We start from the raw sequence: 126,781 nt of genomic DNA, 5'->3' as shown, positions 1-126,781 counted from the left end.
TAAAGCAAGCAGAGCCATAACGGCAGTGTTTGTGCAAAATGTAATCACATGTAAAAACCTCTCCTTCAACTGACGATTAAACCTGTGTTTGATTACATTACCTTGAGCTTCAACAGCCCAATAAATTCAACACAGTCAAAGTCTAATCACAGCTGCGACGAGGATTCCGCTTCTGGGATAGCTTGAACTTTAATTTGGTAATAATTCTAATTGCCGTGTTAATTGCCCAGCAAATGAGTCTGCAGTTAGGTGGGGAAAGATCCAGATGACCTCAATAAACAACAGGCTCATTCCACTGCAAACGTTCCTCGTTCCTCTCTGACACCTAATGACCCGCTCCCACTCTCACAAACATCCCTGACACTCAGACAGCAGTCAACCGTGACATTCTTCAAGAGTGTTTTGATCAGCTTTGTGCATAAATCAACGCAGCCCGGGGGAACGGGGAGAGGAGAGGGAACGTGGGCCTTATTTACCATTTTGTTTCCTCTTCTAACAACTTAAACCCTATTACACTAAAGCTGGCCCGGGCTCCCCCAGGGCACTATACATACTAGGTCTGCTATAATACTGAATCTCTTTGCTGAAAATAGGAGATCTATTATTTCCACAATTTGTGAGCTTGCAGATCTGCTATTTTCGCTGAATAGCGAAACATACAAACATACACTACATATACTGTACACTATTGCCCCAGAATGGGAACGCTATTAGCGTTCAAGTTAAATCTATCTATTTTTACTCAAATCTATTTTAAGTCAAAAAGAAAGAAAGAAAGAAAGAAAGAAAAAAGACATAATGAAGACTCAAGGGTGGGAAATTATTGGTGAAAAAAAAAACATACATTAAAATTATTCAAGGCCTGTAAACGTTCTTGTTTCATACTCAAACTGAGGAAGAGCCAAATATGTTGGCTGGTTTTACTTTTAGGAGGCTGGCCACTGCCAGGGTGGTCTGTTACAGTATTACCCCCCCCCCCCCCCCCCCCCCCCCCCCTGTGTTTCCCTGTGTTTTAACATTCAACTGCTGCCAGCCTCCTGAATCCAGATTATCTATACAGAACTATGTTTAGAATGGTGGGGTACCATGTTTCATTAGATGGGAACATTACTCGAATAGCTGTGTATATATTCTCCCCCTGGCTGAAACACAGGAAACAGTTATTATAGCTTTAACACCCCAGGAGGTACAGATAGAAGACCATGAACAACTGTTCGTGTGTGTGTGTGTGTGTGTGTGTGTGTGTGTGTGTGTGTGTGTGTGTGTGTGTGTGTGTGTGTGTGTGTGTGTGTGTGTGTGTGTGTGTGTGTGTGTGTGTGTGTGTGCGCGCGCGTGCGTGCGTACGAGCGTGCGTGCGTGTCTGTGAGAGAGAGAGAGAGATGTTCATGTGTATTTCAGTTTAATTAAATTCCTTTGTGTTTGTGTACAGTATGCATGCGTGTGTTGTGGACATGAATGTGTGTACACATATGCGGCCATGCATACATTCATAACAGTGATATATTCGAGCCCATAAAGTGGTACGTTCTGGTATGATGACCAGATTGCCACACCAAGGGATTACTGGGGATCATTTATTTGTTTATGTTGGATTCCTTTGTGGTTTCTGAGAGCAGCACTACAGTCCAAAACAAATTCCACTGCTGTCTGAAGCACCAGTGCTTACTTGGCAAGTGGTCAGATATCATGGCCCCTTTATCTCCCAATAGATTTGACCTTAGAATAAGAGATAAATAAAGACCCAAAAATTGGATTAAGACATGGGACTTTGACAAAGCCAAAGGTTGTTTTCTCAGAGCAGTGAAGCTTCTCAGTCCTACATGTGCAAAAGCTTTGTGCCCTTTTCTTTTTCTTTCTTGCTATTTTTTGTGAATGTCACCACATACTGTGTTCTGTGAAATACAGCGTTTCTATTGCAACATATCAAAATAGACTATATACACAGTACAACGTTCACATTTTGACAACCATGTGTAAAAACAAATCTGCAAAGTGCAGTTTCCGATAAGTATAAAATACAGCTTCCTGTATGAGCGCAGTGGGGACTTGCTACACGGCAAAATCCTCTTTGTAAAATGTAACTCTTGAGAGGGCACTAATGTAACCAAACTGACCCGCGTCATAATCACTGAAGATTTTACAGTGTGCCGCTCACACATTGTGTGCCTTTTTTTAATGTGTGTTGAATCACCTGGCCTGCATGTATGAAAACTCAACTACACTTAAACCTCACCATAAAAAAAACATTCTTTACAAGAGCTTGTGGAAATCCCCACCTGTTCCAATCCTCTCTGCTCTGGACTGTCTTTCATTCCACACTGATTTAATCGTATCCATCTCACAGCATGGGGCGGCGAGTCCTACCCTTTGAGAGCAGATAACTTTTGAGAGCCTGAAGACCTCTTTACATTCCCATACTATTAATCACCATCATTGCTCCTCCTATGTTTGGCCAGAGAGCTTGTCACAATCTTCACCTCAAGAAGATGACTGTTAGCAAACCATACTCTTAATCCTATAGCTTTTGTTATTTAGTTTACAAGTTTGTTATTTACAGTAGATAGTGTATTTATACAGATGGTAGGCTTGATGTCTACCTGCTGTCCTTGTTAATTTGTAGCACTCACTTGTTTTCTTGGCACTCTATTTACTTCTCACCGCTTACACCCTGTTGACTAGGGCTCATGCAGTTCACTTTGATCTTGCACTTTGTAAGTCACTCTGGATAAAAGTGTCTGCTTAATCCCTAAACTGTCTTTACATCACTGGATAGTTTATGGTTAAACTTCAACAATTATTGGTGATCACTCATTTATTATTACATAGCAGTGTTAATGACACAATTTGCTAATTTGTTGTACGTACACTTATTCTTGTTTGTACATAATGGCTTGAACAAAAAAATGTGGACAGTTACATATTACAAAATGTATTTGAAAATATATTTTTGATCCAGGAAATACATTTTCACAAATATAATTTCCTATGCCGTACTTTTGTGTCACTCAAAATATTTTCCAGAATTTTTGTTTTCTTGCAGTATGGCGACCCAGATCTCACATTTTCTCTTCTGTACAGTCTGATCCATGTTTCTCAACTTTCTCTCATCACTATGCCTCCTCGGGGCCTGAAGAGAAGAGGATGAACACACTAAAGGTACTGTTACTCTCTGTAAAGCCTGGAATTTGTTATAGTTTCCATCCACCAAAGTCTATTATAAACCTGAACTCAAAACTTAACCCTACCGTAGCCTCACTGAGACCAGATTATGCTTCTACCTCAGTGGTTCTCCAACATTTTCATGTCAAAGACCCCCAAATTGACATGTATTTGGCCGTGGACCCCCATCTGAAAATAATTTCTGCCAGGAACCCAATTAGAAATGATTTGAGTTAAATTGTTCTCAAGATAATTCCAAATGTGTCAAAATCTTTCAATATATAATGTTTTGAAAATAGCAGATCTGCGACCTCACAATGTTTTGCATTGTGCCGCATTGTGAGGTCGTAGATCATTTACAACACATCTACGATCGTGGATCGTACTGTAGATCCTGGGTAATGTAATGTAGTGGCATTTTGTTGACTAGAAACAGCATTTCAACTTCATTAAAACCCCACTGATGCACCATCAAAGACATTCTGTCGTCTGTACTCAGGCAAAAGTCAATCCACTGTCCCAAATGGATTCAGCTTTGGTAGATTTAATACACCATTTAAACAAACAAAAAGAGGTTTATAACAGAAAGGCCTGTCACAAAGCTCTGTTTGTTATTGGAGGCAACAGACCAAGAACGTTATGAACAGAACCGTGACTTTTCAGCTTTTTATAGGGACTAGTGGTAATGCCAAGCAAACATGCATGATGCACACCACATACCATTGAGTTTGTTTGTATGTTCGTATTTCCTTATGTTAATAGCTTCTTAAGAAATATTTTTTCACAATTAGGGGCCAAAGTGTGGAGGCAATTAAAGTGTATTGGAGAAGAATATAGTAGAGCAAGAGCAGTACTTTCCAATTATATCTTGGGATGCTTGATTTGAAAGAGAACAGCGGAACTTTTCAGTCTTACATTATCAAATTATATTCTCCCTGACATACTTGTTCGCCAACTACAGTACATCTCATTAGAATGTGGTCAAACGATAGGAGAATGAGGTCCAGCTCTCAGTTCTTGCCGCTGCTAAGCACTAAACACATTTATTTTATTTGATCTACAATCACTCTGTGATCGGTTAGTCTGCCCACCGGCCAACCAATGATGTGACTTTATCACTCAGGCTGACCAATGGTGTAACTTCATCACTCAAATGATTACAGATCTACGGCTGGGTCCTTATTTCAGGCTCTAGGCAAAAAGAGGTGAGCAGCAACACTCTCCCAGCTGAAGTCACCATGGAACTAACAGTAGATGTAATGAAACACCTCATCAGCAGACTGGAGCCCCAAGAGAACTGGGTAGATGTATGGACTCAGTGACAGTGAAGCTTCATTTCACTCTGACCCTTACGGATCCATTTGGGTTGATTTTCCCACTCACAGAGTTAAATTAACACTGAGGATTTTACTGTGTGTGTGTGTACATGTACTATATGTATCTATGTATGTATGTATGTATGTATGTATGTATGTGGTGAAATACAATATGTAGAAGACACATTCACGTACACCAAAACATGCATGCATGCACAAACATACGTGTTTACACTCACACATGCTAACATTCATACATGCACACACGCAAGAGCGCACGCACAAGCGTGCGCGCACACACACACACACACACACACACACACACACACACACACACACACACACACACACACACGTGTGTAACATTCATACACGCACGAGCGCACACACACGAGCGCACACACACGAGCGCAAACGCACGCACGCACGCACGCTCGCTCGCTCGCTCGCACACACACACACACACACACACACACACTCACATCTGCACACACGTGTGTAACATTCATACACGCACGAGCGCACACACACGAGCGCGCACGCACGCACGCACGCACGCACGCACGCACGCACGCACGCACGCACGCACGCACGCACGCACGCACGCACACACACACACACACACACACACACACACACACACACATCCAAATCGACAAAAAAGAGCTACAGGTCCAAAATGCTGAGTCCAGTGAAACCACTGATGATGTCATGGTATGAGAAGGGGAACCACCAGTTTTTGGACACCAAGACGAATGAACAATGAAGTATTCTGGAAAATTACAGTGATGTTCCCAAAGACAAGGATGCTAGTGTGATGTCCATGACCGCGGGCCTCCAAATGACCATGAAACATTTCCACATTAACACGCGTCAACTCGCGTTACAGTGCATTCATGATTAGGGGGACTCCTCACAATATGGGGGAATTTGGGGAGAGCTCACACAATGGGGGCCAAAGTGTTACAGATGAGGTAACTGAGTTTTTATTGGGCTGGGATTTCAGTGACATAATCAATTCCTGCGGTCACAACATTATTGGGTTATTGGAGCAGAGAGTGGAAGGGATAGCCCAGAAAGCCTGATAATAAACAGCACTAACAGGAAAGATGACAACTTCCAATAAAATACGAGTCCACTTCAATGAACGTCACAATCAAAATCACCAGAGTCCGTCCCCTCATGAACATCTCTCTGGAATCGCACTTGACAAGGAATTTGCAGAGTAAGTTATTATTGTGTAGATGCAGATGGACTGACTATGGTCACAAAAATAGAGAAGAAAACAAAAGTCTGCACAACAGCTTGCTGCTCCACCTTATTTACTGCAAAACATTGACGTAGTATTTGTGTTTTGCACGTGGAGCACTGTAGCAAGCTGTTGTGCAGACTTTTCTCTTCTTTTTCTCTTGTAATTTAGTTACTCTCTTAGTTATCTCCCTATCTATATAGTATATACTATCTCCCTACTAGATAGTATATGAACTTGGGAGGTGCTGTATGCATTCCTATGCATTAGATGAGATGAACTCTATAGATGAATTTCATTCCGTTTTTATACAGTTTTTATCTGGTTATGCTTGTTTAATGACATGAATTCTGCACTATTTCTTTTATTATTTTATGAATTTCTGCTGTCTTTAACTAGGACAAACATATTTTAGTTTGTTTTCCAAAGCTGCTTGCAGATGGAAAACAAATGACAAATAAAGCAGTCTTGAATATTGTGCTGCACCAACACTAAAATGGATGTTCATAACATTTTTGTGAACTAGCCACAAAGCCAGAGAACATGTTACTTTTCTACATAGCTCTAGGGAGAAGCCAGCTTTGATGACGCTCCACTTATATTAACTGAGAACGATGCCGGCTGGCGAACAAGTCATCCAAAGACACACAAGTGTACTTTGGGGAGCTATGTGCGACAGGAACAAAAAAAAAAGGCAGCCAGGTTTTTAACTTAAAAATGTTCTCCTTATGATCTCAGCAGGCCCATTTCGTTGTCACTTTTACAATGGGAGGATACACAATCAGGATAACAGACTGTGGAGAGATGGGGGATCATTTGCCAGATATGTTTTAGTCCAAGACCCAGAGGAACTGGGGTTGTGCTTTGCTTTTCAAAGACATGTTTTCGTCATTTTGGTGACAATGTTTCACCTCTATGAGTATTCATCCGTATGAACACTGATGGCTATGACACCATGGAGGACACTTATGTTGGACATGGGTGACACATCGTCAGAAAGGTGGTGGCCGAGGTGTTAGAGAAGTAAGCTTCAGACTGGATGGTCAGTTGTTTGAAGAGCAGCTATCGGGAAATCTGCATGGAAAAGTATACCCAAGAGGATTCATTTTTCAATAACCATTGAGCACTTTCTGGAACTGTTTCATGTTTTAAACAGTAGAGGATTGTGTAAGCTTATGGCTGTGAGCAATTCTTGTAAATGATTTACACTCTGTTTAAAAAAAGGCACCAAAACAAAGAAACTAATGATTAACAGTCATTAGTTTCAAATTAACAAATTAACAGTTTGTCAACCTTAGTTTGTTAGTTTGTCTGTGTGTGTGTGTGTGTGTGTGTGTGTGTGTGTGTGTGTGTGTGTGTGTGTGTGTGTGTGTGTGTGTGTGTGTGTGTGTGTGTGTGTGTGTGTGTGTGTGTGTGTGTGTTGATTTGTGCATATGGATCACATTGTATTAATTATTTGCATCTGTGTTATAAATAAAATGCAACTCTTTGTAAAAAGAAAAAAGAGTTTCTCTTTAAAAAGTATGCTCATTGCTCACGATAGATTTGCACGTTTCACTCAGGCCTCTGCTTCTGTTCTGTGCTGTTCAGCAGCAGGCGGTTCACCTGGCAACCGTCAAACAGCCATGATGGCGACAGGTGTGTAAAGTGAAAACAGAGAACGGCTGCTGAGAGCCACGACCGAACCCCTCGCTGGAACTAGTCCAACCTGGAGGGAAAGGAGAGCGAAGACAGAAGCAATCCAGATAATGTGAATTCCTTCTCCACCTGTCCTCCCTTTAAGCACATTAGGTACGACGTCGCGGTGATAAAAGCATCACAGCAGAGGGGCCCCCAAATCCACGGAGCAATGTCGAGCCTCACTCTCACGCATGAACCGTTATCGTTATCCCCAGTCACTTTTAGAATTTATTACCACAGGCTGGTGACAACCATGATTTCAAGAGACCGCTTTGTTTTTTGCTGACTTAAAGAGCCGACCGAAGTGTTCTTGCTGAGGGTGAAGCCAACTTCAGATTATTATGTGTATATAAAATGTGTTCTTGCTGAGGTTGAAGCCAACTTCAGATTATATTATGTGCCCTGTTAAAATATCAACCATTATAATGCCTGTGTCTCATACAAACCTAACTGCTGAGTTATGTGTAACCATGACAATGCTGACACTTCACCCCTACCCCTCACCGACCGCAAACAAATCCCGAGACTGAGATCATAGGTCCTTGGCAACAGCCAGACATAGCCTAACAGCGAAGCCAGCGAAATTATGTTTGGGTGTGGATTTATGTTCAGAAACATTACCAAACAGCCTGTCATTCAACTCTGTGATACGGTACCCTGGGGGGGAGCTGGTCAAAGCCTCGAACATCTAATTGAGAGCAGGTAAGAAGAGTTTGGATTACTTTACTGTTTTGTGGTGGAACTGCTGAGAGGCCGCGTTAAAAGATTGTCCCCAAGGGCTTGTGAGAAACATGCACACATGGTTTCTTTTACAATGCTGTCGATAATCCTTCTTTCCCATTGCACTATAACAAAATATCACGGGTGCCACAGAAAATATTCCAGAGCTGCATGCCTTCTATTTAAAAAGAAAACTGGATTATTTGGAGCCTGTGGTTCTGAGCTCATAGGAATGAATATGTAACAGGTGACACTGTTTTTAGTACATAGAGATTAATCTGCTAAAATAAGAATCACAATCAAATTTGCGTTGTTCATGGAGCAGAAGAAACAATGCAATTTGCCTCTGTGACACAAGTGCAAAGACATTCAATAGGCTACCAACAATCTTGTGGTAACCCATACTGTATATATTGACATATGAATGAGATTCTTCAGACCACACAAGACCTGTAATAACAGCAATGACAGTGCACAATGCTCTTAAATCCTCTGCCAGCCATCCCCTAATCAGTAACAATGCTGTGTAAACTTAACTCAGTACAGTCTATCATCTCTCAGCCACATGTACGCAAACATCTTTCTCAGACCTATAATTGAATCTGAGAAAAAAAAACACAACATAACTGTATGTTATACAGTATGTACTATATACAGTCACATATATACAGTATGTTATCTTGTCCCCTATTTGTTGTCTTAACCTTTCTTTCAAATGATCACAATAACACTGTGTTGGTCCTTGTTTGAATGTGATACAGCTGTAACAAGGTTTTGAACAGGTATGCCAAATGGTGCCAGCACAGTGCCAACATAATACTGCACTATACATAATAACATTCGTTAATTAAACCTGCATGTAACTTTCCTCTTCTACCCCGGATTTGAACCCGGTTTCCTACGCAAGTGCTGACATTTTTACCATTGAGCTAATAGAGCATGCCAGCTTGCTCAGGGGAAAAATCGAATCTTGTCCATCTGGTCAAAACTGTGTCTAGGTGAGACATGACCTTTGACACGATCTAAATGTCTCAATAGAAGAGCAGGGGGACCAAATACAACCAACCAAATTTTATAAGTTATAGTGTATTACCATACCCTACAGATTGGACAAAATTAGATTTTTATTCATTTAAAAAAAGTGCTACTTTAATACACTTGAAGTCTTTGGGGGGTGAGGGGGTTATGAAGTAAGAAGTAAAAATAAGTTGTGTTTGTTCAGAATGTACATATTGATTTAATCCATCTCTAAATGTGTGAAATGTCTGCGTGTGTGAATGATGCACCAATTGGGAAATCCGTCGGATCCGCAGTTGTCCCAAAATATAGATAAATCCGCAAATCCCCATACAGTATATGGAGTACCCTGATGTCATCAACATGACGTCAGAGTACTCATGTCATAGACTGGACTTGACTGCATATTTGGGCATGGCTTACACAGAACTCCATATATGGGCAATTGGGCATAAAAGGGACACAGACAGATACAGATATCTCCATTATATGGACATACAAGGATCACAGACAGACACACTGGTACAATTGGTACAATTGACAATGGGTACAACAGGTATTGAATAACCGGGTGCGGGGTTTGCATTCCATACTTGCATTGTTCCCGACTTGCATCGTTCCTGAGTAGGCACTGGTCTAGTTTCATATAATTATCAGGAGATTTAATGCACCATTTTTAATATCCATTTGAAAAGGTCATAGCTCTTTGATATTAAACGAGTACAGTGTTCCCACACATTTTACCAATGAATTTTCAGAACTTTCCCATTATATTTTACCAAATTCCCATGACTTCATTCAAGTTGAAAGCCATATCCCGATAAGGCATAACAGCTTGGTTTGGTACTCTGTGCAACTAGTCCTGAGACAGATGCAGACTGCAGGGAAGATTATAGTGGTAAGATGCCATCCATCTTTGCAGTCCACTTACAATAGGATATTACAATACTGACCCATCCCATTTACTACATGTTGCGAAACTTGGCGTCACATTTTCTACATGCTAAGGCTGCATATCTTGGTGGCACGTGTCCTGTAGCTTGCTTCCAGAAAGGTCTGTGCCCCTTACAAAAGGACAACCCCACTTCAGCCCCTCATTTAGTGCATAGATCTACTGTATGATTTAATCAGACACGTCTTTTTTAATTAAAGGGACAGCGTAAGTAGGTCGGAGAGGCTTATTATCTACCCCCGTTTCAACGTGCTAGATCCTGGGAGATGGATTGCTGAGGTGGAGCGCAACACCTACCATCAGCTCCCACTACTCAGAGAACGCCTTGCCACACCCAAGCCATGCTACTCATACACTGAGTTGGCGGCGGCCGGGATAAAACCCATGACCCTGCGATCTAAAGGCAAGTGCTCTACCGACTGAGCTATACCAGACACATGGGAACAAATGATGAACATATAAAACCAGCTTGATTCGGGTCAATTCAAATTGGGGGCAAATTTGGTGTTCCCAATTACATTTTACTTATGTTTCATAGGAACGGGGCTGGGGTTAAGGTTAGCGCAACGGTAAGGGGATATGGATGCAATCATGCAATGTTTGTAAAAACCAACATATGTGCGCTGGGGGTGGGCTGTTTGCAGTCTTGCGCATGTTCATACACTTTTTGCAATAGGGTTACAACATGCTGCAAGCTTAGCTGACGCAAGGTTGGGCCAAACAAATGGTGACATTCTATTCTCTTTCTGCAGTGATGATAGCTCAACCATGTGGCAGCGAGGTTTATTTATTTTTTGTATCCCGTAATGGCTTTAAGCCATGTTAAACATCTGTAATATATTGAATCTAATGGAAATTATGACTCAATTTAGAGCAGTCAAATAAATAGGGTTGGGTATTTTATTAGAGTGTTTTTTAATGTTGGATCCAATACTATTTGTTGTATCTGATTTTACATTGAATGCGACCACGTTCAAATCATTTCATAACACCAAATTCTCATAAACATGATAAAGAATGCATTTGTTCTCTTCTGATTAATGATCTGTTAGTAATTAAACATCTGAAGATCTTTGATACATTTTGACGTACCAATGACAAAACGCTATGGTATGGTTTCAATCTTTTCCCAATTGTTCCAACAAACAAAATATTTGTCTACGTTTGTGTGCGTGCATCATGCATGTGTGAGACACACTCTGCTAAACTTTTGCATATTCTCTCTCCAGAGTCACACAGACACAGTGAAACACTGACGTACACAAGCTGGATTTCCTCCAGAGACACCAAAGCATGTTTCTCCACGGTCACCAGAGGAAGCTGTTTCAGTACGAGCCCTTCCCAATAAACAGAGACTACCCAGGGTTCATGGCAAGACCTGTATCCTTTACCAAGAGACGCACCTCCTGCTTCAAAACCCCAGAGCACCTTTTACACTCACACAAACCCATTGGACTTAATGGTGATTAACTCTCTCCACTGTCGCTCTTTTTAGTCACTTTTTGCACCTCTTCACATTACATCATTTAACACCATCATCTTCATCTAATAATGGATTCAGGTCTCATGGAGCTCAGTGGGGTAGCATAAATCATATCACTAACAATGCCAGGCATTGGTGCGTGACTCCGACTGAGACCTGCATGGCCATGACAGAAATTTCCATGCAATCATGGTACTATAGGCTGGGCACTTTGGTTACTGTGGTCCGCTTTAGATAAAAGAAACCAAAAAACGGCATGTTATGTCAACTCATTTAAATGACATTAATGCTGATTACAACGACAGGAGTTCCATTGAGCAGTTCAGTACTAACACAGTAGTAGCAGCGATAGTAGTGGTGGTAGTAGTAGTACTGCCTTTAATCTCGCCTTCCAAGTAAAATCCTCAGTGTTAATTTACCCATTTGAAACTCAGAGTTTATGGACCCTCAGAGTGTATGGACCCTTACGGCTCCATTTGTTTACATTTGTACACTCTGAGTTAAATTAACCATAAGGATCTTACTGTGCAGTGCAAGGGTCCAGTTGTGTCCTGCAACGGAGGCCCATCGGTGCCAGGCTGCCACCGAGTGCACTGATTCAGAGCAGTGTGAACAGAGAAGCAGGCAGGCATGTGAACAGTGCTCAGGGAAGGCTGGAGAACAGAAGGGGACCAGGGCCTATTTTAAGGGGTGTGATCAGACCCTCCACTGCCTGGACAGGAGGAGAATCAATGTGGACACAAGGTGAGGGACCCACTCTGATATCACACTGTTCACTGATTAATCATTTCATACTCAATTACAATTACTCACTCATTTACTCATTAATCAGAAGAAGAAATGTGGATGTCATATCAATGTCAAGGTATAACAAATCAAATCACAGCCTAACCTAAGTACACCTAAGCATCTGGTGCTAATGTGTAGCTACTCATTGGGGACAAACTGTTTACTCACAGTGGTAACCACTTAAAAGCACGTTTTGATCAAGGCTTCTCCCAGGAGCCAATGCTGAAACTACATGCACACATGCACTCAGTTACGATACTCAAACACACACACACACACACACACACACACACACACACACACGCATGCATGCATACATGAGCGCACATGCGTGCTCACCAGCTCCAATTTGACTGCCAATCCCCATAAATGTATCCTCTTAACAACACAGATGCATTAATTTTCTTCTCTGTCTGTGGGCAAAAACAGCTGGAACTGTTTGTGGTGGCTCATAAAAACAAAAAACAAATGTTATTGCCCATTCATATGAATGTAATTATCTGTGTCTCTCTCCCTCTCTCTCTCTCTCTCTCTCTCTCTCTCTCTCTCTCTCTCTGTCTCTTACTGTGTTATGAGTAGGTAGTGTTTGTTTGTGCTGCAGTTTCAGTAATTGCATTTGGAAATCCTCTGACGATAAGGGACACAGTCATAATTCTGGCTCTGATGTGGTCATGCTCAATGTATCACACACTGACCCTGCTAATTTTCAAGATGTTGCATTTTGGAAGATTGGCGAACTGTGGATAACATCTGCACTGTGAGTTCCGAGTGGCTGTAGACACTTTGAAAACCACTTCCTTCAGCCTGACTGACTCTCAAACACATTTCTTGTCAGGGGACGACGACAGTTATGATGTACAGCAGGATGCTGGAGAGGGAAGATGTTTTTCTAAAATTTCAAAACTACATCTCTATCTGCCGTCGTCATCCATTCAGAATGAGGAACAGGATATCGAGAGAGGGGATACGAGGTATTATTTCATTTCTTGGTGTTATGGGTGTAGCAGGTATAACATTTAGCCATCTGCATTGCTGTCATGGGATGTTCTTTTGATAATATCTTTGGTTTTGCCCTACTTCCAGAAATTGTATCTGAGCTCTGAAGCCAGGTCTCATAAGTGATGTCATTGGTTGGGTGGGGGGAGATGAAAACATTGTCTGAAGCATTTACAAAGTCCAACACCACATGTAGAAATATGCCCACAGCATCTTGGTACGATCTGCTATTCCCCCGGAATCATTTTCTGGAACAAAACAGGCAGTGGTGATCCAATTACAGCATGTTTTGTGAAAAAACATCCTGTGGAACGTCAAGCAGTTCATTTCGGTGTTGAGACGCCAATCCTGGTCTCTTTGTCCATTTATAACGTGCAGATGTACTATGTCTTTGACACAGGCCTGCGGAGGAGGAGGGTTCCAGCCTTCTGGAGACCACCGAGGTAAACACGAAACAAAGCATCCTGGAGGCCTCTGTGTTTCGGGACCCCTCTTCAAATTACACAAGTCAGCAGGACGGCCACACTAAACCTGAACGAAAGCAGGAGCCCATGTCCCCCTCCAGGTTACAGGAACCCTCTGATGATGACGGTGACATCATGCAACAGGGCTCTGGTGGGAATGTCAGCTCTGTGACCCGTAGTGAAAACCACAGCTCAGGGCAGATCATGGATAACAGAGTTGGCCTCTGCGCCCCTAAACAGCCTCCGCATGGGCAGGCCGGGGAAAAGAGGAGGAAATGCAACCCTCTCCTGCTAGTGCCTGCAGCTGTCCAGAAAAGGAGGCCCCCTACATCTGTTAAGAAACATGGGTCCCACATGGACGGACTGGGAAGGCTCCCCATAATAAAAACCACCAAGACCCTAGAGTGGGGACCCCATGGACCACAGGAGATTAAGACTAGATATGTGCTACAGGGCCACTTGAACACAAGAACGAGTATTAAGACCCAATCGTGCTGCTTATATTTGATACCTTAGCAGTGATTGGTGTATCTTAGGGTGATACGATACCTTACCTCATAGTTGGACAGCTGTGACCTCTAGAGAGGTCAGTTGTAGGGTGTGGCCTAACGTCTACAGAAACTGGCCTCTGACTGAGTGGTCAGTTTGATTCCCACAGCAGCAAATGGATGTTCAACAATGTCCACGTGACTAGTGTTCATAAAGTGAGAGATGGAATGCATTACCTGCTCCCTCATAGGCTTCTTGTAGTCTGGAGAACTGCATCAGCTCAATGCATAACTATGTCCTTATTGATAAGAGATGTTAACCTCTTCCAACCTGCCGTTCCTATTTTGGGCACGTACCCCCCCAGAAAAATAACAGAATGTACAGTATGAACCTATAGATTGGCTATTTTCACAATTTCGCAAAAGTATATAGGGCTTAAGTGGTTAAACGAATGCAGATCCCAACATAAAAGACCTGCGCTTCACTCCCTCCAGCCCAGATCCGAGGAAGTACCCAGAGGCTAAGAGGATATTGTGATCTTATGTCCATTTTTAGAAAAGGCAAATATTTGCATTGGTCTCTTTGAGTGGAAGAGGATATAGGGCACCCTAATGATAACGCATGTAAACACACATATCACAGACATGGCTCTGGGCAATCAACCTGTGTTCCAGTATCCCAAAGAGGTACTTCTGACACACACAAACAATCATAAACAGATGGCCATTGTGTTCACTTCATCTGTAATTATCCAGATCCCTTCAGACAATTGGAATAACATTGCTAATGGTGCAGAGAATGCTGATAGGAAGCAGGAGAGTTTGAAAAAATACTAATGCATGCCATGGAAAACAAAGCACGGGCAGGGTGCAGCAGTGGATCATTGTAAGTAAATGTGAGAAACACTTACAGTACAACTGCATACTGTATATGATGCATGAAGTGACAGAGCATCAAAGGTACACATGACTATCTCAATTTTTCAAACTTTGTTTTAACAAATCAGTGCTATTGAACACCATTTATGTCTGTGCGTGGGTTTTACAAATATTGAACCATTGAAAAGTATTAAAAGGTTCTTCTGACTAAACCTCCTAACTCAATTGGAACCTCAAACAGTCGTTCAAACGACCTAACTCCAACTGTGTTTTTCCTCGTCTGACAAAACAACTATCTCCACATTAATGGTCAAAAACCTCCTAACTCCACTAGAGCTGGATTTGGGTAAAGTGATGTATATAAGGACACATTCAAGTATCTGACAAGGTATAGTCACCATGCCAACTTTGATGTTCTAAAACATGTTTTTTTTTTGTAATAATTATGTTGGACATAGTGGTTTCTGCCCAACAGCAGAGATATATTGGGCGTAATTTTTGTTTTATAGTACTACTGTCCATTGTATACTGTCCCCTTGCACAAAAGGTGAACACTATTAGTCATCAATATTGTGCTTTAATAACATAACTGTCAATTATTGTCCTTACTCACTTGTAGATAACGCTTAAATAAAACCTTATTTTCATGGCTTTCACTGCAGCCTCCTGACCTAATGTTCTCTGCATAATACACGGATAACGCAAAGGCAGGAGGTGGTTCAATAACATGTTTTACAACAATGACCACCCTGAAATATTCAACACTTTTGAAAATATCCCCAAACAAAACAGATGGTTTAGTAGAGTACATCATCTAGGTTCTTTGGACAAAACACTTATACTGGACCCTCCATTTGGCTTTTATGCATCCAAATGTAGCTCTATAGCACCCCCTTCTGCTATTACAACACATCTGCAATTTCTAATTAAGAGTTGGCACAGAACAGTGGAAGTTACTCTACGCTTGTGGTTTAGTCATACCAATTGTGACGTTCCACTTTATATTATGCCTAGAATTTATGGACTGAATTTATATAGGCCTACTGTAGATTGTGCTCAGTACATTACATCAATGTATAACAAGTTTGTAAGATGTGTTCCTTTTCCTTCAACAAAGCATTGATTCTCAAACATGTTCCTCTTCTTATTTCTCCAGTAACAACCAATTATACATCATTTATAAGTAAAATATGGCCACGCTGGAGTATTACAGTGCATACTGGTTCAATAGACATTTCCCAAATAAATTGTATAATGCATGACTCATTTCAATGAGCGATAATGAACACAATGGAGATTAGCACTGTTAAGTTAGAAAAAGAATCTTGCAGACAGAATATTCCAATTGAAATAATCATTTCATAAACCAAATTAAACCATTGCCATTAAAGGACGACTTCACCACTTTTCAACATATCTTCATATAATAGGTCCTCACTAATGCTCATGATAAAATGGTACCATTTTTTTCTAATCAGTCTGTGTCTCAGAGGGCTGTAGACAGTTCAGAAACCCGTCTACCAGTGACATCATCGATGGGGAATGCAAGCTAATAAAAACTGCAGGCTTTGTATTCCTGGAAAGTTGCAATGCAATAATAGATCCCATTGTTCTCACCTTAATACAAATCTGAATAATTTTTTTTTAATCTTTTGGGGGGGGGGAAATCCTGCCTAACGATGATGTCACTGGTAGACGGGTTTCTGGACTGTCCACAGCCCTCCTATGAGACACAGACCAAGTAGATTTTTTTTTAATCATTTTATCATGAGCATTAGTGAGGACCTATTATATGAAGATATGTTGAAAAGTGGTGAAGTCGTCCTTTAACTGACTGCTATGGCAATAATAGAGCATATGTAATAAGGACAAAAATTTCAGCCATTACTATCCAGACTAGTGAATATTGTATTGGTTAATAAAACTCGAAACCTTTTTTTTTTTTTATGGTTTTATTCAACTTTTTTAAACCAAAAACGTTTAACCATGACAATGGTTAACCATGACAATACAGAATATTTAAGCATTTTAAGCTTTGACTGCGAATTTGCGCATTGAGTACAGGAGGTCCTTCTTCTGCTGTTTCCTGGTTTTGAGGCTGGACTCGTGCTTGGTGAGCTGGCGGCGGATAGCTCTGGTCTTCTTGGGCCTCAGGTCCAGGGGCTTGTACTTCTTGCCCTGAAAGAGGTGGCAATTTATGTCAATTCCAAATATGAAGGAAAAAGGTAATACAAGTATTTAACATCAGGGACACTAATTAAATCAAAGGTCAATAATAGATCAACAGATCTAAAAATAGGTTAATAATATTACTCATGCATGTAATTTGCAGATGAATGTGTTCAGAGGTTGTTAAACCAGGAGAATAGCATAATTTCTTGTTTTATCACCAAAGGAGTTTGCAACAGAACATGTCATGCACACAGCGATCCAAAATTGGACAATTTATTTTATGCTATTTTGTTTTTAACAGCCACAACATCAAATGCAGAAAAAAATATATTTGAGATGTAAACAGTGTTCAAATGTACATATGCATTTGTTTATACTGCCGATAGTCCTCTAGGCATAATTTTTTAAATATTAACACAAACCCACCATCAAGGACATGCAGGCAATCTCAAGTCTCAGTCTTTTGGTAAGCAGTTGTTGAAAATGCATCAGCAAAACATCAGCTCAACAAATATCATCTTTGACCAAAGCCGCCATGCACCAATGAAGAAGGGGTTCAAAGGGACACTATGCTCCATCTGCTATACGTGGTAGCTGTGTGTTCACAACGCAAGTGTGTTCTCCTGGCTGATACTAGTATGGACCACATAATCACAGTGTGACCATTTTGCCATGATTCCATGTGAATATGGTTAAATGGGTAACCACCAGTCTCACCTTGTAGAACTTCCTGAGGTTCTCTTTCTGTGTCTGGTTGATGACAGTCAGGACCCGGGCAATAGATTTGCGGACAACGCAGCTGGGGAGGAAGAGGGAGGTTTCATTAACATGAGGTTACGTGACATTTCTATCCACATTTTCAAGAACTTGACCAGTGTGTCAACATTCTTGTAAACACCACTTTGTCGTAATTTGTGGATTTTGTCGTTTATGTACCATTGTAACTCTTGCCAATTGACCGTACAGATTGTTATTCCTCATTTTAAACAAAACATTAAAAATGACATCTGCTCAGCTACCTCAAATTTGAACTTTCTGTTCAAATTGCAATCTGATGTAAACTGGTAGTTTTTGGTACATCACAACTGTAAGTGATTCATTCTACCAAACTAAAAAATGTTTGGACCACTGTTTGACAATCACCAATTCCATCTCCTAGTATTTCCTATCATAATTATTGGCCACCAATATAAGTTGGCAGATTTTCACTCCAATATGTGGTTGCCAAATTACCTGATAAAAGAAAAGCGGTATGAAAAACAACCATAGCATAATACTGTTGTGCTATATGTTGTCTTTTCTGCAAGCAACATGTCTGGAAAAGAAACTGTTGCTGCACTTGCTATAGCTCTAAGTTGAGCTTGTTCAAAAGTTCTATTACAAACACAAGCTCAAACAAAGTACTCCTTGACAGCGGAGAAACTCATGTGTTGTATAAGCCCTACATTTTTTAATCCTTATGCAGATATAAAAATAAATTAAAGTTGGACATTATTGCCTTTAAGTCTTTTTTTTCCCAGCTTTTGCGCCTTGCAGTTTTTACATAGTTCATTTTCGTCTTGAACATAACTATGAACGTCAGATAGTGATGTTAACTAAACAATGATAATGTGTTAAGGAAAATGCAACAATTTGCTGAAATGTGTACAAATGTCATTTTCTTGCCATTGTTAAAAATGCAGGCCTGTGTCATGTCTCAGTCTTTTGGTAAGCAGTTGTTGAAAATGCATCAGCAAAACATCAGCTCAACAAATATCATCTTTGACCATAGACGCCATGCACCAATGAGGAAAAGTTGTGATGAATTGACAGAGTATGTTTTTGGCAATTTACCAGCAAAACACCATCTTCATTGAGGATACAGGCAATATATACTCACATCTTGGAGAGCTTGGAAGCAGCTCCGCCGGTCACTTTGGCCACACGAAGCTGAGACAACTCATTCTTCAGGTCGTCCAGCTGTTTCAACAGCTCTTCCTTCTTCTTGCCTCTCAGATCTCTCGCCTTGATCTTAGCCTAAAAAACATTGTACATTTTAATTAAATGTTGAGACAGCGCCCTTGACGTTTATATCGCTTCAAAACCTCTGGGCATTGTTAAATTTAAATATTTACAAAACAAGTAGGGACATTCAAGGCAATCTCAAGTCTCAGTCTTTTGGTAAGCAGTTGAAAAATGCATCAGCAAAACATCAGCTCAACAAATATCATCTTCGACCGTAGATGCCATGAAACAAGTAGTGTGGTTCAAAAGGGACAATTATCCATCTGCCACGAGTGGAAAGTGTGTTAACACAGCTTTTCATACCGAGTTAACTTAACTAATCGGTGGAGCACTAAAACTGACCTCTCGAGTCTAAATCCTTAAGACATTGATGTGTCACTTGCCAAAAAGTAATCTAAATGTGAAGAATTGTAACGTGGTGTAAAAAAAAACTCCACCATTGAACGGTTTAAATTTAAAATAGTAATCGACAAACTGACGCCTCAGTACAGTACTAAGGAATAGGCTATACGCTCCATCAACTAGACGCATTGACGCTAGGCCGCAACGTTATTCACTTCATCCTACACGATGTCCACCTTAACGCAGGATAGAACAGTGATTTAGTTCCATGTTATCCTGGTTATATTAGTAAGAATGTCAAAAGAAGCAATTTTGCCATGAGTCCCATTTTACAGCTCCCGACGTCAGCGAGCATGTTAGCATACGATGCTAGCGGACCGTGTTGTGTTTAGAGCGACGACAGACAATATAACAAGTTTTAACATAATGTACGTGCTAATATTACTCGGTACACTTATCAATACGTGTCTAAGGTGTTTATGCAGGGGAATATAGCCGGTTCTGGACGCTGGCTGACAGATAAACGAGACATTTTTAAGGATTTTCGGACGAGCATTGCTCCTCTCACCATGTTGCTAGACCGATGTCCCGTTGGAAAGGCCGAGCGCAGCGCGTGCTCGCACTAAGTAGCTTCCGGTTCCGGACTGAGGAGGAGCTCTTCTTCTCCTGTTTTAACACTCCTCTTCTTGACAAATGCAAACAGCGCCACCCGTCGCATGACTACTACTACGACACTTACAGTCTATGCCAGTGGTTCTCAACCTGTGGGTCGGGACTCGGGAACCCAAGGGGTGTCCCCACATGATTTTTTAATTTTATTTGGGGGGGTCCCCAGATGACAGTGAAGTGACAATTTAAGGATTTTTAAGACCTTTTTAATACCTAAAAAAAAGAAAGAAAGAAAGAAAAGAAAAAGACCATTACTGCATCATAAGTAAAGTAATCAACAAACTATACTATGAAAACTGGTCAAACATTGGCCAAATTGTCAAACAATATAAGAAAGAGGAAGAATTATGAAAATCGCAGATCTACAAGATCACAACGCCTTATTTTCACAATAAGTGTATGTACAGTATCTGTGGAACCGAGTCAAACTAATTTGAACGCCTCAACTCCTACATTCCAAGTGCTTGTCAGGGTGGGGGGTCCCCAGTTCAAATAAGATTATTTTGGGGGTTGCAGCCTGAAAAGGTTGAGAACCGTTGGTCTATCTATATGCTACAACACACGGCAATACAGAATATTCCTCACATATTGATAAATCTATATTTCAAATAACTACGGTATTCTAAGTCTGATATTACATGGTTATAGCACTATCTACTCCTACTACTACTGTTATTATTGGTATTGTTATTATAAGTATTATTTATAATCATCACCATAAATATTTTATTACAATAATTATTGACATTTCTATATTTGTTGCAGCTATTATTATTGTGGTTATAGAATATTCACCATTTCTTCATCGACACCTTAGTTTCTAAGCTTTAATAATATTTATTAGGAAGGCAAAGCTTTTTTTTTGGGGGGGGGGGGCTTTTCCGGCACATGTTTTGATTTTTGTTTCTTCCCATTTAAAAGTATCGTTCTTTTCCATATTTGTTTTTATCATACGTTTAAAAAACATTACGTGCAAATAAATCAAACTAAACTACAAAACCAAAGATTTGGAACCAGCTGGCTTATAAAATATGCAGAGTCTTAGATTTCACAATCTCGATTTATTATCAATAAATGAAGGGAAACAAACAGAATCATTTGTAGGGGCAGTTGTTAAATAACAACAGTTGTTAAATGACATTAGGACAATCTGTAGTGATTGTACAGTGTTGTTGCATGGACTAACATGTAGAAGAATCAAATAATGTTCCAAAAGTGCATTGCTTCTTTTATTCTCATGGAGACAGTATAATAAAATCAGTGGAGTCCATTCCTCAAAGCACCAGGGCTAGATGTGTGGCTTCGACATCATCATTGTTGCCAATGATAGTTTTTGCACTGTTGCATTCAATTATGTGCTTTTCCCCTGAATGAAAATTGTTTCGATTAGATACAGACTCAAAAGTTGTAATAAACCCCTTTAAACCAGAACAATCTAGTTATTTTCTGCATAATTGAAACTGGTAAGTCAGAGAGCAGACAGGAGCAATTCTGCTTCTTCTTTAAGTCACTGGAATCGATCGCAGAATCTAGAGCATTCTAGAATGGAAAAGGGAATCTGGAATATTCTAGAATTTGTGGAAATCCTAGAATGAGTAATGGATTCCCAACAGACGATTCTGACTGATTTAAGGGAGTCTAGCAGTAGGCATGCATATTACCTGGGCTTCTCACCAGTGGAAGAAAACATCTTTATGTTGTGTCTGAACTCTCACAGAAGTTACAGGAAGCAATGGATAGTGAGACTGTATGACACAGCAACGGCCAGAAACCAAAACAGACAATACTGAAACTGGTCACATCAAACCATTTTACATCCACTGATTTATAAAGTTCTTAATGCATATATACAGTTTTCATATATAAATAGACATATGGAATGTACTCATTTACATCGACACAAGGCAGGTAAAGGTAGGCATGTCCTCCAATCAACAATTTACAAATTAATTTGCTATACTTTCCTCAAATTGACATTGCATTTATTACCCAGCTTCTCACCTAAATAAACCTTTATTTCAACGATCCCAGAATATGTCTCAGTCTCGTGAACCCAAAACATTTGAGAACCGTAACCCTTCACAGGCTGTCATTAAAATGACACACTATAAGCCCTTCAATTATAGGCCTTCAAATATATCTACAGTATATCTTTTTTTTCTGTTTTAAGATAACAAACCAAAAGGCTTTCATAAAAGTTCCTTCAGAAATCATAGCCTGTACCATTCATTCAGAGAACACTTGAGGGGTTTAAAGAAACATTAATATCATGCTTCCTCTGATCAGTAAAGATCCCTTTCCCTAACCACAGATCATAGGCAGTCATTGGCATTGACTGAGTACCATGTACAACATCTAAGTCAATGGGAAAATAAAGGGCAATGAAGAACATAAGAAAAAAAAATATCCTCACTGTCAAACTTCATGAAAACTGACCGTGTAGTGGAAAGTTAATGGGGATTCTCTATGATTTACTGATTGGTGTTCAACATAAATGTATGCTGATAGCGGGTGTGGCCAATATAGCCATTGTGTGTGTGTGTGTGTGTGTGTGTGTGTGTGTGTGTGTGTGTGTGTGTGTGTGTGTGTGTGTGTGTGTGTGTGTGTGTGTGTGTGTGTGTGTGTGTGTGTGTGTGTGGGGCTGACTATTCTTCATAGTTATGATTCTTATATGTGAAATTAAATGGACTGAACACACAAATTTACCTTCCCATGAGGACCATCACACACTTGTGAACCAATCCAGGGTAAACCCTAGCCCCAAGCACCTCTTAGATACTATTTTTAATATCTGGAATCTAGAGTTGCAATACCAACCCTTGACAGCCCATTCATCCAAACAGAAAAGTCTTTTCTATTTGTATTAAACAACGTCAAACTCACCAACATTGCAGCTGTGCGGAAAGCTTGAATTATCCTCTATCTGCAAGTTCACCGTAATCCACCGTAAACATGTTAGGAGCTACTTTCTGTCAATAAATTCTGTGCAGGTGATTATTTTTCTAAGTGTTGGAGTTTGGAAGCGCTCATTGGAAATCACTCAACGGTCCTACCACCCGTTTCGAAATTTCACACAATGCAGGAGGATAATTCAAGCTTTCCGCACAGCTGCAACGTTTAATACAAATGACTTTTCTGTTTGGATGTATGGGCTGTCAAGGATTGGTATTGCAACTCTAGATTCCAGATATTAAAAATAGGATCTATGAGTTGCTTGCGGCTATGTAAATCCATAAGATCAAGACGGCAACATTCTTCTAAATCCATTAGTCATTAAATTGTCTCGATAGCGTCCTTTTGAAATAAAAAGGAAATTATTGTTTGAATGGTTTGGAAATTATTGTCTGAATGGTTACTCTTCAAGGTAAGTAAAACCTTTTCTCTGCTTCCACCGTTCATATGAAAGTAATATCATTACAAAAACAACGTATTATAAATAAGTGCCTCTAAAACCCCCTCTCAGTCCCCGACGACCGTCTTTTCCTCAAAAGAATGAGTTACATAGGAAACTGTGTCTGATTAAAGCTTGGATGGAGTCCTTGTTTGGGCACTGGCAGCTACAACAATGGGAGAGGTGCAGGAAGGGACACGTTGTACTTGGAAACAAGTGCATATATCACCCTGTCCATTGATTCCCCATCACCTAAGCCGCCTGAGTGTTCCTCCTCAGCTCCAGTGTGTCGTTCCTGAGATCGAAGGCCGAATAATGCCTTTAGGAGAAGGCTTGGATCCAAACCACGACATCTAATGGAAAGGGAAAAAAACAAAATCATTATTTGATCCAATTAAAAGGCTATTGAGACAGCATATTTAGCATGGATGGCTACGGGAAAATGATATATAGAAATGTACCACCTTTGGTATTAGTATTGATTTTAAGGAGTCAAATGGTGCCTGAATGTATCGAAAACCTGCCCTCAACTCTTACAATACAAACAAATTCATCCTTGAGTAAAGGACCTCAGCTTTACTTCAGGCCACGTTTCTCAGAAGCTTATTAATATTTTTGGCCCTTCTGCTTTATCTCAATATAGACAGTAAGAGACAGGAAAAGGCGGACAAACAGAGAGCAGGGGAATGACACAAGGCAAACAGTCTGACCGGCTGGGAGTTCAAACAGGGACACGCTGAAGGAGGCATTCTACGCCCATGTGGCACTGATTTGGTTGAACAATACCGTTCTGACATCAGACACTCAATAGGCCTGTCACAATTATTACATAATCGTCTAATGGCAATTATTTGGGATAATGTCAATTGTTTCTTGCATAATCATCATAATCATTTCCATGTTCAAATGTGCATATATTTTCAAACATTGCCAAAATAGTGGAATTAGTAGATCTACAGGATCAAAATGAGTCACTATGTGACACGTTTGAGCTTATAGAACGGCTTTTTCCACTAGTCATTTTTTTTTAATTGACAAAGTCGTAATGCCTTTGTAAATTAAAAAAAATGACTAGTGGAAATGTATTTGTTATATCTGTCCTGTGCACCTTTGGTCTACGAAGCCTAAAAGCCAAACAGAAATGTAATTTGTATTCATAATGTTCCGATGTTCAACGACAGAAACACAATTAAATCGTTAATTGCAATTATTTATATAATTAATCATCAAGTAAGATTTCATAATCGTGACGGCCCTAACACTCACCTTATATTCAATGGTTTGCTTCAGCATGTCCTCTTCTTCACGAGTGAAATTCAACAACACAGACACTGCTCTTATTAGTTGATATGCCTGAGAAGTAAGAAATATACAGTAAAAATATTAGACCGACATGAAATGGACATTTTCTTTTTGAGAGCAGCATGTATCAAATGTACATACAGGAACTGGGATTAGAATAGTCAATTCAGGTATTTCGGGGGTTTTTTTGTTTTCATTTTAAACGTAGGCTATGTTCTTGCTGTTCTACATACAGCCAACCAATTTAAAAAGTCGTCGATTGAGGCATTAACCATTGCTTTTATGAAATATGCGAGACCATTAGGGTTTTATGAAAGATGCTTATGAACATGTATTCTATTGCTAGTTTGACCCATTCTAATACTCTGTAATCTCATAAAAATTACTGAAATCAGTATTGGTGAGTGACAGCTTTAATCCATGCATTTCAGTCATCACGCCAATTAATCGTCCCCACACATTTAGGTGTTTTGCCGCCGCTATAGTACCCACACTGCAGCTTGCAGATCGGCTATTTTTGGTGCATGACACAATGTGCAACCAATTATAAATCAGGCATTAGCCTAACTAGGTGCCAGAGGATGCATAGTGGGGTTTACTGCGTTGGCCATATGCAACTGCCAATGAGCCTGACACTCTGCTCCTGGTATGGTAAACACCAGTATATGTGTTCATTTGTGGTGTTTTCTTCCAATGACTGTACCTCACAGTATCTGTAACTTCACTGCTGTGTAGCCTTTGGTGCCAGAATTTCACCCCATGGGATCAATAAAGGTTTATTCTGATGGTTATCCCATCGTTGATGGTGTAATGCTGCATCTAATGTTCAACATCTATGGATAAATCCCACACATGTTGAACTCTTTACCTCTAGCCAGACGAATCTGCCAGTGCAAAAAATATAAAAAAATGTCCTCGGCAGATTAGTCTGACCCATAGACTGTATAAATGAGATGGACAAAGCCACTCCCCTGCTTTCTACAGACCGAAAATGAAGCCGTTGTTCCAAGACTGTAGGTCCGCCATCCTTCAATATCGCGTCATATCCTGCAGAATGCGACCAGACCATTATTGGTTGGGTAGCTTGTCAATCAAGAGCGGGGACGGGGAATGAATGCTATTGGTTGAGTAGCTTGTCAATCAAATCATCCCGCCCCTCCTAGAGAATAGCCTACTTTATCGTCAATTTTAAAATAAATGGGACCATAATTTAGCAAAACGCACATCATGATGATTGAAAGGAGACTTTAAACTAGCGACCGGAAGCATATAGAATTTATGACAATTTTTATTACGGTAAGAAAATCTAGTCTAAAGTTTGTCAAAAAACCCATTCATTTGCGTTAAAATAAATTCTTTCTGACACCGCAGGTCGGCGCAGGGTAAAACAGCGCCACTCTGGCCATTCATAAGCTTCCGTGTTAGCCTCATCGTAAATATCCAAGCCTTGCCCCTTGGTCTGACCCCGCTCGGTTGTGATTGGATTTGGCTGCCCCCTAAGTTGTGGGGCACCAATCAGGGCCCAGTATGCATATATGGGGCGGGTCACCAGAGGCATTTTTTAGTATCAGCCCCTTGGAAATGCAGGTTCCAAACAGAGATTCCAGACCAATATCTACACAGTGATATCAGTCTGGCCATGCCAGGCTACTTTACCTCAGCATCTCTGGTTGACATGAACTTGAGGACCACGTGTTTGAGATATTCAAAGTTGATCTCTCTGGAGTCGTTGAGGTCTGAGGTGTTGGTGACCAGGGTCTTGGACGTGGGAGGGCGTGGCCGTGGGACGGCCGAGGTCGGTGCAGGGGCAGTGGCCGAGGCAGAGGCCGGTGGTGGATCGGGACTAAGTCTCTCCTGCTTATCTCCTCTGCCTTCTGGTGCCTTCTCCTTCCCCTCAGCTTCTGGTTCTGGCTTTAGCTTCTGCAACACAGACGTCATGTTAAGCCATTAACTCATTGAGTGCCATTAACGTGTTTCACGTGTTTTTACCGTTATGGCTCAACGTGCCAATGACGTGCTTGACATGTTTTTGAAAAAATAGTTTAATTTTTATTTTATTTTTTTGAAAAACATGTCCAGAACCCAAGATATCATCATCTGAAGATTTGCAGCTCCATCCACTCCTTGTTTAACTTAGAAATGAAAAAGGCTGTATCTCACTTCCTAAGCACTTTTTGTTTTCTGTGAAAAAAAACTCTGGCACTGGGACAACATAATATAGAAATATTTTTTGTTTATTCGTTTCTGTTCTTTTACATACTCATAGGTAGTACAAGTGAGTGCCAGAATTGCCAAACGCTTAAAAAAAAAAAAATTCTGGCACTCAATGAGTTGAGACCTGGAGAAGCATCCGTGTCATTTTTAGATTTGACCTAAAAAGCATTATTTTACACTTTGGCTATTCAAAAATAGCAGATATACAAGCTCATAGCGCGGCACAAGCTTGTAGCTTGTTTGGCTTGGAGCTTGTTGTCTGCTATTTTTGTGCTATTTGTGCAAATCTTTGAATATATATATATTTTTTTGCTTCTGGGGGTCCCTGGAACAAAATATTTTGAGATGGGGGTCCGCGGCCAAATACATACCACTGACATAGCAACATAAGTTTTTTCAAAAAACTGTTAAGAATTAGAAGACATTTTGTAGAATCGGCCTCAGGTCTTAATCGGTTAATGTAATTACAGTACCCAGGAATATTTCTAGAAATAAATCAAAAGCATATGTTGAATTTTTACACAGGATATCTCACCAGCTCCTTCTGAAGGGTTCTCTTTAGCTCTGCTAGCCTCTGCTGCAACTGCTTTATGGTCTGGCAAACAAGAAAAACGCAAAAAAGGTTAGACATTTTTGTTTGCAAGAATAAATAATACATTTATTGTAAATAAAAACCTTTTATCTAACACTATTAGATATTAATAGATGCACAAACATAAGTCGTCTGACCTTGTTCTTCTCACTCAGCTGTTGCTCCAGTTCTCTGTTGACCTTCTGAATGTGGTCAAGGTCATCCACAGTTACGCTGCCATTCTGTTCCTGCTCTGGAGACTGGAGATGCTCCGTACGGGTCTCTGCCTCCACTTCCAGGTCCGATATCTAAAATAAAAGCACACACACAATTAAACAACAGTTTGTTTAGTTTAGTTTATTATTTATTGATTCGTTCATTCATTTACTATTTTCAAGCCTTTATTTGACAGACTGGAATTTTGTGTGTGTGTGTGTGTGTGTGTGTGTGTGTGTGAGTGTATGTGTGAGTGAGTGTGTGTGTGAGTGAGTGTGTGCGTGTGTGGTGGGGGGCCGGGGGGGGTTCTAACCCGTGAATGGCAGGTGTCCAGTTGTTGTGTCTGTGTGAGGACTTCCTCCCTTAGGCTGTCCAGCTGCCTTTCTTTGTCTCGCTCACTCTCCTCCACCTGGGCCTGCAGTCTCTCATTGTCCTCCTGGACAGCCTGCAGCTCTGCACAACAGGATGAGAAGAAAAAAACAACACCACGAAAATGAGATATCCACCATTTAAAATGTCTTTTTGTATAACCCATTGAGACCTGAAGCCGATTCTACATGTCTCCTAAATCCCAACAGTTTTCTGAAAAAAGTATGTTTCTATATCAGTGGTGCTCAATCTTTTTCTTGTCAAGGACCCCCAAAATGATATGTATTTGTCCGCCGACCCCCATCAAAATATCTTGTTCCAGGGACCCCCCAGAAGCAAAGATTTGAGTTAAAAATGTTTGCTTTAAAAATATATATATATTATATATTCAAAGATTTGCACACATTTTCAAAAATAGCAGATCTACAAGCTCATAGCGCGGCACTCGGTGCCGCGCTATGAGCTTGTATATCTGCTATTTTTGAGCCCAAAGTGTAAAATAATGCTTTTTAGCTCAAATCTAAAAATGACACAGTTCCAGGTCTTAATGGGTTAAAGAAAAGAAACCTAAACCCAGGTATGTTGATACAATACAACTAGCACATCTGGAGCTTCCATTGAGAAATTAAACCCTTGTGTCTGGTAGGACATGGACAGGTTGACAGTGTCAATAAAGTAATTTGAAGCAGACTAAACACTGGAGGACTGGATGCTAGATGAACCACCATCTGTACTGTACCGACATTGTTGTAATGAACTCAGTCTGCCCAGGAGAGGGAGACAAAATTAAGGATGGCAGCTTTATGGCTATGAATGAGGACTTTTAGAATCCCGTTTCTGTGGATTCAAATAGCTTAGATTTTTTTTAAAGATTAGCTCGAAAACAGAATTTCAACTAATAAACTGCTTATAAAATTAACATATGGGGCATTGTAATGAAAGCCTACTGTCTGTGTGAGTGTGCCTTTAACCACTTCAATCTGTCGTCCCCATCATGGCCATGTCAAATCAGGCAAAAAACTAAAAATCAAACATTTAATTTAATATTTTGTTGAAATAGCAAAAATAACAGATCAACAAGCTCATAATGTTCTGTACGTTGTGCATTTATAACTGGCTATTTGCGCTGTTTTTAAAAATCACACCCAGTGTGAAGAGAGTGGTGCCTTTGAAAGTGTAACTGGTTGCATCCTTGTGTTGCAATCAGCAACAATATGTTGTCACGTGACACGTGACAACATATTGTCATGTGAAGCTTGACCAATCATACGGACGGACATACGGACGGACGGACATAGTCAAATGTAGGAGTGGTTGGCACCACTCAAAAATAGTTCTTACTGTAAGTGGTTAACTCATTCAGTGCCACGTGACGTCTAAGACGTCACGTGGCCTGACGCCCTGAGCGCCACATGACGTCTAAGACGTCATGAAAAAAAATAATTTCCTGTTTTTTTTTGTTTGTTATTTTGGAAAAACATGTTCAGAACCCAAGATATGATGATTAGAATATTTGCTGCTCCATTCACTCTTTGTTTAACTTCTTACTGAAAAAGGCTGTATCTCGGCTCCTAAGCACTTTTTTTTACAATGAATTTTGGCTGTGGCACTCAGAGCCAAAATTCCATAAATAAGCTTGGCACTGAATGAGTTAAGGTGTGTGTGTGTGTGTGTCCTTGCATGTGACTGTGTATTGCTGCGTACCATTGCGTAGTGTTATTAGGTCTTCCTCTTTAATTTTCAGCTGCTCTGTGACATTGGCCAGTTCCTTTTCTGTGTTTTGAAGAGACGTGGTCAGCTCTGCGACCTGTGAAAAAGCCATTAAATTACATGAAATTTGATTAAAAATGGTACAAACTCTCCACCATGGTGTACTCTGTGGCAGAGCACCGATTCAGCACGATTCCTGAAAGGCTCATTTATACTTTGTTGAACAATCAGTAAAAACATCTGCATACCTTTAACTGAAAACATGATGTTTTTGACATACGACGTGATCAGTTAAGCCTTGATACAGGGCCAATACACTTTTTAACAACTTGAGTTGGAAAATATGTTTAATAATCTAGTACCTTCCTTAAGTGAGTGAACCTTTGCTATTGTTTAAAATGTTTGCAGAGCAAGCAAAATGCTATATTTCTACAATGTTTCAAGTGAATTTAGACATGGATTCTAACTGAAACGTTGCCCATTCAAATGCCTGCATCAACTGGACTGATCTTGTCAGGGAAAGTCGATGGGAAATGTCCTCCACTACATAACTGCTTAAAACCTATATACGTAGGTCTATACTTAGTATACCATATACTAAGTATAGACCCAGGGGTCTATACTTGGTCCCCTCCTTTTCCCCCTTTACACCAAATCTCTTTGCCAAAAATAAAGTTTCCCTTATTACGACATGCCCAGAATAACTTGCGGTACCAACATGTGACAGTATTGTATTGGGCAGAATAAATGGCTACAGCTTGAAAAATAGCCAAACCTCCTCTGTATGCCTAATGACCTGGAGTTGGAGTTCCTCCTTCTGTCGTCTGGTGTCCTCCAGTGCTTTGGCTATCTCCACGCTCACAGTCTGCCGGCTGCTCAGCTCCGCCTGAGGACACACACATGGACATGGGGATTGGGGACTTCAAACATGCGCTATTGCTCCGTATGTTTGATGCATTGGATCACTTTTTCAGGAACTGCACGGTTACAGATCTGCTTCACAAAACCCATGTGTGAATTCATGCACATGTAACCACTTTTAAGCCCCAATTTAAAAATCATTTTGATCAATACAATGATTCGCCTACAATGACATGCCCAAAATAGCGATGCTAGGCTAAACGGTTACATATGCCATACTCCTTCCAAAACTGTATGTTATCCTAAATATGAACGTGTTGGTTGATGTTATGTATGCTGACAGCAGCTTGGTAACGTGCCATTTCTCTGGACAACAAGCTTTACAGCTAGATAGGGCTAACATCCAAGAGCTGAAAGCCAAGGATGGCTCACAGCTCCAACACATTTCTGTTTAAACAATCAGTACATTTTCTAGACCTTAACATCTCTGCATGATTTAAAGATTTTGGCTCATGTTTGGCAGGGAAATATAACGCTCTATAGCTGAGCATCATTCTTCTACAACAAATATCAACGTGTGAACTGACAGTAGCTCGACCACTGCTATACAAACGGTATTGGATGTGAACATTCATCTGAACCACAAATGTTTCAATTCCTGAAAATGATCAAATTCCTCTACCCTATTTTTAAATACGACCAAGGCCTACGCCTGTCTCATAATGAGGACAACCAAACCTTTCATGGATGTTCAAGCTAAATCCAATAAGAGAATCTGAGATTTTTTGGAGGCAGCAGAATTTTCCAGAAACAAAAAGATGTCTGTTCATTCGGTGAAAATCCAGCTAGTTGTTTCGGGCTAGTTGTTTCAGATCTACAAGCTCACAATGCGGCGTGTTGTGACGCGCCGTGAGCTTGTAGATCGGCTATTTTGGGGCGAAGAGATTTAGTGTAGACGGAAAAAAGTGGTCGAAGTACAGAGCCAACCCAGGTCCACTTGACTAACTCCAGACAGTGTCTTATACCTTAGCCTCCTCAAGTTCCTCTGTTCTTCGTCTCATAGCCTCCTCTGCCTCGTCCCTCCCTTGGAGCAGGGATGACCTCTCCTGCTCCAGCTCACTCTAAAGACACACACAAAGAGACATGGAAATATGTTAGGGCATTAATATTAATACAATATTGTTAAAAGGCCAAATGCATCTTTGCATGGATGATTAAGGCATAGGCATTGTTTTATACAAAAACCCTTCAATGTACATGTTGTACTGCTGCTGTAGTTACCTTGAATAAGTGGGGGAAATTGGAAAAGAAGCCATTGCATGAAAGATTTAAGGCTGACAGTGTTTATAAGTACAGGGTGCATACACTGTGTGCGCATGGACAGTCTCGGGTTGTTTGCCTTTACATAGTCCAGTTGTGATGTGACTTCCCAGTTTCAGCACTTGATCAATTTCCATCATTGGCCATTTGTAAAAGCACTATTTTCCGTAGTTTGTCTGAAACGATGGATCGACGATGGATTCCTTTTAAGGGCACCAATTGTGTTCTCAGATTACATACTGTATCAATACTTTTTTTCTGTCCATTTTTTGAGAACAGATTCGTTTAAAATCACCCAAAGCTGATTATTTGCCAAGTCTAAAGACAGCACATCTGAAATAGCTTTACACTGTAATAGTGCATGTCAAGGTGAAAACAGTTTAATGCCAAATCATACCAGAACATACACATAGTCAAAAACATTTAGCTTCACACGGACATGCCCAGACTGGCATATTCTGAGGTGTGCTGTTGCATTTTAGTCCTTTAAAATATCATTAGGTGAAAATATAGCTTCACTTGAGCCCTGAGGGCTGATATAAAATTTGCATGGGCGGTCATGATCAGCTATGGTGCAATGGACTGAAACGGACAGATAAGATGTTACATTATAAAAAACATCAGAACTGAAGATGAGAAGCAGAACTCACAATCCTGACATTAAGAGTTGTCTGCTGCGCATCGCTTTCCTTTCGTAGAGCTGCAACCTCCTCCTGTAGGCGTCCTTCTGTCTCCTGTCCCTGCTGCTGCGCTAAAGACACCTCCTTCTCTAGACTGGTCTTCTCTACACCCCACTCTGCTTGCTGGAGGAACATAAACACATGAATCAGTTACTCAGCTCTCTCCAACATTCTGCTGTATCACTTTCTTATGTTTGTCCTGAAAAATATTTTGAATTCAATCTGAAGAAAAAAAAAGTAAACCAAAACCAAATCTCACATACACACAGTATAAATGTCATACATACTCACCAGTTTATGCATATGTTCCTGTTGTTCTGTGACCTGCTGCTCTGCACTCCCGAGTCCCTTATTAGCCTCTTGCACTTGCTGTTCCAGACCAGCGATCTGTGAAAGACAATACTACCAGGGTTAATTCACTAATTCAGTGGTTACCTAACTAAACGGTGGGCCGAGGCACACTGGTGTGTGCTGGGAGACAAGTCCAGGTGTGACTTGGGATCTTGGGACAAACCCATATCATTATTATTGAGAGAGAGAGAGAGATATATACTGTATAGATATAACATATCTATCTATCTATCTATCTATCTATCTATCTATCTATATTACTACAACTATAGAAGAATTTATGAATTAAGTCTTTTAATAAAAGGTTAAGGGTGCTATATTCTGATAGTAATCATTGCTTTAGATAGAGTGTTTGTTCAGTCACAGGGGTCTCCCTGTCTCTAAAGCTCTTCAATAAACAGGAAATTAATTTTCAGCCAATCAGGAGAGAGCACACATTTATCAGCTTCATTTTTATAGCGTTCCAGTTCCAATTTTGCCTGCTCATTTCTTTGTGTCATCACTTCCAAATTCACTTGTTTAATCTGTATCCTGTGTGAGTTCTCTATCCTGATTGGATCAAATTGGTATCCTGACCAGAAAATGCATTCTGTTTAATAAAGAGCTGGAGACATGGAGACTCCTAATACTGAACAAACACTCTGTAGCAATGAGTACTATCAGAATATAGAGCTATTTAACAGAGCTTATTTTAACCAAAGAAAATCACTTACCCTACCTTTGTAAAGTATCAGTACTTTGCATTTCCCAATACATGTTGCTGTTACTTACTTGTACGTCTGTTCTCTCTCTGTAGGCTTTGGACGACTCATCTTTATGTCGTAGAAGTGTTTGTAGCTCAGTGACACTAGAGTTGGTTCTGAATATCTGCGGTGCAAGAAGATGTGTAAGACTGGGCACTGCAGGTCGGTGTATGACAATGGGTGGAATATCAGTTCCAAAAAAAAGATTATACTCTTTGCTGAATGGACATTTATTATTATACAGGGGGAGCATATTTACTATAACCTTTGTAAGTGTCATTTTCTTTTTGCGTTTTAAGCATCTTAGTTAATTCTATAGACAAAAAAAGAACTTGGAAATCCCCTTGTTCTCTTCTAGTGGCTTAGGCTAACCTGTGCCTCTAGAGAGCTGATGTTGTCTGCGTGGTTTGTCCGTGCCTCCAGAAGTTCCATCCTGGCCTCGTCTAGTCTCTGCTCCAACGTGGACTTCTGTAAAAGCCAAGAACAAAACCAAGAAATACAACAGAAGCAAATTATACAACAGGAGCAAATTATATTCATTATTACCTTAGCAGGGAATTCTACATAAAGGTTGAATCTCCACCTCAATGGGCAGGGTTAAAGTACAAGTAAAAAAGAAGAATGTTTATACAGAACAGGACCTCCTGATGGGTCAGGCAGCTGCATGCCAAATGACAGGCAGAGGAGACAAAGAAATCAACACGATTTGTTGACTTTACCTCCTTCAGAAGCTCCTGCAGGTGTTCATCCTCACTCAAGTTACCCTCCAGTCGTCTCTCCAGCGAGGTCACCTTCTCGTGAAGGTCAACCAACACACGCTCCTTGTCCTCGTCTGTCACAGCAGCCTGGGCATTGGCATGACAGGGAACAAATCCAGGGATAATAGGGGGCGGTTAGCTACAGACAGTACAGCAGATCCTGTTTATTGTTAAATTCCTGCCAGACTGGAGCAGGAGAATAAGAGAAGGTTTGCACTACTGACCTTTTGTTGTTGTAACTTCAGGGCATCATGTTCAGTCTGTAACGCCAGGAGGGACCTCTCCAACGACGCCACCACACTCTGTGACTGCAAACACATAAATGTATCATTTATTTCAGTAGTACGTTTGTCATCAAGAAAGAGTTGCACAGGTATAACTAAAAGGATAATCATTGTTATTTTGTACGTGATTAAATCACAATTAGAAGTTTTGATCATTTGTGAATAAAAAAAACAGTTTTCATTTTCCTCATAATATGGTGACTACAGAGGGAATTCCAATATTATATATACATTTTTTTAAAGATAAGTAAGTCAAATTAACAGCTGTGGTGTTATTATACTTATTTTATATGTATACTTATTTTGAGAAGTCAAATTTGAAAAGTCAACCATTGTATGTCAAATCAAAATGATGACATACAATTACTACACTTAATTTTGCTGCAGCCCTACATTAAGGAATTCCGTTGTTATCTCCTGGCTGTGTTCCTGGACTGACCTTCTGGAAGTCTTCAGAGACCTGTTGGATGACCTTCTGCAGCTCCTGGCCTTTCCCTTCCAGCTCACTGATGTTCTTCTCTGCCTCCTCTCTGGCCACCAGCAGCTCCTCTCTAAAGAAAGTCACAGCAGAGTTTCTGACATGCTCGTCATGATTTGATGTATGGCAATAGTGACAGGCAGTATAATTTGTTCAGTGATGCAAAACATCAAGCTGTCCCCCGTAACCCAATAACCACCGTGGGTCCTAAAGAGGAAGTGACTCTCTTACTGCTTTGGTCACGGTGCATTCAGTGTTTATGTTTGGATGATCTCAGTGGATAACCAAATTGAGGTTCAAACATAATTCAAAAGATATGGATTACTAGATGAGGGCAAAGAGAGCAAATACTTTTCTGAGGATTTAAACCACACCATGGAGATCCATAGTAAAGGTTTCAGTCCATCCACACAGGGACGACATCTACAATATGCTAAAAGAAACCTTCAGGTTCACCTAAACAAGTTCACCAGTTAGATGTTGGTCAAATTGGGCAATTGCCCAGGGCACCGCTGAAAAGAAATATACATATAATATACAACAGAAATCTCCCTCTCTCTCAGCATTGCCCTGTGCAAATTGCTGCATGTACCACTAACAGTGGCCTCTGTTGAGAGGAACTCTCAACACAAATTGACTTGCATTTAACTATGTCTCAAGACTCTCTGAATGGACTGGCCGAAATTCCCATTGAGTACCAATTATCTAGCAGATTGGATTACTCCAAGATAACTGAAGAGGTTTCTGCAGCCAAATCAAGAAAGGTCCACTTCTAAAAGGGGGGAGTCAACCTACTTTATTATTCAATTATGCATGAGAGGCTCAGTGTGTGGGTGCGTGCGTGCATAATACAGTGTTAAGCTACATCGATTTCAACGACGTTGACACATTTTAGTCAATTTGCCCTCAGCGCCCCCACCTGATTGCCTCACACCGGCCCTGCATCCAAATAAGTGCACAAATCAAATTCTGTTGATTTATTCAGGTGTAAAGCCTTATGTTTTGATGCAACTATTTCATCGAAGAGTCAAGCTTTTGACCCTGATCCAGTACCTATTTTTCTATTCTTTTCAACAACAACAAAAATTGGCATTTCCATTCTCTCCCCATTTTGGTCATTGCCGATTCCCCCCCATGTGTCGCTGCTGCTAAAACCTCCGCTGTTGGCCAGGGGAGGAAGACAACCACATGCCTCCTCCGATACACATGGAGTAGCCAGATGCTACTTTTCACCTGACCCTGAGGAGTTTAACCATGAGTGCGAAGTGAGGGTGACGCTTCTCCCACAGAACTCCCGAACCAAACAGTAGAAGTGCAGCAACAATGTTAGTGTCCTGCTTCACCTTTCTATCTCCAGCTCTGTGTTGAGTCTGCAGCTCTCTTCATGCTCCTGTCTCAGAACCTGAAGCTTGCGCAAGGTATCGGCTGCTCCTTCCTTAGCCGTGTGCAGCTCTGCCTCTTTCTTCTGGACCTCTCTGTCCCGCTTGCTAAGTAGTTCCTCCTTCCTCAGCAGCTACACACAGACAAACAAAGTATCCTGGTGGTTAGCTGCCAAATTGGCGGGCAGAGGGGATTAACTTGAGGGCAGAGTGATGAATAATGCACTCAGCTCTCTGTGCAAATTGTTATTTATTTAATCAAGGGTGCTTTAGTTAAAAGACCTTTGGAGTGTTTTTTTTATTTATAATTTTTTAATACTGTTGATTTTTCAGGTGTTGATTTTTCAGGTTTTATAAGACAGACAAAATAACACAGACACAACACGGGTACATCTTCAATTCACATTCTGATTCATACAATAGACTATGTGCATTCAATAGGTCAAGGGAAGGCCACCTCGAGGGAAGACCCAGTGGTGTGTTCTACCGTGTTGCGCTATATATGTAGTGTGACCTGCAGAACATAGCCCTCTACTAACCATTTCGTCCATTGAAAACGCACTAGCGTATCTCCACGGCCACACGCATGTCGTGAAGGGAATGATTATCGTATCCCTCCGAAAAAACCCAGAACACACCACTGGGTAGACTTATGCATTTCAGTCACTGTCACTCTACAGTATAAACCATCAGCAAAGAACCTTGTCTAAGGAGTAAGATGAGATATAGGCATTGATATTGATGCAGAAGTTTGGCAGGGGGCTTAAAGACACAAGACGCATACAAAGAAGCCAAATGGACCCACTCATCAGTCCGCAACCGCAGTGTGTGTGTGTGTGTGTGTGTGTGTGTGTGTGTGTGTGTGTGTGTGTGTGTGTGTGTGTGTGTACCATGTGTTTCACTTTAGCCAGCTCCTGCTGCTGAAAGCCTTCAAGCTCATCCCGGTCGTCTCTCCTCTGGAACAGAGTGAGGCTCTGCTCCATCATTTCCTCCAGCCGTGCTGACTGAGATGCATTCTCCTGAAGGACACACATTGCAGCACCAAAAATAAACTGACAGGCCATGTCCGATAATAATATTCAGGATGATTACCATATTTCCTCTCAGGGATGCCCCCAAGGATCATCTTGTTCTTAATTAAAACAGCACCGTGCAAAGCAGTTACAAAGTGCACATGAACACCGGACAGGTTTATTAAAATGGGAACAAAATGGATAATGTCTGCAAATGCTCTCTGGGATGCAATGTCAGATGTTGTGTAATTGCAAAGTAAACAGCCCTTACCTTTTCCAGAACTGCCATCTTCTCCATCCATTCCTGCAGGCAAAAGAGGGAAAGATTACCATCATTTTTTAAAAGGTAAACCCCCCAAAACAATAATTAAATATCAATTATAGCACTCCTCACTGAGCATGGCGTGTACCTGATCCTTCTTTTCCAGGGCTAGAGCCATCCCCTCTGCCATCTTTGCTCTGCTGGCTTGTTGGGACTCATTCTGTTCTTGAAGTTTCCTCATGGAAGCTGGGCAGCAAAGAAGAGCAAGAGAGACGGAGAAGCAAAGACAGAAAACAAAAAGCGTGATGTGTATAGCACTAAAAGATACGGAGCGATGTTTAACGAGTATGCAGACTTCGGTTAGTAGCTGTGAAAAGTGTGGAGAGTGTTTCAATTTCAGAAAGTTTTACAGCCGAGTGCGTGTTTCGAGGAAGCACAGGCAAGCAGTGCACAAAACAACAAACGACCCACAAACAAAAAACCTAAATCCAGTGTGCTAACTTGAATATTGCACTATGAATAGCTTCTCCTTCGTGGCATGATTAAATCAAGAAAAGCATTGCTAACAAGCCCCAACAAGGCAAAACCTTTAAGAAGCCCATATATGGTGATTAGGAACAGGTGATTGTTATGACAGAAACGTATGGCGCACTGAATGACCGTTACCACAGCCGGCAGGAGAAATGAGAAAAGGAAGCAGAAATGGGAGGAGAGTAAAGGAACAGTACGTACAATCCTGATGCTTTTCTAATGCAATTTCAAGCTTCTCCTTGGTCTTCTGCATAAGTCGTAGCTGCTCAGCGTAGTCTAGTGGCAGGAGGAGGAGGAGGGTGATGGGACATGGGAGTACCGACAGTACACACACACACACACACATACACAGAAATGTAAATAAAACAGGGAAGAGGGCCAGGCAGATGATGGAAAGGAGAGAGGTAGAGGAGGTGAACGAAACATGATGAAGGGAGGAAAATGAAAAAGGAAAAACATGATTGAGAAATAATGGCAGGAAAAAACAATGATTTTCTTTAGATGAGAAAACCATCCCAGTTAAAAGGCCGCATGAGGATATGCAGCCATTAACCTTTTCTAAGAGGAACACAGTCGTCTCATACGCCACCTGAAGGGAGAAACAGTGACACCAGTCCACTACGCTTCGGCTTGAGAATAAACTACTCACTATAAGCATTATTTTGCTCTCAATAGTCACCAACAGAAAAAGGAAATAGTGAAAAAGAACTTTGTGAGCATAAAGGACAAAATCGATGAGGCCCAGACAAAAGCCCAGTCCACACCAATGATTTCCAACGCAACAAGTTATGACTGCAACCACTTGCAAACAGAATCCCAAAACCGCACCGACCTGCAACGTCTCAATTCGGACCACTGGAACTGGTTCCAACTTGCAACGGGGTGCGTTGCGAATCAGTAGTGTGGACTGGACCTGAGAATTCGTCTACTTTATTTTGATATATGTGATTTAATGGTTGCTTTATATTGTTTACAACAGCGCAATCTTGCTCAGGGCTCCCTCGAAAAAGAGATGACGCAATCAATGGGACACACCTCACCTGTTTAAACAAAGGTGTAATCAGGAAACACTACCCTTCCTCTTCGCCTTGGCTACTTGTTGTTATCTAGTTGTACGAACTCTTGTTTTATTGTTTTACTGGATTTTGTTTATTCAATACACTTATTTGTTTTAGCTCTAGCTCATTTGATTTTGCTAGTTGTCTCATCTGTTTAAGAAAGTAGGTAGCTGATATATTGCACTTTTACCTTAGCGCTAGGTATACTCTTAGTTACTTATTTTAGAAGAAAATGCACTTAAGACTTCAGGTGGTTAGTAGTTTCGTTCCCTACCTATGTTGAATGCACTTATTGTAAGTCGCTTTGGATAAAAGCGTCTGCTAAATGACTGTAATGTAATGAAATGTAATAGCTTATAACACATATTCTCTTCTTAGTGCTGCCGATCAAAACAATCAATTCTATGTAAAACCTTGAACCTGTTGGTGCATACATTTAACAGTAAATTACCTGATAGTTTGGCCTCAAGCTTGCGAATTTGATCGTTCCTTCTGAGGATCTGGGAGGAGAGGTCATCTCTTGAGCTGCTACCGTCAGAGGCCTGGATGAAGACAGACAGAGAGAGGACATGCATTAAGAGGAATACTCCACTGTTTTTCAACCTTATCTCAGTATGTTGATTGGTATGAGTAATGATCAATACACGTGCCAAGTCTGTCAACCCTCTCTGTATCATCAAGGAAGCATATCGAACGCACACCAGATCATGTGTGCAGTGACTTATTTACAGGATATCAAAAACGCTACAGCAGTCTCCCCTCTGTCATCAGGCACAAGAACTAAGCCTGAAACGCCTTGAATCACAGTGAATACTGGGCATCTTAGGATCAGAGAGCAATGCTCCATGTTCAGAATGGGACAGAAAATACATTTACATTGAGTAAAAAAAATCACACCTGTGTGAAGGTAGCGGCGCCTTTGATATATTTTGTCATAGATATGTGTTTCTACTAGAGAAACAATATTAAATCTCTGTAAATTTATTTCAAGGCTTCCAGTGGCACTAAATAGTGCCATTGGAAGCGAATCACCAAATGCATTCCAAGGTAAGTGGCAAAAACTGATCTGTCATAGCTGATAGAGTGGGTATCTAAAAAATAAACTTTGTGTGTGCGTGTGTATAAATGTGGTACCAGAAAGATATGTATGTGTTATGAAATAATCTATACAATTTATAAGCCGTACCCAGAGTGTTTATGTTCCGGACTTTTACAGTTTATATAAACCATCTAATTTTGTATTCATGATATAATATTGATGTCATGAATAGTTCCCTTGCCTGACCAATCAGAACGTTGACGGGCCTGACCAATCAGAACGTTGACGGAAAAGCCAGGTATAGAGCAGGACCATCGCCGTTAAAAATACATACAAAAAAAGAAGGGGGAAAAGCATGAGAAAATAAAAATATATACAAAAAAAAACATGAGAAAATACAAAATATATACAAAAAAAAACATGAGGAAATAAAAAATAAACCTTGACATCATAGTGATGTCATGAATAGTCCCCTTGCCTGACAAATCAGAACCTTGACGGGCCTGACCAATCAGAACCTTGACGGGCCTGACCAATCAGAACGTTGACGGACCTGACCAATCAGAACCTTGGCGAGCCTGACCAATCAGAACGTTGACGCAAAAGCCAGGTATAGAGGGCTAATATCCGCTCTATACCTAAAGGTATAGAGCGGCTAGCGCCGCTAAAAACGACAGTGAGGTATTTCTTTAAGTTTGGACAGCACTCTGGCTATTTTTTTTTTCAGGTGCACACATTTTTTGTGCACTTAATTTAACTGCATCTCAAATGCTGATGATCATGTTCATCATTACATTGTAAAATCCTGAGTGTTCATTGTAAATGGATAAATGAAGGATTTTGGTGTACCATCATCGTACATTGTTGCGAGTATGAAATATCAATTTTTACAAGGGTTTCTGAAGTGTCCACAGCCCTCCTATGAGACACAGACTGAGTAGGAAAAAATGGCAATTTTATCTGGAGCATTAGTGAGGATCTATTATATGAAGATAGGTTGAAAATGGGTGAAGTCGTCCTTTAAGACTAAATAATTGACCAAGTGCAACCGAGAAGAGAAATCCAACAGCCTCAGGAGTCTGGGTTCCACTGTAAGGTAACACTATTCAGAGTCCATTCCCTGAAGAAGACCTTGCTAGGTCGAAACGTTGTTTTTTCATTCAAATAAATCCTGCATCGTGGCTACGAGTGTGCAGCCTTTTCTTTACTTTAACACTACTCAGGAGTAACGCATGGTTATTCTTCTTTTTTTGCCAACAAGATAAAATACTCCCTTGAACAGAACTCAAGTAGTACTGTGTACATTCATTACAAGCCTTTCAAAACTGCATGCAACCAATGGATTACCAAGCTCACTCGCTGACTTGAAAAATGAGAACCAGTCAGCAATTACAGATTTAAGTTGACGATTAATCAAATAATTGCTATTAACGATTTAATTGTGTGTTTGGCATTGAAGATTGGAACATATGAAGCCTTTTAGGCTTCGTAATAAAAAGTCACACCCTGTGTGAAGGTAGCGACGCCTTTGATACTTTTTTGTCATCGATATGTGTTTATATGTGTTTATAGCCACGTGTCATGTGAAGCTTGACCAATCACTTTGTTGACGGACCTGACCAATCACAACGTTGACGGTGAACACGGACAAAGTCAGGTATAGAGCAGGATCCGCTCTATACCTTAGCAGGATCCGCTCTATACCTAAAGGTATAGAGCGGCTAGCGCCGCTAAAAATTGCACAGGGCAGATAACTTAAATATACAAATAACTTAAATATACAAAGAACTTATTGACATATTTAATTATTGTATACATGTAGAAATACATCTACAAGCTTACAAGTAAGCTTGTAGATCTGCAATTTCTGCTTTTTTTAATATTTGAAAAGGTGTGAACATTTCTCAACATGGAAACGATTATGACGAATCACGATTATGCAAACATAATTGTGATTATCTCAAATAATTGCGATTAGACGATTATGTAATAACTGTGACAGGCCTAAGTCAGAGGGGTGTATGCAAACTGAGAAGTGGGGCAGGTCTGACATTGGAGTAGGGCTTCAGGTTACACTGGTTTGCCTTTACGACCGACTGAGCAACACCTTATCCTGCCTGCATGGCATGCTCTCAAACAAAACAACTAATCAGTCCCCTGCGCCCCTGCTCCTTATGTCTCGTGGCATCTCCTGTACTTTTAAAGTAAAGTCTCCATCAAGCTGACACACCCAGGCAGAGAGAAGTACTCACTGCAAGGCATTGAAGGCAATTCAATAGAAAAAGCTACATAATTCAAATCACTAGGGGCTATTAGTCCTCATGGAAAAAGGTGTGGTCTGGCTAGCTATAATAAATACATAAAAATTAGTTCCATCTTCGAAATTAGTTAGAATACATTTACATTTTCACTGACAGGTTGTTTTTTTAAAAGATGCATTTTATTCCTCCTGAATTGCTTTTAACAGCATTTTAATTGTATAAATTCATGTCTGACGTATAGTTTTTATGGTCTGAACACCACTATGAGGGGAGTGATGCATTATGTACATCTATAGACTATGGAGCTGGCAGTGATGGCGACTGTCCCGAGGGCTGCATTATATGAGAGAGGCGCAGCTAAAAGCTTTTATCCTGCTACAGAGGGGATTACTAATGGTACTGTAGGCCATGGCCAACAGGCCCCAGAAACACTTAGAAAACTGGCCTTAACATAGATATCATTGTGAAAGGCAGACCTGTTACATGGCAAGGTGAAAGAACGCAGACATGGCAGGGCGTCTGTGTTGGCCAACAGAGAGGGAGGGAGGGAGGGAGCCCCCCACCCACCCACCCGACAGTGGCTGGCAGTGACCCAAAGTTGACAAAGTTGAAAGGCCTGAGAGTATTTCGCTACTGTAACCCTGGCATCCCTATTTCGGGCTCACAATTGAGCTTGTAGGTCGGCTATTTTCCGTGTGCGACACGTCGTACGACCAAGTACAAATCAGGCTTAACAGTAATTTCACACCCTGGCAGAGATACTTACAAAGTCATCCCCAGAGTCTGCCCCCATTGAAGTGATGGACTCCTTACTGATGGAACGGGGGATACGAACACCTGTCCTGGGAGCAGTGGCAGCCTCCTCTGCAATCTTCTTCTTCAGTTTGGCAAACATTTCTCTCTCTCTCCCTCTCTTTTGTGTCCGTTTCTTTTTTTCCCTCAGTGTATTTTACAGGTTTCTACCACAGAACACCTTCCTCGCTGGACATCCACTCTCCGAAATAGGGTGGTAGCTCAGGGCTTCTCGTTTTGGTGGTGGTCTGTCTGTGCCGTGCAGTGTGCGAAAAAGGAAGGCAGAGTTTTCACTGCCATTCTGCTACATCTGAAAAAGAGAACAGGTTTTTATTTTAAACAAATCCACAATAATGACAACTGTATGAAATATCACTAGAGCAAGCGTCTGTGTTGAAAATGGGCCGAGTAGGAAGATGCTGGATCATCACCCAGCATTTATCTGTGGCATTTCTCCCCCTAAATGTGTAGGAGTTAGAGACATCACACTCCAGACCATGCCATGTCGCCCACAGTATGTCTCTCCTCCACTTTTGGTCTCTCTTCAGGATGCAGCCTCCATGCTGTACATTAGCTGCATGCTTGAGCAAAGAGGATGATGTCTCAAGAAATCCTTATAATGCCTGGTAGCATTACATTGTCTAGAATTATAGTAGTAGGGTCACCTTCATCATGGTTGCCAGAAGTTGGATAATAGAAATATCACTGATTTACCACTAATGTACTGATGCACTCTTTTCCAAATGATGTGAAAGAGCAAGGGAAAGATGCGAGTGCCATTTTTCTGGCTTACAATCCTAAGGGCAAGACGAGGCAATGGCTAAAGCCCACAATCTGAAATGAACACCAGACAACATCATATCTGATGTATATTATATCGGAAGTGTTCCAACACTTTAGACGTTTCAAAGTGAAACCTTTTTTTCCCCTCCAGATCTTAATTCTAGACTGGATTTGAAGATTTTCTCCAGTGTTTATTGAATGTTCAGTGTTCTGCTTGACAGTAGCAGGACTGTTATATCTAGACCAGTCAAGGACCCCCAGTTTCATATGCATTAGGCTGCAGACCCCCATTTCATACCATTTATCTCCGTGACCCCAATCTATACTGTAAATCATCTGTGTTAATTTAACTCTGACATGTAAGGTAAGGGTTCCTAACTAAGGGTTCCTAAGTATCCAGCTGGGGACCCCCGGAGAACCCCTTCAAAGACCCATGGGGGTCCCCTGACCATACTGTTATATACAAAAATAGACAAAAGTACAACAAACTAGCTACCAATGTTGACAACTTGAGGCATTGTTCCTAATTGTGGTTCAATTTGTAGTTAGCGGGGGACCCTTGTAACCCCCTCAAGGACCCCTGGGGGTCCTCAAGAGGCTCAGAAATTGAGTCCCCAATGTTAAATGAAGTCTATATAACATGTATAACGTGTTTATCAGGTCTGAACAGCATCACTTTTCCATCCCATTTAAACTTCTGTGGCTCTCAATCTAATACAACTTGTTTTCAAATTCATGTAGATAAGCTTTCTAGATGTTCTACATCTGCAAAACTCTGAGCACATCCTAAAGCATTGCAGCATTTCGGACTTCAAGAAAAACTCTACAGTTTTAAAACACAAGTTAAACATCAGTGAACATCTGGTATACAACCCAAAGACTGATCAATTAACTGAGCACTTGAAAGGTTTCTTTCAGCATCGTTCCTCAAAACTTAAATCTACTGAATAGAGCTTCACACAAGAAGAAGATACCTAGGCAATTATTTTCACTCAACAACTTTCCAACTATAAAACTAGATATTTTGTATGCGATGATGTTATCGTTGGCAGAATGGAGGCAAGCATTATACATTACTCCACCACAATTATTTGAACACTTTAGTTACTAGTTACTTTGTAGATTTTGATTATTATTAACAAACATTACCCACTTCAGCCCTATAAACATTTCGGCCATTTGAAAATAGCCGATCTGCGATGCAACGCATTGTGAGCTTGTTGATCTACTATTTTTCTAAAGTTGTTTATACATTTGAAAACGTGTGTACATTTTGATACCAATACGTTTGCACTTTCACTCAATTCTGGACATTAACTTGTAACAGAGTATTTGCAGTATTGATACTTTTACTTAAGTAATTAATGTGAGTAGTACTCTCTCCACCACTGGATGTTGTTATCGCATGGCAGCTTTAATAGGGGCTGCTTTCTAGTGTTTAGAAAACATAGTTTTAAATCACATGATATTCGCGTTTCTTTCCATGACAACAATACTACTACTACTCTACACATGTGACCCATATGACTGAGTTTAAATAAAATACCAGTGGTGGAAGAAAGTACTCAAGATATTTCACTTAATTAAAGTGGCAATAAGTACTGTACAGTACTTGAGTAAATGTACTTAGTTACTTTACACCACTGGTTTAGAAAACACAATAGCTTTAAAGCACATAATATTCGCGTTTCTTTCCATGACAACACGTACCACGCTCTACATGTGCATGTGGCTGAATTTCCCTTCTCATAAATCCATAATAAATACATTGTCCAGCTGGGATACAGACAGAAGTAGTTAGCTATTAGCTTCGTGTAGTCACAACAATGAGAGGCACCACTGCATGTCTATGGCAAAGCTATCGCTAGCTTCATTAGCTCGTTAGCTTTGCTCGTTGACAGATATCCTTCTTTCTCTTACCATGGTGAAAGTTTATCCAGACAGTTGACGACGCCGTGGTGCCGCTTTCATATCCTCGTTTATGTTGAGATGCGTGTCTTTTGTCTCGCACATAAACCCCAGTTTAAAGAGCTGCTATATTATTATTCACTGTGGTTGTGGCTGGTCAGTCAGTGGTGATGAAGCCCAGTTTCAGCCTCCTGCTAGCTCTATGTGGCTATAAGCAGTTGCCAGGTTTTGTGAGAGAGATAAGCAACCAGGTCTAGGAAAACAAACCCAAAAGAAGCGACTTTCGGCTTTTTGAACATTTTTAAATCGGATATTTGATGTTTTATTTATGTTTTAAACTCTTGCAATAAAATGTGGAAAATTTGGAATATTTTATTTGAAACAAATGCTCCCTGGGCAGTGGGCACATAACATTTTCATGAAAATATTATTTTAGAACCACTGGTTTAAATAATTAAAACATTTGGAAGCAAGCCTAAATAAGCAACTACACTTTAGAAACCAAAAAACGCAACCCGCAACTACCAATATTTTCAAGCAACTTTACAGAAAAACAGGCCCAAAGTTGCTTATAATAAGCGGACATGGCAACCCTGGCTACTACACGTAATCAACTGCACATATGACCAGTGACGTCACATCTATGTCTGCGTTCATTCGACAGTTCCAGCTGTAATTCTAATTAGGATATTTTATGTTCATAATAAAGCATAATCGGTTTTTATGATTGCATTCAAGTCATATAGTTCTTGATTATTATCTTTTCTATTAATTTGTATGTGTGCTCCCATCCACCATGTACAACTTGTTATATTATCCACTTGTCAGTCTCTCTCTCTCTCTCTCTCTCTCTCTCTCTCTCACATACACACACACACACACACACACACACACACACACACACACACACACTTAGAATACCATACTGCAATGGTTCTCAAATGTTTAATTTCAAGGACCCCCATAACTGTTGAGTGTACAAATGGAACCAAATGGACCCGGGTCCATTTGGTTTCATTTGTACACTCTGAGTTAAAGACCTGTAAGCATCCATTTGGAACCCCCCTCAAGGAACCCTGAGGGTCTCTGGATCCCACTTTGAGAACTACTGCCATGTTGTATATAAAAGCTGAATCTACAGCTGTGGTGTAAAAAAAAAAAGAAAAAAAGTGTAGACACACAAATGTCAGAATCGAAAAAGAATAATCTAAGACAGTCTTGATCCAAGACCTTACTAAAAAAATAGAACTTATTCCAAAGTATAACATTGCATAATAGATTAGCTAGTATAATAATCAACAGTATGAACAAATAGCTGATGATGAGTGGATATAAGGAGTTGATCTGCATCATTTTCAATGGTTACAGCTTTATTTATAAGATACTATTACAGAACTAAGTGTTTGATTCAAATGAAACAATAGGACTATTATGATAAAAGCAATTTTTGCTTTTGTGCAGTGCTTCATCGTTAATTATCTTACATACATTTCCATAGCAAAAATAAGATAAAACATTGTAAATAACAGTAATACACCTGGTACTTCACCACAGAGAAATTCAACCTAAATCTGATTTGCTCTTCAGAGTGAATTATTTTTATTGTAAACTACAGAGGAGATCTAAAAAAATATGCAATTTTTACAAGGGTCAGATGATGACTGGGTATTTTTAGGCCTTATTCAATGTAACATTTACACAGCATTAGCAATAATGCTGTGTGCTTGGACAGCCAAGAGCCATGATCTCCTCATATATGTTTTTAAGTTTAGAATAATGGCATTAAATATATGGTGTAGAAAATAGCCGTTGACAGTTGGCACCGAGAGCAGAAATTAGGTGGAAATACTAACTATCATACAAAATCAATAACGACTCATAACTGCTGATGCCACTGTCACAGACACTTTCAGTCCTTTGTCTGTGACACAGAACAAATGTGACAGCTAGGTTGGTGTATGTCAAACTCTGATTACAAGAAATATGGGGTTGTTGTTCGGGGAGGAATAACCCTCTCAGAGTCAGGCACTGCTCTGAAGAGCTTAGGCTCTCTTGTGTTAGCATCTTTGAAGACCATAATGGAGGCGATATTGCCACAGCGGTAGCAATAATTAGGAGCGGACCACACCGTAACCAGCTTTTCATCAAACATGAATTTGTAGCCTTCGTGGACAAGTTGATGTGCCCGGCAGATCAGCTTCAGATTGTTGATGTGCACAAACTACACAGTTTTGAAGAAAGAAAAAAAAGGGAGGGGAGACACAGAAGGAGACCGATTAGTGGATACAAACTAACAATTGCAACAACATACATTGTTTTTATTTATATATATATATATATATATATATATATATATATATATATATATATATATATATCTCTCTCTCTCTCTCTTCGGTATTACAAATAAACATATAAGTGGCAAAAGGGTCTGAGGCTGCGCCCCTGGAATCCAAACACGCCCCCACGGCCGTTCCAGAGTGATAGCGATGCTGTTTGTATGCTATGTGAACATAGGCTTCACACTAGCGCGGTTATATATATCAAGGCAATGACGCCACGTAATTATTATATTTATACTTAGTATATATATTATATAAACTGTAGGTCGGATGCCACTCTTATAACAAGAGTGGCAGAGAGACAATATATAGTACCTAATATTTCTGCTGTCATTGTCACAAATGTGACCAACCTGTTACAGTGCTGTGAAGCCTGATGGTAAAGTCTGTGTAATGATGAAGCGTTATAGTGACTCACCTCTATGCATTCACATGCCATTTGATGTAGGCTACGTCAATACTCAACCAAGTAACTAACTTCTAATTTTTTTAATCCTGTATTATGGTCAGATTTTTCCATAACATATCTTATTGTAACATAATATGGGCTAGCATTCATTCATCTCATCTTCAAAAATGCTCATATCCAAAAAGCAGTAGATAAATGGGTCTACTATGTACAGGTAGGCAGGTGGTTATACTGTATACATGTAGGCTATGTATGCATGTACACTATGTACTGTATGTTGCATATTTTGATTTGTAGAAGTGATTCTACAAATAGGGGAAGTTCTATATAAGCCTATCTATGTTCTTCTTTTTAACTCAATAGCTGCAATAGCAGAAAGATGACCAAAGACGATGATGTGGCACCAAAGCATGTTAATTCATTAGAAAGAAATTCATATAGTGACTAACCTCTATATAGGCTAATCCATCCATACATTATATTATTACGTTGGGTAGCATATGGACCTACTTATCATTATCCTACAATTTAGCGAGACTAAAAAGCAGTGCAACTTCAGACTAAACTTTTGGTGATGCCTCATCCATTTATTTGAAAATCGACCAGAAGAGAATGGGGGGAAATAATAACTATGTGAAAGGCAGAAGCAAACAGAAGGGTGTTTTAAAAGGCAATCTAAAAGAACTAAGAGTGGCCTAAGAGTGGCAGCCAACCTGCAGTTCATATAATATATGTATAAATAAATATAATAATTAAGTTGCGTCATTGTCTTGATATATAACTGTGCTAGCTAGTGTATAGCTTATATATAGCATCACTGTCACTCTGTAACGGCCGAGGGGGCGTGTGGACAGGGGCGCAGCCTCAGACCCTTTTGCAGTGTTATTTGAAAGCATGTGTCAACTTAGTATATACGGTTTAAGTGGTCAAGAATGACAGGAAAGGGAGAGGGCATGATATGCACCGCAGGATATTTGGACTGGAGCCCGACAGATATATAGGTTTGGTGCCATTATTTAACTTTTTTGGCGACATCAGTGCCTGCAATTATACATTCGATCCGATGTGTCCTGAATTTTAACCACTTTATACCTGGTATACCTAATTTGGGCATGTCATTATACGGGAAATTTTTCAAAAGACTAATTTGAACCCATGATTTTTTTGTCTTCATACTGTATGTTGCACAGTATGTACAGGCTGAGCCAGTGATGCACCTACTGCTACCCTCTGGACAACGGAGTCAGACAATTACATAACAGTTAAAGCAATGTATAACGTCTAGTGATATGATATCTCACCTCATTTGTGACCTTTGCACCGAATAGCCACCCAGCCCCCCTGGGACTGATTGCCCAGGTGTCTACATCTTCAGGGTCTGACCAGACCAGGTCACAGAATGCTCCTTTGTGGGGGATTTCCTGGTTCCGCTCGATAGTTCGGATCTGATCTAGGGTTTTTATGTCTGGCGAGAGGCCTCCATGAACACACAGAATCTGTTCATCCATCAACTGAAAATTGAACACACATAATTCAATGTTAAGGTAAGGTGTGTAAAAACTCACTATAACTTTAGGGCTACAAAATTGTGGCTACTATTCTCATCCTGATCACATTTTAGAAATTGTCATGAGTATTAAATCACAATGTTTTATCTTTTTGTACAGCCTTTTCTCCAACTAACATATCCTGAAATGAATAGTTTAATATTGCCAATATGCTGACAATTGTAGAAAATGTAATGTGGAAGACTAGATTCATGGTAAATTGTGAGGCTTCATAAAATTGCAGTATCCAAAGTGTTAAAGTAGAAATGAATTGTCAATCTCTAATACTCACTGCTGCAACTGTTAGCATGTCAAACACTTTGGTACAATAACGCCAGGCATTTGCATTCCCATATTTGGTTTGGCATTCATCTGAAAGATGAAAAATAGAGCCGTTTACTTAAAACAGGCAGGGAGTGAGAATGGGTTTCATTCAATATCACTATAAAAATAACTTGTGACAGCAAATATCTTTTAAATGTCTCACCGTAAAAGCCATACACTTGGGTGATCTGTCTACTTTCATGGTTTCCGCGGAGGAGTGTAATGCGGTCAGGCCATTTGGCCTTCAACACCAGCAGGTATGTGAATGTCTCCAAGCTATAATAACCTCTGTCAACAAAGTCACCCTTAAAAAGAGAAAGTAAAACAGACTTTATTGTATTTATTTATTGTGCATGCAAATTGACAAATTCAAGATCTAGCAGAGGAATGACTTTAAGGTGGGAATTAATGTGTAATACCAACCATAAATATGTAATTTGTGTCTGGGACCTGTCCACCAGTCCTGAAGAGTTCACAAAGATCATAAAACTGAAAGAAAATAAGGAAAGAGATTTAAATTGAGTTTTTTTCCACAGCGATGGGATCTATGGACCATACACCTACACCGATATTTGGCTAGAAAAAACAAACAATTACAGGTGATAATACTGGTTGATTTTTACATTTGTGTGGCTATAATAAAATTGATTTTGACATCTAATTTTCAGGTTTTTCAATATTATAAAATACAATATTCTGTGAAAAAACAAAACAAAACACAAAAATCTTTCCAAATGGCACAAATGTGGGACACTGACAACCCATTTTATTTTAAATTATCATTAACAATTAACATTCCAGCAGTATTTAGTCGCTAAAGGACAAGTTACATGGGGCAATATTACTTATTGCAATACCATTTCCCACCCACAATAATTGTACAGACAAGGGGTCTTCAACCTTTTTCAGGCCAAGGACCCCTTAGCTGAGAGAGAGATGAAGTAGGGACCCTCCACTACATGTTGTATAAGATTGTGTTGCAGATTCAACTTTTTCATAGATTGCTTCATAGACTTGTTTGACCTGCTTCATAGACTTGTTTGACAGCACTGTCATCAGTGTTGGATTCGTGTTAATGTATATTTTCAGACATTCAACAACTTGAATCGTCAATACTTAGCAAATTTGACCTTTCACTCTGTACTTTGTCTGCTCTTTTTTTACCCTCTACACTACACTATTTGCCGAAAATAGACAATCTACTATCTGCTATTTTCGGCGAATGTTCCATCCAGAATAGGGATGCTAGGGTTCAAGTGGTTAATCAGGCCATCACACAATGATTTGGAGAACCCCATGTAGCAACTCTGAGGACACCCTAGGGGTCCCGGACCCCCTGTTGAAGACCCCTGGTAGTGTTTTTACCTGTCCGTGTATGTCACCACACACTGTCACAGGAGTAGACACAGGCTGCACGTTTGATTCCTCCAGGAGGAGGTCACACACATAGTCACATAACCTCTGTAAAACAAAAACAAACACAGTCACATAAACATCTGTAGCGTTTAAAAACAAACACACACCTAGTCTTATGTAACCTAGTAACCTCTTTAGAGATTGAAAACTAAACACCAGGTTCCGGGTTTTAGGCAAAACATTAACTAACAACCAACGTCTGTGGCAGCTAATTCAGTATGACAATCTGCAAACTGTAGATCTGACACCGAGGGGACACATATTACACGGCGTGAAACAAGATAAAACGTGTAAAACATTAATACCAAATGACGGGCGAGCATCAGTCAGAACTGCTATTATATATATATATATATATATATATATGTGTGTATATATATTGAAAATCTTTATTAGGAATAACCCCTTGAGATGTAGCATCACGTTTTCGAGGGGGTCCTAAAGACAGCAGTACAATATACTGTAAACATACAATACAAAACAATTGGCAAAAAAATGAAAAACATCAACCAGACCAAAACACAACACAACACAACACAACACATAAGACAACACAAAATCAGGGTATTATACTCCAAGCACGCACAAAAAGATGGAGTTAAATATCATTGTCATGTTCAATGTCAGCGTTAGCATACAGTTGATTTAAAGGCATATTTAGTGAGTCATTATGACGGGATATGTTATTATTAGTTATTAATGTGTTAATTGTTTATAAAAGTGTATATGAAAGTGTAATGGTCATGGACATGTACAAGAAATCGTATGTATGCTGTCAACGTTGGCTAGCTGAAACATTCAGCCATATCATTAGTCATTATTGTCAGCTCAGACAGCATAGTAGTCAAATAAGAACCTGTAGAAACTGTGGTATTAACGTTATTATGATTATATTATGGCATTTTAACAGATCACGGGTTACTATTAAAAGTCATAACCATTTTACTTCCTGACCCAAGTGACGTTACAAGCTAACGAACGTTAGCTAGCTAGCTAGCTACCTAAGCTAACGTTAGCTATGTATGCTACACTAGAACGGAACAAAAATGTGGCTAACTCGTTTTTTGTGTGATTATGACTTCACCAAAGACACTACAACAAACGCATAGTTACCTTAAGGTCGTTTTCTGGTAGATATTTACACTGCTTTGCGATTTCAGCATATTTATCGAGATCTAGAGGCGCCATTGTAGCCACCAGAACGTTATGCGCATGTAACTTCCTCCTTACTACTCTTCACCAGTCCCACAGCAGTGTTGCCAGGTTCTGCGAGAGAAACAAGCAGCCAGTCAGGTCTATGAAAGCAAGCCCAAAAGAAGCCACATGATGAGCGCTTTAAATCATAGCAGATCTAATCATGTAGATCTGCTATTTTCAAAAACTGTGGAATATTTGGAGTATTTTTTATTTTTTTTTGTATTTTTTTTTTTTTAAACATTCTAACAATACAGATGCTCCCTGGCACAAAACATTTTCACATGACTATGTTGGAAGGGCATACCTACCACATTTATTTAGTCCCTTGTTAGATCCAAATCTGGGTTGCACGTGATTTGTGGAGCTCCCTCTGGTGATTGTGGACGTCATTGACGTTTTTGAAGTAGTTTGACAGGTACATGGGTGTCTGTCTTTGTGGTGTAGTGCAGGGGTAGGCAACCTTAGAGGCACGGGTGCCAACATTGGCACAGGGGAGGGTGATCACTGGCACACTCATAAGTGTGAGAGAGAGGTTTTTTCTTCTAAAATGAAATATTGAAAAAAGTTAAGTCAGTTGAATTAAGTCCCCTTACATAATGTATATACAAATTACATCCTGCACATAATTCTACATTCATTCAACCTCTGGGGAGGTTGTCTGGGAGATAGTTGGGGTTATTGCTCTGAGGCTAATGATCATTAGATCCTAATGTGAAAGAAGATATTTCTAAAGAATGCATAACCTATGGACAATCAAAATAATATTTTAATTTGATGTGGTGTCACAATTCAACTTAATGTTGGAAAATGAAAACATGGCACTTAATGTCAAAAAGGTTGCAGACTCCTGGTGTAGTGTATCTTGTAGACCAGGCCCGTTGCAAGTTGCTGTAGGCCTACTCTGTCCTCTACCCTGAGCCATCCCACCCTAGCAAAGTGAGCAGGGGTTAAATGAGTTGTAGACATAAGACCAAGCAGTAGCCTGACCAGTTTGTTTTGGGATGTCTGGAGCCTTTTTAAGGCCTTTGTGGTGGTGCTATGGTGCCATGAGGTGCATGCGTAGTCCAAGTGACATTGGATGAGTGCTCCTGCTAGAGTCCTCAATGTATTCTTACAGACCAGTGACCAGATCCTGTACAAAACTCTTGTTTTTTTTGTTGCCATTTTTTCACTAGAAAGATTTGCCTCTAAAATGCAACCCAGGTAGGTAATTTCCTCTTTTCTTGTCATCACATCACAATGTCCCCCACTTTTACACTTTCACCTCCACCCCCTGTTCTCTCCCCCCAGATAGTATTTCATCCATGATTTCATCCAGTTCACTGATGATCATGTGCTATCAAAACTGATTGCTTAATAGCTAACATTTAACTTCACAAAAACTATGCCTAGACCTAACCTTAACCCTAAGCCTAACATCACAAACACTATGCCTAACCCTAACCTCACAGAAATGATGCCTAAACCTATAACCTCAAACAAAACCCTGTCCACCTGGGCGAAACACCGGGAAAAAACACTCTCCCAAGAAACGAAGCCAGGCTTTCCACAGGTACCGCAGAAAATCACGCGAGGTTACTTAGGATACGTCAGTGACGTCACAACTCAAGGCATCGCAATTATGCAAGTATGCGTAGCGCATGCAATCGTTTTCAACACTAAATACCTATCATACCTATGCTAAATAGCCTACATAATACTGTAATAATGTCGCGTAATAAAGTTGTGCAACACTGACGCAAACGACGCTGTGGGAGCCTGAAACTCTTCCACTACGTCACGGTGATTCCTTGACTTCTTATCTTATCTTTGTAGAGAGGGTGAAAAAAAAAAACATTCCTAGAGAGAGGGAGGCCTTTTATTTATTAGTTACTTACTCACTCATACAGGTATACAGCAGTGAAATAATGGTGGAACGTGCTAACACAACAACATACAATATACAACAACAAGCTAATAATAATATGAATAATACCAAATGTACAACATTTTGGGAATAGAAAAATCCTTGACTTGAAACATTACTGCCATCTACCGTGTGTGTCTGCACCTGCACATAGTCATACCTTTTTGACATATTAAAGTACTATTTTCTTGATAATCAGTGTGCCATATTAGCAAGTTTAATTATGACACCACATAAAAATAATATATTTCCAAAAGATTTTGATTTACCATATACATAACAAACTTTCTTCTTTTAAAATATTTTTTTTTCACATCCTGACATTGTAATGATCATTAGACATTAGGCAACAACCTCCACCTATCTCCCAGACTCCAGTCAGAGTTCAGAGTTTGAATGAATGTAGAATTATGTGCAGGATGTAATTTGCATACCACATTTTTTGCCAATTTAACATCGAGGTTCACCACAATGTTGAGGTGCCCACTCTTCCGGTTACCTTTCGGACAATTAAAATAGGCATGATCATAATAAGAGTAGAATAATATAGTCCACACTCCTTTGTGGTATTTGTCAGTGTATATTTGCATACCAGTGAAATGAGGTATACCTGCATTTGAGCCATCCTAAGTAACAGGAGCAGGCACTGCCTCAGGGAGCAGGCCAGGTAGGGGTTGGGTGTCTTGCTCAGGGACACTTCGACACAGCTGGCCTGGCCTGGAATCGAACCTGGGACAACCAGGACCTCTGGCTCCCCAGGTGGGCTCAGGCTCCACTATGCATTGTGAAACCCAACAAACAGCGCAAATTAACATGAATGGCCCTGGCTTCGCTTCAGACACGGGTTGTAACGCAAAACGGCAGAATTACTCAAATCAGTCAATTTTAAAAATCAAACCAAAACATAAACGAACATACATATATACATACATTGAAATTAACATAATTAAGACAACCACTGTGGAGGATAACAGAACTAAAATCTAGGAAAAGGCCTTGGTGTACAAATGAGTTTTCAAGAGAGATTTAAATTAGCTAGCCTTAGATCAACAGGCAGGGCATTCCAGAGCCTGGGTGCCCGGCCGCAAAAGCCCGATCGCCCCTGGTGGCGAGGTTAGTCCAGGGAACTTCCAGGAGGGCCCTACCTGAGGATCTAAGGCTGCGCACCGGTCTGTGTGGCTCCAGCATATCAGATATATACTGTAGCTAGGAGTCAGGCCTTGCAGGGCTTTAAATGTCATCAGTAAAATTTTAACATCAACTCTAAAACTTACCAGCATCAGTGAAGGATACAGACAGAGAGGGAGATCTCTTATCTGTATATATCTCTATTGATATATATGTTTTATATACAGTGTGTGTGTGTGTGTGTGTGTGTGTGTGTGTGTGTGTGTGTGTGTGTGTGTGTGTGTGTGTGTGTGTGTGTGTGTGTGTGTGTGTGTGTGTGTGTGTGTGTGTGTGTGCGTGCGTGCCGTGCGTGCGTGCGTGCGTGCGCGCGCGCGTGTTTTGGGGTATTTTAAAGTCAATTTGACCTACAATCCTGCAATGTTGCACAGCTCTGTTAACACATTTATACTTGTAGGTTTTTGTTTTGTTTGTTTTGATATTTCATACTTGCAAACGTATGTTTCCAATGGCAACAAAGACCATATAAATTGAATGGGGGGTGGCTGGGGGCTTATGGGGGATATAAAATCTGACAGTCTACTGATTAGAGAGATACTCATAATTACAAAATACACTGTCTCAAGAAGACCTGTATGCAGTCCATTGTGCCCAAGGTATCATTTAGAATTAGATCATGGGCCTAGCCTGGGCCATGCATGCATTTGGGAGGAAATGGCTGGTCAAATTATTATTTATCAAAGGATTATTGTTCAATGCATTGTAGTAAATACTTTTGCATAAATTACATGCTTTACAGAGACGTTATTCTCACAAGCAACGTTCTGGCAATTAGACCAATTTTTATGAATGAAATATCATAGAGCTATGTCGTACCGCTCTGTTGTTTATCTATTTGCAGTGTTTTATGATTTATTCATAAGAGTAGAGATAGGAGGGCTGTCCAACCAGGGTGAAACAACGCCCCGGAGACCTCCCTCCAACGCTCCCATTGGTTTCGGCACGTGTTAGTCAAGATGCAACCATGGTAGGTTGCATGTCATAATGCAATGTTGCCAGGTCTGCTTATCATAAGCGACTTTGGACTTGTTTTTCTGTAAAGTTGCTTGTAAAATATTGGTTGTTGCGGGTTGCTGTTTTTTGGGCTTGTTTTTAAAGTGTAGTTGCTTATTTGGGCTTGCTGCCTTATGTTGTTTAAACCAGTGGTTCTACAATATTTCATGTCAAGGACCCACAATGAATAGGTAATTATTATCCAATGACCCCCCCATCTAAATAATATTCTACATTTTTCACTTTTTTTCAAGATTTTTTTGAAAATAGCAGATCTACAAGCTCACAACGCGTATGCATGAACATAGAACATGCTTAAAATTCGACAATTAAGGTCTAACATTTCTACAATTGCTACAAATTGCTACAAAACCTGTATATCCACACATTTTGGGGCATAAACAAGAAGGCGAAGGATAAAATTAAGTCTGATAATAATGTACGTGCATGTTCACATCATGTATACTTTTTGGACAAACATAGCCAATTTTACATCGAGGTGCCCAGATGTCCCTAAGTGCCCACCTATCCTGTATCCGTTTTCCTAGTCCTGGTTGCTTGTTTCTCTCACAAAATCTGGCAACACTGATGGTGAAGTCGCGACTAGTTCACAGGGCAACAATCGCCACCAGCCGTCCAGCCGCCGAAGACATCAATGGTGGAGCGCGACGTCCATTCAGGGGAAGAAAGGTCTGACAGAGACCAATATTAGGGCTTTACATGGAGAGCTGAGATCGAATATGAGGCTCACGTCCTTAATGATGTACATATCTCCGCTTTTGCTATTTATTTTCTACGTGTATATTGGGGTTTCCGACGCTGCTGCTGCACCTCGCATCGGCTCCTACGATGAGTCGCCTGTCCTCCTCCCCGGGAAGAAGCCTCGTTCTTCAACCTCCTCCGAGACCTTGGAGAAGCTGTCCAACACCATTATGCCTAGAAAACCTTCACCTGATCACGATCTCGGCCCTTTGACGGGACTCGAACCTTCGCCCACCATTGTTTCATCAGCCCCAGACACTGAGCCCACCACCACCACTACCCCAGCAGCAACCACCTTGCAGCCACCCTCCTCCTCCGAGGATGTTACAGATGTTATTTCAACCACAAAGGAACAAACAGTCTCCAGACGATCCGGTGCGAGGAAAAGGTCTGCCGATGCAGCACAAACATCACCGGTGTTTCCTCCGGAGAAAATGCTGCAGACCATGATGGTCTCCATGGTTTCCCAGCGCACAGCAAACGATGCCTGGGCTGCAGATAACACTGATGCTACGTCTATTACCTCAACCGAGAACAGTCAAGGTGAGTGTTTTTCTAAATGGGAAAACAAAATAAACGCATGCATGCATTACCATGTTCTTTTTCATGCAATCTTATTGCATGAAATGGACCCTTTAATTGTACACTCTCAGAGTTAGATTAACACTGTGTAATTACTGTGTAATGTATTATGTTCGAAATGAGCATGCATGCTCATTTCGAATATATACATAACACAGTAATTACACAGTGTTTTAATCTAACTCTGAGAGTGTACACAGGGTCCATTTGGTTACATTTGTACACTGCACAGTTGCAAATGGATAAATGAACACTGAGGATTTTTACAGTGAGTGTGTGTATATACATGTTTTATGTTAAATGCTGCATGAACATTATGTATGCTATTTTGGCACCCATTTCTATTCACTAGTAGTGTTTTAACAAAACATTTATTAGCTACAAAGCTGCTATATTTACTGGCACCAGTGGGCTGGATGGTCTGACCGTGGGTTTTTGACGCAGAGAGCGACCGAATAAACCAGATTGCAACAATGAACATACTTCTCAATTGTATACATTGCTTACAAACACAATCATACAGACAGCATCACCTGTGCCATGCCACCACATTTCATAACGTAAGCCTATTCTATATACTAGCGTGTAAAAGGACATTTATTTCATACAGAATAAAGGTCTCTTTTTTTATAATGAGCTGAGTGTTCTAGATATTACAGTGGGGTGGAAAGGGGGGCACCGAGGGGTGCAAGGTTTATCCTCTTGTTGTTGTTCTCTGTATTTATCCCCCCCCCCCCTACTGCACAGAGCTTCCACAGATCTGTGTGATCCTTTTGTCTTAGAACTAGGCACATTTATTTTTATATTTACAAATCTCTCCAGCACCTGTTTAGATAGCTGCTGTTGTCCCCACAGCATTTGTGTGACACACAGAACAAGGAGGCGTACCCCCACGATCATCCAAAATGGCCAGGCAGGCAGGCAGGCAGGCAGGCTGGCAAGCATGCAAAGCCATGAATGAGCCCATGACAGCCCCAGAGCCCCTCCTCCTCTCCACACCTCACAGATATTCGCTCCCATGTGCATGTGTTGTTCTCCAGTCACATCAGCAGCAGAGATTTCATGTACTGTATATTCATATACTGTAGGCATAGTGATTGTTTCCTACTAAAATGGCCTCACCTGCTGTCAGTCACAGGCCTGTGAAATTATACAGGAAAGCTGTAAGCTGTAAGAGATGTTGCAAATGGTCCCCCGAAGGCTTCTATGGTGGGTTCGGCTCCATTGTTCCTCCCCTGAAGGGATACTGAAGTGATAATATAACGTCAACAAAGAGCTCACCTGGGTTAACGCCTATAGCGGCTAGGCGCTAGACCAAAATAATGACACACATTCCCTGTCAGGGCAGGGGCCTTTCTCTGACGTGCAGACAGATATGATGACGTATGTATTGTGACCTTTACTTGTACAGATGCATATGAGATATGACCTACTGGCTTCCGGCATAAGGTCACATTGAAAGTACAGTAATAGTTTCCATATACACACAGTCAAATCCTGAGTGTAACTGAAGAAACTTACCTACCATTACCCACCCCTATTGTTTTCATTATTGAGGCATAAACATTGAGGCTGTGAGGAATTGAGCAAAGGGAACATTTTGCAACGGTGACTTGTTTAGAATAGTGTGACACTACACGGGTCTGGTTAATATCAACGATTCTGTCACACTGCTTTACCTCAATGTTCTTCCCCTTCCTCGATTCTCACCACCTCGTTCGATTGACACCTGTTTTGTGGCTTTCACAAATTACTGTATCATTTCCCCTGACCTGGTTTAACCTTCTATAGGCAAAGATATGAGTGAAATTCTTTGTCACTCATGATGTGGATGTGTGTGTGTGAATGAGAGAAAGCACTGGAGGGGTTTACACATTCTTGGGCTTAATTCAGGCAGACAGTCCTTCAGTGGACATGGCTTCAGTGAACACGTACTGGCCTGTTAGCGCTCTACAGGCTTGCATAACACGGCCTTTCAACTGTTACATAAAAGTCACTGCAACAGTGGCCATCAACAAAATAATCTGAAAAGGATGCCTGGGCAAGAACACATTTGCACCCTCTCTCCCCTTTTCTGGAACGGCAGCTGAGGTATCGTGTGAATACATTGCAAGTAATACGTGTGAAATAGACTGATTAAAAATTTCAGTCACACCGTCCGTCCTCTGTGCATTTTAAGCCGGACCCCGCTGTTATCTGCCTGGCATTTTCTGTCGCCTGCCTCCTTTTGCTTTAAATTGGACTGGTAAAACATAGAATGGGGGTTGAGTCAAAACACCCCCGGTTGCTGCTCACCACACCACACCTAACCTGAGCTCAAATGAATAATAGATGGTTACTCAGCAGCAGTACAGGGTCATCCAGATGTCTAACGCCACATCTGCTGGTTTCGTGGACCGTGTCAGTTTGAACCACAATCGTAGCTGTTTTTAGTGGGTATTATGTGAGAGGCTTTTTTTTCAAAACACCAGATCTTTTAAAAGCACAAATGTTTTTCATTCTCAAAAATTATGTTATCATCAATAAAGTCTTAATCTTTTAATAAATCTATAATATGGTACACTGTTCCTGCCTGTTTTAAAATGATAAAAAACAGGCCTTAATGTTTCTTACATTTTCAATTGTCTCCTTTTGAAATTAATCTATTCATGTTTAGTTGTCTGGGGTTTAGTTTCAGAGTACATTTCAGTGTTTGGTTACCTGCCAGCGGCAGCATGACTACTAGAGCAGACCTCTACCAACCCTGACTAATATTCAACATTTATTAGTTTGGGTTAATTTTACACCAAGCTTTCTCTTTCCCTTACTATCCACAACATTCACTTTCCATTTGACACATCACTCTCTTTCTGTCTCTTTCTCTCCCTTCCTCCATCTGTACAGAGGTGCTGTGTAACTGCAGTAGTGGTAGTGAAGGCATTCTGGATCCAGAAGACTGTAACCAGAGCACCGGACAGTGTTCATGTTTGTCAGGATACAGCGGGCTGCAGTGTGAGGATTGTGAGGTGGGACACTTCACCAATGGCACCACTGGCTGCCTGCCGTGTGGCTGTGACTCTTTCGGTGCCGTAAACAACCTCTGTGACAGGTGAGGCTTTTTTAATTCTCTCTGTAGCCTTTATGGTTAACAACAATATAACATCCCCCGTTGAAATGCTGTTGGCCCACTCTTGGCTTTGTTTACAAAGCATTCTTATCCATATTGGAATCTTTTTCTTGTTGAGTGTGAGACATAACCATGACAGTTTCACAGGACCAGCGCTCGCTGGTCCTGTGACTAGATAATGTGTGAAAATGTTTTAATGCAGCAAGCAGCTTATAAACCTTCTGTATGAAAAGCTTTACCGTTTCTTATGTCACATTCATAACAGCAGGACTGACATTCATACATTTAAGTGATTTTCAGAGCAAAGCTTAGCGGGTTTGTTAAGTCAAAGGAAAGTAAATGTTTTCTTTGGTTGGTGGACTTCAAAATAATAGCATTTCATCACTGTTGCTACACTTAAAATATAAAGTTTGAACCCATAGTCTTATTATATAGGCTATTGTATCGCTATTTAGATAGGTGGCATAAATATCAAGGTTTTAAAATGTTGTCCATCTCGAGCTACCCTAACGTAAAATAATAGTTAGCATGAAACATAAACCTTTCAAGATTTTAAATGATGTCCTGAGGACGCCATCAAGTTATACATACTGTCTGTCTGTCTCTCAAAGTGCACCAGAGTAATTCATTTAACTTACAAATGCGCAAAACTTTCTCCCGGGGAGGATAAACACTGACCACAAGGTCTGCCCGCCTCACCCCAAACACAAGGCCAAGCCACCCCCACAATAATCTCAAAACGTCCCGTGGGAAACACTGCGATTCAAAATCTGGAAGATGCATTTGGCCATCAGCATTAGATGGCCAAATACATTCCAGATTGGTATCGTATATTTCAGGCTTATCTTAACATTTACATAGCAACGGCTTTACCAAACAATCAGGCTACATTGAATCTTATTATGAAATATTTTGTTTGGGTTATCGTGTTTATCTCAGAAAGACAAATGGTAATAATGAGCACTACATCACTACATACCTTGCTAAACGATTGCAAATGCAGAAAACACAGTTCTGTTATTTCCATTCCTAGCTGCTGGAGAGAGAGTCTGGATGTAGCATTTTTTGGGGGAGTTTGATTTGTCAAAATGTTCTAGTCTTGAGGAATCATTATCCTCACTGTTCTGCTTCACTTGCTTGGCAATGAGACCATGATCCCACCCCTGACCCCCCATGGAGACTGCAGGGTCTGCTTAGTCCTCAAATGTAGAGCCAACACACACACACACACACACACACACACACACACACACACACACACACACACACACACACACACACACACACACACACACACACACACACACACACACACACAATATGCTATACTGTAGATCTGTGGGTCGGTCCCCCACATGATTTTGGGGGGGTCCCCAGATGACAGTGAAGTGACCATTTAAGGACTTTTAATACCGAAAAGAAAAAGACCATTACATCAAAAGTAATCAACAATCTGTACTATAGGCCTGGGCCGCAGCGTAGCAGTCCAGGCACCCTAGGCTGCAATGCCAGCCTGACAGCGTGTCGCGGGTTCGAGTCCCGATCTCGGCGACCTTTGTTACGTGTCACTCCCCATCTCTCTACCCATTTCCTGTCAGTCTACTGGCCTATAAATAAAGGCATAAAAGCCCACACAAAACTAATCTTTAAAAAAGAACAACTGTACTATAAAAGCTGGTCAAACATTGGCCAAATTGTCAAATGATATACGAACGAGAAAATATACGATTGCGTACTTGTAGATCTGCTATTTTCTAAATTATTTATCTGTGGAACTGAGTGTAACTAAATGTAATGCCTCAACTCCTACATTCCAAGTGCTTGTCATGGTGGGGACTGGGGGGTCCCCAGTTTAAATATGATTATTTTGAGGGATCACGGCCTGAAAAGGTTGAGAACCACTGCTGTAGATGTAGGTTTACCGCTAGATGGAGAAGACGTGTGACTGGAGAGAAGCTGCACGTGTGGTTGGGAACATGGTAAAAAATAGACATATTTTCTGCCTATAAACGTCAACAGGAATGTTGCTGGTTTCTGAAAGCTTGACTGAACTTGTGTGATATGTTGGGGATTTGTGACGTGTCTCAACTATGTCCTGAAAGGCCAAGTGACAATAACGGCTTACATAAACCATTATACTGTATATTGTATTCATCAGTGTAAACAAGTTGCCAAATTGTCTTTGGTTCACATTCTTCTTACCGGAAAGATTGACAATGTGCACACAGGGCTTGAGCAAGGATCTGGGTGAAGGTGCAGACAGCAGGGTTATTTCAGGGACAGGGCGTAGAGCTTTTACACACTAACACACATAATACGATCCTTCTTAGACTGTCTGAGCCTAGACACTTCTAACCCAACTAGCCTAGCTCACTCTCGGTAGGTAATCACTTCACAGATTAGCTAGCGGTGAGACCTCAGCCAACCCCCAGCCTTGTGCTGAAGGAATGGCGAGTATCCAGCCCCCACAGTGAAACACGCAGCCTTATTCTAAATAATATTCAGTGTGACATTGCCACGGTAATTCAACTAGGAAATGATGCGGATCTCGGAATCCACATAGAAACGGCGTGGATCTTGGACAGCCTCTACTGTGGATCTCTAACTTCATGTGACATTATCAGTCATCTATTACGTTTCTATGACATTACATTATACGACTCCAATATTCAAAAAGAATAAAAGGTGGGGGGCAATTGTGGAGGTACTTGTGGAGGCACAAATGTGCCGCTGATTGGTCCTGTGGTTTAGCATCTGACAGACACACAGAAACAGACCACGGCTAGCCTCTTGCTTGCCATAGAAATTTCATCCATCAGTTAGTGTCTTACTTATCACGTACTGGACAGATCACACTCATCTAAGCCTATAGACTGTGAGCTAACCAGCCTGTAATTGGCTTTCAGACTTTTAACCTCTTATACAGTAGACTACTGTAACAGGAGTCTAATGATAGCATATGACACTGTGTTTATTTCATTTTAAAAATACAAATAAATGTCAGTGTCTTTGAGTTTTTAGGCCGAATCGAAATCTTAGTGAATGTAAAGTGGATAATTGCAGTATTGTCACATTTTATTTGAACAAACATTTAGTCCGTCTCCCAATATTTTAATCAAAGTACTGGAAAATACTATTTGTTTGGACTTTGGAGAAGGTGGGACGCATTCTTTAAGTTGGGCTTTCTGCTGATTTCCATTGGAAACTCACTTTGCTTTCAAATGGTGTTACATGCACCACCATCCTCATGATTGAGAAGATTATTGGCTAGTATTACCCCCTCTCATTGAATTAGCTACACCTTTTGTTTAAGACCACGAGCCATACCACCTCCCACTGTGCTGGTTCACCAAAATAGATCCCTGTGCGGTCAAAACGAACAGGACAATAGCAATAATGTTAGTCAAAACAAGAGCTGCTGAGCTCGTCTCAGGATCCTGGGCTAATGATTAACTGCGCTTTATTACTGTCTGTCTGATAATGACTCGACCTACAGTATGCGTACCACTGCGATAGCAGTTTGTGTGCGTGCGTGCGTGCCTGCTGTAAACTCCAGTAGTCCAGTGTTATGCAATACAGCGGTCAAGTGTTTGCCTGGAAAAGGAATAAACCAAACAATGTCATATGATTTGGAAAGCTAGCGGTTAGCGGCGGCCAACTAAGATTGTAGTGTGTAGCATTGTGAATGGGTTTGTATCACAGCAAAATAATGTGATGTGTGATAATTAGCAGTGCCACGACTATAATTAAGCTTAATTTGTACTTTGTCATATGACCGCATGGCTTGCCAAACATAACCAGTAGGCTATTCATTTAGAAAGTTATTTTCAGAGAGTGATGCTCAAATCAAATTGGGCTTTAGTAGTGGCACGCTGCTATCCCATTTAATCTTGCATAATGCAAAGACTATGATATAAACCATTCTGCTAGACATTGCATTACTATTCGATGTTTTTACACCTGTATTCATAGTTGCTAACACTTTAAAATAACTATTAATCATAAATAGTTAATAAGTAATTCACAAACTGTTAATGAATTATGACTTGTGAATGAATTATGACTTCAATAGTTAATGGTTCATGAACAAGTTGTTAGTAAATTACTTACTAATGACTTAATAAGTATTTAATAGTTGATTAACAACATCCAGTGTACAAGTTATTGTAGTGTGCAAGTTGTAGTTCTGTAGGTGCAGGCAGGGAGGGTGCTGGGAGGTTGTAGTAGGTGGCTGACTAGAGAGGATTCTGGTGTTGCCTTTTGCAATACTGATCATTTTAGAATAGTAGGAGTAGTTGACAGCAGAGAAGGTTTACTTGTACTGAAAGATTTTTAACAAATACTAAGCAAGTCATTAGTAAGTAGATTATTGAAAATGATTAACCAACTATTAATGAACATTTAACATATAATTATAGGGGTGTGCCGATATATCGCCCCGCGATATATCGCGATACGTTTTCGTGACGATATGTATCGTTTTGGGGAAAATTATTATTATTATTTTTTTTACAATCATTATAATCAGGCATGCAAACAGCCCCGAGGTGAAAATGGTGACAACATGTTGTTTTTTTTCGGGTCAGGTGTCACACTATTGCCCTATTTGGATTCAAGACGGCTATCGTAGCTGAAAAGCTACAAGTTTGCATGTCTGAATAATGCAAAAACAGAATTATTTGTTTGCATTTGCTTTTTTTCTCCCCCATATATTTTCACAATAAAAAAAAGTGCGTATCGTATCGAAATCGTATCGAAGTTGTGAGCCAAATATCGTATCGTATCGTTTGGTGAAATTAGTGTATCGGCACACCCCTATATAATTACCAACTCAATAACTAACAGTTTGTGAATGATCTATTGACTATTTATAAGGGATAGTTATTATAAGTGTTACCTACTGTAACACTAACATGTCATATGGCAAGGTTTGGTTTCAAGTCATTATTAGTAATTTTGTAATTGAAATGGCAGGATCTGAAGGTATGGTGAATCATGCTTGCTTGTTTTCCTACAAAATAGGTTGTAGGGTCAACAACCACTTACTTCCACCATCAAGAGTTCTATCAATACTTTATCTGGGTCAATCCTTTTGGGAATGGTTTGTAAACATGCACATTTATTTCTCACTGTCCTGTATTGAATGGTGCCACAGTCTGTGATGAAATATTGATTCTGGGTGCAGATGTTTCCGTCAATCCATCCTGTCTGGCCCAGTGGCATACAGCTGCAGGCTGGAAGCCACCGTGGCTGTTTGGTACTTGGTGCTTTGGTTCCATTTATTTTGATGATGCCATGCTGATAATAATAATTAATACTAATAAAAGTGTATATATATAAAGCACTTTTTAAAACGGGGTTACAGAGTGCTTTACAAAACAAGATACAAATCAAACCATAAAAGAACCATCAGACACAATATGTGTGTGTTGTGTGTGGCATATTTGAAATAGTTGTATTCAACAGTACAGGTGACTGTTGACACGTGATCATGTGAATCTGCTACAGTATGATGTCATTTCAAATGTATTACCTACCTGCTTGGCTGGTTTTCAGGAACTGATTGCAGCTGCTACGTAGTATCGCACGCTTCAAAGCACAGGTATCCCTTTTCATGCCAGCGTGTGATTGAAGGTGTATTACTGGCTAATCGATGTGGAAGCTAGGGAGCTGACTCTCAGCATCCTGTCTGTCTCTGTCAAGGGGCCCATGTCATCAGAAACCCAGCTTAGCAGAGAACTCTAAAGTGAGGCAATTGACTCCATCCTGGCTTTGATACCTTCTCGGGAGACATGCAGTCAACCTTTTGACTGTCTAATGTATTCGTTTTTTTTATCTGTGATTGGTAGTTTTGAGTGGTGAATGCCAAGGAATTATTCTGCCGTCTATTTTGAGAGTGAACAGTCTGCATCCCTGTCTGAGTTCTTCATTCTATTGTAGCAGGAAGCCATTGGCTGACTAACTGACCGCACATTGATTTTCATAAACATTTCGTGTGTCTTAATTCTGTGTTTATGTCTTTGGCCCAGCATCAAGGCTTTGTTAGCCTAATGGCCAGAGTACAGAGCTTACAAGTTCCCAGTCATCGTTGGGATAGGTTATATAACTGGGCCAGCTTGTGATCCTGAGCCAAGGAACTGAAGGATGGATCACAGCCCTTTGGCTTTCCTCAACCGCTTGAACCCTACCATCCATATTCTGGGGGTAACATTCGCCGATGTGCTGTGAGCCTATAGATCGGCTATTTATGCCGAAGGGATATGGTGTACAAGACGGTGGTCGAAAGTAACTGGTACATGTACTCAAGTACTGTAATTGAGTACAATTTTGAGGTACTTGTACTTTACTTGAGTATTTCCTATTTCCCATACCTCTACTTCTACTCCACTACATCTCAGAGGCAAATATTTTACTTTTACTCCACTGCAATTATTTGAAAACTTTAGTTACTAGTTACTTTGTAGATTTTTATTATTATTACATAACATATGCCATTTGAAATTAGCCGATCTACAAGCTCACAATGCGTCGCGTTTTGCGAGTTCGTAGATCGTCTATTTCCAAAAGATTTTTATACATTTGAAAACTTGAAATGGGACATTCTGTATAATGAGAACTTTTACTTTTGGTACTTAAAGTACATTTTGATGCCAATACTTTTACTCAAGTACATTTTGAATTCCGGACTTTTACTTGTAACAGATTATTTTTATATTGCAGTATTGATACTTTTACTTAAAGGTAGGGTAAGTGATATTTTTTGTTAAAAAGGTTAAAGTACTATATTCTGATAGTAATCATTGCTACAGAGCTTTTGTTAGGTCACAGGGGTCTCTCCACCTCTTTAGTAAACAGAATATACATACATTTTCATGTAGGTGACAACATCTAAGCCCTCAGGAGAGAGCACTGAAAGTGCATTTTTTTGTTTAATAAAGAGCTGGACAGACATGGAGACTCCTTTTACTGAACAAACACTCTGTAGCACTAATATCAGAATATAGAGCTATTTAACACTTAGTTTAACCAAAGGAAATCACTTACCCTACCTTAAGTTAAAAAAATTCAGTACTTTTTCCACCACTGGGTGTAGAGGGGGTAAAATATCAGACCAAATACTGGCCCAACCATGATCAAGTTTACTAAGTATAGAGGGTTTAAATGGTTAAACACTCCATTTGAGGCACATACCACAGTTGCACACACACAGCAATGCAACTACACCTGTTTAGTATCGGCTATTCTTGTTTTGCATGATGGTATTCATCGCCCACTCTCTCTAAATTAAAAGCACTTAGCAGGCCCTCCTCTGTTTTCCCTGTGGATGGAGAAGGATGCGCTTCTGAGCCGTGGATGGATGTGGGCTCTTGTGTATTGTGCTCAGACCCCAAGCATACGTTGCGTATGGCAGGCATCACCATGGCGGCTGAGGAACGAGGTTAAGCCTTGTTTCCCTGTACTACTGACCTACTTAGTAACCGGATGATCTAACACACCAAGCAGTGAGGGCAGCTCGTGAAAAACTACACCAAAAAAAACAATTGCAAAACAGAAACCCACCCACCCCTCTGACCAAGGAGGGGGGACAATGTAACACAACAACAGTGGTGGACTGAAACCTTGGATTACTGTTTACTGTGGGGGAGGGGGAGCAGGTTTTCACTTCTAGATAGAATCCCTAGCTGGTGTCTCCACTCACTCAGCCTTGTCAAGCCCTGGAGCCAATAGGTTAGCAGTCCTCATGTAAGAAGATGATAGGAAAAGAAGAGAGAAAAAAAAAGAAGCACACTATGTACAGTATTTTTCCTCTGGGTGTTGGATGAAGGCTTGCTAGCTAGCAGACACCCAGATGGCAGATTGAGCGGTGTTGCCACAGGTCACTCCTTGGGGGACTGCCAGCCAGCTAGTGAGGGGGAAAAGAAGAGAACATGGGGCCACGGTTCTCTCTTGTGAAATGAGATTTCCTCCGAAGACAATTGACAATATGCAATTTTGACCATTTCCAGCTCTTTAAAAAAAAAAATCAATATTAATAATTACAATAATGACTCCATAAGACAGCAACGTTTATTCATATTGATTTGCTTAATACTGTAGTCACAATTATTGGTGATGAGTTTTGGTGGAAAAAAATATAATCAACTAGTGCTGTACCAAGGCGATTGTTCAGACGATTCTCGAGGTATGCAAAGGAGAGACAGACACAATAACAGATTTGTGGAATTTATAGACACAGTAGATGTCTTTGATGCTCATTGTGCTTATCAGTGTTATGTCTTTGGTCCAATGGCATACTGTAGTATGTAATAGCCTCTGTGGTTTTATTTTGCTTCTGTGTAATGGTGAGGAGACGAGGGTAAGATGCAACAGCTGCCAAATAACTTGTCTGAATTAATTGTACATTTTCAGGATTAGATAATGACACATAAAATCACGATTTCCGATTATTGTCGATTAATTGTGTGCAGCCCTAACTGTTAGGTTGTTCTAAAAATTATACTGTATCAATTTGGAATCAAACTTATCAAATGCGGTGTGAGATGCATCTGGCACTTTGTTTTCCTTTTTTTTCTCCTTTTGTTATAATGTTAAGTGTTCCCCTGTTGACTCGTCTCAATGAGGCCATGATGTTTATATTCATGTTTTTGTCTGTGCTTCTTCCAAACATTATTAGGATGTGTATCTATTGTGGAGCAAGCGACGGCTGTTGATCTCAGCCTTGTCCTCGGCGGTGCCCACGCCCCACTAAGCACTGTCATGGGCCTCCTCATTTGCATCAAGTGCATTTGTTTTAACAAAGCCCCGTTTGTGTCGGAGACCTACGCACATGCTCATGGAAAGTGCTCCCTGTCACTCTTCATTTGCTTGATTGGTTTTGAAGTCATTGTCCGCCGATTATATTTTGGGATCCGTTCTCTGGGTTCGGGGCCTCTCTGGCTTGACTTCCCACTGTTGTCTTCCCAGGAGAAAAAGGCGATAAACCTTTAGGGCAGTTGGACCCAGAGTGCGCAGAGCCTGTTTATGTGCAACGGATGATTTCTCATCTCTCTCTGCCACTCACCCCTCCCTCATGTATATAAATCACCCCTGGCCTCTGTGTTTTATAGCCGGCAATAGAGAATACTCAGAATAGAGAACAGTCCAGGTGCGACCTACAGGGCTGTATACCCTTAGCAGCAGTAAAAACACATTGGTTGAATGAAATAAGTCATGTAAAAAAAAAAAGAAGAAGAGGCTCTGGCGAGGCATGGAAGAATGTAATTAGATTTATGCTGTTGAGCGTTCTCAAAAGCATTACCGACTGAGATATTTCCAGCTGAGTGCAAATCATTTGCAGTTATGTAAACGTATGAACTCGATAGCATGCTGTTTATTATTACTCATTTCTTCTGCTTTGCTGCCTCATGTGCCTCATGTGCTATCTCTTATCTTCTGAAATGTAGGCACGTAACCCAATTAAATAATAAGAACTCATTCTAATCTTGGATACAGTATATGGTTGTAGATCTCCTCTAAAAACTTGAGAAAAAAAAAAAGAATGGAATGCGTCTTGAATTCCATGTCTTGCCATTTATCCCACATCCACAATCCCAAGCAAACCTCACACACCCCCACTTTACATTCCTGCGGCAGTTATTCGTCTCCCTCTAACTGTAGCTGATGATGAGAGAATGACCGATTGCTTGGGACCAGATCCTTCATAAAATGACTCTTTTGTCATCACGACTATGCTACTGCTCTGTGCTCGCTTCCTACCCAGTGGGAGACGGGACTGTGTGCAACAGGATTTTAGACTCACCACAGAGCACTTAAAAATCAGCAGAACATTGGTGGAGTGTCCCCCAAGGTACTGTCTGTGACCCATTCAACCCTCATCCTGTGGGCAAAAAAAAACAGTCCTGGCAGAGACTGTGCCTAGATTGGGGTTTCCGCCCCATGATTGGCCTCAGCTCCACACTGTGACCTTGGACTAGCCCACGGATAGCTCCAGTTTGACAGCCATGTGAGCAGACCCAATCCAAACCACAGCATTCATAACATGTTTAGTGGAATTAAATATGAGCAGTTAAGACTACTTAGTTTGAATTGCAACCGTTTTTTAAGGAGAGAGGGGATAGGCACAGGGCTAGCACAGTACCTCATGCCCCGTCTGTCTGCACAGTAAAATCCTCAGGGTTAATTTAACTGAGTGTGTAAAAATAGATTATATACGGGTCAATTTTTACACACACCGAGTTAAACTAACTAACGATTTTACTGTGTGTTCTGCTCTTCCTACTATGAGGGAAGACTCTGCATAACAAGGTGCATTGCATGTGAGTTATGAGGGGAGCAGATGGATTGATGAGACGACACTGAGAGGGATCCTGCAGGATGTCATGCGTGGAATGGACAGGAACGCCTGTACATTGGATGGCATGGCTCCAGGCTAACCTATCAGGGGCTGCCCAAACACATAGAGTTCCATACAGTCCACAAGCAGATATGAGTATCTCTCTTATTTCGGTCAGGTCAGGTCTGGTATGGCAGGTCTGGTACTGTAGCATTTACATGAAGGTTTTCACACGCTTTCATGATTTCTATTTGACCCTAGCTTTGTAATTGTGCTTTACCATGTTGGTGCTTTATATCAGTGAAAATAAAATAAACTAAGCCTCTATCTCATGCAGTAAACACGCATTTTAATCAATACGATTAATACCTATCTTTTGCAGTGCATCAATGATTGCTTTCTGTTATTAGAAAGGTTTTGATTATGTCTTCTGCCGCCTGTATACTGTAGTAAGGAGCGTTCCCATAGTGACATGATTCCATCTGCCTTTCCAGCTCAGGAATATGTGTGTGCAAGACCGGAGTGTATGGGCCAAAGTGTGACGAATGCCACCCTGGGTTCTTCCGCTTCAGCAGTACGGGCTGCCAGCCATGCCAGTGTAACAACCACACCAACTACTGCCATCCACAGTCTGGTAAGCCTTCTCCTGCTTCTTCTGTACCATTAATATTTTGTCCCAGGGATTACATATCAATCACAGTAGGGAGGTAAACTGTGAACACAGAAATCACCATGTGGATCTCTATTGCTGGTCAGGGTACCTATTCATTATTAACAATAAATTTGTACATTTGAAATATATTTCCACAATTGATCCAAAAACAGTGGGTTAACTTGAGTCTGCACAGTGTAGTCTCCCACAGGGAGCTACACTGCCTGTGGGAGACAACGGTGTGCAGACTGTTTTTGTGCTGATCCTCTGTTTGTCCTGCACCTGATCACTTGATGTGCATGCTCTACACTGTAGAGTCTACAGTACGTTCCATATAAACTTGAATTTACCCATTGAGTTTTACTCTAACTGTATGTAAGGGAGGCTTGCTGCCTATCTCCCACAACTTCTCTTGGAGCTTAAAGTCTTGTGAGTCTTGAAGGGACAAGGTTGGAAGTGGAGTGTGGTCAGTTTAAAGGTCGTTTGAGAATGCTGTTAGACTACAGCTCAGCATTCAACACGATTCCCATCCAGACTCAACACAAGCTCAGGTACCTATAGGTCTCAACCCCAGCCTGTGTAGTTGGATCCTGGACTTTCTGTCAGATCGTTGCCAGGTGGAGAGGATGGGCTCCAACACCACTGCCCCTGCGTTCTGAGCGCCCTCCTCTGGTCCCTGTACATCTATAACTGCATGGCCACGCACAGCTCCAACCCTAGTGGTAACGTTCACTGTTGATCACTGATGACGACGAGACGGCCTACAGGAGAAACTTCAGAACCTGACACAGTGGTGCCAGAAGATCAACCAATGTCAAAAACACCAAGGAGCTGTTCATGGACTTACAGGAGGCCGAAAAGAGAGCATGCTCCCATCTACATCAATGGTGTCGCAGTGGAGAGAGTCACTCACTTCAAGTTCCTCAGCAGCATCCACATCACTGGGGACGGGATGAGCACACTGGCCACGTGGCGAAGAAGGCACAGCAACGCCTCTTACACCTCAGGTAACTGAAGAGGTTTGGCGTGGGGCCCCAAGATCCTCCGGATGTTTTCAGAGGCAGGCACCAATGAGAGCATCTTGACCTGTTGCATCACTGCCTGGGAAGGGGAACTGTACATCCCTCAACCGCACAGCGCTGCAGGGGATCGTGCTGACAGCTCAGCGTGTCAGTGCATGTGTCCTCCGTCCATCCAAGACATACAGTGCAGTGCAGTATACAACAGACGTTGTAAAAAACCCATAGGATTATTTCCTACCTAACCGCTTAACCCATTAAGACATGAGGCGATTCTTAAAAATGTTTTCTAAATCTTAACAGTTTTTTGAAAAAAATCTGGAAAATATTTTTTTCACGATTTTTTAAAAATAGCCAAAGAAATCTAAAGTGACACAGATCCAGGTCTTAATGGGTTAATTATTTCTTATGAATTATTATTGCTGCTATTATTGTTGCTACGTTGTTGAGAAACTGAAACCAAGGAGTTGTACTCTTCTGTACTGACAGAAATAATTTATAATATGTAAAAAAAAAAAAAAAAAAAATCTTGAATCTCTCTCTTGGACCCATCTGTCTTGCCACTGTGACCTATAGGAGTCATATGGAACACCGTAGCTCCACTGTGGGGATCAAAGGTGTAAAAGTCTGTTGGATTACCATAGCTCAAGGTTTGACAGCTCCCACTAAAACACATGACCCTGACCTCTCTCCCCCCCCCCCTCTCTCTCTGTTGCGGGTTGCTTACATAAGAACACTGTGCTGAAAAACAACATCCCACTTTGCTCTGGGTATTAACATGACAGTGACTTGTCATTTCAAGCACGACATTGGAGAATCAGCAAGATTGTCACCCCCCACCCCTTCTCCAACACAGGCGTTGTTTTCCATTAGGTCGCGACGACAAACCACGGGAGTCCTCTACTGTGGAAGGACAATGACAGCAAACGTATCATGTATCAGAGCCTCTGCAAAGCCTGGCCACTAAGTCTATCATGAAGTTGGGACAGAGTGTATTATTTAGAGTGATCATTGACTCTGGAGGACAGTGGGCGAGGGACACATAGACTTTGCATTAGCTCAGTTCAGCACACTTGAGTTTAACTAACATGGCTCATATAGGGGGTGTGACCCAGGGTACGTTCCTTGACTACTAATCTTCTTGACTGTAGTTGGCGGTGCTAGTCTTGTTCGATATAGCGATCTGATCGCACAGGACGATTATGAATTTACAACTATCTCAAATCACATAATTGCCAATGTTATAGGACATCTGCAATTAGGTATGGTCGGGTAATAATATCCGTGGCTTTGGGTTAAGCTCTTCATTTTTTTAATTTATGGAGATGTACGGAGACATAGACATAGATACACAAATGTCAGAATAGATAAAAGAAAAAGACTGTCTTAATCCAAGGCTAGTTACGCTACTAAATGCACATTTTGATTGCCTTCTCCTCCTGTGACTGAGCTGCCGAAATGAATCACTGTGAAGCTCGGCTTGTGTTGTTGACAGAAGCTGCGGAGTTGCAGTGTTGCATCGTCATTTGTTACATCAGCATTCATGACCTATCATATATTTTGACTCGAGAGACATTTCAGCGTTGTGGGACGTTCCCTTTTGTTTTCATCAAGACTGCAGAAAAACAATCCACCGCCCTGCAGAGTTGGATGGATTGCATTTTGGACAATTAAATCATCAAACTTTCTTTTACAGAAAAATGGAGTGGGTATATGGAGTATGGAGAAATCAATATCAAACAAGCGTAGACTGTGTAATGCACCATTACGACTATAGGTGTAAATATGTGGCTGACCTCAACCTTGTCCACAAAGTATGGAGAAATCAATATCGAACAAGCCCAGACAGTGCACTGCACCATTATGACCATAGGTGGAAATACGTGGATGACCTCAACCTCGTCCACAAAGCTCCCGACGTATCATCTCTCCACCCCAACCCTTACTCAGCTTGACACATGGGTCCAGGATAGACACATGACTCTTAATCTACTGAAGTGCAAAACACTGACTGTAGGCTTTATGAGACTGTACTCATCATCACTCATGATGGCAGGTCAACAACCATCCATCTGTGACTCAAGTCAAGGGGCCAGCGACCACAATCCAGAGTGACCTCTGCTGAGTGACTTCTGCTGGGATCAGCAGGTGACCAGTGACCACTATGATATATACTGTAGCAAAGGCCAGCTCGAAGCTGTTCTTCCTTTGTCATCTGAAAAGAGCTGAAATTCCGCCGGGTGATTTGCCAAGAATCTGTGTTGGATATGTTTGTTCTACGCTCAAATATACTGCCCCGTGTAGCACAGTTCTATCACGCAACTCCTGACAAATTATGATTGGCAAATCTTCTGATGGCTACTCGAACGCACTCCTCCGCCTCTCTCTGACGCAGCTTATAGTATGTAGAGAAACGCTGTGTAGAGACTCTGTGCTTGGGTTACTGGACTTGACTTTCATGTTCTAGCTCCCTGCATCCCAAAGCCAAATCCCGCTTAAACAAAGAAGAAACCATCATAGACTGCACGTTCCCAGACACAGACAAATCCATACATGAGCCCTTTCCATGTACCTTTCCCACCTCCTTTTAAACACCTTTTCTTTTATCAAGTTGTGAACTATTCCAGTATTTTGTTAAATGCCATGTGTGAGTACAAATAAACATAATAAATAAAGGTATCCATTAACCCCTCGAAAATTTGGCAGAAATAGCCGATCTACAAGCTCACAACTCGTTGGAACACGATGCGTTATGAGCTTGTAGATCAGCTATTTATGGCGAAGAGGAGTGGGGGCCTAGCATAGACCCCTAGGGGGACTCTGGTCAGTAAGTATACAGAGTTTAAGTAATCCCAGAAGCTCTCGCATAAAAACGGGAGGGGCGAAGGTTTAAGTGGTTAAAAAGTAGACTGTAGACTAGTAGACTGTAAGCAATTCAGACAGCCAGGTAATAACCTTTACCGTACCCATATAAATATTTATATTACCCTCTCCTGATAGACTTTAAAACTGAGGCAGAGTTCGGGTGTGGTCTTACATACCGTTATGGTTACATTTTTATCACTGACTTGACTTGTGATAAAAGTCCTTTGCAAGCCCAAACTGATCACCTTCTTTCTTTTGTTTTTCCTCCAGGTGTGTGCCTGAACTGCATGGACAACACCCAGGGAGCCAACTGTGAGGAATGCAAGCCCAAGCACTACCGCAGCCCGAGCGCTGTGCTGACGGATGCATGCGCCCCCTGCCCCTGCTACAACACCACTTCCACCGGCAGCTGTCACACTGGTAAGAATCTGAATCTGATTAGTCAACCCAGCAATCAAACGATTAAAACAAAATCAAGATTAATACATAATACATGAACATAGAGCACTACAACGGGACATTGTACAACAACAAAAATGTGTTGTGCATGACATGATGCCACAGGAACCATCACGTATTAAGGTGCAAGAGTGCAGTTGCACTTCGTTTACATGTATTATTTACATCTATTCTAGGCTTGTTGATTATTCAGAGCAGCATGTAGTGTATTATTGGCCTCTTGCTCAAGGACACCTTGACAGTTTTTCATTTCCATCCTTGCTGCTGATGGATACACAATTGACTTTTGTGAGGGATTGAACCAGTAATGTCTTGGTTATGGAATGCTATGCCACCCTGAAGCCTGAACCTGAAAAGTGCCCTTATCATGCCAATCTTGTCAATCTGGTTTTCGAACCCCAAAAAAATGCACTGCATGCAAACACAGCACAGGCATTTAATTGGATAATCATTCAACTGCTGATTAGTGATTCTAATGATTAAAACCAGTAGAAGTGTGCAGAGAGACGGGCTGACTTACAGCGCCAGTGGCATGTTCCGGTTGATTAGAGGATGCTTTCAGTTTATAAGCCCTGGCTGCTTGTCTGAATGCTAGACCGATAACTACAGTACCCTGGGCAAGAACTGCTGCTTAAAGTATCTAAGTTGAAGTACAGGAAGTACCGACCAAGTTAGTTACATCGATGCTGTGCAGATCTGTTTACATTCCCCGGTCATGAAAAACGCATTGTGATTGGGCGAAAAAGACAGCTTCCGGTACTGGAAGACATACACTACACATACTGTACATACTGTGCATACTGTAAATACATACACTTTCAGCTGTAGTTCTTTACCAGGCTGACTTTTCTCCTCGTGAGATGAGAAAAGTCTAGGAACGAGGTTAACTACAGGGCAACCCTTCAGATTACAGTTGCAGGTGGGAGAGTTAACGCACACACTGAAATACAAACAAGCAGGCTAACACAATCTTTTTTATGAAACCAAAAGACGTGGCTTCACGTTCTTATCTCTCACTGAAATTGTGTCCTAACTCTTTTTAAAAAAATGTTACGTTCCATTGCTTTTTTTTCTATTTGCTATTGGCCATGCATGATAATTGTGTTACTCTCAGTCTCAAAATACAATCAATAGTCGTGGAATTTTATTTGGTGTTTCACAGATGTGCTGCTGACAACACAAATCATGCAGTAATATGTGATTCAGGGAACTCTCAATCCATGCAAGGGGGACAGTGCAAAACACACTGCAGACGGTAGACTATACATAAGCCCCTACATATATATACACAAAGAGGTCTAGAACTATGTTCAGTATGAACCCTGAAGTCCTAGACATGGACTCCTATGTCAACCTCATTCCTGATTTATACTTGGTTGTGTCGGACGCACACCGAAAGTATCTGATCTACGCGTCGTGAGCTTGTAGATCAACTATTTTTGGTTTGTGACTTACATCGCCGTGCAACTAAGTATAAATCAAGCTTCACCTCTCCCTCCCGCCCCCTCCCCTCGATGGAGCCCATTGGCGGTGGGCCGCCTGGCAACAGCCCTGTGTAGAGAAACTGTCAGGTTGTGTTTGCCCCAGCCAGAGGCCACTGGATGGGAATGGAGAGGAAGGGCTGTGCAACGTCACCACGCATGTGGTACACTCGCACACACACGCACACGCACACGCACGCGCACAGCCACAGCTGGGACACATCACAGCCAGTCATGCAGCAGAGGTGGAACTAGAGGCATGGCGTCTGTCGTCCATTCAGCGACCGTATGATGGGTTACGTTGCACATGAAAAATCAAAGATTAGAAATATGCACAGAATCATCACAGCCTATAAGAGCTGCTCTTATATAACAGAGTGTGAGTGCACTGTGTCTGTTGGTGGTGGTGGTGGTGGTGGGGGGGTTCAGCTGCAGGCAGAGGTTGCCGTAGCAACAGTGAATAATGAGAAAATGCCACAATGCAGTATCACGGTGCCTGGGATACTTGTCTGGCACTGATGGGCCTGATAGGCCAAGACCACCGTCTGCAAATGAATGGCCTCTCGTAGTGATAGAGAGAGAGAGAAGTGACAGCGAACGTTGTTGTTGCTGCATCCGTCTATGAGGAATGTGGGTCACACATATCAAATGATCCGTGCAAAGTCGAATCTTTTCTCAATGGTATAGGATGGCTGGGCTCATTCATCCGAAAGGCTGCTAAAACATTGACTGTTATCTTTAGAGTATGCATAATGTGTGGGCACTTGTCTGTGTGTTTGTGGCCGTGTGTGTGTGTGTGTGTGTGTGTGTGTGTGTGTGTGTGTGTGTAGAAGTAATGATGCTTATGTGGAAACAACATGTGTGTGTGTGTGGTATGTTCATTTTTGCAGTTTGAGGCATGTGTCAGACAGACTTCACTAACTAGGCCACCGGCGTGGGGTCCTGTGTACACGACTACACATGTTGTGAAACGGCTGCAGAGGGCGATGTGTAAACAACCGGGTCAACTCCTGCACACAGAACCTTGAACCCCTATATCGTGTTTCCTCATGGTGATATAACACATCGGCACTGGCTGCCATTAGACTCTCAGCAGGGGTTAAATCCAGCTAATCATGAACAGTCTGAGGCGCACCAGAGAGCGGCGCCATGTGTCACATGATCATTCCGGATTGAGGTCTAGATGTAGGGCATTCGTTCAGGAAAGTGGCACGAAGGCACAAGGCAGGCTGTCGGTGTCTGAACTCATCTGAAATCATCACGTGCGTTTGTCTGGTGAGCGCTGGAATCCGTACATTTGTGGGAAATGCACAAGTCGCACTTTTTTTCCTACCATGCTGCATTATCTAGTGGAGCAGTGGTTCTCAACCTTTTGTCCTTGGAGCCCCCTTCTTGAATCTGAAAAAAAGCTGAGATCCCTGGCCCACAGACGCACAATTGTTTTACTGTGTTCACAATGTTATCACTGTACTATGATGTTGCATGTGGGAGTTGGCTGGGATGTTAAAGTCTTAACCACTTAAAAGCCCTATTTTATTTTTCATCGTATGGACATTTTTTAAATAGCCAGTCTACCAGCTCCCATTGCGACGCGTTGTGAGCTTGTAGATTTCCTATTTTCACTGTTTTTAGAAAAAGACATAGAACATTTTCTCCGGTGTGAAACTGGTTAAAAGGCTTATTTAGAAATGGTCAGGAAAATGTATTTAAAAAAAGGGAAAAAACGATTGAATATTTCAAAACACACTAGGCTTCATTCCCCCCTGTGATCTTTCACGTCTACCACGTTGCGAAAACCTAGTGGAGGGTGTCGACAATATGGGTTACCCACATCCAAATTAGATGTGCTATGATTTCATAGCCAGATATATTTAATGACTGTTTTTCGCCTACAAAGACTTGGCTGTACCCAGTAGCAAACAGTATTTATCTTTTGTGTAATGTTATTGGTTTTAGACGTTGCTTGATAACTACACACGTACGTATGTATACATATATAGAAATGGCAAGACATTGAGGATGAGGTATGAATTTACACAAATCCATGTATTCAGTAGCTTAGTTAGGAGACCAGTAGTGCTGAAATGACCAGCCAATTATTTATTTTGTACTAACCCTAACCCTACCTTGATACCCCCCAAGGTATCTCTGAATACAAATACACCTCAAGCAAGGAAAGCTTAGAAGGGTGCTTATTTTCTACCTATTCATTTTTTCTATGGGCCATAAATATTTAAGCCCAGCTAGACTTGTGTAAGTAGGCTAACTGCATATTAGACACACAGCATCACAGGCTAGAGTAGACCATGTCATACATTCTACATAATGACATATCACCAGCAGCTCACGTTTCCTTTTTTTCCCTTTTACACAAATACTGTCATATTTGGTTTACCCTGCTTACATGTCAGGAAGATATGAAAAAAATGTATACTTCCCACGCCTAATTCAGAGCTCTCACTGAGGCGCACGCACACAGCACACTTTCTCTCTCAAAAGCAAATATACAATTATCTCTCTCCCAACAATCTGATTACTTTAATTCTCTGGAAATTGCCTTCTTGTGTGTCAGTCTTTTGTATGAGACTTTGCTCACTCTATACAAAAATCTCATTATGAATTTGACAGTGTTTCTACCAACTTTACCCAGCTCCTCTCCATTGGTGTATTGCCCATTGATTTTCTTTTGGGTGGTTGTTTTTTACAGTTATATTCTGTGTGTATAATATGTAGATATGATCATTTTTTATTATGGGTGAAAACTATTCTAAGCATGTCTTAGATCAAACCAAAAAATGTTATTGTTTCCTTCCAAAGCAGGTATTTAACATGTTATGTGGGTGAAAAGCAGTTGCAACTGTCAGTTAGAATGTCTATAATGGAATTCATGGAAGTGCATAGGAAGATAAACAAAATTATGTTCAAAAGAACACTGACCATTATGCTCCTTGTGATGCTGCGTTCACCTCATTGGCGACAAAGAAACAGGCTACAGGTAATTTGCAATGGAAGCCAGCGACATAAAGCTACAAACTGACGCCCGATACTTGTCGCTGTATGACAGGCGTGACGCACCACAAAAAAAGTTGAGCTGGTTTCAACCTTTTTTCAGTGCTCCAATGACGCAGTGAAGTGTCAATCAATCATATATTATATTTTTTGTCTCACCATTTCCACTCCCCTTCTATCTCCGTACAAGTTCTGCTCTGTTCTGTAAAAGGAAGAAAACCCTCATTCTAGCCAGTTCTCTGTGCTATTTAACCCTACCATTTTCATTTACGTAGTGTGGCTTGAGCAATGCTTCAACAGTGACAATGTAGCTGTTTTGTAGCCTTTTTTTCCGCTGTTTGTGTGAACTCTGCATAAGTCACGCGCCTCCAGTTTCCTGTCTCTACACTCTCCTGCTCCTACACAAATACTGCATTAAATTGGCAAAAAATAAATGCATCTTTTAACCCCATGAATCCTAGCGCCCCTATTCTGGGGGGAACATTGAACGAAAATAACAGATCTTCAAGCCCACAACGTGTTGTGTTGTGACATGTTTTGAGCTTGTAGATCAGCTATTTTGGGGAAGAGATTTGGTATAGATGGAAAAAGGAAGTATAGAGCCCTGGAGGACCCATGTCAACTAAAGTGTTTTTAAGTGGTTAAGAAAAGGTTCATGACCTCCCAGAACTACTTCTGTACATCTTAATTATTTTTGCTCTAAGAATACACTTACAGGGAGTTAAGACCGAATCAGAAGTCTGTTATTATTATACTCTGTGCCCTTGCTTTGAATAAATAGTGCCCACAGGGGGCATGGTGCAGTGCAGTGTGTTGTGGTATTAGAATTAGACCCTATTGGTCATGACACCGAGCAGTGTGGCATCACATTACCATGACCGGAGGCTTCAGTAGAAAGCTGACCCTAGAGAGAGGACACTGATGTGATGATAATGAAGAATAATGATCCTCCATAATATAATAAGGGATTGGCCATTGGGATCAATTCTAGTAGGACCTTAGAATCTATTTCTGCATTTTAAGCTCTGCTGTGGGTGTGGGAGAGTGTTTTGAAAGCAGATAGGCCAGAGATGAGTATACATACATCATCTAAATTGCAGTATGTAACATATCGCTGTCGGGTGCATGTCCATAACCGTTAACTTTTCAGGAAATGGAAAAAAAGAACCAATGGCATCCAGTGTAGTTATTGTTTAGTCACAAGGTCTTTTTAGTACTTTAATTGGTTAAATATTTATAGAACCCACAGACGGACTTAACCATTTTCAACGTGGCGTCCCTAGTTTGGCCATGTCATTGTAGGTGAAATGTATCAAAAATAGATAAAATGTCTCACAATGCATTGTGATCTTGTAGATCAGCTGTTTGTGACTTTTGCACAACACTGTCAGGGAATTCATTATGAAAAAACATTCAAATTTGGATAAACAAGGTTTCTGCCCGACAGTGACAATATGCCATTTAGTTGATGCCTTTAGATAGCTGTCTTCACTTTTTTTTCCCCCTCCAGTGTATGTAGGCCTATATGCAATTCAAATGGCACATTTGCAATCTCAATGCTGCCTCCTCACAATCAATTTAATATATACAGTATATGAATAATATATATGCACTGCAGCCAACGCTCACTAGAAGATATTGCCGTCTGAATGAAAGGAAGTGGGTGTTTTACACCAGAAATCACATTTTTTCCCTATTTATTTTTACATAAAAAAAAATGTTTTTATTAACTGCTGTTGCAGCCCTAGAATGGAACCCCTAACCCTGACATTGACTGCGCTGTTAAATTATCCCCATAGTTGTATTCTGTTTCTGCCTACAATTTGCATCTCTCTCCCCAGCCAGTAGACTGTGCTCTTGAGCCATCTAGTGGCGAAGCTAGTGATGACTCAGTAAATATGACTACTGTAATATGCTTCTAGCACCCAGACAAGCAAACAGAAAAAGTTTTAATATTTCAACCTAGAGTGCTTTAGCCAAAGGTTTCACATAGCAACAGCAGCTGCTGCAACCAGGCCTTACAGCATACACGTTTAGAGCCGCAGGTGCCAGGCCTGTCGAACTGCTAATGGTGAATTCTCCAAAACCACTCATGGTGTCTTTGGCCTCGAAATGAATCCCATTGTTTTTTTCTCGTGTGTCTTTTTCTATACAGACTCTGACGGCTCCCCAGTATGCGACCAGTGCCTTCCCCAGTATAGCGGTTTGAGGTGTGACGAGTGCAGCGCTGGGTTCTACAAATTGGCTGGCAAGTGCGTGCCCTGTGAGTGCAATGGGAATGCAGACCCCAAGGGCCCTGCCCAGATCTGCCAACCGGACACAGGGCACTGCCTCCGCTGTGGAAACAACACCACAGGGCTTCAGTGCCAGCTGTGTGCCCCTGGCTTCACCGGGGATGCACGTGCCCACAACTGCAGCCGTGCAGGTAATGGTTTGACCGTGGCTGTCTTTTTCAATAATGAGAGGTTTTGATGACAAAATGGTCTGAAGAGTGTATGAATGTGTGGGGAATTATATACTGTACATACAAACAGTATCTTAACAATTTGGCCTGACTTTGTGACTTTCTTTACCACTCAGCATCACGGATCCTCCCCACACCAGCAGGTGTGACCACAACAGAGCCCCCTAAGTCCAGTACATCCTCCCCGACCCGTCCACCTGCCACAAGCACACCATCCACTACAGCCAGCACCACCTCAGCCTCCCCTCAGACCACCAACACCAGCACTGTGCCAAGGGCAGCCTCCACCACCGCTCAGACCCTTCTGACCAGCCTGGGCAGCCCCACGGACAACACCACAGCTGCACGGACCGAGGTGTCCTGGACCCAGTTCAACATCATCATCCTGGCCGTGATTATCCTGGTAGTGCTACTCCTACTGGGCTTTGTGGGCGGCGTCTACACGTACAGGGAGTACCAGAACCGCAAGCTCAACGCTCCCTTCTGGACCATCGAGCTCAAGGAGGACAACATCAGCTTCAGCAGCTACCACGACAGTATCCCCAACGCTGATGTGTCAGGCCTGCTGGAGGATGAGGCCAACGAGGTGGCGCCCAACGGCCAGCTGGCCCTCACCACGCAGGGCAATTGCTACAAAGCCTAGCGGTGTCCCTGGCACCCCACTTGCCCCCCCCACCCCGTGCCAGGGACCCAGGGCCCCCTTGATATGGGAGGTCACCACAAAGCTGCTGGATTGTACCAAAACAAAAAAGAAAACCCACAACGCTCCATTGCGCATAACAACTGCTTTAACTCCACCCAGCTCGTCTGTGGCGCTTCAGAACACTTTGCATTAAAGAACCAGGAGAGCAAGCAGGTGGGATCAAAGATTAGGGATGGCGAATAGAAGAAGAGAAGTATCTCTCTATTCAGTATGTGAGAACAACAAAAATAAATGGCTCTTCAAGTTTTTTGCTATAAAAAAAAGAAGATATTCTCAATGAAATAGATCAGCAAAAATGGACCCAAAGAGAATAGTTTCTTGTTTCTGTTGTGTCCTGTAGAGGGCACTATTCCAGTAATTGACAAAGCTAATAGGCAGGGATTAGATACCTGTTTGCAGGTACATTGATTCCTGTACAGTTCTGTGGACACAAAAGGACTTGCGTGTGATCCTAACATTTCAACATGTTTTCAGTGGGACTAATGAACGGTTTAAGTTATAACCTTGATCACATGAACAGTGGTCTTTAATGGAGACAATGATTGTTATTTAATTAATTTTTATTCAGTTATTTATTGTTTCACGTTTTTATTCTTGGGAGAAATGCTGCACATGTGTTGTGTTTTCCATGGTGTTTTACCTTTTACGTGCTATTGAATGGTAATTTAATCGGGCAATATGTTTTCATGTACAGTATGTGTGTCTTTGTGAGAGTAATAGGGGGGTAAATTAAGGCTGCTGGCGAAGGCAATTCATGACCTCATTCTTTTATTTTATCGCTTTTTATGATTTTGATTATAAGTTGCCAGGCTTTCTTATCTTGAGTATTAAAGAGGAGTGTTTGTACCTTTTAGCACAACTGCAGGGCAGTGACTTGTGCTAATTACAAACCACCGATACATTTTGATCCAGTCTTCAAATCTAATCTACCATTTACCTCAACGGTAGTTGTTGGAACAATTTTAATAAACAAGTAGTCTATCTCCAGCCATAATTATCCATGTATAGATTGGTTTATATGACCCTAAGCTGATTCTACACAATAAAATCCTGTGTTAATTTAACTCAGTCAAATTAACACTGATTATTTGACTGTGTATGTATAAATATTACTTTAGTTAGTACAAAAAGTGAAACCAACCTATACACGGTAACCTTGTGTAGTAGCCTTGTAATCGGTGTTGTCACACACAGACATTTTGAAGAAGGCAAAAACAGCAATTTTGTGTAAAAGTGATCCACTTTATAACTTAACAATTTATCCTGGGCATTGGTGAAATCTTTTGAAATCTGCTGTTTGTGAACTACCATTGACACTTTGACAGCCTCTATTTGTTTTTGCTATGTGGTAGATGGGGGTAGACGATGGAATTCACTCCTCAGGTACTGGCTCTTTCCCCAACGTGATCACTGTAAATATGATATTGTACAGATGAATGTGAATAGTAGCGTTATTATTATTGTACAGGTAGAAGACGGTGTACACACTGACACTCACAGACTTTGGACCTTTCACCCCGAAGGGGCTTAATTGTGGTGGTGATCACTCCACAGCATTTCTTCGTCTTTTTTTTCCCCCACTAGCAATGACATTTTCCCATGTATTCAGCTGCTGGAAACATGCCACAGACACCCAATTGTTGCGCTCAAGACAAGAGAATAAAATGGTGTAAATATTAATCCTCAACTCCTCCACTCTCAACACACATTATCAAATAAAAGTGGGTTTAACTGTTAAACTAACTTGTTTCTATTGCTCTTATTTCAACAATGCCCACATTGTAGTAGCCTATAGGGCATCGCAGTTGCGGCCACTTCCGGGTTCCACTGCAAAATACTTAATGCATTTTTCCCATTGACGTTTCCAAAAATATTTATATCAATTAATTTAAGCCTAGAATCAAGACATCCAGGATCCTGGTGAATCATGACCATAAAACCTTTTTTTCTGTGATTTGTTTTAATTTTATATTTAATGATATGATATACTATATTTAATAAATACCCTTTGTTTTGCCTTTTTCAAAAACATTTTTTCACAGAATCAAACGTTTTATGGTCATGATTCACCAGGATCCTGGATAGCTTGATTCTAGGCTTAAATTAATTGATATAAATATTTTTGGAAAAGTCAATGGGAAAAATGCATTGAGTATTTTGCAGTGGCACCAGGAAGTGGGCGGGAACTGCGATGCCCTATTGGTATTTGTTTGTCATGGTCCCATGGAGACATACGGTGAGACGGATACAAACAACCACATCCGATGTGCAAGATACAGTGGTGTAAAGTAACCAAGTACAGTATTAGTTCAGTATTTACAGTTTTCAATACTTTTGTAATGATCAAAATCTACAAAGTAGAACCTAGTAACTGAAGTTTTCATATAATTGCAGTGGTGCAAAAGTACAATATTTTCCTATGAGATGTAGTAAAACACACTAACTACTTCAGCATTGATTAGGCCTATATATATATTTCGGTCATTTGAAAATGTGAGATCTACAAGCTGTAGATCTGCTATTTTCAAAGCATGTTTATACATTTGGAAACTTGTGAAATGGGACATTCTGCACAACGAGTACTTTTACTTTCAGTACTTAGGTATATTTTAGTGTGAATACTTTTGTACTTTTTACTCGAGTACATTTTAAATACAGGACTTGTACTTGTAATAGAGTATTTCTACATTGTGGTATTGGTACTTTTACTTAAGTACAAAATTCCACCACTACAATCACTTCACATCCGATGTGCAAGATAAAGAACCTGTTAAAGCAGGTGTGTGTGTGTGTGTGTGTGTGTGTGTGTGTGTGTGTGTGTGTGTGTGTGTGTGTGTGTGTGTGTGTGTGTGTGTGTGTGTGTGTGTGTGTGTGTGTGTGTGTGTGTGTGTGTGTGTTGGTTTATGGTGCCAAGGCTATGCTTGTGAATGAATGATTTCCCGTGTGCGCCCCTCCCTTCCGCTCTCTGTGAGGTGGTGATGCCATCGTGTATGTATGTGCGTGCGTGCATGTTGTGCGCGCGCGCGTGTGTGTGTGTGTGTGTGTGTGTGTCATAAATGTCACTAAGTAAACAGTGTTTTTTTCTTATAGCATACACCTTCTGGTGACCCTTTCAGGTAAAACAAATATTATAAACGTTACTTTTACTATCGGTTTGCAAAACACCTGTTTGTTGGTACAGTTCCCAAAGTAAATCAAAAGAGGCGTGTGTGCGTGCGCGCGCGCGCGGTTTGATAGAAGGGTGTGTGAGAAACTGGATACATTGTGACGCTCCTGAAGAGGAAGTTCATTCATTGTCTTGCTGAAGGGGCTTGATTTAAATATGTGGGCGAATCAACACAACAACACGTGTATAAAAGAAGTCTGGAAGGCTACTTCACTTTCACTGACCGGATCACCATAAGCTCTCACCATAATGGATCACATTCCCATGATGGATCAGGATCGCATGGAAGAAGGTTGCTGCTGCAGACCAGGGTCTGCTTGCCAGTCTCACCAGCAGCGTAATAACAACGCAGATCACTTCATGCAGCAGACGCGCCTGATGCAGCTGACTCGCTTCATTGTGGCCGGGTTCATGTTCGTGGTCACGGTTCTGCTGGCTCTGCTGGTCCTGTTTATCTTTATGAACCGGCATGGCGGCTTGTTTGGCTGTCAGGAGGTAAGTCATCAACATTCAGAGAATAACTTCACGTTATTGTGTAGTAGCCCTAGAATAGCTGTGATATTACCTAGTGGTGTAAAACAAAAAAAGTACTCACATATTTTGCTTTAAGTAAAAGTATCGATACTGCAATGTAGAAATACTAAGTCAAGAATTCAAAATGTACTTGAGTAAAAGTACAAAAGTATTGGTATCATTAAAGTACCAAAAGTAGAAAGTACTCATTGTGCAGAATGTCCCATTTCACAAGTTTTCAAATGTATAAAAATCTTTAGAAAATAGCCGATCTACAAGCTCACAATTGTGAGCTTGTAGATCGGCTATTTTCAAATGGCCGAAATGTATGTATGTATGTATATATATATATATATATATATATATATATATATATATATATATATATATATATATATATATATATATATATATATATATATATATATAGGGCTGAAGTGGTTAATGTATGTTTTGTAATAATAATCAAAATCTACAAAGTAACTAGTAACTAAAGTTTTCAAATAAGTGTTGTGGAAATACTCAAGTAAAGTACAACAAATACCTCAAAATTGTACTTAAGTACAGTACTTAAGTAAATGTACTTAGTTACTTCCCACCACTGATATTACCTATACATAGGCTAGGCTACTGCACATTCATAGCAATAGCATATACACAGACAGATATAGTTCTTACCTTAATTATCGAATGTTTAAGCATGTTCTTATCATGTATACTTTACCGTAACATTTTCCAAATATTTTTTTTTCATCCTTTGGGAAAAATAGTCAATTTAACACCCAGGTTCCCACTCTTCCTTGGTGCCCACTTGTCCTGTTACCCCATGCCTCCCGTGGAAGGAGTCATATCGCGGCATTCCTGCGTGTCTGTCTACTCGACCAATAATAAACAATAATTGCTGCTGTGACTTATCCATTTGAAAGTTGAAAAAAAAAGGCAATTTTACATTGAGGTGCCCAGATGTCACTAGTGCCCTCCTATCATGTACGCCAGGAGTCTCCCCGTTTCTCCAGCTCTTTAATAAACACAAAATATATTTTCAGGTGGGTTGCTAAATTTCAGCCAATCAGGAGAGAGTACCCATTTATCAGCTTTATTTATTTTTTGTGTTCCAGCTCCAATTTTGTCTGCTCATTTCTGTGTTATCACTTCCAATTTCACTTGTATAATCTGTATCCTGTCTGAGTTCTCTATCCTGATTGGATAAAATTCGCATCCTGACCTGAAAATGTATTTACTGTTTAATAAAGAGCTGCAGAGATATGGAGACTCCTGTAGCACTATAGCAATGAGTAGGACTACTATCAGAGCTTGACACTTATTTTAACCAAAGAAAATCACTTAGCCTACCTTTAAAATATCTAATATATGCAGTCAATGGTCGCATTGGCTGCTGCAGCACTGAACGTAATGAAAGCTTCCTTCAATGAGAACTTATGGGACACACAAATTGACAGGTGTGATTAAACACATTGCCGTCTTAAAACGTCTTTGGCAATACACCACTTGCCTGCCAAAGACGTTTAAAAAAAAGAAATCTAAAAATCTTCTCTAATTTTTTTTTTTTTTTAGTTTTTAAATTCTTTCGTTATTCACAACTAATTAGGAGATAAAAATGTCCAAAGATTTGCTGCTCCATTCACTTCAATGTAAAAAAAGAAACGGACAAAATTCACATTGTTTTTTGGTTTGAAACACAGTGAAACATGGTATTTTCAAACATCAGACAACACATGTCAACGAGGTCACAATAACCTCGTTGACATTTGTGAAACCACACCTGAATGACCTCAGTGATTAGCAACCATCAGGGGATCAATCATACTGGAGAAAAATATTCTGTGACTACGGTACTTGAAAAGGTAAAAAAAAACGTTAAGAACCCTGGCAGAGTAGTACAGACTGTTCTAGCAGCCTGATATCGGGTTGGTTCTAGAGAAACTCTGGCAGTCAAAAGCCTTCGTGTCGCTTCACCAACCATAACGCCCCTGTCAATGTGTGTTTGTCCTGATGAGGGGACTCCCTTTAGCGCTGCTGTGGAGATATTAACTTTCAAATGGATGTGAAACTATGACAAGAGCTGACTCCAAGTCACAACCATTAATTATTGGGCGAGTAGGCCTATACTAGATCTGGACTGGTCCAGAGTGTTAAGGCCAGTCCACACGACCACACCAATGCAACTAGTCAAAACTTGCAACTAGTTGCAATTAATTGCAAACGGTCTGGACTGACCAGTTGCAGACCAGTGCCATTTGGAAATAATGGTTGCAAGGAGTTGCAAGTAGTTGCAGTTGCAAATCATTTGTGTGGACTGGCCTTTTGCAACTCCTTGCAACAAAACCGTTTTAGAGATCGTTGCAGTGGTCTGGACTGACCAATTGCCCGACCGGTGCCATTTGGGGATAATGGTTTTAAGTAGTTGCATTGGTGTTGACTGGTCACTCAATGTATGAAATGTATATAATATCACAGCCATTCTAGGCCTATGTTTACGTATAGCTTCAATGTTATTTTTTCATAATTATTATTGTCATACATTGTCAAAAATGTCACTAAGTAAACAGTGTTTGTTTTCTTATAGCATACACCTTCTGCTGACCGTGTACCAGGTAAATAATTATTATAAACATTACTTAGACTGTCGCTTTGCAAAACACCTGCTGGTACAGTTCCCAAAGGAAATCAAAACTTGGGTTTTATTACATGTAATCATTAGTTTGCTTTTTTGTCATACAGTAAGATATTCCATCCCATCATGTTTATTATCTCTCCTGTAGCCACCAGTGCTCAACAGCAGAAACAAGTTCAACAGCCAAAACAGCAAAATCCAAGCGCACATTTACCAGGTACTGGGAAATCCCTGTTTTAATTGCCATTGATCTTTAATTAATCAACAAATCAGTGTAATTTCATTGTTTAATGTTTACTTGTTTCATTGTTAACTACTTTATCGTTTTAAGACTAGGAAGAGGATGGCACTCTCGCCAGCATTAGAGGTCCAATGCCCTGTATCAGTGGATGTGAAAAGCAGATTAGATTAGTGGATTAGTGGTTCTCGACCTGTGAGGCGTTGTGAGCTTGTAGATCTGCTATTTTCACAATATTTATCTGTGGAACCGAGTCAAACTAAATGTAATGCCTCAACTCCTACAATTCCAAGTGCTTAACGGGGTGAAAAGGTTGAGAACCATTGCCTTAATGTATGCTGATCATTTAACTAACACTGCCAGTAGGTTAGATAGAGGGTTATAGAATAGAACTTTGGGTTAGGGTTTGACTTTTTTCTCATCTGGACTGGAATACAAAAAAAAGTTTGTGTTATCTTGTTTTGTTATGGTATGAAAACAGAGACCACTACAACTTTCTTATTGCTTATATTCTTCTAGTATCAAGACCTACCAAGGAGCAGCCCCACCTTGCGTGGGAAGACAGAGACGGTGACCATGTCCACCTCCGCGGGGACTTCAACTACAGCGACGGCTATCTGATCGTGCCCAGAAACGGCCTCTACAGAGTGTACCTACAGATCACCTATGCATACTTGGGCGACATCCCCCACATCTGTGATCCTGCTGATGATGATGATTTGATGCTGTATCACGTTGTGTATCGTGTTCCAGTCAGCTACCCCAAAGATTTGAAACTTCTATCGGCAGTTCACACAGTGAAATGTGATGTGACAAACTGGCAGAAGTCCATGTACTCAGCAGCTTTATTCGATCTTAAAGCAAAAGACAAACTGTGGGTGAATTCAAGCCACCCCAAGCTGATAGTGGATAAGACAGACCAGGTGTTTTTCGGTGTGGATTTCCAGTATGACTGACCCCCCTCCGCCAGACAACAGAACAAACTGCTTCTATTGCTACTTATTGACTACTGGAGAATCCAAAAGTAAAACTGTCCTGTTTTCACAATAATGTTTATATTATGTAATGTTTATATAACACCCGTTTCTTCTAGTGCTGGGCGATATGACTCCAATGCCAAGATTTTATATTTTCCGTCCATGTCTTTTCACCTTGTGGTTTACCGCTCCACCATCTGAGCCACTACCACCCCAAATAGTTTCCTTCCTCAGGCCATTGTGGTATAATAGGTTCTAGTAGTGGGTTCTCGTTTGGCCTACTCTCATGACTCTTCCAACTTGTGGTTTCCTGAGAGGATTACGGGACAACCCATGATCACTCGTCATGATTCACACTACAGCACTTCCTTAGCCTGATCATCAGACTGAATCTGCGTGGAGCTTCAGTCTGAATTGAAATTGGCTCCAATGTCGGGGATTACAAGGGGGATTAGAAATTCCCTAAACCAATCCTAAGGGATCCCCACACCCACCTCCGCCTCTCATTGGACAACGCATTTTGTACCGGAGAATTCTTAGGTTCACATTTACAACTCCAGACCAAGACGCAGTCCACTCAGAGAGTGGGCGGGGTCTATGGTATGGAACCAGGCTAGCACTTCCTTGGAGCCCACACTACAGCACTTCCTTGGAGCCCCCCCCCCCCCCTCCCATCTGACATAAGCTGAGATCCACCGCCATCTCTCTCTCTCTCTCTCTCTCTCTCTGAACAGCGAAAATAGCTGATCCACAAGCTTGTTATATTTCTTTCGAAAATGTGACTTTTTGACAATATAATGACACAAAAATTCAAGTTATGATTTTATACATGTAGCTACAAAAATTTCGACTACCTCCAAAAACAGACACGGTCTCACGCTCCCCCTGTGATCTTTGGTGATCAATGTTTTGTGTTTTCATCTTTGTGTTACATCACATGCTTTGATGATGACTGTCAGTACTGTAATTTTATTCTACAGTATGCATTCACAGATTTTTGATAGCGCCATCTGAAATCTTTTGTATATAAGCGTTTTCTCTCAACAGGTTTATACTGTACAGTAATTGTTTAATATGAATGAATAAAGATTTTTTTTATCAAACATGGAATAGCACTAGCAGTAGTTATTTTTCATTACGTAATGAATGAATATAAATTAAAGAAGCTTTTTTTAACATTAGACCACTAGCATATTTCAAGCAATTCTCAAGGACCACCCCCCCCCCCCCCCCCCCCCACAACGATATTGTAGATTGATTTGCTATATTTGGTGTGTGATACTGCGTGCAAGTAAGTATATCAAGCCCTTAACAGTAACTATTTGATTTCAAGCTTTAGTTTGTTCCCAAACTATTAGTTCAAAAAATGTTTATTTGATGGAAATATTTAAAATCCATGGACCACCTGTAATTATAGGTTATCTATCTAATAGGGCCAGGCTATCTATAATTGAAGTAGGCCTAAATACTGGAATTGCCACAAAACCCACTTAACATTTATACTCGAGCCAAAGAAAACATTTCACACTTTCCTTTGCTGACTAAAGCAGAGGAACTAGAAGTGAAGTGCAAGTGTTTGACTCACACTTACATAACACCATCGTTGTGTTTACAGTGACGTGTTTCAGCTCAAGGTAATTCGTTTTTGGTTTAATCACTAACATAATAATAATACCATAGTTTTATAAGCAATAGCAGATAAGGAGGCCCAACAGCGAGGTGCTGCAGATGGTGTGCTGGTTATGTTTGACTCACACTTTGAACAACAAAAAGGCTCACACACTGAACTTTTCTGTCTTTTACCTACAAACGTGCAAAAAGTGACATGGTGAAATAAAGTGACACAGAGAATGGACATTTCGGTCCTCAGACCATCATTAACACTGACTCACACTTTGATAAATCCATTGTTGTGGTCAGAGATGGACCGTTTTAAATACATGTGTACATATGTAAATACAATACATAGGATAGACACGATCCCACTATTAGAATCAATAATGAGTGTGTGTTAGATTTAGGTGTGCAAGCATATCTATATCTCACACCCCCATAATTATATTAGCTGCAGTTACTTTGCTTACATCACAGTGTACCTTAAGGTCAGCCTTAATGCTACATTTTAACCTGAACCAGAAAACAAAGAAGGCAAGACAGCACCTGTAGGCCTACCACCTTAGACAGCTGAGGAAAATCAAGCAGTGGTGGAAAGTAACTAAATACAATTTTGTATTTCCAATTTTCAATACTTTTACTTCTACTCAACTAAATCTCAGAGGCAAATATTGGACTTTTACTCCACTCAAATTATTTGAAAACTTTAGATACTAGTTACTTTGTAGATTTGAATTATTATTACAAAACATACATTAACCTCTTCAGCCCTATTTTAAACTTTGGCCATTTGAAAATAGCCGATCTACAAACTTGCAACATGTCGCAATGAGACACATTGTGAGCTTGTAGATCTGCTATTTTCTAAAGATAGACATTTTAGACATGATAACTTGTGAAACGGGAAATTCTGCATAATGAGTACTTTTACTTTTGGTACTTTAAGTATAGTTTGATACCGATACTTTTGTACTTTTACTCAAGTAAATTTTGATTACCAGACTTTTTCTTAGAGTATTTCTGCATTGTGGTATTGATACTTTTACTCAAGTAAAATGTGAATACTTCTTCCTCCACTGAATTCGAGGTCTCAGAGAAGGTCCAGTGCCGTGCCAAGGTTCCTGCCCATCACCACGCCACCACAGAGGTTGTGGGTTCAAATACGCATACGGCTTTGTCAAGCGTCTATCTATACGAACACAATTGGTTGTGTCCCCGTGTTTGAGGGAGGGAAGCCGGGTGGAGAGGGTGATATTTATCATTGCACGTAATCTTACGGGCTGGGGTGGCACCTGTCAGCATGGGGAGTGTTGGGCGTGAGGAGTAGGACGAAGCTCCTTGTCCTCCCGGTGGGGGCTCCTCACTTGGGGGGGGGGGGGGAAAGTAAGGGCCATCACTGTATGCTATGGAAACTACTCTTTTAACTAAATTAATTGTGACACACTTTGTAAATTATTTATTATTATTAATATTTGGGCTTGTGGGAAGTTATCAAGTATTTTCAAGTCAAAGGGTTCAAGTCCAAGTGAAGTCATGAGTCACTGGTATTAAAGTCCAAGTCGAGTTGCAAATCTTTCGTGATTTGATCAAGTCAAAGTTATTTATTTCGGTCCATTTAGTAGAACATTGATATATATGTAGCACCCCGGTACCGTGTTGAATGGAATAAACAGGGCGCTTGAGTTCGTTACCTTTTACTTTTTAACCCTGTATTTATAGAATAAACCACAAGGCTGAAGAACTTGACAGTAGACCTATTTCAAATAATTATCTCAGACAACATTTTAAATGTAAATCAAATTTACTTAAGGGTTGTTAGTTTTACAAATTGTGTTTTACCCTTTTTAAAGTTTACATGAAAAACATGACATACAACACAAAATATGGTACAGAAGGTAAACCTTTTTAGAAAATACCAGTAGACCGAAGGCCTTTTTAACCCTTGTGAAATCAAATGAACTCTACCTAATGTAGAGTGAGAACCTTAATTACCTTTACACTTTAGGGTCAAAATCTTGACCGCTTAAAACAAATTATCAAAAACCCAACTCTCAAAATGTACTCTTGGCAAAATCTCCATTACCTTATTTCAAACCAAACAACAGGCTATCAATATTCCTCAACAGCAAATACAGCTTAAATACACAGTGGGCCCACACACGTGCAACCACACATACGCACAAAACAAAAAAGGTGCAGGCCTGATCGTGGTGATGGTGGAGCGATAGGTCGATGGGTGACTGAGTCCCCAGTCCTCTTAGTCCAGGGGCCAACACTGATATTTTAAAAAATTGGTACCACCTAAGGTGACCGTAAAGTTTTTGTATTTTTGTCTTCCTACATGTCTCTAGTTTATATTTTGGTATGATAACCCTTCCAATCTTGTAGCTTAATGGCAGTTATCACTACCTACCGGCTAATGTATCCGGTAGGAGACACAAAGTAGAATCTTTGTGTCTCCTACCGGAAATACACCCGGGCATCAAATTATTGCGACAAAAAACAAAATATATCCATGTATTCAAGGCTTCATGGGGTGTGCAATTGATAACTTCTCAGATTTTTGGTGTTTGCAAAAAGACTGCTTTCCATAAGCTTGTAAAAGTTGACCCTCCTTCGGTCTAGGGTGGTCATAGCTGAATGGGTAGAGTGTCCCCCTGGGAAACTTAAAGGAGGAGTTCACCCAAAAAAATGTTTATTTTCTATCAATTGCACACCCTATGAAGCCTTGAATACATGGATATATTTTGGTTTTTGTCGCAATAATTTGATGCCCGGGTGTATTTCCGGTAGGAAACACAAAGATTCTACTTTGTGTCTCCTACCGGATACATTAGCCGGTAGGTAGTGATAACTGCCATTAAGCTACAAGATTGGAAGGGTTATCATACCAAAATATAAACTAGAGACATGTAGGAAGACAAAAATACAAAAACTTTACGGTCACCTTAGGTGGTACCAAAATATGGCTTGGCCCCTGGACTATCTGTCCTTGTTGACAAACGCGCGCACAAAAGTCTTTACTCACAGTTCAGTTCTGTAGAATAGTTTGTGAAGTGATGATGTTTGTGAAGTGAAGCAGACAGCATGAAGGTACAATCCTCGTCAGGAATACACTCCAAACAGTCCTTAAAAGTAAGCAATGGTGTCCTCGGGTTGAGCGACTAACTGACTTTTTTCCTTCAGCACAAACACACTTTTACACTCACTTAAGACTTTTTATAACTCACTCATGCCATACAAACATAAATAATTTAGGCACTGTGCCTCAGAGCAGCAGCAGGCTTCAATTTGGCTCCTAGTATAATCCAACCTGTGTCAGGTCAAACACCCAGGTGATACTGTTCAGCAATCATTCCCCTCTTTTATAATCTCTCCCCTCTCCCCACTCTTGATTGATTGATTGATTGATTGATTGATTGATGTACTTTATTTAGTAAGACATGAGAACAACAGTACATGGAAGTACAAATTCACAATACGAGGTCTACTAAACTGGAAGACTCATAAAAGCACTGAGCTTGTTTCAAATGAGTTCCCCATGCACACAAATCTTACAATTGAGAAATCCCATAGCATACACCAGCATACACCACTTGATCATACATGATCAAACAGAATGAAAAACATCAATTACCTCGTTAACTATCTAGTTTACTCTTTGCTCAGTAAACCCAGTAACACTGGCACACCTGTTTTACATGACTACTCGTTATTGTTTTTTACCAGCTTGCAAAGCTGGTCTAGGAAGAGACAGACCAACTTTCAACACATTACAGATTTGCATTCAACACATTTGATTTGCATTCGACACATTTGCGTGATTGGCTGTCCTTTAAGCCAATGGGGATACTTTCCCCTTTCCCATACTCTGAACGGCCCCCCCCCCCTTGCAGCAAGCCTTAGGGCCATTAGCTGGGCAAACAAAAGACCTGCTTGAATGGAATGTTAAGGAGGCATCTCTCTCTCTCTCTCTCTCTCTCTCTCTCTCTCCCCCCCCCCATTGGAGTGGCTGAGATTTTATTTTAAAGACAACTTTTACATTTTGTGCTGCAGATTGGGGCAGAAAAAGCCTCCCGCAAGCTGGTATATTATGACTTTGTCATTTCTTGTTTTCCACAGACACACCATGAAACGCTTTTTTAACATAAGTCTTTTACCAAAACCTATTTATTTAGAGATCTCTTTATCACAGACAACTATTTATTAAAGGCATACATTTTTAACTTAGTCAACTGTTTTAGAAGGACTTAAACTCTAAGTATTGGAATAGGGCATGAACTAATCACTGGGCTACATACTGTATACAGTTAACCAACCAAGTGACTCGATTCCAAGTTGAGTCCAAGTCATGTGACTCCACTACTCTATGAGGTACTGCCATTTACTTGTGCTGTCCAAAGGTCATACAGAATAATTTCTCCAAGTTCCACTTCCCAGTCTGATTTGATCTGATGAAAAGAAGTGACCCTTAAATAAATGAGGTGGGAGCGTCACACTGTACAAAAATGACTGTCAACATTGTGTGAAGGTCTGAGGAAGAGCCTGGTGGCTCGAAACGTTACCAAAGTAAACTTGCATTTGAGAGCAGCAATACTGGTGTGAAGATTATTTTATTCTTATATACTGCTTTACTCTTTTTGATCCAGCACCCAGCCTAGTACGTAGGTCTGGGGTGTGCATGGGCTTTTATCTATTTACCAGCTTCTCTTTCAACTTCGTGTCTAAAATTGAATCCAAAAAAATAACTTCAAATCCTGTTGTGATGACCTACGCACTGCATACTTTTTTGTGAAGTCCCTGGCTGCTGCATGGGTCATTAACAAATTCAGCATGGGTTTGTTTATTCCCTTTCTGACATTTCTGAAGCATTGACAGTAAACTTCTGGAACCAAGTCAAATGTTTTCAACACAGCAAATACTTGCAACAGCCTCTTGAGTTTACCCATAAACAGTGTAACAACAAAGTTGTCAGAATCAGACCCTTAAGAGAATTTTTCAAATGCTTGAACAAACACAACACCAAACTACACTACACACACAGGGCTCTTAATTATTTAACATGATACTTTATTCCACGGAAAGGGGACACATGAGCCACAATCCTGACCATGAGAGCCATGGAATGAGCTGCCTCCTGGTTCAGCCATATAGTGTCTGGATCAAACAGCAAATGGCCACCGGATGCTTGCCTCCTGTTTTCAAAGTTGAAGCAAGATGCCGGACACCAAGAAGCAGGTGAGGCCCTCTTAGTTTTGTTTGTAGCCCTACTCATCTTTCATCATCTGGTTCCGACAAAATTGTATACAGAGGGGCGTCCGCTGGCCTAGCGGTCCAGGCGCATACATTACATTACAATCATTTAGCAGACGCTTTTATCCAAAGCGACTTAAGTGCATTCAACATAGGTAGGGAACGAAACTACTAATCACCAGAAGTCTTAAGTGCATTTCCTGCAAAAACAAGCAACCAAGAGTATACCTAGCGCTAAGGTAAAAGTGCTATATATCAGCTACCTACTTTCTTAAACAGATGAGACAAAATAGCAAAATCAAATGAGCACGAGCTAATACAAAACGTGTATCGACTAAACAAGATCCAATAAAACAGTACAACAGTAAAACAAGAGTTCGTACAACTAGTTAACAAGTAAGCCAGACAAAGAGGAAGGGTAGTGTTTCCTGAAGAGGTGGGTTTTCAGCCTGCGGCGAAAGATGGGCAGTGACTCTGCTGTCCTGACTTCAGTGGGTAGTTCATTCCACCACTGTGGGGCCAGAACAGAAAAAAGTCGTGACCATGTCGATCGACCAGAAGGACCAGCATACCACATATGCTGGTAATCCAGCTTGACAGCATGTCGCGGGTTCGACTCCCGTTCCCGGCGACCTTTGCTGTATGTCTCCCCCCCATCTCTCTCCCCGTTTCCTGTTAGCCTACTATCCTGTCCAAATAAAGGCATAAAAGCCCCCCAAAATATCTTTAAAAAAAATAATTTGTATACAGCAATCTTAAGACAAGGTTTCCTGTCAATCATGGATAAACAAAAGAGTACTGTGAAATTACCTTAAACTATCATGAAGGAAAGGAAGTTGTGGTATATTGAGTCTGGCCTTGGAGAGAAGGGTGGCTATGCAAATGAGTGAGTCAGTCAGGCAAAAAAAGAGGTTACAATAAAAATAGGGTTTATTGAAGAAAAAGGTTACATGGTCTGTCTAACGGGCTGTTGCTCTCTCTAGTACATCGTAGGAAGGTTCTCGGGGTAAGGCTGGGGCTATTGTCACGTCTGAGGTACTTATATGTTGGTTGTCCATGTGTATGTATGTATGTGCTCTCACTGTCCACATGTGTGGGGGTAAGATGTCCGTGCGTGATGGAGATGCGCATACATGTGTGAGTGAGTGTGTGTGTGTATTAGACAAACGTGCATGGATGGAGATAGCAGTATTTGCTCCTATAAGGCGTTGGAATGAGCCTGTGCGTGCGTACATGTGTCGTGCATGTATGTAACGCAAACCATGTAAGGTCAAGTGTCATTTGTCTGTTTTATGAGGGAATGTGTATGTGTCTCCTAACTTAAGATACTATGTGTGTGTGTATGTGGGTGCGTGATACGTGCGTGTGGGTGTGTGTATGTTTAGGGCATCAATCTGTCAAGGAATGTATGTGTGTGTGTGTGTGTGTGTGTGTGTGTGTGTGTGTGTGTGTGTGTATATGTTTGAGAGATATGGGTGTAAGTGCGTGTATTGTGTGGGTGTGGGTGTGTGTGTGTGTGTGTGTGTGTGTGTGTGTGTGTGTGTTTGTGTGTGTGTGTGAGGGGCCTTGTGTGTGTGTGCGTGTATATGTATATGTGTGTGTGAGGGGCCTTGTGTGTATGTGTGTGTGTGTGTGTGTGTGTGTCTGTGTGCATGTTGTTTGTGTCCTCAGATACGACAAAGTGAAATGGGACTAATAGTTGAGAAATAGTATTGAACCAGGGGGATTTCCCCTAGTTGCATGGGACATTTGTACAGACAGTTGAAGGATACCGATCGTGTCTGGGCGACTGAAGTTCCTCTGCAGCGGGATCAATAAAGGCATCCCTAGATACCTAGATAGATCTATCTATCTAGGTATGTATGTCTTTATGAGTCTAGCTCCTAAAAGTTGTTAATATTTTCTTAATATCAAGCAATCATTAACAAGAGTCTAATAACAGCATGGCTTGGCTTCACTGACATTACTGTGCAATCTGTAGCTATGGATAGCAAGTTAAAGGTGTGCAGTGCAGTTTGGAAAGGAAGGGCCATTGCTCTGGGAAGGGCCAATGTACTGCTAAAGTGCTCAACGTGAGCTTAGCATCGTGAGGTGAGCTGTGATTGTCATAGAAGCATCAGCAGAGATGTATGATTTGCTGCTGCGATTGGTCTACTTTTGTGGGGGCAAACAAACATACAGCACATACAGACAAATCCTGTTCTTCGGCGCAATACTGTAAATGTTGAAATATAAATACGTGCCTGTCTCTAGTCACCTTACTGTTGCCATCGTTTTAATCAACAATGTAGCACCCACCACTCCATCAGTAAGAACAGTGGCTTTGTGCTCATAAATTAATATGAGAATATATATTAATTATATACAGCATGTAGAAGTATATTCTCTGGTGTCAAACCTAAGATTTGTAAGCACACAAGCAGCACATGTTTACACGTGTGCATAAAGTCTACCATACCAGCCCTGACAAAAAAGGATAGTCATTTGGTATTTTAAAACAAAATGTGGACGCCAGAAAGCTAAGTGTTTGTACATTTAGAAAATGACATGACAATGACATTATCCCCACTCCTCCACAGGTATAAGGTTGTCTGGTTCTGGGTCCCTCGATGAGTCAATAAAGACAGAAGTGGTTGATGCTGACCCAGAGCCATTGGGTCCAAATGGACACATTCACTCACTTCCCAACGTCCCAGGAGCGTCCAATGGGAGCCTTCAATCCTCCTCAGAACCCTGGCCCACCTTATACCATAGTAAGGAAAGACTAAAGTATTTTTTTTGATATCATCTCAGGTTATCAGACCCATGTCAAATGGTGGCATGTCAAATGGTGGTTATATTTATCACATCAGGTACATTCCAATAGTGACTCCAGTTGTCAAACAGAAAAGTATGCTAAACTAATCTTCAGCAAATCCTAGGATCTTTCCACCTGTTATGGCGTTTATTTAATGTATAGGAGAACACAAGAAGTAACATTTACCCAAAACCTTCGCTGCTGAAACACACTGAATGACATTTACAGAAAAATAACAGAGATGAAACAACTAAAGAGCCCCTGTTACCAAGACTAGTTCAAAACGGCACTTGTAAATATAAACAACCAACTAGTCAGCAAATACAATGGATGAGCTAAACAAAGCTCCATCAAGGTGCGTTCAAGATAACAGAGTTTCAACAAAAGCAGCACCAGCCGAACAAAGAAATCAGTGGCCAAGTAGCAATGCTTTTGGGGGTTTATAAACCGCTCCAATGATGATCAAATATAAAAGGTGTGGGTGATCCAGACAGGTGCGTGGCAGACCTGAAACACAAGCTGTGTTCAGGAAGGACACAGTCACGCAGACCCTGAATTAGGACACAGCTACAGTGAGAGAGAGAGCTCCAAAAGAGGCCACGTAGAATGTCAATGAATGGACATAACACACCTTTGTTTTACATTTCCGGCATTGTTGTGATGCCCTGTAAACAATACCCTTCCTGCACACACTCTAAAAAGGAAAAGGTTAAACCTACAGTTTTTGCAATTACTTTGTGATCAATAAATTGTTGCCATTCAGGGGACCATAAAGAATTTAATGAAACTGCATGAATTATGTTTAAACTCAAAATGTATGTAGTAGCAAGCAACACAATGTATTTTGTGTTCCAGTACATGGATGAGCCTCGTCGGGGTGAAGAACAGAGAACCCTGCTTCCGAAGGACTACCATGTGGAGTCCCTGCTTGTCACCATTTTCTGCTGCCTCATGAGTGGTGCCATTGCACTCAAGTACTCATATGAAGTAAGTAGGACAGCCTGCTTTCACCGTGAACCTTATCTGAACTGCTGCCATAACCAATACGCTTTTGCTGTGAGTTTCAGTGTGGGTGGGTATGTTAGAATGCTGTGATGCAATTTCCAACCAAATCACAAAGAAAACTCTGTGGGAGGTAGTGGGCTGTTTAGATCATGTTTGTTCACTTTCTTTTATAGACACGTGAGGCACTTGCAAGAGGAGACATCAGGGAGGCTAAGACGTCCTCCCGCAAAACCCGGACGATGGTTCTGTTCAGTCTGATATTTGGCTGGGTCTTATACAGTGTGATTGTTCCGCTTCTTATTTTGACATGTGATTCAAGACAATAAAGTTATCTTATCCTCTGTGAATAAACTATGTAACTTCTGTCACTCAGTGACAGAAGTTACGAAAGAAATGCTGAGTTCTATGTATAGCCCAAAGCACTGAACTACTGTAGGTCTACCTCTGGGATTCTCTTGAGTAATTTGTGTCTGGCATATTGACCCACCCCCCTTATATTTATCCTAAAATCATCCTACTCAGTCATTCCTTAACTTAAGACTCACTGGTAGCCTTTGTTCTTCCCATTATATTCATTATTTCATAATGTTTGGGACATTTCTGGGCATCAACCTTTTTTGTGTGACTGTATGATTACCAATATGATTGCTTGCAACTAAAGATGGTATGATAATGGTGGACCAAAAACAAGCTGCAAAACGTTTGTGCATAAAACATTTGACCCCATCTGTATGGTAGAACAGTGGTTCTCAAACTTTTTCACGTTAAGGACCCCCAAAATGATACATATTTGGCTGTGGACCCCCATCTCACATTTTGTGACAGTGACCCCCGGAAGCAAACATTTGAGCTCTAAAAATATACATATATTCAAAGATTTGGACACACTTTGACGATTTTTCCAAAATAGCAGAACTAAGGCTTGGGCCACAGCGTGGCGGTCCAGGCACCCTAGGCTGCAATGCCAGCCTAACAGCGTGTCGCGGGTTCAAATCCCTATACCGACGACCTTTGCTGCGTGTCACTCCCCATTTCCTGTCAGTCTACTGTCCTATCATTAAAGGCAGAAAAAGACCCCAAATCTTTTTTCTCCCCGCTAATATAGTAAATAATTTAGCTGGGGACGCCCTGGTACCCCCCAAAGGACCCCCGGGAGTCCCCGGACCCCAATGTGGTAGAAACTGCAGAGGTCGGAGGTGGTCTCCCTGCTCTCCTGTTGAAGACATTTAGATCCAGTGGTCAGGTAGCCTGGTAAACCCTCCCTCCGGAAATCTCATTTCCATTAAATCAAATGGAAATGAGATTTCCGGAGGGAGGGTTTACCAGGCTAGTGGTCAGGAACCTGTAGGACCCCTACTGGTTGACAAGAGATATTAAAAAAGAGATACTCAAATGGAAATAACTCACCTTCCCAAACTCGTAATGCTTCGCTGGGATTGGGGATGGCGACACGGATTGGGCTGTTTTCTGTTTTAGAAATGTAGACCTTTAAGAATGAACTTGAAATATATAACTATTCTGATTAAATTAATGCCGGAATCCAAGTAATGGATCATCAATCAATGCGATAGCCTATCTACAATCTATCAATGTGATAGCCTACAGTATCTACAATCTCTCAATGCGTCACAGACCCATTGAGAGATTGTAGACGATAGCCTATCTACAACCTGCGACGCATTGAGAGATTGTAGATGGGCTATTTTCGATTGCATTCTATATTGTAGATCGGCTATTTTCGCTGTGCAACATGCTTTCATAGAAGACATGCTGGCTTCTATGGAATCCAAATGACTGAAATCAGTCGTGGCAACTGAGAACTTTAATCCAAGATATTTGTAATAGGAACTCTAACCACTTCTTAAAGCCTATATACTTAATTGACCCGATTCCCCCAGGGTTCTATGCCACCTCCTCTACACCAAATGTCTTTGCCAAAAATAGCCTACAGTATCTACAAGCTTGTGGATCAGCCATTTTCACCGCAGAATAGGGACACTAGGCTTCAAGTGGTTAAATACTCTCAGTAGCAACTGTATTAGGTTTTCAAAAAAAGAACATATACATGAGAATGGAATCCAAATAAAGGTTACTTTTAATTAAATTCCATACATTTCATTCATTCAGCATGGCTTAGGGACCGGCAATAAATATATACTGAAAAAGCAAAAATAAAAATGAACAAAAAAAAAGATAAGGTGAAGGAAAACAAAATCACAGTAGCGATGATAAACCCTCGACAGAGTGCATGCATGTACGGCAACACAGCTCTGTGTGCAAATGCTTTGGTACTAAAGATCTGAGAGAAATAGACTCGTTACATCATATACATAAAACGTAGGTACAACCCGGACAAGCTACTAAAAAGTAGCACATGCAGCACTAAGAATCAAAAAGACACTTCAATGACTTAATAGACAATGGGAAAGAGAATCATTAAGATACAAAGGAGAGAGGGGGAAAAAATATAATAATCAATTGCATAGGGGGATCAAAGAAACTAAGATGACACACAAACAGGCATATTCACATCATAGTAATGAGTTACAGTCTTGCATGCCACACTGTGTAGTACAGGATTGTGTTTGCTCGGAGACACGTCTTCTGTTGTTGAGAGTGGACATTTGCAACACAGACAGCATGTCGTCTGGATTATAGCAGATGACCATAGCAGTGTTATTTCCCTTCACGTTAAGGCAGTTAGTAGTTATTGAACTTACAATATTTTTTTGCTGCAGAACTGTTTGTAATGACCAAGAGGAAAATATCCATAATCCTATGCTATGGGATAGGGGTGAGCCAAAGTGGTAGTGAGTGGAGAAGGTTTACTTACATACAGTACTATCTAGAGCAGTGATTCTCAACCTTCTTTAATGTTGAGGACCCCCAGTTTGATATGCATTAGACCACGGACCCCTATTTGTCAGCATCATTATTACCCCAATCTACACTTTAAAGTCTGCAGTGTTCATTTTAGTCAGAGTGTATACAGATGAAAACCATAGGGGTCCATTTGGTTCCATTTGCACATTCTCTGACTTAAAAACCGCCTCAAGGACTCCTGGGGGTGCCTGGACCCCACGTTGAGAAGCACTGATCCAGGGCATAGATAGAAACTTTGATAGGGATTGTTCCGAACGGTGCAGAACAAGTAAATATGTGTGTGGGGTGTCTGCCAACTCATGAAGACTCAACAAGATTCAACTTCAACCAGCATTGTTAGATCAAAGCCACCCTGAAACAACTGGATACACAAAGAAATACACAACTAGGAAAACAAAATCAAAATAACAGAACCAACAAAAAGGAATGTTTTTCTTCTTCAGGGTGATTCACTTCATTCACAATATTACCGATCTTAATTCCTACACAATTCCTATTCAAGTTGTAAATGCAACAATTCCTCCATAAACACTGCTGTGTAGTGTCCTTGTTGTTAATCTTCCAGTGCATTTGGAAAGGAACAAGTGGGTGTATGTATACCATATCAAATGCATACTTGTGAGTCCCCAGAAGTCCTCCTGATCTATATTATTACCAGAACACAACTAGTGAGGACGCTTTTTGCTTACAAGCGGAAATAAACTTTAGGATAACAGTAAACAGTGTCCTCAAAGTTATGCTAGTATCAATGTGTCTGCGTCATTGTGTTCATGTATCCGTTTATGTGCCTGTATGCATGTTTGTGACGCGCATGTGTGTGTGTGTGTGTGTGTGTGTGTGTGTGTGTGTGTGTGTGTGTGAGATAGCGTGCATTTTACTGTGTCCATGTGTGTGAATGTGCATGCGTATGTGTGTGTGTGTGTGTGTGTGTGTGTGTGTGTGTGTGTGTGTGTGTGTGTGTGTGTGTGTGTGTGTGTGTGTGTGTGTGTGTGTGTGTGTGTGTGTGTGTGTGTGTGTGTGTGTGTCCTCTTTAGCTAAGCAGCTCCAGATACGTGACAGGCACTTTTCCTTTCTGGTTGCCTCTCTCTCCAATGAGCCAATCACAGTCCATGCCCGGCACCGTGTATACTGTGATAAGCTGTGGGATGAGACACAATGAGAACCAATTCTATGTTATTTTAGGTGTCTAGTAGGGCTGTCACACCCAATGCCCTATGCATACTACACCGAAATGTATTCAGCTGGCCCAAAACTACAATATGACATAATTCAGAGCTTTGGGTGGCCGGTCGCAGAACTGATTTCGGGTGTTCGGTGCCTCCCGAGATGTTGTGACCACCCAAACTAGTTTGGCTACTGTGATTGGTCAGACGTTGCACATTGTTTCCGCATTCAGCCCAGCTTCAAGTTCATTGAAGTGAAGCGAGCAAAAAGCAGCGGTAGCTTGGAAGAGAGGAACACTAATTTAAACATTGGAACATATGAATACAAAAATAATTCTGTTTGCCTTGTAGGCTTTGTAAACACAACTTGCACAGGACAGATATGACAAATAACTTAAATATATTAAGATATAACATATCTTAAGATATAAGATATTTCAAAAGGCTATGACAAAAACTAAATCAAAATTAGCTGTCAAAATCAACACTATTTTGCTGGCGACATATTTCAAGTGACGTGTCTCGGTGTGATCGTCTCCTACAGCAAGTTATGGATGTCTTTCTTTCTAAATTTAGGTTAGCCAACAAAGATGTATGGTCGACTAGCACTGATCACTCAACAGCTGGCTAAATGTTACATCCTTAAATAATCATATGATCTCTTCAGGCCAAGAGTTTTTCTATTCCTATCCTTGCGAAGGAAATTTAATTACAAAAGAATGCACTGTTCTTCTGTAACAAAAGGTTATCTGGGACAAACCCTACATCATCACATGATGATGTGCTGATGGATGCAGGTTAAAAATAGAAGAACAATGCAACATGTTCTATTATCAGTGGCCTTGCAGGGAAGCGAGCACATCCATGTTCTCTTCGCTTTTTATTTATTGTCTCCGCCAGGAGACATTGTTTTCACTTTCCACATGTCAAGCTAACATTGGTCAAGCCTCACGTGACACGTGACAATACGGTGAAATAGTGTGATCTGATTGGCTAGTGACGTATAGCGGCCTATAAATACATCTGTCACTTTGAAAAAGTCTTAGCCTCTTTCTAAGTGAGGTAAGACAGGAATAATCACGAAATGGCTGAGAAATGGCGGATACTGTAACAATTGGATAGGACACTTACACAGACAGGACAGATAGGACACTTACACAGACAGGACGGATAGGACACTTACATAGACAGGACGGATAGGACACTTATACAGACGGATAGGACACAACACAAGTCTGCTGGCGGAGACTTGTGCTCCGAGGAGCACTTTTTCTAGTCTATTTTTATCTTTCATTTATTATGGTGTTGTGTAGGTGGATGAATTGTACTTTTTTCTTTCTTTACACTATAGCAAAAAGCTCAAAGACATGGTCCCCATTTGGGCATCGTGTGCTTTGGTACACTCACCTCATCAGCTAAAAGGGAGAGCTCACTGGAGTCAGCAGCATCATAGTCATACAAGACCTTGGCCTTACGGGTGCCCGTGGCTGGTGCCTGCACATCCTCAATCGTCAGCGTGTCCCCCTCCATGGTGGGGCTGGTTGTGGTGCTCGGCACGGAAGAGCCGGCACCAGCAGACATGGGCGGGCCAACGTTTGTGGTGAATGCATTGGGGAACCTGGGAAAAACCAGAAGTAGGGAAGAAAAAGGCTCACACCCTAAGCTATAGACAAATTTAGTAGTCAGCAGAACACACAACCGGAAAAAGATGTGATTGTACAATTTGTATTCTGAGTCATACTCACACATCTCCATTCGAACTGATGCATGCAAGATAGTGAATGACATGAATGGGTCATGTGTTTCTTTCGAGTAACACTGTGGTTCACAGAATCAGTTCAGAATCTGACAATGCAACTAGACATTTGTGATGTTCCAGCGGTCCAGGTTGGTGAAATATTGCCGTCAGGCAGAAAACTAAAACAGTTTTTTGTCATAAATATTTAACCAATGAAAAGAATGAACAAGAGATTGTGACTATAAATAACTACATTGGATCCATTGGAACACAGGTTATTTTCCCCATTTCCTGAAAAGTAACGCTTTGGACATACAAGGTTTCCACCCGACAGCACTGACCATTTACACATCAAGGCTACGCATTTATGTCTTTGTGATTGCAATGCTCATCAAATTCAAATGAATGACATCCAAATCACAGCTAAGCCTTGGTGAGTCGAGACAGGCGACTGTCAATAACGCTTCTCTAGATATTACATGTGGGGGAAAAAAACAGCAATGTGCTCTGCCATAAGGTCCTCACCTTCCCAACTCTTTCTGGAGGTCCAGCATGTGCAGATGACACTGCTTGTAGTAGGCAGCCTGTGCCTCCACAAACTCATGGAGGCAGCGCAAGTGGTTCACCTTTGCCGGAACAGGAAAACAGCAGTCATTCTTAGAGCTGAGTCCCATGCATATATCCAGTTTCAAACATTGACCTACTCTACACACTCTACTACAGTGGTTCTCAAACTTTTTCATGTCAAGGACCCCCAAATTGACACTTATTACCCCACGGACCCCCATTTGAAAAAATAAGCCAGGGACCCCCATAAGAGAAGATTTTTACGGCTTTCTAGCAGTGATTCTCAACCATTTTAACATCAAGGACCCCCAGTTTGACATGCATTAGGCTACGGACCCCCATTTAATGGCATTTATACCTCTGGGACCCGAATTTATATTATAAAGTCAATGTTAATTTAACTCTGAGAGTGTACAAATGGAACCAAATGGACCAAATGGAGTTACAGAACCATAAGGGTCCATTTGGTTCCTATCCATCATTTAGCTGGGGACCCCCTGGAACCGCCTCAAGTACCCCTGGGGGTCCCCGTACCACTTTGAGAACCAATGCTCTAATAATATGCCCTTGACGTGGAGAGCAAAATACATTAATAAATAAATGTGTATCTATCTAGGGTACACACACACACATTCTTTTTTTCTCGCTCTCATAAACACACACAACATACCATGGCATGGCTGCATGTATAACTGCTCTTTGCGGAAAGCAAGTGTGACCACCGTGCCGGCAGCATCATGACATTGCTCATGACATATTCTGGATGGTAGAACGACCATTGATTTACCGTATATAAAGTGAGGGACCGTGACCCTGTGACCTCACGTCAGTGACGTGCTTTAATTAAGTGGCCGTTTAAAAAAAAGAACAAGCGAGTTGACATTCCAAGATATGTTTCGAGTGGACATGAGGATTTCAGGCTGCAGAAGAAGAGCAGTCCACCTCTGTTAACCCCTGCATTCCTGTGATAACGAATGATGATCATATCACATTATTATTCTGCCTGTAAATGGTCACTTTTCAGGTTGGTAGGCATCAGTTTCCCTGGTTGGCCAACCCAACCCATCGGCTTCACGAATTGCCCAAGCTTTGCGTCACGTTTGTGCCACTGCACCAACATACTGTAAGTGGTAGCGTGCACATTAGAATTAATGACGACACCAGGGATCCAGGTACAACGGGTATTGCATAACCGGGTGGGGCACGCATTTCAAACTTGCATCATTCCCACCTTTAGCATTGTTAAATATGACAATACATGACATCAGGAAACTGAGGCAAACGCTTTGAAAACACATTTTTCATTTCAGCTCGACTTCAAATCCAGAAATGTTTTACATCAATTGCAATTAAATTAAGCAAACCTACATCAATTGCAATTAAATTAGGCAAACTACCACGACTACTTGGAAGTGACAGAATGAGGATAATGTAGTGAAGATGAGACCTACATGTGTACTGCTGATGCCCTCCAGTAGCAGCCTGGTGACCTCCGCCTGTCTGTCAAACTCTGTCTGGGCCACACGAAGCTCATGCTCTGCCTAAATCCCAACGATACAAAACATTAGCCAGACGTTAAAGCCTGATTTGTACTTGGGTTGGGGGGCACCAGTGTCGCGCAATAATAGCCGATCTACAAGCTCACTACGTGTCAGGTAGTAGATCGGCTATTTGTGGCGTGCGACACCGGCGAGCAACTATAAATAAATCCTTATTCATGAATGTCTAGAAAGCATTGGTCAAGGATCCCATTTCAATTACCAAGAATTGTCTATCTATTCTAAACAGGAAACGGTACATAAAATAAACAACAAAAAAAACATCTGGGTAGTCAAAACAAATAAGCAGTGGTGAAATGTATCAGAGTCAGCAGCCTACTTTACGTAATAGTATTTGGTACGTGCTGTTATGACTTTGTTATAAAGGTCATAGAGAGAAACCCAAGTCTCATGATCATCCGGATAATGTCGTCTTACTCACTTTGTCCACTTCCTCGCTCCAGAGCTGAGAAACCGCAGCACAGCGAGAAGAGAAGGGGAAAGAGACACGTTCTGATGACATCACAGGAAAGACATTATTGCAAAAACACCCAAGAGAAACATTCCCTACCTACACTGATTATTGGTACGACTGACTATGCTACCAAAGTGTTGCAGCAAAAATAACCGTAATCATAGGTTAGGATGCCCTCTAAGATTCAGGTTCTCAAAATGGGGGTCGGCCGAGGGTGTCAACCCATATATAGGCATTAGGCATATCCAGTTGTCCAGAACCGCCGATCCAACCAATAGGCCCATATATGGGCATGCCAATATACAGGTAATGGGCATATACCAATGACATTAGCGATCTCCATATGGGCATTAAAGGGACACAGACAGACAGGTACTCTGACAAAGCCCCGACACTACAAGTCAGACATATTGGTTGGATCGGCATAGCGTAGGGGTGTGTGTGTGTGTGTGTGTGTGTGTGTGTGTGTGTGTGTGTGTGTGTGTGTGTGTGTGTGTGTGTGTGTGTACAGTATGTACACATAAAATAGCCTTTAAGTGGTTAATCTATTCGTTGATATATTAAAAAAATATATTATTCAAATAATCGAAAACATAATTGATAGAAGAATCACTAATAATTGATGGTTGCAGCCATGCATTAAAGTGTCAATGTCTTTCAAACACAAGCTATTTCACAATAGGGGTGGGGGGGGCACAGCCAAAGGCTACGGCTATTTGGGGGAGAAAGAATTTGGGAACCCGCCTCAAAGATGTTATAACAACAACATTTACCACAAAGAGGAAGTGCATAAGAAATCAAAAAGGAGGAGAAGGCAATAGATTACCAACAGGCTCAGTCACTAACTGTTATTAAAGATGCTGTGAAGTGATTTCTTTCTCACGACAAGTGACACAATACTACACAAGTGAAGTGTAGTATTGTGTCTTTGCCAAAATGTGATGTGAACTTCTGATAATCCCCATTCAAGCTAGATCAAACGCAGTCGCACACATCCCCAAACCCTTTGAAGGCAGGTGCTGATGAACCAAAAATGTTTGAACAAGGATTAAAAAGCAAAACAAAGGAACACAGTTAGCTCCCTTGAAGTGACCATTATTGCGGCATCCACAAAACGTGTGCATGAAGCATGAAGCTCTTCTTCAGAACTTGTTAACCAAGGTGTGGAAATAACCATCATACCACCATATCAACTGTGACACGTCTGGTATGCAACCCTGCACTGGTCTGCACTGATAAAAGTAAACCACTCCCTAACGCAAAACATTAGTGAAAGCGAATTACTGTTCATGAAAAGTGCATCGTATGACCAGACAAGGGTTGCCCCAAATACTGATCACTACTTATCAAGTTTGCACTGCTAATGAATAACAGAACCGCTGTTAAGACAGCACTAGAGAGAGACAGTCTTCTATTCAAAAGCAGAAGAGCATGTTAATGAGGGTTACATGGTACTGTGTTCTATTCAAAGGCAGGAGAGCATGTTAAAGAGGGTTACATGGTACTGCGCATCAGCTACTTACCGCAGAAGCACTGGCTGAGAGCACATAGTTCCGGGGTCTCTGCTCCTGAAAATCAGGTGCAGTCTACAGAGGAAACAGTACAGGGTTTAAGGGTTTACAGCATACATATCATGGCTTCCAGTGGTAGGCAAACAACATGCACAAAATCAATGACTATGGATAAAACAAACGGCAAGCACAACACACAACACAAATTTATATACCGTCACAGCTAGCTGTAACTACAGTAAAAAAAAAAAAAAGCTAACCAAAAAACTAACACTGATCACTGTAAATGGAGTCCACCTGCTAACATGAATGTGTACTGGGAGCTGAAATATTCTACAGTAGTGCTGCACAATTAAGGGTTAAAACAATAAGTAAATTTGTTCTGGATGCAGTAATCATGATTATAGACAAAGTTTGATATAATACAGTTTGATAACAGTTTGATAAGTTGTTTCATTGCACTGTGTTTCTTACAGTATAAACATTTTGACTATTTTCTTTAACAGTGGGCATTCTAACAGGATATAAAAAATAAGAATCTATGCTTGTCAATCTGATAAATTATTAATTATGGACAATAAATGTAACTCCGTGATTACAATGCTGTTTGCAGTTTGCACTACCGCCACCTGCCTTAGACTACCTCTGTCTACCACTGAAGTTTCATCATCACGTTTATCCCTTAGGCAAATTACGCACATTTGTATTTACAGAAGCCAGCTGTGTAGGCGGATGATGCAACAACCCAAGTACACACAGGATACACGTGTAAGGCATAAACATCCTTTCCAATTCACACAAGCAATTGTTCCTCACCTGTGACCGAAACCAACCTGCATACCAGACAATAAACCGGACATTGACTGTAGGTGTAGACCTAATTGTTAGGGACCATTTGAAACTTATGACATGGGTACACTGGAGGAAAACAGGGGAGGGTTATGTTTTTTTATTCTAGTCCAAGGGAGGTTCATACAAATTTGAATCCATCAAATTAAAAATATATATATTATTTTATGAATTATTATTTTTATTTTACAGCTTTTTGAAATTCAGCAACTGTAGATTTAATCAAAAACTCTCCTCCACTGCTATTGTGCTTGCTCCTGGCCAAACTCTAAAAGCTGTATCAGTCAATCTTTGTGCTTGGCCTGTGCATGGCCCTATATCAGTCAATCTTTGCGCCAACTTGAACAACAGACATGGCGTTGCACAATTAAAGGACAAATATGTCTGTTCAAAACAACAACAACGGTAAACTGAGAAGAATCAACTGAGAGTTGGGGGAGGCGCTGCTGCTTCATGACAACAGCCACAAATAATTTAATGGTTCCCGGATTTCCTGCTAATCTCTTCCTCATATTTCTATTTACACAGATTTAGGTATTTGTGTGTGGGAGCCAGGAGCCCAGCCACAGCACATCTAGTAATGCACATTACCCTGCCCATAGTCATCACATTCAAAGAAGCAGGTCATCACACCCCGTGTGTCCTTCATTACTTATGTGATGAAGATGCTATAACCGGAATATAGAAGCAATGGGACGGAATTTGGTGGGACGAGGGTCAATTATTCAAGAAAAAACATATTTCTGCCAGGAAGGGTCATGCCTTTTTATTTCAGAGCAGAATAAAATCCTCCAATCACCCCTCATTCTAAATAACGAACAGTCCCGTAAGTGTCTGAGACTGCTGCTGGTTGTCTCAGCCAATGAATCAATATTTCTATATAGAGAGCACGTGCTGTTTACATGCGTATACAGTGGGTTTCAAAAGTGTGATTTGCCAGCAGCCAAAGGGGCTTCCGTTTGCGGCAGTGCGGTCATCAATCAGACCTTTGAAACCCCATCAAAAGGAAGAAAAAGATCACGTCAAGAAAACTAGCATGGAATCTTGGAGGTATATAAACATTCCTTGGCCATTGTGTAATGGGGCAAGCATGATGACAATTAAATATAATTTATTCTTCTGCGAAAAAGTGTTGCGTGAGATGTTGCTCGACAAAATATTACATATAAAATTAAATGAGCAATATGTTGCAAGGTACCTTTTCACCAAAGCATAAATTAGGCTTTAGGACCTTTGAGACCAGGCATTCCAGCACTTGTGGTGCATAAATGGATGGAACAGTTGGCAGAGATTGTCTGGATGGGACTCACACAACATAGGTCTTTATCCGTAACACAGATTGAGATTTTTTCAAATAATAATAATAATATATAATAATAATAATAATACCATATAATAATAATAAATAAGACTAACATGCAACTAGGGACGTAATTATGTCAAATGATAATCCTGAACAATTTGCTGACAAATAATTTAATGACACTTTTTAGCAATAGCAGATAGAAGTATCTTCTATCAACATGTTGATTTACTTTATCTTAAGGGCCATGTTCACCAAGAAGTTTTTTCCTGAGCGGAGTGAGCGCAGAGTATGTTGTTTTGAATTGTTTACTATGGGAGCCCCAGCAGTGTGACAGGTTGCCGAGCATTTATTTTGCGCTTGTGTGTTCACATGTGCCGTTCGTATCTGCTAGCTGAGAGCTGAAATATTTTCAACTCGAGCGTTCAGAAGCGCTTCTAGGCAAGCACCATGACGTTTTCAGTCGGAAAAAAAAGCCTGATTTATACTTCCATAATATCTGCAGATCAGCTATTTTCAACCTGTGACACCGCTGTAAGACGGGAAAGACAGGAAGGACATGCACATCCAAAAACGAAAGTTGGGCAGCCAGGTGCTGCTGAGCGAAGACCGGTACAAATTAAAATGAAAGAAAATAAACGCTCATGCACTGTAGGACTCCAAACTGTTTTATTGCACCTATGTGCTGCTATAGGAGCACGTAGCTGCAATAAAGCAGTTTTTAAATTGGTGCTATAGGAGCACGTAGCTGCAATAAAGCTGTTTTTAAATTGGTGCTATAGGAGCACGTAGCTGCAATAAAGCAGTTTTTAAATTGGTGCTATAGGAGCACGTAGCTGCAATAAAGCAGTTTTAAATTGGTGCTATAGGAGCACGTAGCTGCAATAAAGCAATTTTTTAATTGGTGCTATAGAGTACAGAAGTCCTGACGTCACTCCTTCATCCCCTGGATCGCGGAAGTAATTTCTCTATGGAGAATAACATTGGGTCATCTTAGAATCGTTTTATATAAGAATTGTGATCCAAAAATAAACAAACTGGCTCGGCGGCACTGTCAGGGAGGTGGCTCTGTATCGTTTATGATAGTCACTCATATTTGATACAGCCTGTTTATAGCGAGATTTGTACTAATTGGGCGGAAGTAGCATTAGCGCTTTCTCAAAGTCAGTTGATGCTTCATATCCATATGAGTCAAACCGCCAGGATGTTTATTTTTGGAACACAGTTCTTATTTGACGCGATATTAAACACGTCTATGGGAATTCAGAATTCGCGCAGCGTTTCGAGCTTGTGGAGCTGCAACTTTTTGTGTGATCTACAAGCTCATGTGCCGCGCTATGAGCCTGTAGATCTGCTAGTATGATCTGATATGAAGTAGGGCATTCATTTACAAAAAGAAAACACAAAAAGTTAGAATAGATATAGGAGGTTTCTGCCCGACTGTGACGATATGTGCAAATAAATACAAAAATAGCTCTACGATTACAGAAATTAAGCTCTGGAGCCCAACATTTGTCTATGTTTACAATTTGCCAAGATGGTGCTTACTTAGAGACAATGTAGTGCTTAAAGACTCAGTGGAACCTTGTGCATCCAGTTGACCTGGAATTACATTCTCTTAAATTCTCCTGCATCTAAAACGTTAAAAAATATGTCAATGGGTTGTACAATATGCATTGACTGCAATGTTAAAATGGTTAACTTTTTCCTATTTTTATCCTACGATTTTGTAACCTATTTTTTCACCCAGTGCCAGTGTAAAATTGCTGCTTCCTATACCAAATTCCTACAATAATTTATTTGTATTGAAATTATTGTAGGAATTTGGCATAGGAAGCAGTGTGTGGGTCTCAATTTCCAATCCTCTGGAACCAACAAAGAATTTACCCAAATCTTTCTATTTCGATCAGATGCTCTGCTGCCTGGATTCAAAGGTCATAGTTGAGTTAGTTTATAGTTATAAGGATAGGGATTCAATTATTTTTGGGCATCAGCATTTTAAACGTAGCCAACCACTTTTACCATTGACCAATTCATTCGATTTTTAAGGAGCAACAACATTTATGCAAAAGTGGCTTTTTGGCTGGTGTTACATTCCTACTTTGCTGGAAGTTCAATATGTTCACTTTACAAATTCTACAATAGTTAAAGACTGTTTTTTCCCTTCCCACTCATTGCCTTTCCACTTAGCTGTGAGAATAATCAGATTCCACAGTGCCAATGGTGAAATTGCCAAAGCATGTGAGAAAGGGGGAAAAAACCAGGCAAGAGGGGGATAACACAATATTTCAAAAATACTCACATCTCCCTCGCACTGTGAACATTAGAATAAAAACACATGTTAGTCAGGGGAAAAACACCCCAATGCCAGCCAGTAAACGATTAGACGAATGATGGGTGAGTTCAGTTGGGTGTCTGGGGAGGCAGAGAAGGCTATCGGGTGGAAGTGTAAGGACGTGGAAGGAAAGGGGCTGCATGGGGGGACTCACCGCAGCCTTAGCTTCTGCCAACTTGGCTTTCTTCAGGCGGGCCTTACAGGCGTCCAGATCCAGACGACGGTTCTCCAAGAGACGCCTCTCTTTCTGAAGCCCACATCGACAGGAGAAAGAGACTTGTCAAGCAGCTACTCTGCCTACTCACATGGTGCAACAAAATCGTATATATAGTAGGTTATAAAGTTCACTCTTGATCCTGTGACTGGGAGGGGAAATCTACACTGCTACCCTCTGGTGGCTGCATTCAGAGTGCTTTGATTGGAAAATTAAAACAGATTTCACATCATAACACTTCCTCAAACTTCTAAACATTTCTAAACACAAATCTAGTTTTTGTATTAATTTATTAAGATAATATAATAAATTAGATATAATTTATATTATATATAATAAGAACCAGAATAAAAAAGTATGAGCAATGTGCTCAAACTTGGTACCTGGCACTGGTTGAAAAAGTTATTAATTGTCCAGCAAAAATATTGACGTATCGCAAAGTATTCAAAACATACTGTAGTAATAAATTGTGCCGCGTCAGCAAGTTGTTCTTTTAGGAAATCAGGAACCATTCAAGGAAAGACGCAAATCAACAAACGTACATGAGCGTATGATGTTCCTCAATTTGTAGAATAGCATTAGATGGGCATCCTGCCACAAATTCGATGACATTATTTCATAATATTGGTTTATTTGGTTACATTACTGGGTAGGAGTAGAAAAGCTGAACGTCTCAAATGAAAACTGATTTCACATGATAACACTTAGTTCCTCAAACTTCTAAACATTTCTAAACACAAATCAAGTTTTTATATTAATTTATTAAGATAATATAATAAATTAAATATAATTTATATTATATTTATAATAAGAACCAGAATAAAAACATTTAAAAAACGTAGGAAAACAATGACCTAAGTCGTAGTAGGTAGAGTTCAAACTCACTGAGATGGTCCTCCAGTCTCCTTCCAGAAAGTTACGGAGTGGGTTGAGGAAGCCGATGGCTGAAGCCTGGAGGAACTCCCTCTCAGCACCTCCAAGTCTCCTCTCACACTCTCCCACCTTGATCAAAGTCGTTCCTATTGGAAAAAAATTATATGCACAAACACGCACACATTCATTTCCAAAATAACCAGATTATTAATCAAATATCCAGAGAGTGGAAATCAGAAAATTATACATATCTATTTTTTGTTAAAGATCTGGAAATTATCAAATGAATTTCCCGCCTCTTCCAGTGGGGTTATAGCCTGACACTCAGCCTGAATTTTCATTTCGTTTCACTCCATTATTCAGTCTGAAAGCCCTCTCAGTGCAGTGCCGTTCTCTGAGATGGGGGCATGGCCAAAATTGGACTCTTTGGCCATTGGTTCATTCTGGATTATCCCGATCCCGATTCGTCGTACAGATTTTCAACCGAGAAACACCCGCCTTCGACAGCGTCACCAGACCCTGAATGCGAGGCTAACGATTCAGGGGGTGGAGCCAGGCTAGTGGGGTTAACAGATTTTTCGATTTTGATTAAGTAATCACATTTGGAGGGGAAAATATTATTACTTTTAAAGCTTTAAAGCTATACAATACAATGAGTCGAAATGCAAAGCGTTATGAGCTTGTAGATCGGCTATTTTCAAGTAGTTAATTGATTTAGTTGATTTTGAATCGATTCATATATCATACATTAAAGAAAACTACTTTTTGTGCATGAATGGACGCAGTGGACCCTGAGGTTTTGATTAACTTAACTTATACCCTATATACAGTACTTTGTTGAACTTAGTCCTACTTGGTCTGCTTCTTTTCTTCCCCTACACCAAATCTCTTCACCGCGCTGTGAGCTTGTAGATCTGCTATTTTTGCCAAATGTCTGAATAGGGACGGTAGGGTTCATGTGGTTAAATATGCTTAAGTACTGTGTACGATATATCAAGGACCACATTTACCTGTAGCAAAAAACAACATAAAATTACTTTTCACATCTTTTCTTACATCATAAATTTCGTAATTTATAGCAGCCTTTGATTTGTTGTTATGCTGTATGAGACAAGCGGAAAATGTCATTTTACTAGGGCACAACTGTTGCTAAGTCTGTTACCAACGCAATGCATGCTGCTGATATGAGGACACTTGCAGCTCCAACAGATAGTAACCCAGTGAACCCACATACATGAATAATGGATAGACCGCAACTGAGATACCAAACTACAACCACTACAAGACACAATACACCTACATAGAGACTTGCAGCATTTTTTACTCTTCATTGCTAAAAAATTATAAAAGCGGCTGGTAGGTTGATGTAGATACAACAGAGGTGTGAACGGAGTGGGTTTCCTCGCCCATTAAACAGATTTAGAACACGGCAGACTTAAACTTGCCATGTCTACACAGCCGCACATTATTCATGTGATCTGACATAGTATCAGTGAAAGACTTGTGCCAAGAAACGAGCACTTGCTAGTGCTATCGGCTGATACTGAACAAATGTTAATCTATTATTACATAACACCTCACATGAAAGGTTTCATGTGACATTCGGTGAAGCATGGGCTTAAGTGTAAGACATAATAAACCATACCTCACCCTAGACTACTGTGCTCATACTTGGTATCTGGCACTGGAGATGGTTGGAAAAGGACACCACAAGTTATTGTTCAGCAAAAATATTAACTTATAAGTATCGCAAAGTTTTCAAAACATAGTAATAAATTGTGCTGCGTCTGCAAGTTGTTCTTTTAGGAAATCAGGAACTATTCAAGGATGTGAGCGAAGGAAAGGACGCAAATCAACAAACGTGCATGGGCTGTTCCTCAATTTGTAGAAGAACAACATTAGATGGGCATCCTGCCACAAATTGCTAACCACACAAAATCTAGGACATAATTTCATAATATCGGTTACATTACTGGTTCATCACTCTTTAGTCACTAAGGAGACGAGCACTCATAGCTAGTAAATTTGTGAGAAACAAATTGGAAAGAGAAACTGCACAAATAGTACTAATGAATGAATGGATTAATAAATTGGTTAATAAAAAAACAATCACTCAATAGAGCGATTGTTTTTTTTATTGAAGCTGCATCGACAGCACATGATATTGCCACTGGTTCACTTTTGATTCTTCAATTGACATTCAACACAGGCACAAGGCATGCTCTTATTGATAGGCCACAATTTTCCTTCTAAATGACTATCGGGGATCTTGCCAAATTACCCAATTGCAAAATCCTAATGATTTCTTGTTTTTATTAAAAGAGAGCTTACCAAAATGCGTCGTACAGATACTGTAGTAGCAAAGAGTAAACATTTCTTCTTTTTTAAGACGTGATCTGTATCGGCCCCAAAATTCCTAATCAGAAACCCGTAATAGATATCCTAAATACGTACTGCTGCAGGCTGCAGAGACTAGGCTGCAACTGAATGCTGTTAAAGAAGAGCAATATTGATCCTCATGTTCACCAGAGAGGGAGAGACCATGATTCATTTCTATTGGGCTGACGAAAGGACGCCAGCCTTTGGGGCAGTGAGCAGAATGATGGGGAACGAGGGGAAGAAATCCAATAAAGCTCAATGGCTTTCATTATCTATTAAGACTTTACTCTCACCCTGTGAGGAAAAACAGCAGAAGAAAGTAAAAGAGTGAAACGCTGATAGAAATACGATTAAGATAAACATAACATGGCATTTGGTGGATGCTGCACACTAGTGCCAGTGGGAAATTCTGCGCTACACACAGAATGTTACTCTCTTAACCAGTGTTAATGCCATCCTGAACCCATTGAGTAACATACTGCATAGAGGGGAACCGCCAAAGAAAAACAAAGGTTTCTAATTTACAAAATGCCTAAATTTAAGTGAAATCTAAGCTTATCAGCATCCACACACTAACCATAAGGAGCTCCAGCACCAAAATCCTTGGCTGCATCCTGCATGTACTGCCCCAACAGTTCCCCATTGGTGATTCTGTTCGGTGCCTTTCTATCAAGCTTCTCATAGAGGAACTCCTCAATCCTCGCGCCTGTGGAGAAAGAGACAGAGACCCTGATTTATGGCAGGGGCAGGCAAATGGAACAGCGCTCGAGTCCTTTGGCTAACCTCTACCCCCATTCATGCAGATAATGAATTCACCAGAAGTCGCATTAGCCAGGTAGCAGAATCTGTAAATGTGACAATGGCAGCAAATTTGGTGGAGAAAACACATGGATTTACATGATCGCTGTGCCCTGTCTATTATAGCCCTAGATTGGCTGATATTCCATACATTTCATGTATTCCACCAACAGTCATAAAACACTAAATGCTATTTCTTGGATGGATTTACCATTCTAATTTGTAGAGCTCTCTATGTATTCACCAAATAATTAAATGCTGCTACTGGCGGTCAGCTCTCGTCATATAGTATCAAATCCTGTTGAAAGTTCTGTCAAAAAACTTAAACGTAGTAAGATATCTCTAAAATACCACATTTCCGCAGACCACATTCTCTGTGCATGACAGAATGGCATTCATAGCAGCATTAAAACATCTGAAAACGTCCTTCATAAGCTCATACGTATGTGTTCATTGAAGTAAGTTCACAGAGGAGATTGTGTCTTGTACCTGTATTTAGGACATCTGGACATCAAGGCAAGAATCAAGGAGAAGAAGGTGAAACATCTGTACACTGGTTTAAAGCTCCCAACATTTTATTCTTTCATTCTTTAATAGCGCAACGTTTCGACCTTATAGGTCTTCATCGGGCAAATCATTTGCAAGATGAAGACCTATAAGGTCGAAACGTTGCGCCATTAAAGAAAATATTTTTGGGGGAGTTTTAAACCATTGAAGTAAGTTTTCACATGTTTGATCTGCTGTGAATAGAATGGAATATCTGCCATTCAAGGCCTATGTCCGTTTATGATGTAAAACATCAATTAAACGGCATCTGAGGAATCAGTATAAGCAACAAAAATCAGATTCTAAATGGTATAGAGATAAAGGTCAACTATTTTTCCAAAGGTATGGGAAAACTCTCTAAACATTATGACCCATCAGACTATAATTATAACTTACACACTACAAAGACACACACCACTACACACCATACAACGGCCGTAGATGCAGCTACGCTGATTAGCGCAACAATTCATCTGGTCAGAGATATGGATGATGCTAAAATACTGAGGAATGTCTATGAACCAGTCACACACAAACACAATGAGTGGGAATTGCACATAAAGTGAGAGGGGGAAACCAAAGAGCCCCTCATAGGCAATTAAGGTGTATAGAGACACAAGTTAAATCACAAACACTGAGCTTTTCAAATGTCCCATGCTGGTTATTTATCCACCCACAGCACCTGCTGGCCCAGGTGTGCCCAGAGAAGGCACAACATTGTTGATTGAAGCCTTCACTGGTGGTGCTGGATTGGTAGATATTACCCACTGTAATTATTCAAGCACCTTATGAATTGTGAGTCTCTTTGGATAAATAAAAGTGTCTGTCATGGTCGTATTTGATTTTTATACCAAATGGTAGAGTTGATTTGGTCGAGTTCATGTCCAGGGTAGGAAACCAACTGTTTATGACCACTCTAGGCAGCCGGCGGGTTCCAAACTCAACAAAACAATTTCACTATTTCGCTGGCCAAATACAATTTTTTGAATTGACAGTAATCGATAAATCAGTTTAATCAAAGCAGTGTTAACAGTAGATACTCTTACCCTGAGCCCACAGGGATTTTAGGAGCATTTGAACAGTGGCTGGTGTTAATGTCCCACCCTGTTCATCTATAGACCAAAAATCTGTACTAGCAGTCCACACGCATGAAAGGATTCCAATAGCAGGGCACTAGAGGATTGGTTCTCAACCTTTTCAGGCCGCGACCCCCTAAAATAATCATGTGAAGTTGTGAACTGGGGACCCCCCACCCTGACAAGCACTTGGAATTGAAGGAGTTGAGGCATTACATTTTGTTTGACTCATTTCCATAGATAAATAATGTGAAAATAGCTGATCTACATGCTCACAACGCCTCACAAGAGATCAGCTATTTTAATAATATTTGACAATTTGCCCAATGTTTGACGATGTTTTAAAGTATAGTTTGTTGATTACTTTTGACGCAATAACAAATTATTTTCAGAAGTGTTCAAAAGGTCTTAAAAGTCCTTCAATTGTCAATGTGTAAGTGCAGATACCCTGTATACACTTAAACTGTATCTTGGTTTGTTTACTGTTGAGTGAGAATACAATGTTGCACATTAAACTAATCATCTGGGGACCCCCTAAAATCATTTGGGGATCCCGACCCACAGATTGAGAACCACTACACTAGAGGAGGAGGCATAATACTCACCAGTATGATCAACTGTAGCATGGAGAATCAAAAAGTCACAAGTTAGAGTTCCCTGCTCTCCAACATGGTACTGCATATCATTGTAAAACTGCTGCTGCTCGTTATCAAGCTGTATTCATTACAGTGTAATTTGATCTCGTTGCATATCAGTGGTTGTAGAAAATGTAAAAGAAATAAAATAAAATGTGGTTTGGCATCTATTATTAACCCTCTATTGCATGGTGTTGGGCCCAAGCAACACAACAACTTTTTACCTTACACCACCCTTTCAATTTAAAATAAATTAATAATAATAATAACGCCATACATGTCTGCGTGGAATAAAATTAGGGGCTGAAGTAAGTTTGGCCTTTTGTCTAGGGGGGGAGGATAATAGATAAGTACTATTTGTGCAGTTTCTGTGCAGTTTCTCTTTCCAATTTGTTTCTCACAAATTTACTAGCTATGACTTCTCGTCTCTTTAGTGACTAAAGAGTAGCCTGGGCAGCATATCTTTTGTGTCTATGATCCGGTCGGGAGCGGAAGTAACTCTACGTCACCAGGCGCGTCCTCCGTGTCATCAGGTGGCTGGATGGGCAGATCCGGAAAGACGTCACCCCAAAATAGGTCCGTCCTAATAAAATCCTTGATGCGGCATAGTTTCGCTTATTTTTTAAATATAAATGTGCGTGCACTATCCGGAGACTATTTAGCGTCTGTATTATCCCACGGGGAAATTCTATTCCATTTAAATAGGGATTGGGGAACCAAAACAAAGCGGCACCGCAAAACCGGATGGGCAGAATCCGGAAAGAGGATTCTTTTCTTTTCTTTTTTTTCAGTAGGTGTGGCCTAGACCGGATCATATGGGTCTTTAATAACGTATACCAGGCTTTCCTCCGAGGTGGAAAGACTGGTGACGCGAGGTTAACTAAAGAGTGATGCACTCCTACCCAGTAACCAATCCAATATTATGAAATAATGTCCTAGATTTTGTGTGGTTAGCAATTTGTGGCAGGATGCCCATCTAATGTTATTGTACAAATTGAGGAACATCACACGCTGTCACGCTCATGTACGTTTGTTGATTTGCGGCTTTCCTTCACTCAAATCCTTGAATAGTTCCTGATTTCCTAAAAGAACAACTTGCTGACACAGCACAATTTATTACTATGTTTTGAATACTTTGCGATACTTATACGTCATTATTTTAGCTGGAAAATTAATAACTTGTGTCCTTTTCCAACCATCTCCAGTGCCAGATACCAAGTATGAGCACAGTAGTCTAGGGTGAGGTATGGTTTATTACACTTAAGCTCATGCTTCAACGAATGTCACATGAAACTTTCTCGAAGTAAAGCCATATGGGACACAGTGCCACCAATTGACAAGATAAATATCACTTTTTTAACATGTTTACGCACAACATGCATATAAAAACTTGTTTTGCTTTTATTTATATATTAAAAGTGTGTGTGTGTGTGTGTGGGGGGGGGGGGGGGGGTAATTATTGTCTTGAGGAATGGAATATTATATAGAATATTATGTTATATTTTTATATTATATTAAATTATTATTGATATATATAACAGGGACCACCCATCTCCCCCAACGAATTGTGTGAAATGCATAGAGGGTTAAGTTTTGTTTCCAAACTGAACGTACAAATTCCCAAGGGTATGTGCACTAATGCAAAGAATGGATGATCTGTCTGTCAACTGTCAGCTGACTGTTGGTCATTTAATGACCGTGTCATTGTCCTAGTCTTACTTGGGTTCGGCTGCAACAGGATCTCTGTCTGCCTGAAGATTTTCTCTGTCCAGTTTTTGGTGCAGTCTGCACGGCTCAGCAGGTTCTCAAAGTGTGCATCCAGCTCCGTCTTCTCGGAATGTCCCAACTTCTCCTCTGTAAACTAAAGAAGGAGTCAAGACAGTGCCATCATAGAAACTCTACAGATCATTGGTTCTGTAGACCCAGGGGTCTTTGCTTGCGGGGGTACCAGGGGGTCCCCAGCAAAATGAGTTAATATAGCGTCACAATCATTTGACCACTTAATCCCTATGTTATACTTTGGATATTTTCAAATCTTGAAATCTTTGAATACTTTTTAAAGCGAACATTTTAACTAAAATCTTTGCTTCTGGGGGCCCCTGGCACAAATAAAATATCAATTTGGGGGTCCTTGACATGAAAAGGTTTGAGAACCAATGACATAGAAACATAGTTTTTTCAGAAAACTGTTAGGACTTAGGAGACATTTAATAGAATCGGGTCCTCAGGTCTAAATGGGCTAAAGCAGGAGTAGCATCATAGAAACAGATGCTCCCTCATCTCCCAAAACCTG

At 40.8% G+C, this 126,781-nt stretch overlaps 7 protein-coding genes across 10 annotated transcripts in view; 3 read left to right on the top strand and 4 right to left on the bottom strand.

Annotated features, from left to right (window-relative positions):
* The first annotated feature begins 11,910 nt into the window (after positions 1 to 11,910).
* Positions 11,911 to 14,662, top strand: LOC311044339 (uncharacterized protein). The gene is made up of 3 exons (XM_084055839.1): positions 11,911 to 12,320; positions 13,201 to 13,336; positions 13,762 to 14,662. The coding sequence occupies exons 1-3, from the start codon at positions 12,308 to 12,310 to the stop codon at positions 14,339 to 14,341; spliced, it is 729 nt and encodes a 242-aa protein (XP_083911965.1). The 5' UTR covers positions 11,911 to 12,307; the 3' UTR covers positions 14,342 to 14,662.
* A 2,463-nt stretch (positions 14,663 to 17,125) lies between these two features.
* Positions 17,126 to 20,347, bottom strand: rpl35 (ribosomal protein L35). The gene is made up of 4 exons (XM_084054637.1): positions 20,279 to 20,347; positions 19,244 to 19,380; positions 18,082 to 18,163; positions 17,126 to 17,370 (listed from the first exon to the last, which is right to left on the bottom strand). Exons 1-4 carry the CDS (start codon positions 20,279 to 20,281, stop codon positions 17,221 to 17,223), a joined length of 372 nt encoding a protein of 123 aa, XP_083910763.1. The 5' UTR covers positions 20,282 to 20,347; the 3' UTR covers positions 17,126 to 17,220.
* Positions 20,348 to 21,420: 1,073 nt separating this feature from the next.
* Positions 21,421 to 46,849, bottom strand: golga1 (golgin A1). 3 transcript variants are annotated; one of them, XM_084054756.1, is made up of 24 exons: positions 46,666 to 46,849; positions 43,937 to 44,272; positions 40,322 to 40,412; positions 39,014 to 39,088; positions 38,430 to 38,527; positions 38,291 to 38,323; positions 37,897 to 38,025; positions 36,971 to 37,140; positions 35,589 to 35,700; positions 35,090 to 35,173; positions 34,827 to 34,952; positions 34,480 to 34,575; positions 34,136 to 34,231; positions 33,305 to 33,400; positions 32,984 to 33,136; positions 32,039 to 32,134; positions 30,928 to 31,038; positions 30,147 to 30,249; positions 28,387 to 28,526; positions 28,016 to 28,165; positions 27,822 to 27,881; positions 26,729 to 26,992; positions 25,037 to 25,123; positions 21,421 to 24,123 (listed from the first exon to the last, which is right to left on the bottom strand). In XM_084054756.1, exons 2-24 carry the CDS (start codon positions 44,063 to 44,065, stop codon positions 24,046 to 24,048), a joined length of 2,577 nt encoding a protein of 858 aa, XP_083910882.1. In that variant the 5' UTR covers positions 44,066 to 44,272; positions 46,666 to 46,849; the 3' UTR covers positions 21,421 to 24,045. The 3 variants fall into 3 exon arrangements, with proteins under 3 accessions (XP_083910882.1, XP_083910883.1, XP_083910884.1); XM_084054757.1 differs by having other exon boundaries at positions 30,949 to 31,038; XM_084054758.1 differs by lacking the exon at positions 39,014 to 39,088.
* Positions 46,850 to 48,002: 1,153 nt separating this feature from the next.
* ppp6c (protein phosphatase 6, catalytic subunit) lies at positions 48,003 to 53,926 on the bottom strand. The gene is made up of 7 exons (XM_084054860.1): positions 53,805 to 53,926; positions 52,641 to 52,736; positions 51,699 to 51,764; positions 51,439 to 51,580; positions 51,244 to 51,323; positions 50,706 to 50,915; positions 48,003 to 48,874 (listed from the first exon to the last, which is right to left on the bottom strand). The coding sequence occupies exons 1-7, from the start codon at positions 53,877 to 53,879 to the stop codon at positions 48,626 to 48,628; spliced, it is 918 nt and encodes a 305-aa protein (XP_083910986.1). The 5' UTR covers positions 53,880 to 53,926; the 3' UTR covers positions 48,003 to 48,625.
* A 4,683-nt stretch (positions 53,927 to 58,609) lies between these two features.
* Positions 58,610 to 87,130, top strand: LOC311043558 (multiple epidermal growth factor-like domains protein 9). Its single transcript, XM_084054855.1, has 6 exons — positions 58,610 to 59,277; positions 62,200 to 62,404; positions 73,250 to 73,389; positions 77,562 to 77,711; positions 84,396 to 84,665; positions 84,821 to 87,130. The coding sequence occupies exons 1-6, from the start codon at positions 58,713 to 58,715 to the stop codon at positions 85,345 to 85,347; spliced, it is 1,857 nt and encodes a 618-aa protein (XP_083910981.1). The 5' UTR covers positions 58,610 to 58,712; the 3' UTR covers positions 85,348 to 87,130.
* A 1,623-nt stretch (positions 87,131 to 88,753) lies between these two features.
* Positions 88,754 to 93,963, top strand: LOC311043731 (tumor necrosis factor ligand superfamily member 15). Its single transcript, XM_084055086.1, has 4 exons — positions 88,754 to 89,068; positions 91,674 to 91,701; positions 91,870 to 91,938; positions 92,479 to 93,963. Exons 1-4 carry the CDS (start codon positions 88,823 to 88,825, stop codon positions 92,913 to 92,915), a joined length of 780 nt encoding a protein of 259 aa, XP_083911212.1. The 5' UTR covers positions 88,754 to 88,822; the 3' UTR covers positions 92,916 to 93,963.
* An 11,719-nt stretch (positions 93,964 to 105,682) lies between these two features.
* sh3glb2b (SH3-domain GRB2-like endophilin B2b) overlaps positions 105,683 to 126,781 on the bottom strand; it is a 22,353-nt gene continuing 1,254 nt past the window's right edge. Inside the window, exons 2-12 of one of the 2 annotated variants that reach the window (XM_084054760.1) lie at positions 126,208 to 126,349; positions 122,011 to 122,139; positions 119,067 to 119,200; positions 118,122 to 118,214; positions 113,493 to 113,555; positions 111,937 to 111,960; positions 111,408 to 111,497; positions 109,915 to 110,015; positions 109,397 to 109,411; positions 109,059 to 109,269; positions 105,683 to 107,626 (exon numbers count right to left, since the gene is read on the bottom strand). In XM_084054760.1, coding sequence (XP_083910886.1) covers positions 107,519 to 107,626; positions 109,059 to 109,269; positions 109,397 to 109,411; positions 109,915 to 110,015; positions 111,408 to 111,497; positions 111,937 to 111,960; positions 113,493 to 113,555; positions 118,122 to 118,214; positions 119,067 to 119,200; positions 122,011 to 122,139; positions 126,208 to 126,349 — 1,110 coding nt within the window. In that variant the 3' untranslated portion in view covers positions 105,683 to 107,518. The remainder of the gene's footprint in view (positions 107,627 to 109,058; positions 109,270 to 109,396; positions 109,412 to 109,914; positions 110,016 to 111,407; positions 111,498 to 111,936; positions 111,961 to 113,492; positions 113,556 to 118,121; positions 118,215 to 119,066; positions 119,201 to 122,010; positions 122,140 to 126,207; positions 126,350 to 126,781) is intronic. The other variant, XM_084054761.1, reaches the window with a different exon arrangement.

This window comes from Gymnoscopelus microlampas (assembly GCF_963454915.1).
Source record: "Gymnoscopelus microlampas genome assembly, chromosome: 4".
In the NCBI taxonomy this organism is placed as follows: Eukaryota; Metazoa; Chordata; class Actinopteri; order Myctophiformes; family Myctophidae; genus Gymnoscopelus; species Gymnoscopelus microlampas.
This window is presented reverse-complemented; position numbering and strand designations above follow the sequence as displayed.

Coding starts and splice junctions, on each gene's coding strand:
- LOC311044339 (XM_084055839.1), top strand. Junction 13,337..13,761: donor ATCGAGAGAGGGGATACGAG/GTATTATTTCAT, acceptor TCTTTGACACAG/GCCTGCGGAGGAGGAGGGTT.
- rpl35 (XM_084054637.1), bottom strand. Junction 18,164..19,243: donor GCTTCCAAGCTCTCCAAGAT/GTGAGTATATAT, acceptor CTTCCTCCCCAG/CTGCGTTGTCCGCAAATCTA. Junction 17,371..18,081: donor ACCTCAGGAAGTTCTACAAG/GTGAGACTGGTG, acceptor CACCTCTTTCAG/GGCAAGAAGTACAAGCCCCT.
- golga1 (XM_084054756.1), bottom strand. CDS start 44,065: ATGTTTGCCAAACTGAAGAAGAAGATTGCAGAGGAGGCTGCCACTGCT. Junction 35,174..35,588: donor TCTCTGAAGACTTCCAGAAG/GTCAGTCCAGGA, acceptor ATGTGTTTGCAG/TCACAGAGTGTGGTGGCGTC. Junction 33,137..33,304: donor AGGAACATATGCATAAACTG/GTGAGTATGTAT, acceptor ATGTTCCTCCAG/CAAGCAGAGTGGGGTGTAGA.
- ppp6c (XM_084054860.1), bottom strand. CDS start 53,879: ATGGCGCCTCTAGATCTCGATAAATATGCTGAAATCGCAAAGCAGTGT. Junction 51,324..51,438: donor CCAAGTGTATGGCTTTTACG/GTGAGACATTTA, acceptor TTCATCTTTCAG/ATGAATGCCAAACCAAATAT. Junction 50,916..51,243: donor ACATGCTAACAGTTGCAGCA/GTGAGTATTAGA, acceptor TTCAATTTTCAG/TTGATGGATGAACAGATTCT.
- LOC311043558 (XM_084054855.1), top strand. CDS start 58,713: ATGAGGCTCACGTCCTTAATGATGTACATATCTCCGCTTTTGCTATTT. Junction 77,712..84,395: donor CACCGGCAGCTGTCACACTG/GTAAGAATCTGA, acceptor TTTTCTATACAG/ACTCTGACGGCTCCCCAGTA. Junction 84,666..84,820: donor CCACAACTGCAGCCGTGCAG/GTAATGGTTTGA, acceptor TTTACCACTCAG/CATCACGGATCCTCCCCACA.
- LOC311043731 (XM_084055086.1), top strand. CDS start 88,823: ATGGATCACATTCCCATGATGGATCAGGATCGCATGGAAGAAGGTTGC. Junction 89,069..91,673: donor GCTTGTTTGGCTGTCAGGAG/GTAAGTCATCAA, acceptor GTTTTCTTATAG/CATACACCTTCTGCTGACCG. Junction 91,702..91,869: donor TTCTGCTGACCGTGTACCAG/GTAAATAATTAT, acceptor TCTCTCCTGTAG/CCACCAGTGCTCAACAGCAG.